The sequence below is a fragment of the Sphaerodactylus townsendi genome, linkage group LG02, assembly GCF_021028975.2.
Source record: "Sphaerodactylus townsendi isolate TG3544 linkage group LG02, MPM_Stown_v2.3, whole genome shotgun sequence".
NCBI classification, from domain to species: domain Eukaryota; kingdom Metazoa; phylum Chordata; class Lepidosauria; order Squamata; family Sphaerodactylidae; genus Sphaerodactylus; species Sphaerodactylus townsendi.
In genome coordinates, this window is record NC_059426.1 from 171722613 (window position 1) to 171866100 (window position 143488).

A 143488-nucleotide genomic window follows, 5' to 3' on the forward strand; every position below is an offset into this window, starting at 1 on the left:
AAAGTTCTACCGGTACATTATATTTTTAAGCTTAAATTTTAAATGGTAAGTTTTAGTCTATTTACATTGTATTTATTACGCATCGTTTTATTGGAGGTTGGGAATTGAGCCTGAAAAGGGAAGGGCAGAATAAAAAATCTTATAAACGGATACATTAATAAAGAGGATTTCAGAAGAAAATGAGCTTGTGGTTCATAGATTACAGCAAAGCTTTTGACCGTGTGGATCATAAAAAAGTTAGGGTTTGTTCCAAAGCAGGGGTCTGCAACCTGCGGCTCTCCAGATGTTCATGGACTACAATTCCCATCAGCCCCTGCCAGCATGGCCAATTGGTCATGCTAGCAGGGGCTGATGGGATTTGTAGTCCATGAGCATCTGGAGAGCCGCAGGTTGCAGACCTCTGTTCTAAAGGAAATAGGTGTGCAACAATTGCAACATCCGATTGTCTTAATGCGCAACCTGTCCTCTGAACAGACTACCACAGGAATGGTTTCCAATTGGCAAATATGTCAGACAAGGCTGTATTTCATCTTCCTATCTGTTCAATCTCTATGCAAAACAGATCATAAGGAAAGGTGGATTAGATTTAGAGGAAGGTGGAGTGAAAACTTGTAGAAGGAATGGTGACAATCTGAGATATGCAGATGACATATTTCTGGCAGAAAACAGGGGAGACCTGGAACGACTACTAATGAAGGTTAAAGCGGAAAGTGTCAACACAGGGTTACAGCTGAAGATCAAGAAGGCAGATGTGATGACAACTGAGGAAGAAGAGAAGAGAAGAGTTTGAATTTATATCCCCCCTTTCTCTCCTGCAGGAGACTCAAAGGGGCTTTCAATCTCCTTGCCCTTCCCCCCTCACAACAAACACCCTGTGAGGTGGGTGGGGCTGAGAAAGCTCCGAGAAGCTGTGACTAGCCCAAGGTCACCCAGCTGGCGTGTGTGGGAGTGCACAGGCTAATCTGAATTCCCCAGATAAGCCTCCACAGCTCAGGTGGCAGAGCTGGGAATCAAACCCGGTTCCTCCAGATTAGATACACGAGCTCTTAACCTCCTACGCCACTGCTGCTCCAGGAGTTACACAGGAGGAGTTACACAGCTTTAAGGTTTGCAATGAAAAGATTGCAATTACTAAAAAATTTTTCCTATTCCTTGGATCTCCCAGAATGGAGATGCAGAGGCAGCTGTCAGGTGCTGCGTTGGGAAGGCTGCCGCCATTATTTGGAGGATGAACAAGATCTAGTGCTCACCAACCATTGCCCTAAAGACCAAGCTCTGCCTATTCACCTCTATTGTGATCCTGACAGCTATTTGGGCTAGTCAGTGGAAGGCAACAAGTATCAACAACAGGCTTAATGTCTTCCAACAGAAGTGCCTACTGGTATGCCAAATCCTCAGTGGTGGGATCCAAAAAATTTAGTAACAGGTTCCCATGGTGGTGGGATTCAAACTGTGGCGTAGCACCAATGGGGCTGGGCGGGGCATGATGGGGGCGTGGCCGGGCATTCTGGGGGCAGGGCATTCTGGGGGCGTGGCTGTGGCAAGGACACAGCCGCTGCGCCGGTCCTTGGGCGGGAAACGCATGCACGCAGGCGCAGGCTGCCACGCACGGTGGTGCACCTCCTGCTAGACTGCTTCAAGTTCTGCGTGCTACTGCTGAGAGGAGGGGCGTAACTAAGGCAAAAAATCACGTGGCAAAATCACCAATTAGTAGCCCCCTCTCGGCACACGCAAATAATTAGTAACCTACTCTCGGGAACCTGTGAGAACTTGCTGGATCCCACCTCTGCAAATCCTGAAGATCCGACATTATGACCCCATCACTAACGAAGAGGTGCTCCAAAGGAGTGGCAGGTGCAAACATCATACCATCGTTCCACACAGAAGACTTCAACCGGTTGGATGCGTCCTTCACATGGAGAACGTTTGGATCCCAAAGAAGGCCATGAGGAGAATACCTCCTGGTGCCAAACGACAGCGAGGATGCCCCCAACACACCCGGAGGAGAACATTTGAGCAAGACCTGAAGCATTGAAAATTGCATGGGAAGAGGGGGCATAGAACTAGGGGGCATACACTGAAAATGCTGGGGGGGAAGAATAAGGACTGATACAAGGAAACACTTCTTCATGCAACGTGTGATTGGTGTTTGGAATATGCTGCCACAGGAGGTGGTGATGGCCACTCACCTGGATAGCTTTAAAAGGGGCTTGGACAGATTTACGGAGAAGTCGATCTGTGGCTACCAGTCTTGATCCTCCTTGATCTCAGATTGCAAATGCCTTAGCAGACCAGGTGCTCGGGAGCAGCAGCAGCAGAAGGCCATTGCTTTCACATCCTGCATGTGAGCTCCCCAAGGCACCTGGTGGGCCACTGCGAGTAGCGGAGCTGTTGATCAATGATCGGGTTATATAAGATTTGGAATAAAAACAAGACAAATTCCTACTTTGTCCTGGCCAGTCTTTCTCTCCATTCAAAAACCATAGAGAGAAATATTCAGAAGGGAAAAAAGTGTACTGGATTAATGTGGTTGCTTAAAGGACAGCTTGCTTGTAGACATACAACATTTCACCTTCTTGCTCTGATTTTTCGGCATTTTTTGCCAAGGATCCCATATTAGCAGAAATCAGCAGGAAAGAAAAAGACGGGTCGACAGGGAATGTTGTCCTACTTGCTGTTTAGTTCAGAATTGCCCCACAGAGCAACCTGAAAAGAATTTTTCCTCAGTCTTAGGCCCCTTCTGCACAGGCAGAATAATGCACTTTCAATCCACTTTGCAGCTGGATTTTACTGAGGCCCCTTCCGCACAAGCAGAATAATGCATTTTCAATCCACTTTGACTCTTGTTTGCAAGTGGATTTTGCTATTTTGCACAGTAAAATATATTGTTGCTGCTGCTGTGTTTTATGGTTATGGATTTGTAAATTGTTTTAAATTACCTTAGTTTTTATGTGTAAAATGTTGTTTTTAGCCTGCTGTGTTTAATGTTGTTATGTATTGTTGTTGCAGGCCTGCTGTACGCCACCCAGAGCCCTTCAGGGATGGGCGGTTTAAAATCTAATATATAAGTAAGTAAGTAAGTAGGTAAGTAAGTAAGTAAGTAAGTAAGTAAGTAAAATCCTGCTGCAAAGTGCATTGGAAGTGAATTGAAAGTGCATTCTCCTGCATGTGTGGAAGGGGCCACTGTGCCGAGTAGCAAAATCAACTTGCAAACAAGAGTCAAAGTGGATCGAAAGTGCATTATTCTGCATGTGCAGAAGTAAAAGGGGGGGGGGGTCTTAATGCTGGGGAAAGGAAGGAAAAAGGGATGCAAGGGGAAAGGGGAAGTCGGGCCCGGAGCTGACTTCCAAACTATGCCGGCGCGGTGGCAGGAAGGCTCTGTCTGGATCCTGGGCAGATGCCAGCATGGCGCAAACCCAAAGGAAGGGTGCCAGACGCGCGTCCGGGAGGGGAAAAACAGCCCGATGCAGCCAAAACTCCTCCCTGCCCAGGGCGGTCGGTCGGTCCCTCGTCCCACCCCGCAGCCAGCCAGGCAGGGGGCGGTCCGGAGAGGAGAGGAGGGCTGGGCAGGGCAGGGCAGGGCAGGGCAGGGCAGGGCTGGCCGAGCGCTCATAAGGCGTCCCTTGCGCCTTGCTGGCGACCTAGCCCGGCGACCATGGCGTTGGGGCTGCTGGCCCTCTTGGCCTTGGGGGTCTTGGGCCTGATCCTGCTGCTGCGATTTGCGCTGCGCGCCGACGGCGACCTGACCCTCCTGTGGAGCGAATGGCGCGGCAAGAGGCCCGGTGAGTGCCTGCGGCCAAGGGCGGCCCCCGGGCAGACCCCCGGGGGGTAGTCAAGCGCACCGGAATGGAGGAGGCGCCCCGCTGTTATTCCCTTGGGCAAACTTGCAGATCCGCGGTGGTGGTGGGGGGGCCAAGCTCATCTGCTTTGGGGGGGGGGTCTTGCATAGGGGCTGGGGTTGGGCATTCCCCCCTCCCCCAACTGGGGACCATGCAGTCGGGTTGGAAGGGGCATGACTTCGGGGTGGGGGTGGGGTCTCTTAACAACCTTGTCCTACTTGGGGTTAAGCCAGGCTGAACTCATTAAAACGAACAGGCTTAGGCCGGGCTAGCTCTCCTGTGGATTGCACTGTTACTGTTTGGGTTGCCAGCTTTGGGTCGGGAGATTCCTGGAGATTTGGGGGAAGAGGGGGAACAGGCTGGCGGTTTGGTGAGGGGGGAGACCTTATAAGGGGATGATGGCATAGACTCCACCTTCAAGACAGCCCTTTACTCAAGAGGAAGCTGATCCCTGTTGTTTGGAAATAAGCTGTGATTCCAGAAACTCTCCAGCCTGGAGGTTGGCAAAGCTAGTTAGCACTGTTGTAGTTTTTTATATCTTCCCTCCACCCCGGTTTTCACCCTAAACTGGAACCCACGTCCGCTTACATCATTTTTCCCTCCTCCAGTTTATCCTCACAACAACTCAGCAAGGTAGAACAGCTCGTGTCCAGTAGCATCTTAGAGACCAAAAAGATTTTGGGAGCAAAACCTTTGGAGAGTCAGAGCAACTCCCTTGGGTCAGACCCTGGATTTGAATCTAGTTGTTCTACTGCTGACTAACACAGCTACCCTCAACCTTGTGAGGTAGGCTAGGTGAAAGTTCGTGCCTGGGCCGAGGTCACCCAGCGAACTTCCATGGCAGAGAGCTGGTTTCGAACTTGGGCCCGACCCTCTAACCACTGTACTTAGATGAGTCTGAAACTGATGATATTCTGCTGGTGGGTCTTTCGTGGGACCATCCTGGGTGCGTTTACTCGGGAGTGAATGGCACTGAAATGGGTAGGATTTACTCCTGTGTAGGCTTGCATAACATGATCCCATGATCCCCTCCTTATAACATCAAGTGGATCCTACCGCCCTTCCCTTTGGGTTTTTAAGGGAATTGATAGTAGGCGCCATCTGTTATGTGATCTGAAGAATGCCTCATTTTAATGGGGTAGGGTTTATATTTATTAGAGCCTGTATTAACTGATATTTAATGGATTTTATTAGCATTAAACCTAAGACCTAGTTTTGGGGAAGCAGTATAGGTAAGTGCTGTTAAACCCCACTGATTTTCATGCGAAGAACTAAAGCGCAATCCTTTACCTGGGAGTAAGCTCAGTTGCTGGCATTGGGCCTTGCTTCTGAGTAAACCCTTCTAGGGTCGTGATTCCCCCGTTGGAAGAGTTGCACGGTTGCTTCAAAGCAAAGCCACCGACTACCACCAAGCGTACTCCCGAGTAACGCACACCTCGAAGCCAACCATTTTTTCTATACTAAAACCTCAGTATTCAGGTCAAATTGCCGTGTTGGCACTTTGCGATAAATAAGTGGGTTTTGGGTTGCAATTTGGGCACTCGGTCTCGAAAAGGTTCGCCATCGCTGACCTAGGATCTGGGAGACTTGCGTTCAAATCCCCACTCTGCCACAAAACCCACTGACTGATCTCGGGCCAGTCGTTTTCTCACGGCCTGACCTACCTCGCAGGGTCGTGAGGAGGATCAAGCAGGGAAAGGAGAACCCTTTAGGCCTTTCCTGTAGATACGCCCTCCCATTCCAGCTGGCAGCTCGCTCTGAGGAACGATGACAAGATAGTACCGTCAATAAAACATCAAAGATAAGCCGGGACGATTAAATGCGCTCCCAATTACAACGCGTTGAGATCTTAGATTTCGCAAATGAGCCTCCGAAACCACAACCTGAAAACAAAAACAGAACGAGGTAGGGAAAGCGATTGCCGTCCATCCGAAAGGGTAGAGGTGATGAAAATGTTTTCCACCTTGTGCCTAACAGAAAACTCTCATGCTGCCGGGCGAATCTCCGTGGAGAGGGGCTTCCGCAACATCGGGGGCGGCACCAACAACCCCTTCATCTCACCCACTTATTCCTGGTCCTAGTTTCTGGAGCAGCAGTGGCGTAGGAGGTTAAGAGCTCGTGTATCTAATCTGGAGGAACCGGGTTGGATTCCCGGCTCTGCCGCCTGAGCTGCGGAGGCTTATCTGGGGAATTCAGATCAGCCTGTGCACTCCCACACACGCCAGCTGGGTGACCTTGGGCTAGTCACAGCTTCTCGGAGCTCTCTCAGCCCCACCTACCTCACAGGGTGTTTGTTGTGAGGGGGGGAGGGCAAGGAGATTGTCAGCCCCTTTGAGTCTCCTGCAGGAGAGAAAGGGGGGATATAAATCCAAACTCTTCTTCTTATCTTCTACACAGAAGTTTTTTCTCCATGGCTTCCAAAATGCATTGCTTTTGTATATTTACTTATTAATTTCTGGACACAGTATCATGGGATCGTAGAATCATAGAGTTGGAAGAGACCCCAAGGGCCATCAAGTCCAACCCCCTGTGATGCAGGAACACACAGTCAAAGCACTCCTGTCAGATGGTAATCCAGCCTCTCTTTAAAAACCTCCAAAGGAGGAGACTCCACCATGCTCCGAGGTAGTGCATTCCACTGTTGAACAGCCCTGACTTTCAGGAAGTTCTTCCTGATGTTTAGGTGGAATCTCTTGTCCTGCACCTTGAACCCATGACTCCTGGTCCCAGTCTCTGGAGCAGCAGAAGACAAGCTTGCTCTCTCACCAACATGACATCCCTTCAGATATCTAAGCATGGCTTTCATGTCACCTCTTAACCTTCTCTTCACCAAACTAAACATCCCAGGATCCCTAAGTCTCTCCTTGAAGGGCATGGATTCCCTATCTTTGACCATTTTGGTTGCCCTCCTCTGGACCCGTTCCAGCTTGTATCATGCAATTGCTTTCTTCTGAGCTTAGCACAGGCCCATTGCCATGCTACCTAGATGGAGAAATGTGCTTGCTCTTGCCCTGCAAAGATTCTACCCACACTGGCACCATTTTTTCTACCATCAGTCCCCCCTCCCCCCCCCCAGCAGATGCCAATTTCCCAGTCGAGCCACCAGAACAAAGACAACTAGGGTGCTGTGTGGTTTCCGGGCTGTCTGGCCGTGTTCTAGCAGCATTCTCTCCTGACGTTTCGCCTGCATCTGTGGCTGGCATCTTCAGAGGATCATCTGTGGCTGGCATCCTCTTCAGAGGATCCTCTGAAGATGCCAGCCACAGATGCAGGTGAAACATCAGGAGAGAATGCTGCTAGAACACGGCCAGACAGCCTGGAAACCACACAGCGCCCCAGTGATTCCGGCCGTGAAAGCCTTCGACAATACAAGGACAACTAGGTTCAGACAGCTTCTATTCTAGAGCTGTGGCTATGCTGAACTCCGTGGTGTCGCGTTGACGTGTTGCTGTGGCTGTGTGGGGATGGTTGGAAGGGGGATTGTGGAAGATGGGGTGTGAGGACTGCAGAAATGTGCATCGGGGATGTTTGCATTTTCGTTGTGTGTGCACAATGACATTAAAGTTTATCTATCTATCTATTATCTGTCAGAAAGCTCTTAAAGGGCCTATTAAAAATACTGAGCATTGTTAAGACACCATACCACGGTGTGGCAAAGAGGCGACAGAAATGACGGCCGATGGAGGAAAATGTCACAATTGTTTGCAAGTGGATTTTGCTGTTCCGCACAGCTGCAAAGCATTGAAAGTGCATTATTCTGCATGTGTGGAAGGGGCCTGAATTGAGAAATACCTGGAGATTTTGGGTGTAGAGCCTGAGGAAAGCGCGGGTGTCAGTAACCCTAGCTGCATTGTCAGTATGAATGCCTCTGCATTTGCAAAAGATAAAGGATCTTTGCCTTGTAGAAGCAAGCCCTGTTTGGTTTCAGCCCATCATCAGTTGAAGGTCTGGTGGTGTATACATGAAATCACACTATTAGGAAACCCAGCGTGCTTGTTTACTTAGCACTAACTCCTTCTGTCCCTTTGTAAGGTCCACTTTGGCGTAAGCAAGCATAGAATTCCAGCTTTTTTGAACGCCCATGCAGTGGCATTGCTATTACAGTGTTGTTTTGTTCGCCGGAGCATTCCAGAAATGTGATACCCGGAACGATTCTGCCTTTTCTTTCTTTCTTTCTTTCTTTCTTTCTTTCTTTCTTTCTTTCTTTCTTTCTTTCTTTCTTTCTTTCTTTCTTTCTTTCTTTCTTTCTTTCTTTCTTTCTTTCTTTCTTTCTTTCTTTCTTTCTTTCTTTCTTTCTTTCTTTCTTTCTTTCTTTCTTTCTTTCTGGAATCTCAGTTCCTGTTTTAGTCGAAGGCCCTAACAGACGGAACATGCAGTTGCAAAACGCGGCCGAAGCAAATCATTTTGCAGTTTTTAAAACGATCCGTGTACGGTCCAGAGCAGTTAAACAGAAGAAACGAACAAGGGGGAACTACGCCGATCCCTTTCTAGAGAATAAATAACTGTGATGTGCTGCCTTTTTAAAAAATCACTGACTTAAGGGAAACAAAGAAGTTATTGTTGGGGGAAATGCGTGTGAGGCCAGATTTTTCCGAACATTTTTATACAAGGCAAAATGTTTGCATGTGTGCGTCTTTGACAGAAAGGAATGTTGCCCCAGTAACTTTTGATCTATTAGTCAAATACCGAGGAAGCAGCAACTCAATACTTAGGCTCCTTCCGCACATGCAGAATAATGCACTTTCAATCCACTTTCACAATTGTTCACAAGTGGATTTTGCTATTCCGCACAGTTAAATCCAGCTGCAAAGTGCATTGAAAGTGGATTGAAAGTACATTATTCTGCATGTGCAGAAGGGCCCCAGTTCTGCCTGGCTCTTTAAACTATAGTAGCTTTCCAACATTTTTCAGTCTGTGGGCACCTTCAGAATCTTGATAGGATGAGGGACACCGCCACAAAAAGGATAGCCGTAGGAGGCGGGGGCTGCCACGAAATATCGGGGAGCGATGTTACGCATTGCTCTGATAGCAGGCCTTTAACGTTTCAGGCACGAGCTCTGTTTAATAGGATGTCTCTTGAAATTAACATGTTGTTTAAAATATATTTTCTTGCATGGGCTCAAAATAAGTATGCATATTGAGCTAGGTTTTTAAAAAATGCTTCTGGCAGTATCTTGTCTTCGTTTTATAGGCATTTGGTGTATTTGTGCAAAAGGAAAAAAGGGGGAAATGTTTCTTTTCCTGGCCTACCCCTTTTGATGTGTGTTCCTTTAAGTCGGATTGTCCCCCTTTTTACACCTGATGTTTATTAAGCCTCATGTTTTATCATGAGGCGGTTGTTGCTCTCTTGTCGTTCTTGTTCTCTGTATATGTTCACAGACTTCGTGTCTCCTGGCTTCTCTCTTTATTAAACTCTACTGCTGTCCTGTGAGCATGTCTGAGGCTTGCTGTGTTTGTTGCAACTAAGAGATGTTACACCCAGAGTGGGATTCAAATAATTTAACAACCAGTTCCGGTGGTGGGATTCAAATAATTTAACAACTGGTTGTTTACGAGCACCATTTTAACAGCCGGTTCTGCCGAAGTGGTGCGAACCGGCTGAATCCCACCACTGGTTACGCCCCTTAAATGAGTGCTTCTATTGGGAGCTCAGAGATTCTTAACATGTAACAATGACAGTGAGTGGTGAGAGATGTTCACATCTGCTTACAGCAAGATACCGGATTTTGATCGGAACGTAAATGATTTTTGAAAAGTGAACCAAGTTTGATGCAGTGTTGTTATTATTATTAAAGATACATTAAAACCGGGAAAAGTTAGCAAAAGTTCCAGTTAGATGCATTAAGTATTTTCACCAAAGAGCAGCAGTGGCGTAGGAGGTTAAGAGCTCATGTATCTAATCTGGAGGAACCGGGTTTGATTCCCAGCTCTGCCGCCTGAGCTGTGGAGGCTTATCTGGGGAATTCAGATTAGCCTGTACACTCCCACACACGCCAGCTGGGTGACCTTGGGCTAGTCACAGCTTCTCGGAGCTCTCTCAGCCCCACCCACCTCCCAGGGTGTTTGTTGTGAGGGGGGAAGGGCAAGGAGATTGCAAGCCCCTTTGAGTCTCCTGCAGGAGAGAAAGGGGGGATATAAATCCAAACTACTCCTCCTCCTCCTCCTCCTCCTCCTCTTCTTCTTCTTCTTCTTCTTCTTCTTCTTCTTCTTCTTCTTCTTCTTCTTCTTCTTCTTCTTCTTCTTCTTCTTCTTCTTCTTCCTCCTCCTCCTCCTCCTCCTCCTCCTCCTCCTCCTCCTCCTCCTCCTCCTCCAGCTCACAATCGTATTTAGTCAAAAGCAAGTTCGATTTATGCTTTTAGAATACACCGGTAGTAGTTTTTGTTCCTAAACTTTCTCCTGCCTCTGTGGCTAGCATCTTCAGCGGTGTGTCGTGGTAAGATGTGTTTCTCCACAGTGCCACGGAAGTACACCTCCTTGGTGATACGCCTCTGAAGAGGCCAGGTGCAGGAGGAACATCAGGAGCTGAAATTACCAGACCACGGCCACACAGCCTGAAAACTCACAACAGCCAGTTGATTCTGGCAGTGAATTCTTCTGGGGATATTTCAGCCGGCCTACCTCACCATGGGCAAAGAGGATGTCTCAGCAAGTTGACCCATGACAAACTCTGTGGTAAAAAATATAGGTACCACGACTCTAGAGCATCCTGTGACATGACAATATCAATTTTGGGTGCGTGGCTAGAAATGCCACATCCTTCTGACACCTGCGTCCCACTTCCTGCTTGTCAGATCATGGGTGGCCACAGAGGTGGGATCCAGCAGGTTCTCACCAGTTCCCGAGAGTGGGTTACTAATTATTTGTGTGTGCCGAGAGGGTCCGCTTTTCCGTTAGAAATTCCATTAGGTCCAAAAATCATAAAGTCCTGCTGTTTCCTATGTGGCTGGTTAGCGAAGGTAGAAAACGGGATCATTCTCCCTGTTGGGCTGTTTTAAAAACACGTTTTAGAAATACGGTAAAGTTCCTTGTTGAAGGAAAGTCGCCTTCTTTTGATTTCTAGAAACAAAATTAAGTATTTGAAAGTATTAAGTATTTGACAGGCAGTCAATGAGAGGAGAAGTAGTTGTTTCTGTTGGCAGTAGACGATAGGACTTGCTATAATGAGTTTAAATGATGGACAGAAAGATACCAGCTGGAAATGAGGAACTTTTTTTAACAATAAGAGTTTTTTACAGTAACAGAGAAATTATTAATGCCCCGCCCCCAGAATGCCTGGCCACGCCCCCGGAATGCCCCGCCCAGCCCCATTGGCGCTACGCCACTGTTTGAATCCTACCACCATGGGAACCTGTTACTAAAATTTTTGCATCCCACCACTGGGTGGCCAGGAGTTCAGGTTAGCGGCAACTCTAGCCCCTGTTATTTCTGAAAGGTTCGGCTCATTCCCAGCCAACAACATGTTGCTACCCTGTCTTTTGTGCTGTTGACAGTGTGGCCTGTGGTTTTTCAGAATGCTCCAGCCCGCTCAAAGGCCCTATTATTGCTCATCTGTTTTTTGGGATCTGCCATGTAAAACATTAGTGACCTCCTCTTATCAGAAGCGGCCCACGGCCACCCGTCGAAAACACTCCGCAGATAAGATCGTTATGTCAGCCCGCCTCGATTAAACAAATTGCACTCGAACCTCATTTCCACTTCTTGCACAAATGTTGTCTCGCTGGGGTGAATTGCGACATCCAGAGGAAGAGCGCCCAAAGGCCGTGTCTCAAAAACAAAAGCCGTGTCTTGCAGGTCCTTCCGAAAGCCCTACGGGGGGGAGGGGGTGTGTGTGTGTGTGTTTGGGAGTTGTCAAATTTCTTCCAGAAATGGAGGCCTTTGCAGCAAACCCGGCTCGTCGAAGTGCAATATCAGGAGAGAGGAAACTGAGAGGATTTGAGTTTTGAGGCTCAAATCGGGCAGGGCTTTACATGTAGTAGCCAGCACCTGGAACTGAGCCCAGACACAAATTGGTCGCCTGTGTAGTTGCTTCAGAATTGGGGCACTGTGCTTAGATCCACTCATTCCTGCAAATCCTTCCATCCCCTGCCCCGAAACTTTGGCTCATTCCGCACATGCAGAATAATGCACTTTCAAACCGCTTTCAGTGCTCTTTGAAGCTGTGCGGAATGGCAAAATCCACTTGCAAACAGTTGTGAAAGTGGTTTGAAAACACATTATTTTGCGTGTGCGGAAGGGGCCTTTGTTTAGGAAAAGCGGTGGGAATAATATTTAATGTTTTCATAGTCCTTCACAAAATAGTATCTTGTTATGGTTTTTGTGACAGCTCTGTCAGGTAGGCCTAACAGAGCGACCCTCAACAAACACGAGGTTACCTTGGTGAACCTCCGGCCAGAATTAAAGTCTGACCTGTGGATCTCCCTCACCCCTTTCCAAAGAAACTTGGCTCAGAATACATGGCCCCTTCTGCACAACAGGAGCAAATTACTCCCCCCCCCCCCCCCCACGTTCTAAGGCAGCTCCGGTCCCTGTATGCAGATCTATTAGCTGCGGGCGTTTGTTTTGTTCCCTTATCTGCTGTGCGCCACCAACACTTCTGGTGCAACTTTCTCATTACGTTTGGCCGCAAGGGCGTGTGTACATCTTTGCCGCCTGTGACTGTTTACTTCAGAGGCAGGATTTGTGCTTTTGGCAATCACGCATACCGAGCCCATTGGCTCATGCAATGGCTTTCCCCAGTAGCCTTTTGGCACTGAGGACTGGAAATGTAGGTCCTTCTGAACATTTTCCATACAGTGTCACAATGTCTGGCTTGCCTTTTCAGAGGCAGTGGCCTGTAATATTTAGAACGAGGGATGAAGATCTCAGTCTAGATTCACTCTGCCATGAAGCTCGCTGAACGACCTCGAACCTGGCACTCTCTCTTGTCATGGCATACCTCGCAGGAGTGTCGTTAGGTTAAAAATGAGGGGTGACCTGAACTCCCCAGAAAAAAAAAAGCAGGGAGAAGGGAATTTAAGGTCTAATTTGTGGTTTCCTGTGGGAAATTTGCACATTCTCCACACTACACTGACATCTCACTTTGTGTGTGATGAAGTACCTAGACTTACCTCTTGACCACTGGCCAAAATGGACCAGACTCTCGTTTAAGTCAGATAAACTTTCGACATCGCGATAGTGGGAAGCATCGGTTTCCTTTCCCTCCTCCTCTCGGTGAGGGTTTTAGCCGTTGCTAAGTAAATAGCTGTGTTCATTGGGGGACGAATCGGTGACTTTATATCAGACGTGTGACAGGAATTTTGTGCCTCCCGCATCCTCCTGGCCGTTTTCTGTTTGCAGCTAAGGCACACAAAGGCCTTCCGCACAGGCAGAATAATGCACGTTCAGTCCACTTTCACAACTGGGTTTTGTTATTCCACACAGTAAAATCCAGCTGCAAAGTGCATTGAAAGTGGTTTGAAAGTGCATTAATTTGCACGTGCGGAAGAGGCCAAAGAGAAGAGAATCCTCCTTCCCGTACCATTTTCGTGTCTTCAAACTATGTTGTGAAACAAACCACGTTGAGAAAATAAAGTTACGTGGCTACGTAACTTTTTATGTTGTTGGTTTGCTGTCTTGAAGAACAGCCGTGGTGTGAGCCGCCTCGAGCCCTTCGGGGATGAGGCGGCCTATAAGTTGAATAAATAAATAAAATAAATAAATACGTGTAATTTTTGCACTAGGGAAGAGTGAGTTTTTTTGGATTTATATCCCCCCTTTCTCTCCTGCAGGAGACTCAAAGGGGCTGACAATCTCCTTGCCCTTCCCACCTCACCACAAACACCCTGTGAGGTGGGTGGGGCTGAGAGAGCTTCGAGAAGCTGTGACTAGCCCAAGGTCACCCAGCTGGCGTGTGTGGGAGTGCACACACAGGCTAATCTGAATTCCCCAGATAAGCCTCCACAGCTCAGGCGGCAGAGCTGGGAATCAAACCCCTTTCCTCCAGATTAGATACTAGAGCTCTTAACCTCCAACGCCACTGCTGCTCCTAGCACCGTGGGGCAGATTGAAAATGCAAAAATGTTAGGGGGGGGGGGGCAGCCAAAATCGCTTCACCCCATGCGCCGTATAGGCATCTGATCCAAAATTCTCAAGTCTTTCCCCCAACCAACTTCAGTCCAAAGAAGTGCCCGCAAACTAGCAATACAGCCAATAAACTTTGTTTTTAAAAGCTTCCCGCTGCACAGTGACGGCATGCTTTCCCAGTTATGTAGGCCACAGGTCACTTGTGGTGACTCACGAAGGGTGGTTTTGTGTCTGCTGAGCAAAACAGCGCCGTTCGTTTTCATCACTGCAAAAGGGCAGGACAGAGGAGAGAGAAGTTAAATGCAGCCGTGATCTGATCTACGCTGATAGCTCTGTGCACGGCCTTTGGTGTAGTGTAGTGGATAAGAGCAGGTGGATTCTAATCTGGAGAACCTGTGATTCCCCACTCCTCCACCTGAGTGGCAGAGGCTTATCTGGTGAACCAGATGTGCTTCTTCACTCCTAGGCCCCTTCCGCACACACAAAATAATGTATTTTCAAACCACTTTCACAACTGTTTGCAAGTGGATTTTGCCATTCTGCACAGCTTCAAAGAGCACTGAAAGCAGTTTCAAAGTGCATTATTCTGCATATGCGGAATGAGCCCTACATTCCTGCTGGGTGATCTTGGGCAAGTCATAGTTCTCTCTAAACTATCTCGGCCACACCTACCTCACAAGGTGTCTGTTGTGGGGAGAGGAAAGGCAAGGAGCTTGTAAGCCAGGGGTAGGGAACCTGCGGCTCTCCAGATGTTCAGGAACTACATTTCCCATCAGCCTCTGTCAGCATGGCCAATTGGCCATGCTGGTAGGGGCTGATGGGAATTGTAGTTCCTGAACATCTGGAGAGCCGCAGGTTCCCTACCCCTGTTGTAAGCCATCTTGAGTATCCTTGCAGGAGAGAAAGGTGGGGTATAAATCCAAACTCCTTCTTTGTGCACCCCCGGTCTCCCCCTACCCTAGCTTTGTACCCGTTGCAAAACCAGGGTATGCAACTAAACAGTTAAAGATTACCTTTGTGTGTGATGAAGTACCTAAGCTTACCTCTTGACCACTGGCCAAAATGGACCGGACTCTCGTTTAAGTCAGATAAACTTTCGACATCGCGATAGTGGGAAGCATCAGTTTCCTTTCCCTCCTCCTCTCGGTGAGGGTTTTAGCCGTTGCTAAGTAAATAGCTTTGTGTGCTTTCTGTAAACAGTTATTACTGCAGGTACCTATGGGGTAGCTACTTGTCCTGTTCTTTTGCAAAGTTGGATTTGCTCCCTCTGTTTTGAAAGCTTTTGGAGGGAGAGAACAGCCTGTTCTGGACTCTGCTGTGCATCCCCACATAGCAGCAAAAACAGTTCCCCTCTTGGTTGTTATTATTAGAATGGAGACCTCTTTGCCTAGAAAATTAACTGTGTGAAGTTACCCCATTCTTAGCTGGAGAAGACTGCCCTGTAAGTTACCTGTCGGACGGATCCCAAGACTGGTCATATAGTCGGTGTAAACGCAGTTTCTCCAGCAGAGTGATATTTACAGAGGAAGGAAAAGGGGTTTAGCTGATGCTCCCATTTGCTCCTTCAGAGGACACGTTTTCTTTCCTGCTCCAAAACGTTTCGCTGTGGTTGTGCGGAAAGGGCCTTTCTCTCCGTTCTCCATGTCTTTACTCAGGACTGCTGTCCAGTGGTGGGATCCAAAAATTTTAGTAACAGGTTCCCATGGTGGTGGGATTCAAACTGTGGCATAGCTCCAATGGGGCTGGGCGGGGCACGACAAGGGCGTGGCCGGGCATTCCTGGGCGGAGCTGTGGCAAGGACGCAGCCACTGCGCCGGTCCTTGGGCGGGAAACGAATGCACGCAGGCGCAGGCTGCCACGCACGCCGGTGCACCTCCTGCTAGACTGCTTCAAGTTCTGCGCGCTACTGCTGAGAGGAGGGGCGTAACTAAGGCAAAAATCACATGGCAAAATCACCAATCAGTAACCCCCTCTCGGCACGCACAAATAATGAGTAACCTACTCTCGGGAACCTGTGAGAACCTGCTGGATCCCACCTCTGCTGCTGTCCCACAGTTACGGCAGAGGTATTGTCCCTGTCTAGTTTACTGTATGATTTTGCTGGCTTTACATAGCCCAGTTTTGGGCCCTGATTTCATTCGAAGGAGTATTCGCCACTCCTAAAAATGTTTCTGCTCATAGTTAGTTCTGGTCTGTTTGTTTGGAGGTTTGTCAGACAGTATGTCCCTGTTTCCACCACAACAGAGCAAACTGACTTTTATTTAGATACTACATAATCCCTGTAGTATCCCTGCCACAGCTACAAAGGCGCTCAGGATTAATGAAGCAATTCAGCAAATAAATCTTGGCTTTGCAGTGGTGGGTTTTCCAGGCTACGTGGCCGTGGTCCGGTAGTTTTTGCTCCTAACGTTTCGCTCCTAACGTATCGACAAAAACATAACCCACCACTCGATCACTCTGCACTGTGCCGTGGAAAGACACCTATCTTAACATGACGTGCCTCTGAAGATGCCAGCCAGAGATGCAGGCGAAACTTGAGGAGCAAAAATGACCAAATCATGGCCACACAGCCCAGAAAACTCACAACTGCCAGTTGATTCTGGCTGTGAAAGTGTGCAACAATATATTGGCTCTTGGCTTCTTTCTTGTTGCATGTACATTCTGAAAATCTGACTGAGCCCAGCCGAGGTTGACACAGGGAAACACTTCCTTATATAAAGCCGCACTTGGAGTCCTGTGTTCAGTTCTGGTCGCCATATCTCAAAAAGGATATCGAAGAGATAGAAAAAGTGCAGAGAAGGGCAACGAGGATGATTGAGGGACTGGAGCACCTTCCTTATGAGGAGAGGCTGCAGCGTTTGGGACTCTTTAGTTTGGAGAGGAGACGTCTGAGGGGGGATATGATTGAAGTCTATAAAATTATGCCTGGGGTGGAAAATGTTGACAGAGAGAAATTTTTCTCTCTTTCTCACAATACTAGAACCAGGGGGCATACACTGAAAATGCTGGGGGGAAGAATTAGGACTAATAAAAGGAAACACTTCTTCACACAACGTGTGATTGGTGTTTGGAATATGCTGCCACAGGAGGTGGTGATGGCCACTCACCTGGATAGCTTTAAAAGGGGCTTTGATAGATTTATGGAGGAGAAGTCGATTTATAGATACCAATCTTGATCCTCTTTGATCTGAGATTGCAAATGCCTTAACAGTCCAGGTGCTCAGGAGCAGCAGCAGCAGAAGGCCATTGCTTTCACATCCTGCACGTGAGCTCCCAAAGGCACCTGGTGGACCACTGCAAGTAGCAGAGAGCTGGACTAGATGGACTCTGGTCTGATCCAGCTGGCTTGTTCTTATGTTCTTAGGGTCCCCTTCTGCACAGGCGGAATAATGCACTTTCAATCCACTTTCAATCCACTTTCAGTGCACTTTGAAGCTGGATTTTACTGTGTGGAATAGCAAAATCCACTTTCAAACAATTGTGAAAGTGGATTGAAAGTGCATTATTCTGCGTGTGCTGAAGGGGCCAGTGAGCCTCCCTTGTTTTTACAATTAATTGGTGGCAGTCTTTTGGGAGGTTGATGAAAACCATCTGTGATTCGATCTTCCAAAATTGTTTCCTCCTGTCTGCAGCATTGATTGTCAACTCTTCAGTTGGGATGACTACTTTTAATTGGGGTTGGGGGTCTACTTTCAGTTGGGGTCTACTTTTAATCTGCAGATGTGGTCTCCTGCTCCTTCTTTGCATGCATGCTAAGAAGAGCAGAAGACGTCACTGAAACATGTCTTAGGCCCCTTCCGCACGTGCAGAATAAGGCACTTTCAATCCAATTTCACAATTGTTTGAAAGTGGATTTTGCTATTCCGCACAATAAAATCCAGCTGCAAAGTGGACTGAAAGCAGAGGTGGGATCCAGCAGGTTCTCACCAGTTCCCGAGAGTGGGTTACTAATTATTGGCGTGTGCCGAGAGGGGGTTCCTAATTGGGTCTGCTTTTCCGTTAGAAATTCTATTAGGTCCAAAAATCATAAAGTCCTGTTGTTTCCTATGTGGCTGGTTAGCGAAGGTAGAAAACGGGATCATTCTCCCTGTTGGGCTGTTTCAAAAACATGTTTTAGAAATATGGTAAAGTTCCTTGTTTAAGGAAAGCATCCTTCTTTTGATTTCTAGAAACAAAATTAAGTATTTGAAAGTATTAAGTATTTGACAGGCAGTCAGTTAGAGGAGAAGTAGTTGTTTCTGTTGGCAGTAGACGATAGGACTTGCTATAATGAGCTTAAATTATGGACAGAAAGATACCAGCTGGAAATTAGGAACTTTTTTTTACAGTAAGAGTTTTTTACAGTAACAGAGAAATTATTAATGCCCCGCCCCCGGAATGCCCGGCCACGCCCCTGTCGTGCCCCGCCCAGCCCCATTGGCGCTACGCCAATGTTTGAATCCCACCACCATGGGAACCTGTTACTAAAATTTTTGCATCCCACCACTGACTGAAAGTGCATTATTTTGCATGTGCAGAAGGAGCCTTAGAGGTAGAGAAGATTCCTCTGTTGCTCTGCTTCCAGACTTATTTTTGCTAAGGAATCGACTGTTCCGTCCCGGGCTCCTTTGATCCGTTGATTGCGCTTGATGCTGGCGAGGTCGTAATTCCCGCCTTCCTGTCACATGGCTCTGGTGTCCCCCGACTTCCTTGGCATGCTCCCTGCTCAGTTGAATCGGTTGATTCACGGCCACACAGTTGCCTAAAGAAAGCCCAAAATATTCCGAGGGACCCATCTCCTCCAGCACACTCTCTTTTTGAATTGTTACCATCCGGCAGACGATACAGGTCTATCAAAACTAGGACAAAGAGGCTCAGAGACAGCTTCTACTCTAGAGCTGTGGCGATGCTGAACTCCGCGGCTTCGTGTTGACGTGTTTGGGGCTGTGTAGGGATGGGTGGAGGAAGGGGAAAGTGAGGATGGGGGATGAGTCTGAAATTGTGTGCGTCGAGGAATGCTGCTGTAAATTTCGTTGTGCGTGCACAATGACAATAAAAATGCTTATGCTTATGAATGGAAGATCTTGGGTATGGAAAAGCTGGATGTGGTTGGCCTACAGTACCCCTGAAAGCACAAAGCTGTCTTTGTAAAGAGTTATTTTAGCTGTTTGTTTACCTTTTTTTTTTTTTGCTGTCTCTGGACAGAAAAGCAACTTTCTGGGAAAGTGGTCTGGATCACGGGAGCCTCCAGCGGGATCGGTGAAGAAATGGCCTACCAGCTGGCAAGGATCGGCTCTCTGCTCGTGCTCTCGGCAAGACGGGAGAACGAACTGGAGAGGGTGAAAAAGCAGTGTCTAGGTAAGACTGTTTCCCAGGTCCCGTGTGGTTACTTGATAAAAAATGGATACTTGGATCTTTTTTTGCCCTCTTAGGATTGTAAGAAGCCGAAAATGGCTGCACAAACCTTTGCAAGCCTTTTTTGGCATGTTCTGGATAGGGGTATCAGACATGCAACCGGGGGCTAGATCTGGGCCCATGAAAGAAGAAGAGAAGACAAGTTTGGGAGGTGCCTAGAGTGTTGGGTTAGTTCAGGGGTAGGGAACCTGCGGCTCTCCAGATGTTCAGGAACTACAATTCCCATCAGCCTCTGTCAGCATGGCCAATTGGCCATGCTGGTGAAAACTGATAAGAATATGGTCCCTAATTGCATTGGGATAGTCTCTTATCTCTCTCTCCTGTAAGGAGACTCAAGGCGGCTTACAAATTCCTTTCGCTTCCTCTCCCCACAACAGACACCTTAGGAGGTAGGTGGGACTGAGAGAGTTTGGAGAGAACCGTGACTAGCCCAAGGTCACCCAGCAGGAATGTAGGAGTGCGGAAACACACCTGGTTCACCAGATAAGAGTCCGCTGCTCATGTGGAGGAGCAGAGAATCAAACTTGGTTCTCTAGAGTCCAGCACTCTTAACCACTACCACTATACTGGCCCCCCAATGAAGAAGAAAAGTTTGGATTGATATCCCACCTTTCTCTCCTGCAAGGAGACTGAAGGTGGCATACAAACTCCTTTTCCTTCCTCTCCCCACAACAGACGCCTTGTGAGGTTGGTGGAACTAAGAGAGTTCAGAGAGAACTGTGACCGGCCCAAGGTCACCCAGTAGGAATGTAGGCGCGGGCAGAGAGTGAGCTGAGAAAATGACGCTGATGCAGGCAAGGCAGAGAGGCTTGGGAAACGTCTTAAAGCAACCAGACAGACAAATGAAGCCATTTCGAAAACGTTTCAACTAAAGAATAACTTTAAAAAGGGTTTCATTTAAAAGGTTTTGAGGCTACAAATAAAACGGTTTGGGATAAAAACGATGCGGAACTCCACGGAGGAAACATTTGACTTCCTGCCTCAAAATGTTTGCGCGCGGAGAGGGCCTCTGTTCAATCTAAGACTCCCTAGAACTGACCCAACGCTCTAGGCATTGAATTCCGCTGGTTCTCTTCGCTTACCGGGACTAACTTGGAGTTTGCGCTGCCATGTCAATAGCAACCAAACAGCTGTCCAGTTTCCTTGGGCAAACGGTTAACGGCGCATCCGACCAAGTGGGTTTTGGCTTACAAACGCTTCTGCCGTGTTAGGCGACTTCTACCTGGGGTTTTTGGGTGGATTGCTTCCAGGTACACGGTAATGGATGATCTCTAGGGGAAAGGTGGTAACCGTGGAAGAACGGGTTCATGTTCCAAAAGTCCAGCCACACGTGATGTTTGCTCAACAAATATGGAAAACCAGAGCTCGTTCCTTCTTGGCCTATGGAAAGCATGATGAGGTTTAATCATTAATTGGATGCTGTTTCCCAAAACTCTTTCATCATAATGTTGGGGGGGAAAGGGCTCATGGTAAGGTTGCCAACTTCAGGTTGGGAAATCCTGGAGATTTGGGGGTGGAGCTTAGAGAGGGCTGTGTTTAGGGAAAAAGAGTTTGGATTTATATCCCACCTTTCTCTCCTGTAAGGAGACTCAAAGGGGCTTACAATCTCCTTTCCCTTCCCATCCCACAACAAACACCCTGCGAGGTGGGTGGAGCTGAGAGAGCGCCGAAAAACTGTGACTAGCCCAAGGTCACCCAGCTGGCATGTGCTGGAGTACACAAGCTAATCTGGTTCACCAGATAAGCCTCCACAGCTCAAGTGGCAGAACGGGGAATCAAACCTGGTTCCTCCAGATTAGAGTGCACCTGCTCTTTGCGCTTGGATTTCCATTGTGTGTGGCTTGCCTTCTCGGGGCACCCATTTCGTGGTTGGCTCCACCTCCTATTACAACCCTGTTGCGGTTGTGTTTCTGCCCTCTGCCACAGGCTTAGAAGACTGAGGACCCCTGAGTTAGTGGCTGACTGGTTGTCAGGAGAGCTGGGTTCAAATCCATACTTGCCTGGAAACTCACTGAGTGGCCTTCAGCAAGTTGCAGACCCATTTAAGGCAAGGCCGCAACTTTCTGATTTATGTGCGGGTTTCTTCCGTCAACCCCTGAACTGAGGAACGAATGCCGACTTGACACTATTCCAAGAACACAATTCTAACCTACCACACTGGGTCATTTCAGGGGTAAAATAGAAAAGCAAAGAACTACAGAAACTGCCTTAATATTGAGGAAAGTTAAGATAAAAATATGACATATAATGGCGAACCTTTTGCACTCCAGATGTTATTTATTTATTTTATTTATGTATATGTCACATTTATAAACCGCCCATCCCCGAAGGGCTCTGGGCGGTGTACACAGGGCCAGACACAATATCATATACTTTTGGCCAAACAACAATACACAGAGTAAATAAGTTAAAACAAGTTAAAACAATTTACAAAATTCATAAAATAAGCAGCATCAATACAATATATATACCAATAAGATTATAATGAAAGTATGGCGCCCAAACCCAGGCCAGGCGGGGGGTAGCAGTTATGGACTACAATTCCCAACAGCCCCTGCCAGCATGGCCAAATGGCCATGCTGGCAGGGGCTGATGGGAATTGTAGTCCATAACATCTGGAGTGCCAAAGGTTCGCCACCACGGACATATATTGATGATGCTGTACTGATCCAGAGACAGAGTGCCAAGGAAGTTGTGCCCTACTGAACCAGCAGAAACAGATGTAGAGGATGGTCTTTGGCAAGTCTGGGTGCATTCGTGCCAGAGTCCAACAGTGGCTTTTGGGCACAGAACATTATCTGGGGCAAAGGGGGTCTCTTTCGCATCTCCCGGTGGGTGTTACACACTTGTGATTTCTCGCTGAGGGGTTTTGCAACGGGCCTATGATGTCAAGAGTCAACCCTGACCCTATTTGGAAATGAGCGAAAGACTTTCAGTAATGGCCTTCCATTCCACATGGTGTTGAAACACTATCCCTAACCCTAAAATGATTCTACGATTCTACCCAGACTGCAGTTTCTACTGCTTTCTCTTACTACTGCTCCATCGTCCAAGGAAAGCAAACATAACTCCCCCACTTTTAATTTTAAAAAGCCCAGCAGCTAATTACTTCACCCTGCGTATAACCAAGTCAAATTTTCAATTAAATCCAACAGGTGTAGTCCTTAAAGAAAAGCAGCCGTAGTTCTCCCAAGTGATTTAAAAAGTGCCTGTAGATAATTGCTCCCACGTGGCGAACCTTTGGCACTCCAGATGTTATGGACTACCATTCCCATCAGCCCCTGCCAGCATGGCCAATTGACCATGCTGGCAGGGGCTGATGGGAATTGTAGTCCATAACATCTCAGGTGTAAGGTTCGCCCTACAGCTTTGACTATAGTGTCACACAAACACTGAAAAGTACAGTGTTTGATTTAATCCAACAGGTGCAGTTGTTCTCAGTTGGAACACAAATTTCATCTCCAGTTGTAATAGTCTCTTGATACCAGCTTGTGAATTCCTTTGATCCAATTCCGTCAGGACTTGAAATATGAGTGAGTCAGGAGGGTGATTTTCCTATAAAAAATGCTGCACCGGTGGTGCTTCCACAACCTTATTTCTAATGCATGATAAGTGTTCCAAAATTTGCCCCGGATCCTCCTTGATGTATGTCCCACATAATATTTGGGACAAGTACATTTAATCAGGTAAAACACTTAGGCTTTTGGACCATCTCACATCTTCCAACATAATCTCCTCACATTCCCAACATAGTTGGCGTACAGAGCATTTCCCACACTGGTGATGACCAGTAATAACCGATTCCAGTGATCTCACTTCTTTCAAATCTGTTCTCACCAAATAATCTCTGGTGGTCCTATCAGCGGAGGATTGTTACAACCTGGTAAATCACTTAATGTTGGCCAATATTTACAGATAATCTGTCTGATGCCCTCACTAAGCTCATTGTATTCCAAAGAAAACAGAATCCTACTCTGAGGTGACTTCACCCTTACGGTCAACAGCTATTACCTCTGAACTGCATCTGCCTTTCAGAACATAAGAACTAGCCTGCTGGATCAGACCAGAGTCCATCTAGTCTAGCACTCTGCTACTCGCAGTGGCCCACCAGGTGCCTTTGGGAGCTCACATGCAGGATGTGAAAGCAATGGCCTTCTGCTGCTGCTGTTGCTCCTGAGCCCCTGGTCTACTGAGGCATTTGCAATCTCAGATCAAGGAGGATCAAGATTGGTAGCCATAGATCACCTTTATTCTAGCATTTCTAATCACACTCCCTGGGTATCCCCAATTCAGTAAGTCCACCTCAACTTTCCTAGATGTCTTTTTTGTAATCTCTATTCTTAGACAAATCATTTTTGCTTCTCAAAATAATCCCATATGGTAGTGATATTGAAGGTGGTGGATGGAATGAATCCCAATGAATGTTGATCAAGAGGTTTATGAAATGAATTAATCTTAAGCTTCCTGTCTCTATCCATATAAACACTCAACTCCAAAAAAGAAAGTCTCTCCTCATGTATCTGTGCACCCCAACCCTGTGAGGGGGTGGGGCTGAGAGAGCTCCAAAGAACTGTGACTAGCCCAAGGTCACCCAGCTGGCGTGTGTGGGAGTGCACAGGCTAGTCTGAATTCCCCAGATAAGCCTCCACAGCTCAGGTGGCAGAGCGGGGAATCAAACCCGGTTCCTCCAGATTAGAATACACCTGCTCTTAACCACTACACCTGTGCTGCTCTAATGGTGGAGTGCCTCTGACTAAATAGCCTATCTCTGAGGAAAAAGGGGCAGCAATTTTGTCTGTTTCCCCCTCCCACTACAGATTTCCAGTTTGATCACTGTTCTATCCCTGAAGATCTACTGGCCCTTCCTGGAACAAAATTTCAGGGCTCTCAGTGGTCAAATCGTGCTTTCCACTACATTACAATATAGTACCAACATATGGGCAGTTGGTGCATTATATTGATCTCGTATTGGACTGTTTCCGCACGGCCACGCTGGGGGTTGGGTCGGCATCGCCCGACCGCCGTGCTGCGCCGTCGCCCGATCGACTTACCTTCCCTGCGACCGTCCGGCGCGTCGCTGAGGCCAGGGGACACGCCCCCCTGCCCTGCGCGACCGCTCCGGAGTCGCAGGACAGGGGGGGGGCGTATCCCCAGGCCTCAGCGCTGCGCCGGATGGTCGCAGGGAAGGTAAGTCGATTGGGAAAGGGGGGAGGGATGGCGCCTTCCAGCCACTGCCATTCGCACGGCAGCGTTTGGAAGCTGCTGTTTCTCAAAAACCGGCTTCGCGCCGCTGGGGAGGAGTGAGGGCGGCGCAGCTGCAAAGCAGCTGCGCCCCCCTTGTGAACAGCCCCCTGGGGACGGCGTTTTTGCCGTCCCCAGGGCGCTGTATTTGGCCCGTGCGGTAAGGGCCTTGGACTCTAGGCAAAGAGGGGCTCTAACTCGGGCTAGGTGCAATGTGTATCCGTCAACAGTAGAGGAGGGATGACAACTTTCTCTACCATTCAACGAAAGAGTCTGTTAATTCTGTTTCAAGTAGAGACTCTTACTCATATGATCTTCTTCTGTTCTAAATAGGCGAGCATCAGATATTTTGTTACCCCAGGCGACATTTAATAAAGCATTAACTTGCTCAGCCAATTCAGGAATTGCCCTACTTCTAAACAGTAAAAAAACAGAGATGTTGGAAATGACTGCAGAATTTCTTCCGCAAGTGATTGCTACACGCACTTAAGAACGACAGAAAAGAACTTGATCGTGGTTTTGATATCCATTTATTTCTATTTTTATCTTTATTTTTATGCCTAATAAAGGTTATGTGTATTGAATATTGTGGAAAGTTCGCAGGTGACTGGAAACATACCAAAAAACCGCATGGGACGAACTCTGATCAGATCTGGCAGAACCGTTCCTGGGGTCTTATGTTCGAAGATGAGTGAAAATAATAAGCATGCACAGTCCCGGTTGCTTCGAAAAATAATCTGTTTTCCCAATTTTTATGTTTTTGTGTTTAAAAAATAGAGATCAGTCGGCTGAGTGACAAAGATATCCTCATTGTGCCGTTAGATTTGATCCAGAGAGGTACCCACGAACCGGCAACGAACACCGTCCTTAAGCATTTTGGAAGGGTGAGTCCCCCCTGATTGTCCTGTTTTTTAGTCCTATAACTCAGGTAGAAGGAGAGTTTGGATTTATATCCTACCTTTCTCTCCTGTAAGGAGACTCAAGGTGGCTTACAAGCTCCTTTCCCTTCCTCTCCCCACAACAGACACCTTGTGAGGCAGGTGGGGCTGAGAGAGTTCTGAAGAACTGTGACTAGCCCAAGGTCACCCAGCAGGAATGTAGGAGTGTGAAAACACACTGTGTTGGGCATGCATTGGGGTGGAGCCGAAGATGGGTCCGACGCTAGCGGCAGTGACTTTATAATATTATGCCATTGTTTCCGTGTGGAATGATCAAGTGTGTTCTCAAAACACGGAGAACAACCGGACAGGGATTTTTGGCTGAGGCTTGGAGTGGGCAGCAGGTTAGGCAGCATGGCACCACCGCAACTTGTCATTGGCCCTTTGCCTGACGCCAGACACATAAAGTTATTCTATCCTCTGAAAATGCTGGCAGGAAGGAGAAGGTTATTGCTACATGCTGGACTGTAAATAGCCACTTGCAGGACTTTTAAGTTCTGATCGTATACATTGTAGAACCCAAGCAACAAGGATTTTGAAATTCTGCATTAGTGCAATCCTTTACGGTTTAGCAGGACTTCTAAGCCTGTTGACTTCAGTGGATTTAGAAGGGTGTAATTCTGCAGTCCTTTATAGTTCAGCATGCCCATTGACTTTTGTGGGTTTAGAAGGAAGACGAAGAGTTAGATTTATATCCCCCCTTTCTCTCCTGTAGGAGACTCAAAGGGGCTTACAAACTCCTTTCCCCCCCCCCCAACAGCAAACACCCTGTGAGGTAGGTGGGCTGAGAGAGCTCAGAAGAACTGTGACTAGCCCAAGGTCACCCAGCTGGCGTGGTTTGGTGCGTTCAGGCTAATCTGAATTCCCCAGATAAGGCGGCAGAGTAGGGAATCAAGCCCAGTTCCTCCAGATTAGAGTACACCTGCTCTTAACCACTACAGAGCAGCAGTGGCGTAGTGGTTAAGAGCAGGTGCATTCTAATCTGGAGGAACCAGGTTTGAGTCCCCGCTCTGCCGCTTGAGCTGTGGAGGCTTATCTGGGGAATTCAGATTAGCCTGTGCACTCCCACACACGCCAGCTGGGTGACCTTGGGCTAGTCACAGCTTCTCGGAGCTCTCTCAGCCCCACCTACCTCACAGGGTGTTTGTTGTGAGGGGGGAAGGGCAAGGAGATTGTCAGCCCCTTTGAGCCTCCTCCAGGAGAGAAAGGGGGGATATAAATCCAAACTCTTCTTCTTCTTCTACACCACTGCTGCTTCTGTAATTCTGTTTAGGACTGCGCTGTTAGCGGTCCCCTGCTATTATCAATTTGCCCCACATTTAACTAGGCCTTCATGGCCTGATCCCTGCAAAGAATTAACTCCTGAGTTATGCATTTTAACCTGTTTTAAATCAAACTCCTCTCGAAGGCCCTTTTTGACATTTGATCCACGCAGAAGGTAAAGGCGGTTACTTTTCCCTCTGTGCAGAGATAGTTTGTCGCCACATTGAGCAATTTGCAAAAGATTCTTCCCTTTCTGTGGCTTTTCCCCCAGTGCAAGGCTCTCTCGCCCCGCCTTCCCCCTGTCAGCAAAAGATAAGGCATGACCTTTATTCTGGTTTTTCCCCCTCCTCCCTGGTAACTTTGCCAGCCGTGGCTGCAAAAACATTTGAAAGCGTGGCTTTTGATGTTTACAGTAGATAACAGCAGTCATTACAACGACGCACGTGCCCAACGGTACAGCTATTTGCTGTAATTTTCTGCATTCCTGAATTCAGTTCTTTATACAGGTCAGGGGGAAAACTCTTTCTGTTGTTCTCGTTTTCTTCTCTGCTGCTAACTCTGTACAAGCTGTGGTCTAGTTCAAACGTGACAGGTGGGCAGTGAAATCCATGGGTGGCGCGAATTCCCCTCTGGATGTGGCTTAAGCTTCTGCTGGCGTAAATGCCGTCTCCAGCGTGGTGTAGTGGTAAAGAGCAGGTGCACTCTAATCTGGAGAACCGGGTTTGATTCCCCGTTCTGTCGCCTGAGCTGTGGAAGCTTATCTGGGGGACTAGATTAGCTTGTGCAGTCCAACACATGCCAGCAGGAGCTCTCTCAGCCCCACCCACCTCACAAGAAAAGGAGTTTGTATGCCCCTTTGAGTTTCCTATAGGAGAGAAAGAGGGGATATAAATCCAACTCTTCTTCTTCTTCTTCTTCTTCTTCTTCTTCTTCTTCTTCTTCTTCTTCTTCTTCTTCTTCTTCTTCCTCTTCTTCTTCCTCTTCTTCCTCCTCCTCCTCCTCTTCTTCTTCTTCTTCTTCTTGCATTCATCCATCACACAATGTATTTTTATTTCATCTGTTTATTTCATTCATTTGCTGACAGAGAGTCAAAGATATGGCTCAGAAACCAACTTGCATGGCGATTTCAGACCCGGCCTGCTTGTATCCACTTAAACGAACCACTATTGATGGAGCAGTACATGTTCGGACGCTTGAACTGACCGTAGCTAGCTTAACGAAGCCAGGGTTTGAAGCCAGGTGTGAACTGAGCCCGCGATTCACTCTTTAAATACAAGCCAGACGTCAGAGCAAGCAACGGGCAAAAAAGCCAGTATTTTTTTTAAAGTAGCTTGTTTGCATAACTGAGAATAAACAGTTGGACATTACGGATCATTAACATATTGGTTAACCATCCATAGAGATTTTTCAACTCGAACGAGGGTTGTTGTGAATTCTTTATTAGGGAGTGGAACACGAGTTTCACGATAAGGAGCATTCTATGCAATTGTATTAGTGCGGCGGGGAAAAACTGCACAGTTTGCGCAAATAGTCTTGGCAACTGTCTCCAACTATTATTTCCATTTCTGTAAAGTATTCCCAAGAATCCCTTTTAGTCCCAGAAAAAATCTTCAGCTGAGAGCCAGCGTGGCGCAGTGGTGAAGAGCAGGTGGATTCTAATCTGGAGAACCAGGTTTGATCCCCCACTCCTCCACCTGAGTGGCAGAGGCTTATCTGGTGAACCAGTTGTTTTTCCACACTCCTACATTCCTGCTGGGTGACCTTGGGCTAGTCACGGTTCTTTGGACCTCCAAACTCTTCTTCTTCTGCTTCTCTTAATCTAGAAATCTCCAACGTGGTGCCCACAGAAGCAGCGGTGCCATTTCTGGTGCCTGCCAAGGGATTCTAGAAAGTGGGTGGGGCCAGGTAGGGCTTTTGCTGTCGCTCTACATATGCACTTAGAAAACTAGTGAAGAGAACTAGCATTGGTTCTGGCCTTCTGCTAAAGAGATGGTCTCCCTCTTCTGGTAAGATGAATTGTTTAAAAGGTTTCATGAATTTTTCAATGGTTTTAAAAAATTAATTTTAGTAAGCTTTTGTGAATTTTGGTAGGCTTTAATAGTTTCGTGGGTGTAAATAAGTTTTATTGTTATAGCATTATATAGTGTAATTGTTTTTTAAGTTTATGATTGTTGCGGTGCTGTGTGGTTTCCGGGCTGTATGGCCGTGTTCTAGCAGCATTCTCTCCTGATGTTTCGCCTGCATCTGTGGCTGGCATCTTCAGAGGATCTGATGGTAGGAATGGAAAGCAAGTGAAGTATATATACTGTGAGGTCAAAAGGTGAGGCCATCTGAATAGAGTAGCCTGGCATGTGAGTCACAAAGAAGTCTAGCTTGGGAGTAATTGCTATCTTCATTGTTACTCCCAGGCTACAGACTTCTTCAGATCCTCTGAAGATGCCAGCCACAGATGCAGGCGGAACGTCAGGAGAGAATGCTGCTAGAACACGGCCATACAGCCCGGAAACCACACAGCACCCCAGTGATTCCGGCCGTGAAAGCCTTCGACAATACATTTATGATGGTTATTTGCTGTTGTACCCTGCCCTGACACCTTTGGGTGTAGGACAGGCCGCTAAAAATACACACATACGAATAAATAAACGCAACAGCGAGTGCTCAACTCTCATCCGCTCCCACCCCAGATCGATGTCCTGGTTAACAACGGGGGCCGATCCCAGCGTTCGCTGTTTGTCGACACCAGCATCGACGTCTACAACGCCATTATGGAGCTCAACTACCTCGGCACCATCTCCTTGACAAAACATGTCCTGAATCACATGATTGAGAGGAGACAAGGGAAGGTGGTCACCATAAGCAGCGTGATGGGAATCATGGGAGCTCCCTTGGCCACTGGCTATTGTGCTAGCAAGCATGCCCTGCAAGTAAGTGAGTGTGTCTAACCCTAACCCTTAACAGACCAGGTGATCGGGAGCAACAGCCGCAGAAGGCCATTGCTTTCACATCCTGCAGGTGAGCTCCCAAAGGCACCTGGTGGGCCACTGCGAGTAGCAGAGAGCTGGACTAGATGGACTCTGGTCTGATCCAGCTGGCTTGTTCTTATGTTCTTATGTCTTTTTCTGTTTCCTTTCCCCGGTTTTCTAATCTCGAAGATCCCATCAAAAAATGTCCAAACGGAAGGAAGAGATCTTTCAAATTAGGGGGAGGGGGGGAGAAACTAAATTAAGAACGATAGGAATAATTACGTTAATAATCTAACAATAGGAATAATTACGTTAATTAAGAACGTTAAATTAAGAACGATAGGAATAATTACGTTAATAATCTAACAATAGGAATAATTACGTTAATTAAGAACGTTAAATTAAGAACGATAGGAATAATTACGTTAATAATCTAACGATAGGAATAATTACATTAATTAAAAATCCTCCTTAATCTGAGATTGCTAATGCCTTAGCAGACCAGGTGATCGGGAGCAACAGCTGCAGAAGGCCCTTGCTTTCACATCACCATGTGAGCCAGGCTTAAAGAAACACCTGTGGTGGGCCACTCTCTTGGCTTAGTAGAAGAGCTGGACTAGATGGACTCTGAAGTCGCAGTCAGCGAGGCTTCAGTTCTTATGTTCTTAAGAATATTGTCAGACGATAAATGAAGAATATTTTCAGAGGGTAATTATTGTGAATGTAGAATATTTTCAGAATTACTGTTGGGCTGCGGTAAAAAAAGTCAGATTTGAGTCCGGTAGCATTTTATCGACCAAGAGTTTCAGGGTATAACAACTGGGAGTCAAGTCCCTTATGAACATAAGAACTAGCCTGCTGGATCAGACCAGAGTCCATCTAGTCCAGCTCTCTGCTACTCGCAGTGGCCCACCAGTTGCCTTTGGGAGATCACATGCAGGATGTGAAAGCAATGGCCTTCTGCAGCTGCTGCCGCTTCATCAGATGCAAGTAGGAAACATTTGACAAAGGGAGTTTTATTTCTTACTATTTATTTTTAAAATAAATTATTAGCCACCTTTCTTTCTTACTGAGGTCCAGGAGTCTTACTACACTAATAAAATACATAAAATAGATTACAGATCACACAACCTTTATTGGCATATAAACAAATTTAGAAACACGGGGTCAAACGATAATGCAAGTTCTGTAAGAACTTTGCTACCTTGTCCATTATAACAGGATTTTGACCAGAGAGAGAAAACCGTATCTTATTCTTCAATTTAATTAAAAATGTTTTAAGAAATTTGTCCCATATATCAATACAGAAAGCACAGTATTAAAAAATGCAATTTAATTTCTACACAGTGCTGTCTGCAGGAGTACAGTCAGCCTGTATAAGGGAGTTTTTCACTAAGTGAAAATAGATGACATAAAAATATAGAAGAAGAAGAAGAGGAGGAGGAGGAGGAGGAGGAGTTTGGATTTATATCCCCCTTTTCTCTCCTGCAGGAGACTCAAAGGGGCTTACAATCTCCTTGCCCTTCCCCCCCCTCACAACAAACACCCTGTGAGGTAGGTGGAGCTGAGAGAGCTCCGAGAAGCTGTGACTAGCCCAAGGTCACCCAGCTGGCGTGTGTGGGAGTGTACAGGCTAATCTGAATTCCCCAGATAAGCCTCCACAGCTCAAGTGGCAGAGCTGGGGATCGAACCCGGTTCCTCCAGATTAGATACACGAGCTCTTAACCTCCTACGCCACTGCTGCGCCCAAATTTTGGGAGCAAATTTTGTTGGTCGGTAAGGCACTACTGGACTGAAATCTAGCCAGGAAATTCTTTTATTCGTAAAAACTGTGCAGCAACAAAATATCACAGCCATAGATGTGTGCATAACAGAATCACCTGACATAATTACAAAATAATTAATAGAATTAACACCGTAGAAACAGGGAATGAAAAGAGAGGACACATAGAAAATAACAACATAAATAAAAGGAGCAAGGATATCAACAGTTATACATGAAACAGCTCAGGGATTTGCACAGCCGGTTTATTTGCCAGGATCCCATCGGTTATCAAAATCAATCTGAAAAATCGTTCCACTGACTGAGAATGGCCATCTGCAGGATTGAGAAAGAGCTGTCTATCTCAGTTTCTTTCCATACCCAAGCTGGGCAAGTTGCCCGTGTTGATGAACTAATTTGTCTGGTTAATCCCAATAACAAACGAGAGTTGGCGTGCCAGCTAGTTATGCGATCTCTGCGCCTCCTGGCCATTTTCATGGGCGAACGTTGCTATTCATGCTGTTTTGGATTACTTTCCTTTGCTGCTTCCCAAATTGGTTGTTTTTTTCTCATTCATTGATTATATGGTGGTAATTTTGTTCTCTGTTTTTATTTTCTTGTTATGCACATGCCCCGCGCTGGTATTTATGTGGTTACCTGATTTTTAGAAATACATTTTTTTTCATTGATGTAGTTATTGATATTAGAATTGCTTGCTTTTTCTCTGAGACATTCTTGCTTTGCAGCAGGAGGTACCTTGAGGACTAGACCCTTTGAGGAGATTTGTTTACGGCAGGTGGTTCTAAGCTTGGAGAGCCAGTGTCAGTCTTGGAGTCTTGAGGGAAGGGGTCCACCATAAAATGGCCGCCATAGGAATGGTTCCCTAATTGTCTCAGGGGCTTTCCGCACTGACAGAGTTGTACTGGTTTCTACCTAGGTTCGCCTCAGTGAATCCGCACTGCAACCGAGCTCAACATTGTTTTGCCTCAGTTCCCCCCCACCTCAGAACTGCGACATCCACGCCCGTGTGATTATGGCTACCCCTTTCTGCCAGAACAAGGTCGATACCGCTTCGAAGCTTCGAAGTGCGGACGCATCAAAACGACACCTCATCCGTTCAACCAATCACGAGCCGCTTTTGTGGCATGCGCAGAACGGGAGAATCGTGGCGGGCAGAAAGCACATGTAACTGTAAACTGTAAAAAAAAGAATGCTCCCATTTCTCGTGGTAACACAAGCTCCAATCACGATCGAGGAGCGAGACAGGCACCAAGATGATCCCGCCCACTTAGCTTGGTTCCAGGGGCCAAGTAAGTTGCTGTGCGGACAGCCTGGAATCGCCCTCCACTGAAGGGAACCGAGTCGACCTTATCTCCCTTCTGTAGTGTGGAAAGCCCCTCAGCCTGGTTCTCACTGAGGTGGTAAAACTATGGCCCCTTCCGCACGTGCAGAATAATGCACTTTCAATCCACTTTTAATGCACTTGAAGCTGGATTTCACTGTGCGGAACAGCAAAATCCACTTTCAAACACTTGTGAAAGTGGATTGATTGTGCATTATTCTGCATGGGCAGAAGGGTGGTGTGTTGGAACGCTTCTCCAAATTATAACCACTTCCCCTTTAATTTTCTGTATCCAGAGGTTCTTAGGGAGTGTTCTGTCCTTGACTCTCAAAAGCTCATGTTGTATTTTGTATTTTTTGATTTATACCCCGCCCATCCCTGTAGAGGATCTAAGTATCTCTAAGGTGCTACTGGATTCCCTGAAGCCAAGACTCAGAGCTGGCTGGGGAAAGGAAAAGATGAGGGAGGGAGGGGGACTACGGGCAGTGCGGCGGGGGCGGTAGGTGGCTCGCGTATAAGTCAAGGAGGGCTTTTTCGGCACAAAAATGTGCTGGAAAAGTCGACTTATACGCGAGTATATACGGTAGTTGGTCTTTTCCCACAGTGACATAAGTGGAATATTTTTGGAAGTGTTAGTGGAAGCCTCTCCCAGCTACCCAGAGACTTATTTTTGTTTGGCCTTGGAGAAGGACAGGGGCATATAGATTATCTTTTTTTAACACCCGGCTTGTCTCCTAGGGCTTCTTCAACTCTCTCCGGCCCGAACTTACCGACTATCCCGAAATAAGCATCATCAACATTTGCCCGGGGCCTGTCCAGTCGCAGATAATCCAGAATGTATTTACTGAAGAAGTTGCAAAGGTACGATGGGTTGAAATGCTGTACAAAATGACCTGCCTCTTACTGCTGTGCTCGAAGAAAAACGGCTCCTGCCGGAGCAGCTTCATTGAAAAGGGTCAGTGGGCTACAGATTCCCAAGAGAACGTGTGGTGTTTGTTCCCATGTTTGCTTTGGCCCTAAATCTGAGAGTGCAGAGAGCTGGCCACAGATGCAAAGGAGTACAGCATGCCACTGTAGACTAAGGCCCCTTCCACACATGCGGAATAACGCACTTTCAATCCACTTTCACAATTGTTTGCAAGCGGATTTGGCTATTCCGCACAGTAAAATCCAGCTGCAAAGTGCATTGAAAGTGGATCGAAAGTGCATTATTCTGCAGGTACGGAAGGGGCTTAAGGCTACAAGTAGCCATGTCAGTCCACAGATGGAGTTTCAAAATGTCATGCCATTTGTTTTGTTGGAATCAACTGGAATTTCTCAAAACCCAGAGTGCAAACTTTGATATTTTCTCAAGACATAGGTTTCTCAGTCATAGGTTCAGTACAGCAAACAAAAGTGGGGGAGGGGTAATGAATTGTTTCCAAGTATGGGGACCAAGAGGCTACAGATGTGGAATGCTTCCCCATGTGCTGAATAATGCCCTTTCAGTCCACGTTCAATGTTCTTTTCAACTGGATTTTATCGTGAGAAATGGATAAAATCTGTTGGAAGAGAAGGACTTTACGCTGTTTCCTGCCTCACCCTACAGACTGGGTTTCACTAGATAGCCAGTGGCTAGATAGGGACCAAGGAATTGACACCTTTACTCTATCATGCTGGTTCTATCCCTTTGATGTTAGACTGATACTCTCAGGGACTTCCTTCCGCCTTCTTCTCGGACTTCTCCATCTTACTTTCACCATGCCTAGAGGAAGGATGGATGCTCCGAGCATCCGTCTCCATCCAGGTAGAATAGGATAGTTAGCGGACCTATCTCTCCACCTTTCTATCCAGAATGGAGATCACGAATAAATACTCTTTTTAATAGATTAGAAACTACAAACGACTCCGACTTTCTTTTGTGCCTAAGCTCTCCCTCCCAAGCTCACACACACACACATGCGCAGGTAAGCTCCACTGTGTTTTAGCCTACAGTGCACTCTGCTCGTTGTGCAACGGGAAAACACACACGAGATATTGTTTCTCCCAACAAAATCCACTCGCAAATGATCCCTCAATGTCATCAATGTGGATTGGAAGTGCATTATTCAGTGTGTGTGAAAGCGCCCTAGTCTTAAGAACATAAGAACTAGCCTGCTGGATCAGACCAGAGTCCATCTAGTCCAGCACTCTGCTACTCACAGTGGCCTACCAGGTGCCTTTGGGAGCTCACATAAGAACATAAGAACTAGCCTGCTGGATCAGACCAGAGTCCATCTAGTCCAGCACTCTGCTACTCGCAGTGGCCCACCAGGTGCCTTTGGGAGCTCACATAAGGACATAAGAACTAGCCTGCTGGATCAGACCAGAGTCCATCTAGTCCGGCACTCTGCTACTCACAGTGGCCCACCAGGTGCCTTTGGGAGCTCCCGTGCAGGATCTGAAAGCAAGTCTTGAAATGGAAGCCTGTGTTGAAGACCCAGCTGGATAAATTTAGACGCAAAACTGGTTTGAGTTACGCCACATGACTCAGAGGAGAGCGCGGGCGTTCTCCACGTAGGAAAGGCACCAGTCTGTCAAATGGCTTCCCAGCATAAAGTGAAGCACGCCTCGTAAGGCACAGCAGACAAAAGAATGTGGCGTTCCTAGTTCTCTCATTCCCGCACCGGGTTTGGAGAGACTTTGTCGTCTTGCCATTCTCACAGACTTCAAAATGCAAACATTGGTCCGCACTCAAAGGGGGAAATCCCTCTCTAGAGAATGACATAACCCTGTTTTGAAGGAATCTAGGGTAGCTTTCCTTTTTGTGGATTTTTTGACATCTGGGAACTTTTGGCTGCCAGGATCTTCCTGCCGCTGCGTCTGAACTCCTGAGTCAGAGCGGGTTTGGAAAATTGTGCAAGCGTCACAAAGACAATCTTTGTTTATACCAAGCCTTGTTGACTAATCTGCAGTCCACGAGCAAATCCGCCTTTTGCCAAACCTAAATTGTGCCATCTGACTTCTGGTCAGTTTTTATGAAGCAGTTTTGTATCTCAAGTCTGCAAGACCGTTTCCTGTCTGAAGGGTTTATAAACTAGCCCTGTAGCTTCACGGCAGACGGATAAATGAGGAAGTTTAATGGAGATTAATTGAATTGCTTGCAACATTAGCAGTGCTGAAAATTATACAGCTAACAGTTTGGTTTCTGAGAAAGTGTGTATGAAAAGGCGTGAAACAAGCATTAAATCGGGATGCTCAGACTGGAATACAGACAGCGCCGTATAGATACTGAATTTCTATCCTTATTGTATGTCTGGGAGCCAGAACTTCCTATATTGAAACTGTACTTCTATTGCAGTGATAGCGAACCTTTTCGAGACCAAGTGGCCAAATTGCAACCCCAAACCCACTTATTTATCACAAAGTGCCAACACAGCAATTTAACCTGAATACTGAGGTTTTAGTTTAGAAAAAAACGGTTGGCTCCAAGGTGTGCGTTACTCGGGAGTAAACTCGGTGGTAGTCAGTGGCTTTGCTTTGAAGCAACTGTGCAACTCTTCCAATGGGGGAATCATGACCCTAGGAGGGTTTACTCAGAAGCAAGCCCCATTGCCAGCAACAGAGCTTACTCCCAGGTAAAGGACTGTGCTTTAGTTCTTCGCATGAAAATCAGTTGGGTTTAACAGCGCTTAGCAGGGTTACCTACACTGCTTCCCCAAAACTAGGTCTTAGGTTTAATGCTAATAATCGAGCCCAGCAGCCCAGACCAGCTTAGATGTGGGGAGGGGGACTCTGTTTGGGTGTGCCCACAGAGTGCCACCTCTGGCACCCGTGCCATAGGTTCGCCACCACTGGTCTATTGGATGTCATGCTATATAATGATTATGTCTGAATAGACATTGTTATTGTGTGAATTATTCCGCCATGAAGTCTGAGATATAATACCCATGACACACTTATGATACCATAGAATAAATTATCAAATTTAGCATATATACGGCTAACAGGTGTTTACGTAGCCGGGTTGCAACTCATTTTGGCTTGTATGCTTCAGGAGGTGGAGCCAACCACAAAAATGTCGGGGTTCGAAGTTATATATAGGTGTAATAGCACCCCTTCAACATTTCAGGCAGAAGTTGTTTAATCAGATGTCTTTTAATCTGCACAATCAACAATGGCGGAGCTACAAGGGGGAAGGTTGGGTGCGCCACGCAACAGGGGCACACCTGGGGGCGCGGAAAATCGCCCCGACCCCTCCTCCTTTCCCTCACGACCCCCCCGTTGCACACCCCCACCCCCCTTCCCACACTTACCTTAGTTCCTTTCCTGAAAAACAGCCTGAGGAACTACAGTTCCCAGGAGACCTTGGGGCTCACAAGGTCTCCTGGGAAATGTAGTTCCCATCAGGCTGTTTTTAAGCCTGAACTGTGAATAGGCCTTTTTTTAGCCTGAAAAAGTTCTAGGAAAAGGAAAGGAAGTAAGGTAAGTGTGGGGAAGGGGGGGCGCCATGGGGAGCGCAGAAAATACAGACTGCGCACTGGGCGCAGTTTGGCCCAGCTACGCCTCTGACAGTCAATCCTTACCTAGTGCCGCCCGCTTTCTAAAAGCACTTGGCAGGTGGGCGCCAAGAAAAGTCCTGCCCTGGAGAACTTCTGGCTGTCAGAGTGGAAAATTTTCAGCATTTTTGATCTGCCATGGCCAGGTCCAATCCTTATGAGAAGCTGGCGAAGGGGATAAATGGATGTGCTAGTTCCAGAGATTCTTTTGGGGGAGGGGGGGGGCAAGCTGAAACGGTTTGCCACAGCCCCTTCTTTCTCTCCCCCATCTAGGCAAATGTCAATGTTGGAGATCAGTCCCATAAAATGACAACCGAACGCTGTGTCCAACTGACGCTGGTTAGCACTGCCAATGACCTGAAAGAAGCCTGGATCAGCGACCAACCGTACCTGGCCGTCTGTTACCTGTGGCAATATACACCTACCTGGGCTTGGTGGCTGCTGAACCGCGTGGGAAAGAAGAGGATCCAGAATTTCAAGAGTGGAGTGGTATGTTCAGTTATTTATCCTATTACGGTACAATAAACCTTGAGTATTAATCAGACGGTGCCATAAATATTGGCCACCCAATCTGTTATATTTGGTCTTGTATTTTTGCAGTTATTTACTGAGATCCCACTTTTCTCCTGAGTTGCAATTCAAAGCGACTTGAAACGTCATTCTCCCTCCCTGTTTTCTCACAATAACCCTGCTAGGTAGCCCGGTCTGAGAGTTTGTAAAGGGTCCAGAGTCACCGGGCAACCATCTATGGTAAAAATGGCGATTCGAACCCAGATCTCCCAGACCGCTAATGCGACACTCTATGCACTATGTCATATTTGTAGTACCGTTTCCCCGAAAATAAGACATCCCCGGAGAATAAGACGTAGTCGAGGTTTTGCTGAAGTGCTAAATATAAAGCATCCCCCAAAAGTAAGACGTAGCAAAGTTTTTGTTTGGAAGCATGCCCGTCAAACAGAACACCAGAGCATGCAGCTGTGGAAAAATAAGACATCCCCTGAAAATAAGACATAGCGCATCTTTGGGAGCAAAAATTAATATAAGACACTGTCTTATTTTCGGGGAAACACGGTCGTTCCCACCGTGGAGAGCTAGTGTGATATAATAGTTGTGTCTAGAGGTGGGATCCAGCAGGTTCTCACAGGTTCCCGAGAGTAGGTTACTAATTATTTGTGTGTGCCAAGATGGGGTTACTAATTGGTGATTTTGCCATGTGATTTTTGCCTTAGTTACGCTCCTCCTCTCAGCAGTAGCGCGCAGAACTTGAAGCAGTCTAGCAGGAGGTGCACCGGCGTGCGTGGCAGCCTGCGCCTGCGTGCATTCGTTTCCCACCCAAGGACCGGTGCAGCGGCTGTGGCAAGGAATGCCCCGCCCAGGAATGCCCGGCCATGCCCCTGTCGTGCCCCGCCCAGCCCCACAGTTTGAATCCCATCACCATGGGAACCTGTTACTAAAATTTTTGGATCCCACCACTGGTTGTGTCAAGACTAGGATCTGGAAATCTAGGGTTCAAATGGCTATTCTGCTGTGTGATTTGCTGAGCAGCCTCAGGCTAATCATGTCTCCTCTCACAGGCCCCTTCCGCACCTGCAGAATAATGCACTTTCAATGCACTTTGCACCTGGATTTTACTGTGCGGAATAGCAAAATCCACTTGCGAACAATTGTGAAAGTGGACTGAAAGTGCCTTATTCTGCATGTGCGGAAGGGGCCACAGGGTTGTTGTACCAATAAAAGAGGGGAGAAATGTGTATCCAGCAGGGAAACCTGGGATTTAAAAAAGCACCAAATGAATTTGAGATTTTTCAGCGGAATTATCAGGATTTGCTTGGTGGAAGACATGCAGACCACCAAAAATGCTTTCCACGTGTACCCCATAGCAGTGTCGGTCGGGGATTATCTGTATTGGCCTAACCACACATTTCACAGTACAAATATCTCTTAATGCATTTCTGAGGAGAAAAGATCTTTGGGGAGGAGGGGGTGGAAGTGAAGTAGACATATATTTCACTGTGCACAGTTGTGGGCCCTTGATTTCCCATTCCGGCTGCAGATTCTTCTACAGACACCAACTTTGGAAAGGCTGTTTTATTGGAACGGCTTTCTCAAACACTGCGAGGAGCCATTCGTGGAACGCAGCTGGGAGATCCCCGGCAAAGCCAAGTCCGCACGCGATGCCGTTGTTCCACCTTTCCAACCACTGTGCATTATTGCCAGCAGAAGTCACAGCCCCTGTGTAACTCAGTTGAGGGCATGTCTGTCCCCCCTTTGCAACCATTTCAGTGGGGCCGGATGGCACGTCAAAGGGGGCGTAACGAGATGGGAAGAACCCTGTCAACCCGTCCTACATGTGGGGCAGCTGATAGCAGTATACTCAGAGGCGTTGGGGGGGGGGGGATGGCGCACGGGAACACCTGCTCTGGCCACCGTCCCCCACTTACCTTAGCCAATGGGAGCCTGCTGCAGGCCGCCCCTCGGCCCGGCCCCGCCAGGCTGCTCTTTTAGCTGGCGTGCGCCCGGGGACACGTAACCCCACTTGTCCCCGTGAGCGCTCCGCCTCTGCGTATACTTGTTCCGGAGCACCCCCTGGTGGAAAAACACAGCATAGATTGTGACAGGCTGCCTGCGTGTGCAGCCGCCCTGGCGAACGTAATCACGTGGGCACGTTGCTTGCTTGAGATCATGTGAGCTTCTGTAGGTACCTCCCGAGACAGTGCCAGGAGGCGAAATCAAGAGAAGGCCTTGGCCTGTATGCCCTGTTGTTAGCCCCTCAAAGTCCTGGTTGGCCACTGTGCGAGGCAGGATGCTAGACTAGGTGGGCCACGGGCTCGATCCAGCAGGGCTGTCCTTATGTTCTGGTTCGGAGCATGCTTACTTTTGAGCAAACGAGCCAAGCTTCTAACGGAAGGTGGAGAATGCGGTTGTTGAATAAGGAGGGTTTTCTCCTGTGTTGCAGCAGAGGGACCTAGCTCCCAACAAGCAGTGGTTTAGTTTGCAAGAATATCCCCTGCCCATCTGTTAAAGAGAGCGCTACTAACCTGCAGCAGGTGAACATGGCTGCTAGGCAAAAGGTAGGGCAGGGGTGGGCAATTATTTTTTCCATGGGGCCGCATAAGAAACAGAAAATATTGTGGAGGGCCGGGCCAAAAGGCAGGGGGGTGAGGCGCTTTTGAAAGCCCCACAGAAACCAGCAGCCAAGGCAACCAGCTTCTGCGGGGCTTTCAAAGGCGCCTCGTTCCCCAGCAAGGCAGGGGGGCGAGGCGCTTTTGAAAGCCCCGCAGAAGCCGGCAGCCAAGGCAATCGGCTTTTGTAGGGCTTTCAAAGGCGCCTCGCTCCCCAGCAAGGCAGGGGGGCCGGTCAGGGTCATCTGGCGGGCCGGATGTGGCCCGCGGGCCGTATAATGCCCAGGTCTGAGGTAGGGTATATCTTGATGGTATGAGAAACAATCTCAGAGTTTGACGTTTATGATTCTTTACAGGACGCAGATGTTTCTTACTACAAAAAGAGTTCTTGAGGAGACGCGTTCCTGCTCCTTTGTACCAATGCCAGCACCGGACAAAGAAATGACTGACGTCTTCCTCCGCCTCCGTTCTCTCTCTCTCTCTCTCTCTCTCTCTCTCTCTCTTTTTTAAAAAATGTGTAGCTTTACTTCTGGCTACTATATAATCTGATCCACGCCCTGCCTGTTTTACTGTATTCCTTTGAATAAATTTCTATATAGGATGCTGTTTGATACAGTAATATGGACAGCCGTAAATGATTCCTTTCTTATATTCCCGGGCCTCCCCAAATGCTGTCCTTCCACAGAACAGATACGTTCTCAATGAAGACCAGGCTGCTAAGACCACCTTTTTGGGTCTACGGACGCCTCCGGAATTCCGACACAGGCTGGTGGGACGGCACAATAGGTGGCACCCATCACAAAATCTCAGAGAGAGTAGCCCTTCGACATTTCAGACAGAAGCTGTGCTTGAACAAGATGCCTTTTTAAATGAAAGTGTTGTTTAAAAATACTTAAATCTTCAGCCGTGCAACGTAGATCCTTGTGCGGTGGTTGCTGCCCAAGCAACTGTTTAAAGATCTGCCCAGAAACTGTTGCAGGGAGCTGAGCTATCGTACACCTGTCCCTACCTATGTTCTAAAACACCTGGTGGGTGCCAGAAAAGGTGTCACCTGGTGTGGTGGCTCTCACGGGCACCACCGTTGTGGACTATTAAAAACCTATATCCCTCCCAAGTAATTTTCTTAAACAGCAAGGCCTTGTGCTACACGCACGCTTTCTGTATTGTACCTTCTACCTCTGAAATATAATACTAGTAGCTCAGACTGCAAGGAATGTCTTGACCGTCTAGAGAAGGAAACCGTGCTTCCAAGGTGTTTCAGGTGCTGAATTAGATTAGATGCCTCCAGAGACATTTCCTATACTGCGTTCCTCATAAAGATGATAGTAGACCGTGTATTCCTCCGCTATAGAACAAAGCATGCTGGATCTTCTTTGTTGTAGAATGCTCTGCCAAGGTCCTAGTGCCTAGCTAGCACTGCTCCCCCCCCATCCGTGTGAAAGTAAAGATGCATCTTGGCATAAAGGCTCTTGTATGTTCAATAATGAACCAAATAACGGCAGCACATAAAAAGGAATGATAGTTCTCATATTTGTTAGGGACTATATTCTAATGCTGAAGCGTACAACTTTCTCAACCGGTGCACCTCAACTGACCGAAGGATCGCCTTTCTGTGGAACAGAGCATAAACAGCCTTTCATTGCCCAAGAACCTACTCGAGGCTATTTTCGTAGGTGTAAAAACCTTGTTAGCAACACAAAATAGAGGGCCCAAGGCAATTAGCGTAAATGCATTATTTCAATGGAGCATCCACATGCAGGCCTGTCACACGCCTCACAGGAAATCCTCATATTTCAAGCCTTCCTTGTTTCTCTCTTGGAGGGGCTCTTTTTGGAATGGTTCTTGTAGAAAAACAGTCCTATGGGGAAAATGTGGTTGGAAGACGGCTCCTGACCACGTAAATGTAGGACAGACACCCTCAACTGTGCCTAGAGCTGTGTGGGATTGAAGCAAAGGTTCCTGCTAAACAAGATCTTTTACCAAAGAAGTAATACCACATTCTCTGCATTCAAACTGTGCATTGTATGAAGTGAACACAGATGTATGATTCCGTGTTTTCAAGGGTTCTTTTTATGCAAATAAACTTTACAGTATAAATAACGTATTCAGACTGTTGTATTATTAAAGTCGGAAAAATACCCTTACTTTGCTGAAGAAGAGGAGGAGGAGTTGGATTTATACCCCACTTTTCTCTCCTGTAAGGAGACTCAAAAGGTGGCTTCTTTCTCTTCCTCTCCGCACAACAGACACCTTGTGAGGTAGGTGGGTCTGAGAGAGTTCAGAGAGAACTGTGACTAGCCCAAGGTCACCCAGCAGGAATGCTTATCTGGTTCACCACTCAGGTGGAGGAGCGGGGAATCAAACCCGGTTCTCCAGATTAGAATCCACCTGCTCTTAACCACTACACCACGCTGGCTCTTAATCCTTACGGTTTTACACTCTATAATACACTGTAACTTACCTTTTAATGCAAGTCACCTGTTGGGGATACTGACTTCAGACAAATTAAGTCCACAAAAAAGTACATTATGAGCTTATTGCGTATGTCAAAAATTCCTTCCCAGGTCTGCCAAATCACCAGTTCCAATGGGCACAGGATCAGACTAAGACTTTTGGTACGGAACATGAGATCTCCCCACACTTCCCCAAAAGAAAGTATTGTTCCGAGGGCATCTCCCCTTCGTAAAGGTTTCCTGGCTCTTTCAAAGGCCCCTTCCGCACACGCAAAATAATGCGTTTTCAAACCACTTTCGCAACTGTTTGCAAGTGGATTTTGCCATTCCGCATAGCTTCAAAGAGCACTGAAAGCAGTTTGAAAGGGCATTATTTTGCGTGTGCAGAATGAGCCAAAGAGACAGGTTTTTTTAGTACACCAGTGCATTCGTTCGCATTTGGTTCTGCAGTCACCCGAGTCCTAGAGCAGAGGCACATGCAGAGGTTCAGAGGAATACACAGGCGATCCGTGCGGGGGATCCGCAGCTTGTATCGTGAGGTTCCTCAGGAGGACGAGATGAGCTTGCATGCTGAAGCGTTCCTCGTCGTCATTCGTGGCGTACAGCATCTCCCAAGACAGGTTGGCCCACTGGCCTCGGACGGCCTCGCCAGACAGCTTCCCGACTGGCACTGGGAATTCCTGGAGGGTCAGCGTGCGGCTGGTGCAAACGCCCTGAAAGACCCAAAGGGTAGAGAAAGAAAAAAAGAAAGAAAGTGAAAGTCACCCTTTGTCAGATCCGACACTGGTGTGCTTACTGATTGAGATGTAGAAGGGGACCATTTCCTGCTTTAAGAACAAGAACAAGCCAGCTGGATCAGACCAGAGTCCATCTAGTCCAGCACTCTGCTACTCGCAGTGGCCCACCAGGTGCCTTTGGGAGCTCATGTGCAGGAGGTGAAAGCAAGGGCCTTCTGCTGCTGCTGCTGCTCCCGAGCACTGGTCTGCTAAGGCATTTGCAATCTCAGATCAAGGAGGATCAAGATTGGTAGCCAAAGATCGACTTCTCCGTAAATCTGTCCAAGCCCTTTCTCTTCCTTTCCCTCCTTTGATGTTTAATGCTTGATAACAAATGTAGATAACCAGTCACAACGCTGTGAAACCTCTTGGCCTTGGGCAACGGGATGTCCGTTGCACCGCAGGGGGGAGGTTTCGCAGGTGGCATAACTTTCTCCCGTCTACTTCCTTGAGACGCCTAGGCTCCTAAACAGTCCTCTTTACACTTTCGCTGGGAAAAAGGCTGGGGGGCTGCTTCGGGGATAAAATGGCCTAGGAAAAGCCAGGTTGCGAGAACTGGTTTTCTCAAGCTAGGGATTACAGCCTCTCTGCTTTCAATAAACGCTACTGATCGGCTACCAAGAGTCTGTTTATTGGAGTGTTGTGGGGTTTCTGGGCTGTATGGACATGTTCCAGTAGCATTTTCTCCTGACGTTTCGCCTGCATCTGTGGCTGGCCTCTTCAGAAGATCTCACGGCCCTACAGCCCGGAAACCCCACAAAACTCCAGTAATTCTGGCCATGAAAGCCTTCAACAGTACATAGTCTGGTTCTGGTGGGTTTTCCAGGCTGTGTGGCCATGGTCTGGTGGATCTTGTTCCTAACGTTTCGCCTGCATCTGTGGCTGGCATCTTCAGAGGTGTATCATGGAGGGAAGTCTGTTACACGCTGTGTCCAGACTTCCCTGTGATAACAAACTTCCCTCTGTGATACACCTCTGAGGATGCCAGCCACAGATGCAGGCGAAACATTAGGAACAAGATCCACCAGACCACGGCCACACGGCCCGGAAAACCCTCCAGAACCAGTTGAATCTGGCCGGGAAAGCCTTCAACAATACATAGTCTGTTTATTGGCTTAAGGACTCAGACCAGTGATGGCGAACCTATGGCATGGGTGCCAGAGGTGGCACTCAGAGCCCTCTCTGTGGGCATGCACAAACAGAGTTTGTCATGTGGGGGGAAATTGCCCCCCCACACACACACACCTAGGCTGGCCTGGGCCGCTGGGCTCGATTATTAGCATTAAACCTAAGACCTAGTTTTTGGGAAGCAGTATAGGTAACCCTGTTAAGCGCTGTTAAACCCCACTGATTTTCATGCAAAGAAATAAAGCGCAATCCTTTACCTGGGAGTAAGCTCGGTTGCTGGCAATGGGGCTTGCTTCTGAGTAAACCTCCTATGGTCATGATTCACTCATTCGAAGAGTTGTATGGTTGCTTCAAAGCAAAGCCAACGACTACTACCAAGCCTACTCCTGAGTAACGCACACCTCGGAGCCCACCGTTTCCCCAAAACTAAAATCTCAGTATTCAGGTTAAATTGCTGTGTTGGCACTTTGCGATAAATAAGTGGGTTTTGGGTTGCAATTTGGGCACTCGGTCTCGAAAAGGTTTGCCATCACTGCCCTATGGACTTACTGCCACCACCACCATTACACTGAGATTTAAAGAATCACAGACCAATTTGCACCAAGTTTTGACTGCTCCTTGCCCCATTAGGTTCCCCAGGACAATTCCCCACCCCATCACAGAACTATCTGACGTAGTCTGTTGTGACTCACGGAACCTCATACTGGGGGGGAAAAAAGATGTAACAGGTTTGAGATCAATGACGTTTTTTATTCTTAGTATGAGTTTTATCTTATATCAAGAATAAACCTTTGTTGGTCTTAAAGGGGCCGTGTGTTTTCTGCCACTTCAGACCAACATTTATTTGTTTCTTTTTCACATTTTTATCTCGCCCTATCCCAAAGGGCTCAGAGCGAGTTACAACAATTAAAACGCAATAAAACAATTAAAACATTAAACATTAAAACTGTAAACAGGCCTGTAAACATTAAAACTGTAAACAGGAAAAATAGCTGTAAAAAATGATGACTAAAGTCAGACCGACTCCCCCCCCCCCCCTTCCCCCCCCCCCCCCCCCATTTCAGAGGCTGAGAGGAACTGTTTGTGCTGGCTGGCTAGTTGGAAAAGGCCTAGTCGAACAGCCAGGTTTTTACAAGCCCCGTGGAACGAAGATATTTCCTGCAGGGCTCTAACCTCAGCTGGTAATTTGTTCCACCAGGCTGGAGTCAGGGCCGAAAAAGCCCAGGCTTCTATGGAAGCCAGCCGAATGTCTTTTGGGTCGGGGCCTGACAAAAGGTTTCCCTCAGATGAACGGAGGGACCCTGGAGGGCAATATGGGGAGAGGCGGTCATGAACACGGCTCCCCACCTGAAATAAAAGGCTGTTAGTCTTTAATGCGGACACTGGGTCTTTCTGTTTCTTTTCACACCCGTCAGCTCGGCGCTGTGTTGCAGTATTGATTACTTGTAGCAACTGTTGGGGATAATGCAGCCAGGGGAATGTGTGGACAGGACAATATAAAACATGAAAACAAATGTTAGAGGTGACAACAGTGAAGGCATGAACCTGCCTTATGGCGAATCGGACCGCTGGCCCATCAAAGTCAGTATTGCCTGCTCAGGCCGGCAGCTGCTCTCATGAGCAAATGCGCGGTCTTTTTAACTGAGGATGCTGGGGATTGGGCCCAGGACTTTCTAGAACATAAGAACATAAAAAAGAGCCTGCTGGATCAGACCAGAGTCCATCTAGTCCAGCGCTCTGCTACTCGCAGTGGCCCACCAGGTGCCTTTGGGAGCTCACGTGCAGGAGGTGAAAGCAATGGCCTTCTGCTGCTGCTGCTCCTGAGCCCCTGGTCTGCTAAGGCATTTGCAATCTCAAATCAAGGAGGATCAAGATTGGTAGCCATAGATTGACTTCTCCTCCATAAATCTGTCCAAGCCCTTTTTAAAGCTATCCAGGTTAGTGGCCATCACCACCTCCTGTGGCAGCATGTTCCAAACACCAATCACACGCTGCGTGAAGAAGTGTTTCCTTTTATTAGTCCTAATTCTCCTCCCCCAGCATTTTCAATGAATGCCCCCTGGTTCTAGTATTGTGAGAAAGAGAGAAAAGTTTCTCTCTGTCAACATTTTCTACCCCATGCATAATTTTATAGACTTCAATCATATCCCCCCTCAGACGTCTCCTACATCCCACACAGCTGCTTTACCACTGAGCTACAGCCCCTCCCGCAGTGGAGGTTTCGTTTTCCGGCCGAGTATCATCCATGGAGGAAAAGTGTTTATGATGAATGGCCCGGATCAGTGGAGGTCAACTCCTCTATCGCTGCAACGATCTGACAAAATTAAGCCTGGGAGAGCCACGCTTGTTTCCGTAAAACCTGGGTCCTTTCTTCCGGTAACTCCAAACCAGCTGAGTTCTCAAGGATTTAATTGTGAAAGTTCAAAACAAGGAAATAAACAAAGAAAATAAACTTCAGTTGCAGAGATTTCTCAGCTAAGCACGTTCTTGTTCTTATTTAGACCTCAAGCCAAGAGAGATGCGTCTCAGGGCTAGTAGGTCCGTGATGGAATGATCCTTTCCCTTTGTCCTTTCCCCTCAGGGAAACTCCCCTCCTTGCCATGCGGTGCTCCAAACCTTTGGAGTGCCCATTTGGCTCCTATTTTTTGTGTTGGGTACATTTCCATAGCCTTTCCGGTTTTTCCATCCGGAGATCAAAGCTACCTGTCATGTTGGTGTGATTTTGCCTGTTGGAATTACAGGATGCAACTGTTAGGAGCAGCAGTGGCATAGGAGGTTAAGAGCTCGTGTATCTAATCTGGAGGAGCCGGGTTTGATTCTCCGCTCTGCCGCCTGAGCTGTGGAGGCTTATCTGGGGAGTTCAGATTAGCCTGTACACTCCCACACACGCCAGCTGGGTGACCTTGGGCTAGTCACAGCTTCTCGGAGCTCTCTCAGCCCCACCTACCTCACAGGGTGTTTGTTGTGAGCGGGGAAGGGCAAGGAGATTGCCAGCCCCTTTGAGTCTCCTACAGGAGAGAAAGGGGGGATATAAATCCAAACTCTTCTTCTTCTTCATTATAGGGAAAAAAATTTCAGCATGCAACTGTCTCTCCCTTTTCTTCCTCACTTTCCCTGATGAAACAAACTTGTGCAAGGGTAGGCAGGGCAGAATTCCCAGTGTCAGAGTGTAAACCCAGATATATTTATTTAGAATATTTCCATGCTGCTGCTTCAAAGTCATCACATAGGTATTGCCAAAAAAAGAGACTGATTTGAGGAAGCTACATACTAGGACGGTGAGCTTATTTTATTCATCCTCTATTTTGATCTTTGCAACTTCAAATTGACAGCATATAACTACATAGGAATTAAATAATATCAAGTATCGTTCATAGGAATGGAGAAGAAGAAGAAGAAGAAGAAGAAGAAGAGGAGGAGGAGGAGGAGGAAGAGGAGGAGTTTGGATTTATATTCCCCCTTTCTCGATTGTAACGAGACTGTAACGAGGCTTACAATCTCCTTTTCCTTCCCCTTTTCACAACAAGCACCCGGTGAAGCGGGCAGGGCTGAGAGAGCTCTGAAGAACTGTGACCAGCCCAAGGTCACCCAGCTGGCATGTGCTGGAGTGCACAAGCTAATCTGGTTCACTGATAAGCCTCCACAGCTCAAGTGGCAGAGCAGGGAATCAAACCCAGTTCTCCAGATTGGAGTGCACCTGCTCTTCACCACTACACCACGCTGGCTCTCTGGATTGTCTCTCTAGTGGGTGTTTTGTTCTAGTCTGTGTTTTGTTCTTCTGTGTTGGCACTACACTTTGTACTTTTCTATATCAAAATCACCTGTATTGGTTACGTAATTGTTTTTAATTCTGGTCTATGGTCATAGTGTAATGGTGATTGTCTATATCACAGGTGTCAAACTTGCGGCCCTCCAGATGTTATGGACTACAGTTCCCATCATCCCCTGCCAGCACCAGGCTGGCAGGGGATGATGGGAACTGTATTCCATAACATCTGGAGGGCCACAAGCTTGACACCTATTGTGTAGATCTTTCACGTTGCCCGCATTGGTGTGCTTGTATCTTGCTGACAATTCAAAACAAAATAACACCGTACCCAGGCGGCCAAATGAACTCGGTCTAACGTAGCAAAGTGTTTTAATCAGACAAAAAAAATGCACAATGTTAAAGTTTTGCATTGTTTTGCATAAAGTGCAAAATGTTGAATATTGATAGTCCATAAATACTGCTGTGCTCTATTGCCATCAATTAGTCTCAGGGCACTACATTCAATCTGCCGAACACCGGGATATACCGTCCTAGCACAAAATGATTCGCACTTCTTAGGCCCCTTCCGCACATGCAGAATAAGGCACTTTCAATCCACTTTCACAATTGTTTGCAAGTGGATTTTGCTATTCTGCACCGCTGCAAAGTGCATTGAAAGTGGATTGAAAGTGTGTTATTCTGCATGTGTGGAAGGGGCCTCAGTCGTGCAGGGGAATAGGTGAAGATCTTTGCCTTTCAAACACCCCTTGAGTGAACAATATTGCATGAATGCATGACTAATATGCTCATGAAGATTCTTCAGAAACGTGAACCTACCACAGAGCATGTTCTGTGCAGCAGTTGTATGAACAACCGGAGTTTTTGCTGTGGACCAATTAAAGATTGACAATCTCTCTCTGGAGTTTTAATGTTACTTAATGTTGGCTAACTCCGGAGAGAGATCGTCAGTCTTTAATTGGCACAGTAGTTGCCAGAACATTAGGAGTTCTCATTGAGGATTTTAAACTTCCTAGTCACTGACAAACTCCGAAGGGAGCCCATCAGCCTCCAATTGTGCGGCTTGGTGGCAAAGACAGTGGACATTTCAGGACTCTGTATCCTGGTGTTTGGCAGTTTGAATGTAACACACTGAGATTAATTGATGGCAATATATCACAGCAATATTTATTGGCTATCGATATTAAACGTTTGGCATCTTTTGTCTGATTAAAACATTTTGCTACATAGTTAGACTACGCTCATCTGGTGTTATTTTGTTCTCGGGTCCATCTCACATCGTACCCCATTGTTATATTGCTTTCTGTAGCTTATAATTCAAAACATAAGAGGTTGAAAACGACCTGCCAAACAGAAGCGGTCCCCTACAAACTGATGAGCTACTATAACCCCTGATTAAAAGCCTGCATAAAACGATGTGCTTTGAGGATAATGAAGCAGGGGCCACGCAAGCCTCAAGGGATCCAGCAGGGGTGTCCAACTCTGGCCCTCTAGATGGTCATGGACAACAATTCCCATCAGCCCCTGCCAGCCGTCTGGCCCCATATGTCCCAACTCGGCCCCTGCGCTCAGCAGAGGCCAATTTGCTGGTGGTCCCTGGCCCCTCCATGATGTGGCTGGCTTCCACCCGGGCCAGGGCTTTTACGGCCCTGGCCCCTGCCTTGTGGAACGCTCTCCCTCCAGCTGTCCGGGCCCTGCGGGACCTTAAGGAGTTCCGCAGGGCCTGCAAGACTGAGCTGTTCTGCCAGGCTTTTGGGGAAGCCAGCCGCTGATGTGTGCACCCCTCTGAACAGCGAGGCCCCTGCTGTCCCTCCTTTAGGGGAATTTTAAGTTACGGGACGCCATCTGTATTTTTATCTGTATTTTACTGTATTTATAATGGAAAGGTTATAATTTGAGCGCTGCTTTTAAATTTAAGGACCAGTACTGTAGGTACGGAATTATTATGGTTTACTATTTATATTTCGGTTGTGAACCGCCCTGAGCCCTCCGGGGGAGGGCAGTATATAAGCCTAATAAATAGATAAATAAATAAATTGTAGTCCATGAACATCTGGAAGGCCAGAGTTGGACATCCTTGGACAGAGCATTCCAGAAACAAGGTTCCACCACAGAAAATGCCATATCCACTCCTCACCTCTGAAGAGTCAACACTGAAGAGGCAGATGTTAACTGCCTGGATAGTTTGGGAGATGCATGGCATAACAATGGCAGGCCGACTCCCACAGTGCATTCGCTATCATTCGATATCAATCGGATTGGCCCATCAGTCTGCCATGAAGATGCTTTCCTCCTACTCCTAGCAGTGGCGTAGTGGCATAGTGGATAAGAGCAGCAGTGGCGTAGTGGATAAGAGCAATGGCTAAGAGCAGGTGCACTCTGATCTGGAGGAACCAGGTTTGATTCCCAGCTCTGCTGCCTGAGCTGTGGAGGCTTATCTGGGGAATCCAGATTAGCCTGTGCACTCCCACACATGCCAGCTGGGTGATCTTGGGCTAGTCACAGCTTTTCGGAGCTCTCTCAGCCCCACCCACCTCACAGGGTGCTTGTTGTGAGGGGGGAAGGGCAAGGAGATTGTAAGCCCCTTTGAGTCTCCTGCAGGAGAGAAAGGGGGGATATAAATCCAAACTCTTCTTCTTCTTCCTTCTGGTACAGACAGCTGATTGGCTGACCCTCCCTCAAGAAGATATCTTTCTTTCCTCCTGGGGAAAAGTTTTAAAGAAGAAGAAGGAAAGAAGAAGAGTTTTGCTTTATATCCCCCCTTTCTCTCCTGTTAGGAGACTCAAAGGGGCTTACAAACTCCTTTCTCTTCCTCCCTCAACAACAAACACCCTGTGAGGTGGGTGGGGCTGACAGAGCTCCAAAGAACTGTGACTAGCCCAAGGTCACCCAGCTGGCAGGTGTTGGGAGTGCACCAGCTAATCTGGTTCACCAGATAAGCCTCCACAGCTCAAGTGGCAGAGCGGGGAATCAAACCCGGTTCCCCAGATTAGAGTGCACCTGCTCTTCACCATGACACCACGCTGGCTCTCAAACTCATTATCCCGTGGAAGTACAGCAGCCCAGCTCTCCGGTCCAGCGCTCACAATTCCATCTTGCAAAGAATCTCCTCTCCTGTCCGGACCTGGGCCTCAGAACCACACGCACCTCTCAGCCGAGCCAAAAACACATCGTTTGGTTTCGCTCTTAAGGTTTTGGAGTCAGATAAAAATCCGCTTTGATTTCCTGCCCGCCGTCTCCGTTCCACTCACCTTGTCAGCGTCAAGCCCCAAAGAAAACAGAAACGGCTTTTCCTGCAGAACGGCCTCCTGCCACTCCTGTTCCGATGCCACCCCGATAAACCAGTCGTTTTCATATCCTTCCAGGCAGCTCAGCAGCTCCTCGGAGCTTTCGAATGGGCCCAGGCTCGCTTTATCCACCATGAGCTTCACCGTGTACCTGAAAGACCAGAACACAATAGACAATTCAGAAAGGGCGCGGGGGAGGGTCTGCCGGATGATTCTGGACCACTTATCTGCCATGCAACTTTCATTTCTTACTTTGATTATACCCAGTGGTGGGATCCAAAAAATTTAGTAACAGGTTCCCATGGTGGTGGGATTCAAACTGTGGCGTAGCACCAATAGGGCTGGGCGGGGCATGAAGGGGGCGTGGCTGGGCATTCCAGGAGCAGGGCATTCCTGGGCGGGGCTGTGGCAAGGACGCAGCCGCTGCACCGGCCCTTGGGCGGGAAACGAATGCACGCAGGCGCAGGCTGCCTCGCACGCCGGTGCACCTCCTGCTAGACTGCTTCAAGTTCTGCGCGCTACTGCTGAGAGGAGGGGCGTAACTAAGGCAAAAATCACGTGGCAAAATCACCAATTAGTAACCCCCTCTCGGCACACACAAATAATGAGTAACCTACTCTCGGGAACCTGTGAGAACCTGCTGGATCCCACCTCTGATTATACCCCACTTTCCCCCCCTAGTGGGGATCCAAAGTAGCTCACATCCTTCTTGTTGTCTCCTGTTTATCCTCACATCAAAGAAGAAAAGAGGAGGAGTAGGAGTTTGGATTTATACCCCACCTCTCTCTCCTGTAAGGAAACTCAAGGTGGCCGACAAGCTCCTTTCCCTTCCTCTCCCCACGACAGACACCTGGTGAGGCAGGTGGGGCTGAGAGAGTTCAGAGAGAACTGTGACTAGCCCTAGGTCGGTGGTGGCGAACCTATGGCACTCCAGATATTCATGGACTACAATTCCCATCAGGGGCTGATGGGAATTGTAGTCCATGAATATCTGTAGGTTTGCCACCATGGCCCTAGGTCACAGGTGTCAAACTCGCGGCCCTCCAGATGTTATGGACTACAGTTCCCATCACCCCCTGCCAGGTGGCCTGGTTCACCAGAAACACGCCTGGTTCCCCAGATAAGCCTCTGCCACTCAGGTGGAGTGGGGAATCAAACCCAGTTCTCCAGATTAGAGTCCATCTGCTTTTATCCAGACACCACAGGTAGGGAATAATCATTGTATTATATGCAGCAGCCTTGAACTTGGGTAGTTTGATAGATCTAACTCTCCTTACGGTGGCTTTTTTGAATATTTGATTCTGCAACAAATGGTCCATCACTGAACTGAATGATTCAAAACCTATATGAACCATTGATGTCATTTTGTGCTCTTCCTTCTATAAGCAGTGAATGTTCGGGGCTGTGATTACTGAGCATGTTTGTTTCAGAAGGAAAAGAACCAGAAATATATAATCAGTATGCTTATAAATACACTTTTCTAGTAAGAATTATAAGGGCCCAGGAAAAGTACAAGCAGCAATCAGTTTGAGAACAGAAACACAAGAATTACACCCACACACATTTCCTTCCTCCGAGGAACTTAGGAGGGTTAGTTCTTGGGGATACACAGGGTTATCCCATTCTAACCTTGCAACAACCTTTCGAGGTAGGTAAACAGAGATATACAAATGTCCATAGACATAGGAATGTGTAACTGGTCAAAGGTCACCCTGTGTAGAGGCAGAGTTGGGATTCAAACCCGCGTTTCCCAAATCCTAGCCTGACACACTAACTCAGTGGTGGTGAACTTATGGCACGGGTGCCAGAGGTGGCACTCAGAGCCCTCTCTGTGGGCACGCACAGAGTGCCCTCCCCCCACATCTAGGCTGGCCTGGGCCGCTGGGGTCCATTATTAGAATTAAACCTAAGACCTAGTTTTGGGGAAGCAGGGTAGGTAAGCGCTGTTAAACCCCCCTGATTTTCATGCAAAGAACTAAAGCGCGATCCTTTACCTGGGAGTAAGCTTGGTTCTTGGCAATGGGGCTTGCTTCTGAGTAAACCCTCCTAGGGTCGTGATTCACCCGTTGGAAGAGTTGCACAGTTGCCTCAAAGCAAAGCCACCGACTACCACCAAGCTTACTCCTGAGTAACACATGCCTCTGAGCCAACTGTTTTTTCTAAACTAAAACCTCAGTATTCAGGTTAAATTGCCGTGTTGGCCCTTTGCAATAAATAAGTGGGTTTTGGGTTGCAATTTGGGCACTCAGTCTCAAAAAGGTTTGCCATCACTGCACTAACTGCTACACCAAAGGAACTTGAGTACAGCCAAAACTGAATCCCCAAAGGTCAACTTCCCTGTAACCGTTCTGCTGCACAACAAACTGAGCTGGGAATCCAAATCCCCCAGTTTGAATCTCACATTTTTGCTGTAAATGTTTCTCTTGGTTCCGCCCTGCCTGTAATCAGAGAGGTCTACCCTCCAGGGCAGTTGTGAGGATTGACAAAAAAAAGATAATGCAAACAAAGGGCTTTAATCCCTCAGAAGTGTTATATGAATGCTAAATATTATAATTAATTCCAATTAGGTGCAAAATAGGGTCTGTAGCCACATAAAAGAACTAAGAAACTGGTTTTGCCACTAGAGATCAACCCAGCTCCTCTTGAGGAACCAGGTGTGTTTGCTTCGGCAGCTAAGAAATAAACACTTAATGAGCTCGTGAAAGCCTGTAAGAACTGAAAACGATCCTCTGAAGATGCCAGCCACAAATGAAAATGATCTTCTGAAGGTGCCAGCCACAAATGCAGGCGAAACGTCAGGAGAAAATGCTACTGGAACACGGCCATACAGCCCGGAAACCCCACAACACCCCAGTGATTCCAGCTGTGAAAGCCTTTAAGAACATAAGAACTAGCCTGCTGGATCAGATTAGAGTCCATCTAGTCCATCTCTCTGCTACTCGCAGTGGCCCACCAGGTGCCTTTGGGAGCTCACGTGCAGGATGGGAAAGCAATGGCCTTCTGCTGCTGCTGCTCCTGAGCACCTGGTCTGCTAAGGCATTTGCAATCTCAGATCAAAGAGGATCAAGATTGGTAGCCATAAATCGACTTCTCCCCCATAAATCTGTCCAAGCCCCTTTTAAAGCTATCCAGGTTAGTGGCCATCACCACCTTCCAAACACCAATCACACGTTGCGTGAAGAAGTGTTTCCTTTTATTAGTCCTAATTCTTCCCCCCCGCATTTTCAATGTATGCCCCCCGGTTTTGACAGAACTTTGACACAACTGAAAATTGTTTACTACATTAATAAGCTTATAATCTTCTAATACCGTCCTTGTCATCCAATTTAGATTTTTATTTGTTGAACTTGAGTAATTCTGAAGTGGTATTATGAGGGTGGAGGGAATTATTTTCAAATAAAGACACCCTACCTCTTTCCAGTAGTTTCTCAGGCTAAGCAAAAAAGCCAGAGAAATATTTTCATAAGGGCGGGACATTATTAGAACATTAGCCTAAGGCCTTTACATGTTATCAAAAGCGGCTCAGACTCAGGTGGGAAAAGCTGCCTCATGGTGTGGAAAGGGCGGAGGTTTGCCTTCGCCGACCTGGCTGATTTGTGCGGGATTAAAATACCAGGCAGTAACTTGCACAATCTTTCCATATCCTCCTTTTAATTCCTATTTTTAGCATATGCGCTGAGGGAGCGAACGCACCTGGTTCCTCAGGAGGAGCTGGGTTGATCTCTAGTGGCAAAACCACCAACAGGAATCCGGTGGCTCCATCTAGACCAACTTGTTTTTATTTCAGGAGATGGTTTCGTACAATATCATTCGGAGGGAACTGTAATCGACTAAACGGCCGCTGTTCTCCTCCAGCAGGTAAAGACTTGTTTCCTTTAGGGTTCCTTCAATGATCCCTCCTTTCTGCCCGACATATGAAATACATATTTTAGTGTTGGTTTTAACCAGCTGTTTCCAGGGTATGTTTTCATAGTATTTGGTTAGGCACCTTGGTGGCCCTCGTTGGGTGGAACGGAGACATGAAAATGTATTGTCAAAGGCTTTCACAGTCGGAATCACTGGGCTCCACACAAACACAGCTCCACACTGGGCTCCACACAAACACAGGACAACTATATACAATAGCAATCAAAGGAAACAAAGACCAGGATACTTTTATTCAGATGCATTCACCTATTGACCTTGCTATCTTCATTGTTACTCCCAGGCTACAGACTTCTTTGTGACTCACATACCAGGCTACTCTATTCAGAGGGCCTCACCTTTTGACCTCACAGTATATATACTACACTTGCTTTCCATTCCTACTATCAGATCCTCTGAAGATGCCAGCCACAGATGCAGGCGAAATGTCACCCAGCTGGCATGTGTTGGAGTGTGTAGTAATGCACTGCTGACCCAGCAGCACCGTGGTGGAACGCTGGCACACCAGCGGACCTACGGCCTTCTGGTCGCACCAGCATCTCAATTCTCATTCCCTATGAGTCACTGGTCATGAACTGTCTGCCTGAATACCGGCTTAGGGACAATGGTCTGTTCCCCAGGTGATGATTAGGTTCAGACGCTTTACGCCTTCCGCGACGTGAGTTGTGCGGAGATCATGCATCATATGATGATCTCCCCGACCTCCCGCCTCCCCGCCCCGCTGAACTCCCCGTCCTCCCTCCTACACACCTATAGAATAACAATAAAGGTGCCAGGAACCAGCACGCTGGAGACTCGCTGGGAACACGGAGCTCCGCGACTTCGCTGCTGGCGCATCTCCACCAGATGTTATCTCCGCTGCCCGCCTCTGCTCTTACGCTGACCACGCGGGTCATCACAAGCTGGTGCCAAAACCCGACTCCTCTAACCTCCACCCTGCTCACCGCCGCTTCGGGAAGGGGTCAGCGACACCGGTCCGCTGATCGGGCGATCCAGGGACCACTGCTTCGTATCGCCCTCTGATCGCTATCCAGACACTCGCCCTAGGACACTCTCTCGTCCGACGAACACCGGTGAGTATGGGAACTGGCAAAGCAGGGCTTTGGTGACAAGCACGCTGACGGTAACTGAAAGCCGCGAAGGAAATGCAGTCCCTCAGAAGAGAAGGGGAGCTGCGAATTGGTTGAGGAGATTGAAGCTCAAAACACGGCAACGAGGGGACATTGAATCTTAAGGACTGAAAACATCGGGCTGCCGCGACAGAGCCTCGCTACCGATGTTCTACTGCTACTGACGGAGACACGTTATGTCGCCATCAGCCTGCAGACCTATGGCCTCCTTAAGCTGTAGGCCTCTCCTTCGGACCTTTCTCACCTTCAATTTCAACTCGAATTTTTTCTATCCGCTAAATTGACGCTTCGTCCTCCTTCTGCCCTCGGCCCTTCGGGCCTATTTCAACCTCCCGCTGCTCAGCCGCCTCCCCTTGTTCCGCTTCATTTTCCGCCAGTTTCACCGATCATTACGCCACGTGAATGGCTGGTTTCGAAACGAGCCGTGATAGCCGCATCTGCAAAGAAAGAAACTCCTGACGGAAGACGATGCCGATATTCTCTTGCATTGTGCCCCGGCCCACTTTACAGATACCGGCGAGGGTGGCGCGTTATTCGGCGGCTGTCGAAAATCGCCTTTTAAGCTATAATATCCTCACTGAGCTCCGCGAAAGCGAGCGCGCAGACGAGGAACAATTAGTCCCTACGCGGAGAGGCATGCTGGAAGTAACGCGGTGGAATCACCTAATGGCCCGACGACTTGAAAACCACCTTTTGTGCATGTCCCTGAGTCCTGCACAATTTGTGATCTGGGAAAGCAGTTCCGCCAACAGTGCATCAGCAGGAGCCGCCCGCGGCGCCACAGCCGCTTCAGCTTTACGGCTCTCATGCTTCGCCAACCCCAACGATTGTCCTGCCTGAGGCCACTCCTACGGTCGCTTCTGGAGGCGCTTCTATAAGGTATTCATCAAGGTCCCCAATTCTGGCCAGGCCCACAGAGTTCGCCATACGCAAAGCCCCAAGAGCCTTATGCCGTAATTTAGAACAGGTTCCAGGGAAGCGCCAAGAGGCAGGTAGATAGCGAAGAGGCTCAAAACGAAGCCCCTGGCGCTCTCGCTAAAGAGAACGATTCACGGAGTGCGTCGCGAGAGCAATCACGGCCTGGGCAGCATCCTGAACTGTCGACATGCCTGGCGGCTTGCCAGGACATCGGATCTTCCTCGGGCCTACCGTTAGCTCCGCCAGCAGCACTTCCACTAAAGGGAGGCAGCCTCAGATGACTGCTTTAATTCGCGTAGACCCGATTACCTCCGGCGGGGAGTGTAGGCAGTCCGGGGCCTACAACTCCCGGGAGGAGGAGGGTCCTCCCCAAGAGGAGAAGGTCACAAGACCCGCAGTGCCCACGTGCCAGAGAGGCTTCCATTGGAGTAGCTTACCGCCCGCCGGGAAACTGCCACCGGCATCTCCCCAGCCCAGGACCAAGGAGAGAATATTAGAACAGACCCAGACAAGGCTCCACGCCCAAACCGCCTTCCCACTCGTGGCATTCCCGCTTCACGTGCACTCCAGCCCATCTCCTTCAAGTTCCTCATCAGGTCCTTGTCGCCCCAACCCAGTATGGTTTACCCCATCCCTATCGGGACTATTGGGCTGGTGCTGCTCTAAGGCCCTCCGGGCTGAGCAGGAGTGTTCATCATCTTCCCCGAGTAATCGACTCCACGCATCCAGGGACCCATCCATCTCCAAATCTGACGAATATCCCGCAGGAGTTGCCCATCGACCAGCTGGCAAGACAGTTGATCCTTCCGTTCCCCATGCGCCGCCCGCTGCCGCATCTTAATAGCAAGGCGCATAAGCCCCGCAGCCAACATGGCGCAGCCAGCACCACTATCGAAGCGCGTGGAAAACATTCCATCGGAAGTCCTGCACCCATACCTGGAGCTCGCTATAGAGGATGCATGTTTAAGGGTCTGTGGACACCGGCGCTGATGTGACCGCTATCAGGGCAGCCGAAAATTCCGACCAGTGGTCACCAGTTTGCCCGCGACATCTGGGGTGGGGGAAATAACCGCTGTGACGAGCGTCCGGCCCGCCACGTCCTTTCACAGCCCAGACTAGAGCTTACACCCACGGTACGCCCCATCATCTTGACATCCATGTTAATCTCTGGGAAGAGATCTCATGAGCCAGGTCAAAACGACCTAGTCTGGGATGGATAAAGCTATCACAGATCATTGATCCCAACTGTGCTCTCCGGTAAATCTACTCTCTAATTTCCGAAGGAAACTGTTTCCTCCTCCTTCTCCTTCTGTTTTTCGGACAGTAGGCCAGCGGAGGGCCACTATTGATCGCCCTCCCTGAGCCAAAATCTGGGTCTGGGTCCTGATACCGCAGCACTGCCAGACAGGTCCCAGGTTAAAAGGGCCGCCACCATTATGCCCCTAATACCCAAAACCTGCTTAAGTTAGCTGCCCAGCCTGGCAACTTTATCAATACCACGCAAAGGTTACGCTATCAAAACCGGCCTCCTTAAGGAGCGTCCTCGCTACGGCAATCTCAAAGACAATTCGACACAAAATTCTCAGTAACCATCCAGCTTCCTGCATTAACCACCAAGGTCACGGCGCGACTCCCTTGCAAAGAAAACCTTTCTTTTTGTTTGTGTGCGAGGAATCTGCCCTAATCGCCTGATTGCTTCATTCCCCGAGGCACTCCATCCCCAGTTAAGCGCCTAAAAGTCCCTTTGTGTTGCTGATTAAGCATGCATACCCACAACTCTCCCCAGGACCCGCCTTCTGTCTCGAGGTTCGACTCTTCGACGCTACTCCTGATGACGCTTCTGAAGTTAATTTTCTCCACTAGGCTCTCTTACCTCCCCATCCCTGTCAAACAATTAAAGAAAGAGGAGTAGGCGTCCCCAGTAGCTGCATTAAAGTAACCTCACGCAGGCTGCAAAACAAGCCTTCTTATATTAAACTCTAAATCCAACTCAAACAAAACTGATTCTGATCTCCGCTATCCGCTTAGAACCGAGCCTGGCGGGATCTGCCCTCCCATAACCTGGGAAGGGGTGTGTTTCAGTCCTTCTTCCTACAGGTCCCTGTGGACTCGGGACCGGGCCATGACGGCCAGCCCATGTGAATGGCGCCAGGAGGAAACCAACTTCATCCCGGAGATACCACATCTCTAAAGCGATCCGCCCAGCGGTTCCAACAGAAAACGTAGCTGCCGCCAACGCCAAAGACCAATGACCTGGGAGACGCTGGCTTACTCACCAGCCAAGTCTAAGAGTTGCTGCGCCAGTGATTCACTCCCGACACCCGAGAACCTCTGTGCCGCTTCTTAGCATCATCACCGCCAACTCTCAAGCGCTACCATCCTTTTGCCTCGTTCTGCTGGCTCCTCCTCTACCGGCGGCGCATCGCCACCCCTGACGAAGCCACCAGACCAACATCTGGGAGCAGTTTGCCGTCGCTTTATTAACGTCCATCTTTCTGCCTGCCAGTACTCCCAGGAGTCGTATTCGCGCCCGTCCGCTTCTCCGCTGCCTGCAAAGCCCTCCGGAGAGACTTCCTAGAAATGGAGTCTGGCTTAAGTCCCTTTGCGAATGCTTCATTCATCAAGTACTTATGAGCGCTGACTGGGGACCCGCTCGCTCAAACTCCTCCCGCCGGGCGCCTCTTGTCACTAAGACTGTCGCTAACCACTTAACTAAATACCTGCTACCGCATCACCGACGCAGCCAAACGGGAATCCGACCTGCCCATTCATCGCTCCGCTAATTGGAACTGCACACACATGGAGGACATTCCCAATTGAAACATCCTGCTCCCCAGGGGCTGGTTCTGACCTGCGGGAGAGAACGCTTTAATTACATTCCCGCCCACTCTCTGCTCGGACTTGTTGCTCCCAGTCGCCTCACTATCGCTCCTACCCCAGGTTCCACCCCGAGCTCCGACGCCGCCCGGCTTCTGCTCGACTCCTCCTGTCGGAGCGACGCGTCGCCTCCAAGCGCAGGAGTTCGCTCTCCCCTTAACTTCTCCCTAGTGGGAGTCCCTGACTCGCCATAACGCTTAAGACCATTGGTCAAGGGCTCCGTGCCCTTTGGCGGTCCATCAACTTCTACTTCCATTGCTCTGATGCTCTGGCTCTCCGAAAGCAGCAGGTGAACTTCGCCAAGCCAATTCTAGATAATCGTGCCACTATTGATTACTTATTGCTATTACATCACCAAGGTTGTGAGAATGTACATAATATGTGTTGTTTTAATCTTTCTGATAACTCCCAATTGATTCATATATGAAAGCGGAATTGCAAAAGTTGTATCCAGTTTAAAGTAATGGCGTATTGCTCAACTGGTGGTCAGCCCTCTGGAGCTGGCTGCTGAGGGATGGTTGGAGTGCTACTACAGCTCTGTATTGGCTTGATTGTATGCCTCATCAAGCCGGGTCTTGTATCGTTCAATGGCCTCCATTATTGCCTGTGTTGTGTAAAAGCCTCGACTTTCCCCGTCCCCAACCAAGTTCTTAATGCTGTACAAGCAGCTCGTCAACTCACTGGGAAATGAGCGGAGGAGACAAGCGTCTCCCCTAAATCGCCCTGCATTTCGCCTCTCTAAAACGTAAAAGGGGAGGAGATAATGCACTGCTGACTCCAGCAGCACTGTAGCCTGCACACCAGCGACCTACGCTTCTGGTCGCGACTACATCTCTACTCCCTCATTCCCTATGAGTCACGGGTCATGAACTGTCTGGCCTAGTCACCGGGCTTAGGACAGTTTTGCCTGCCCCAGGTGAGAGGATTAGGCCCAGACGCCACGCCCCTTCCTCCGACGAGGCCAGGTAGATCATGCATCATATGATGATCTCCTCACTCTCCCCGCCCGGCCCCCCGAACTCCCGTCCTCCCTCTCTCCTACACGCCTCGAGTAGAATAACAATAAAAGGTGCCAGGAACCAGCACGCGGGAGACTTCCGCTGGGAACACGATTCACACCCCGCTGCTGGCGATCTCCACCAGATGTTATCTCCGCGTCTCGTCTCGTTCTTACGCTGACCACGTGGGTCGACTACAGGAGTGCACAGGCTAATCTGAATTCCCCAGATAAGCCTCCACAGCTCAAGTGGCAGAGCGGGGAATCAAGCCCGCTGGTTCCTCCTGATTAGAGTGCACCTGCTCTTAACCACGACACCATGTTGGCTGAGTTGAGTTCATTGTCTTTTGTCCTCTCCTCGTACAAAGGTCCCCACCTTCATCTCAGTGCGCTGTGCGATCACGTACATAATTATCAAAACCCCTTCGCTGTCAACTTGATGCCTTGTGACTTTCAACCAGGCACGGTTCAGAGCCGGCATCAAATCCATGCAGAAGTGCAAACTGTAGTTTGCTGGTTCAGGGAGTTCCAGTGTGGTGTAATGGTTAGAGATTTGGACTATGATCTTGGAGACCCAGGTTTGAATCCCCACTCTGCCATGGCCTGGAAGGGTGAGGAGAGATGTCAGCAGGATGGAGTTCCAGAAATGGCATCCATGTGTTCCTTCGCTACAGCGCTCGCTGCTAACGCTGCTAACGCTGCCCCCCTGCCCAAATTTGTTGCCTGGATGGAGAAGGGTTGGTCTAGTTAGTACTTCCCCACTTCCAACAGCTAAACCACAGCTAAGATTTTAAAAATAAAAAAAAGCTAAGGCAAACCGTAGGCTCCTTCTGCACATACACTTTCAATCCACTTTCACACTTGTTTGCAAGTGGATTTTGCTATTTCGCACGGTAAAATCCAGTAAAAAGCTGTAAAGTGGATTGAAAGTGCATTATTCTTCATGTGTGGAAGGGGCCAGAGAGAGGTATTTAGAACACCAGCGCTGTTATGCCCCCACAGAGGTTTTTGTTATTTCCCCATTAAGATTAAGTTTCCCCATAGTTAGCATGGTTTTAGTTCATTGTTAAGTCTTCTAAACAAGGGTATTTTAGTTAGCCCCTTTCCCTTTAAGACATTTCCCAATAGGCACTTTCCTTTCTTTACCCAGCAATCCCCTGTTTTAGTTTTAGTCAGTCAGTCTGACAGAGGTGTTAAGGGTAGTTGGAAACCGGAATATTCATGACGTCCATATTGTTATATGGAGGTCCACAGAGCACAAGCTAAGTTTAATAGCAATTAGAACCAGACAAAGACTGAAAGAACTGAAAGGAAGCAAAACACAGTGGACTTTCTTGAAAGCAGTCAAGAGAAGACACAGTCTGCAGCTGCAAACCTGCTCAAGACAAGCAAGTACTCTGGCTTAGGAGCAGCAGTGGCGTAGGAGGTTAAGAGCTCGTGTATCTAATCTGGAGGAACCGGGTTTGATTCCCAGCTCTGCCGCCTGAGCTGTGGAGGCTTATCTGGGGAATTCAGATGAGCCTGTACACTCCCACACATGCCAGCTGGGTGACCTTGGACTAGTCACAGCTTCTTGGAGCTCTCTCAGCCCCACCTACCTCACAGGGTGTTTGTTGTGAGGGAGGAAGGGCAAGGAGATTGTAAGCCCCTTTGAGTCTCCTGCAGGAGAGAAAGGGGGGAATATAAATCTCTTCTTCTTCTTCTTAGATAGACCCAAGGGAGGAGTTAGGGTCTTGTTTCTCTCCAGTAATAAACCCATTGTAAGAACTGTTGAACCTGGTTTGTGTCTCCCGCACTCTGTCCTAGCCAAGTACAGGGCACCTCAAACAGATTCACTTGGGGGGCAGAACAAGCGCTGGCAATCTTAAACTCTGCTCCCCTCCACGGATTGGCTGCAGGCAGGAATTTCACATGGAAGCTCTGCCTGTAACCACCACACCATTTCTGTAGAGGCGGTTACCTGAATGCTTTCAACGCCAGACGGAACAGCTCTTGCTTTCCTGCTAGCCAATGAGTGCAGGTCGACCAGGGGATGTCTCCGTTGTACGTTCTGAATATCTGACCAGGAGACGGAAGGATGGGATCTGCCCCAAACACGCCGATCCAACAGGGTAGGACCGCTTGGGTGTACACTTCTCGCAGAGCGGGGTCGTTCATAGAATCTCCATGCAAACTGAAACGATCCTCTTTCAAGTAAGAGAAAGACAGCTGGCGAAGGACGAAGTGGAACCAGTCTTCTGGGAATATCTGCCTCATTTCCTTCAGCTCAGCTTCCAAACAAGGTGCTGTTCTCCACTGTCTAGGAACGGCCAACAACTCAGAAGAGTGGCTACTGAACACAACAGGGGGTGGCCCACGGGGCAGCTTTGACTCTTGCCGCTTGCCGGCGCCTAAAGTAGGTGAAGCGGGAAGGATTGATTTATAAAATTTCCCTGTCGCACTCTCTCCTGCTAGTTCATCTTCGATTTCTACTGATCCTGGTAGAGATGAGAAGAGAATTGGCAGAATCCTTTGCGCTTCCGAGGTTCTCCTGGCGGGTTCTAGATCAAAAAGGTGCCCATTGTCTGTCCAGTGGTCCACCGACTCCATACTGAGACTGTCCGACCTGGACGAGTGGATGCTCGTCCTTTCTCTGGTCTTGTTCAAGACCTCAGGCGGTGTCAGCTGGGGAGACTCTTGCTTCGGGGTTTCATCAAGCAACTCCGCCCTTTCTAACTTCTTGTAGCAATGGTGGACCAGCATCCACAAAAGGACTTCTACGAAGTCGTCCTTCATCTGCCACCGGTTCTCTGGCAAGTCGATGATTCCGGACAAGACGTTCCTGGCATCTGAATAGAGTTTCACGGGCAGGACTGTGCGCGGGGTTAAGACGTTCCCAAAGTGATGGTTGAGGGAAAGCCTCCGAGGACGTTCCTCGCCTTCGAAAGCAGCTTCGAACATTTCGTCAACTCGACGAACTTCTGCGCTGTGGCAAGAGGTCTCCTCCAGCTCTAAACCCTGCCAAACAAACAATGAGTCAGACTTTCTTTGAAAGACAATTTTTAATTTACTCTGACGGCTATGTGTAACCTCCTGCCCTTCTGCACAGCAAACGTAAAGCGGGTTGCAGGCGGGATACATGAGCCTGTCGCAGCCCTGGGCTGTTCGAATGGCTGGGCGTCCCAGGGTCAGCAAGCGCATTGGCCGGGCCGCACCCCTTCACTGCATAGCTACGAAGCCAGGCAGGCGTAGGAAGTTAAGAGCTGGTGTATCTAATCTGGCGGAACAGGGTTTGATTCCCAGCTCTGCCGCCTGAGCTGCGGAGGCTTATCTGGGGAATTCAGATTAGCCTGTACACTCCCGCACACGCCAGCTGGGTGACCTTGGGCTAGTCACAGCTTCTCGGAGCTCTCTCAGCCCCACCTATCTCACAGGGTGTTTGTTGTGAGGGGGGAAGGGCAAGGAGATTGTAAGCCCCTTTGAGTCTCCTGCAGGAGAGAAAGGGGGGATATAAATCCAAACTCTTCTTCTTCTTGTTCCACAGCCATGCTGCCGTCCCTGTGCCCCCCACCCCCAGCTACACAGCAGAGAGACGGGGACTGAAAAATAAAGGGAAGCGCAGCCAAGTAACACACTTCTCAGGGCAGCCATTTGCTCGGCCGCAGCTGCAATCCAAGTTAAAACAAAAGAATCACAAGAGTGCGATTCTTGAAAAATCTGGGTTGGGGGGGGGGGGAAATGTGGAGCGGACTCGCAATGGGAGCAGGATCCGTGCAAAGTCCCCCCCCCCCCACAAAAAAAACATGGTTTTTATGCTGTGGTCAGCCCACATTTATTAGCCCCTTTTACTGCTGTGCTATAGAGAGTGTCTTAACCTACTGCATCTGTGTATGGTTCTCCAGTTGCACAGTGGCAGATAGGAAGGCGCTCCAAAGGGTGATCACTACTGCACAGAGGATTATCGGCTGCCCTCTCCCCTCCTTGGAAGAACTCTATAATTCCCGAAGCCTAAAGAGAGCCCAAAATATTCTGAGAGACCCGTCTCATCCAGCACACTCTCTTTTTGAACTGTGACCATCCGGCAGACGATACAGGTCTATCAAAACTAGGACAAAGAGGCTTAGAGACACCTTCTACTCTAGAGCTGTGGCTATGCTGAACTCCGTGGCTTCGTGTGGATGTGTTTGGGGCTGTGTAGGGATGGGTGGAGGAAGCGGAAAGTGAGGATGGGGTATGAGTCTGAAATTGTGTGCATCGAGGAATGCTGCTGTAAATTTTGTTGTGCGTGCACAATGACAATAAAATACTTATGCTTATGCTTAAAGGGGCCTCTGACATTCTGTGGCTGGCTCTGCCTCTCCGGGCAGCTATTTTGGGATTGCGTCCACCAGCTCGTGTCAGAATTCCAAAGGTGCAGCTGCAAAACGGCTGGGGATCCCTGCTCTAGCGAAGCTACTAGGTAGGTCTGCCGATAGTCACCTTGATGTTGACACAGCAATAAGTGAAGCCTCTCTCTAGCACGAGGATCCACAGCAGTCTGTCCTGAAACCGGCACAAGTAGTGAGATCCAGCTACACAGAGGCCTTTGGAAAGGAATGAAAATGGTTTAATGGACACAAAACCCACCGTTTTTGTTACAGACACATGCTGTTGAATGAGAACAGGGTAGTCCAACTGCGTGGGGAAAGCCATTGCATTAAGAAAACAGTTTACACAAGGACAGAGAAGTGCGGGGTTAGTGTATGTGTGTGCAAGTACTTACTGCAAAGAAGGTTAATAAATAACTGGGGGGAAAGGGGCAATACACGGTTTTCATAATTGCTTCAGTGCAACAATATTATGTGGTTCTGTAAAGAATTTTTGCTTAGAATTGCAAAGGATTTTTTTCTCCTCCCAGCAAAAAATAAGGCCTTATTTGTGGCAAGAGTACTATAACGTCTAAAGAAATTTAGGCACATTCGGGCAGTGGAATGCTGAGAGCCCAGGGGGTTAACATTGAATTCCATGCGATTGGCTAGAGATAACTGCAGAGCGTTCTTAGCCAGAGCACTGAGAGTTGTGAGGGAAGTGAACTGAATTGAATGCTAGAAAGAATGTTGGTTTAACTGTAGCTCCGTTCTCTGGAGGTTGAGGGCCAGTTCTAAGTGAACTGAGCTACTCAGATTAAATGCCAGGAAGGACAGATTTAAGTTAAGGAATCTGTGCCAAGGTCCTGGAGTTAACCATAATATAGTAACACTGATTAACCACGCTGGTGGCTTGGTTGATTTTCTCTGAGGAGAACCCATCCAGATATGGGGCAGTGAAGGTCCTGGAGGTGGTTAATTGGTAAACAGAGAAAGGACTGGGTTTCCTGGAGGAAGAACGCAAGTCCTTTTCTGATAAACAGCAAGAGAGATAGACACTCTAGACAAGAGACTATCTTAGAGTTAGTGTGGGAGGAATTATGCAGGTTATATTTACCTGAGGGTAGAAATTAAGATTTTGTTAGCACATTCTCAAAAGAGCCAAACAGAAAACTGAACACCTATCCTGGTTTATCCTTAGTTTTTGGGGAATTTATGTGACTGTAACAACTTCACCTGTGCGAACCTTATATCAGCCTATAAAAGGTACTGAAACAATTTGTAAAATAGTAACCTCTCAGAGACCAGCTTCTTGTATATAATTTCAATTTTATCCTTTGCCAGAAAAATTCCTGATCTATTTCTTGTAAATAAAAACTTTTGAGTCTTTATTTAAACTTCACAAGTCTCTGGTGCCGGTTAAATATTTTTTTTTCTGACAGGAGGGGGAAAAAAATATTTTGGTGTCCCTACAGAGCTGCTAATCTTCCTGTCCGTGAAGTGCTCCGGTTGAATAACTAATTTAATTTATATAAAAGTGGGAAAACTCAAAATGCAATTTATATAAAAGTAGAAAAACACAAAGTCTAAATTGTGTAGAAAAGTAGAAAAACACAAAGTAATAAAAGTAATAAAAATAAAAGTAATAAAAATAAAAGTAAAAGTAATAAATTAAAAATAAAAAGTTATAAATGAAAAATAAAGTAATAAAGTAATAAATTAAGTAATAATAATAAAGTAATAAATTATAATAAAGTAATAAAAATAAAGTAATACATTAAAAAGTAATACATTAAAAAAGTAATAAATTAAAAATAAAAAGTAATAAATTAAAAATAAAAGTAATAAAAATAAAAGTAATAAAAATAAAAGTAGAAAAACACAAAGTCTAAATTGCCACATTCACGCTATTGCATTGCATATCGACAAAAGGGCAATTCAGTCAAAGTCTGACTGACCATTAGAATTTTGGAGGGAAAAACCTCCCCAGGGCATGAGTCAGTGGGAAGGCGCTTCAGGGAACCACTCCATCCCTCTCTCCCTCTCATCAAAAGTACTATTTCAGAACAACATTAGAAACAAAACAGATTAACAGAATCCTGTAGGGCAGGGCTTACAATTCAGAGCAATTACCAAGGAGGGAGAATTTTAACTGATGCAGCTTTTCCAACCCCCTTGGATTCAGGATTGGGAGAAGCTGCAGCCTGCTGAAATCCTCTTCTTAACAATTATGCTCTCAAGCATACAAAAATCCCATTACTGAACTGTTCGTGATTTTAAGGGAATTCCAGGGAGGCAGGGTTTTAGCAGCAATGAGCAGACAAACTATGTAGGTTCAGCAAGCTGGGTGATCGTGTTACGTCCATACCATTTTCCCTGCCTACCAGATGTTAACGTTTTCTTTCCTGATGCACTAGAAGCCTATGAGGCATGTCACTGAATGCCGGCTGGCTGCATATTACTCATCAGGAAACCTCCAGTTGTTATCCAAACGATCTCAGTTGGCACATTTGAACTCCAGTGTGTCAGACCAACATAAAGCGCAGCCAGGGAAACCATCCATTACATTAGTTAAAAATTAAAACCGCCTTTTCTACCCTACCTAGCTAATGGAGTACATTCTCTTGCTAACATTTCTTTGTTTAAAAAAAAAAACTTAATTGTGCTTAGCTGCCAAAACGGATAAAATACACCTTGATCTTAAGACTTAAAGCATGCTATCATCCTCCGGACGTGTTAAGTCGAACCTTCTCCCATTAAAGACCAGGTAATTTCCCCCCCTGAAAACTAACTTTTAAAACCCTTCTGGATCCCGAAGGCATTCTTGCCCTAGCACTGCACTTCCACATTAGTGAACAGGAAAGATCTCGCATCTGTATTTCTCTTCTTTGCCACAAAATGTTTCCCTTCAGTTCCCATCTACCCCCATCAACGACATTGGTATGGGAGCCATCTGGGCACAACATTAGTATCTGTGGGGTGCTGTATGGTTTCCGGGCTGTATGGCCGTGTTCTAGCAGCATTCTCTCCTGACGTTTCGCCTACATCTGCGGCTGGCATCTTCAGGGGATCCTCTGAAGATGCCAGCCACAGATGCAGGCAAAACGTCAGGAGAGAATGCTGCTAGAACACGGCCATACAGCCCGGAAACCACACAGCACCCCAGTGATTCCGGCTGTGAAAGCCTTCGACAATAGAACATTAGTATCCTCGTACATTTACAGGTTTATTCCAAAACAATCAGTTAACGCCACTTGGCAGCTGTGCGGAACGGCAAAATCCACTTGCAAACAATTGTGAAAGTGGACTGAAAGTGCCTTGTTCTGCATGTGCGGAAGGGGCCTAAAAGAGCAATTTTGTCATTACACATGACAAGCTTTTTAAGCGTACTTACCCAGGCTACCAGAGGAGAAAGCAGCCTGCAAAGCTGATACCATCCTGGGAACCATTTGCTGGTAATAGACGGTATCGTGACACACGTAAGCTGTCTCACCCACTGGGCCTGGCCAGCTCCGGATAGGCCTTGGGAAACCGATCAGAAATATGGGGAGGCTGAAAAGGGGAAGAACGGAGGAAGCCAACAACGCAGAGAGCACTACGAGGGTCAGTAGAACTGGGAAGAAGACAACGTTGAGTGTAATCAGGGTGGCGGAAGACGTCCGGCGCTGTTTTTTCTCTGTCCATGACGTCCAGAGAACAGTGACCACAAACTGCAATTTTGAGACAAACTGAAACAGTCGATTCCGAATGAAGCCGACCTGGCGGGACAGAAAGAAAAGTTATTGTAAAATTTGTGTGCATTCTTTTGCGCGTGCGTGTTTTCTTTTTTTGTGTGTGTTTTTGGTTTTATTTGGAATTGATGCGGCGGTGGACATGAAACTGTATAGCGGTATATGCTTTTTTATGTTAAGCAACTTTTTTTTTAAAAAAAAGAAATGTTTTCAAAAAGTTAGTCAGCCTTTCTCACTGAGACTCAAGGACTGCAGGATATAAAACAGTGCAGTCACACAGCATAAGACAACCCAATAAAATTGGGGTTACAGAATGAAGGAGAGTTTATTAGTGGGGTTAGGGCAAGAGAGGGGGCAGATCATTCACTCGGCTGGCAAAAAAACATATAAAAAACATCGGAACCAGGGTGGAGGGCCAGTAATAGTTACTTGGGGGGGGGCGGGGGTAAGGGGGGGTAGGCTGAACAAAACCAAAAAGTCTTCACCTGCTGGCAGAGGACAGTGATAGAGAGAGAGGCTAATCTCCAAAAGTTTTGGTGCCACAACCAAGAAGGCCCTTCCTCAGGTTGCCACTTGGCCAGTTCAGATGCTGGGGCATCCAAAGATGGCTGAAATGTAGTGGTAGGTTCATATGGGAGAAGGCGGTCCATAAGGTATGCTGGTCCCTGGCCATACAGGGCTTTAAAAATCCTGTTTTTCTAACACTACATACAAAGAATGCAAATCAAAATGTGAAGGGATGGGAAAACTGGCAGAGGGAAAATGTATGCATCAACTACATTTTGTCCGGCGAGGCAGCAAAATCGATTTACCAGCAAGAGTCTGGTTCCCGTATCGAGACTTCTGTTCCACCAAAGGTCGGTATTGGTCGTCAGCAGCTGTACCGCAGACACCAACGCCACGTCTAAGAGGGCGCACTCCGTATTTTGCCATACCTAGGACAGAGACTGGTTTAAACTGGAGTTTTGTTGACTTCAAATCTCACCCTAACCTGAACTGCTTTTTTTCTTTTTAAGTTAAAAACGTAGCATGCTTTGCAGCAGATTTCCACGGCAGCAGTTTGAGTAAAATGGCTTTCAGAATTTCAGTCCCATCAGCAAACCTCTCTTCCCTGGGCCCAGGTTACTCTTTTTTGTCCTGCCAAGATTCACACTTGGGCATCTTTGTTGGATACTGCCCAGAGTTGCTGACCCTCTCCCCCATCCCTACCCTTCCCCCTATGGTGGGTGAGCCATAACCACATGATGGGTCCCATTTACCCCTCTCCTTTTCCTCCCTCCCCCAGAGTGAGTGGGCCATGATCAGATAACAGGCCCCTTCCCCGCTCTGTAACCCACCCCCCAGGGTGAGTGGGTGGGTCTCTATCAGATAACTGCTCCCTCCCTCCTCCTCTCTCTCTAACCTTCCCCCCAGGGTGGGTGGGTCATGACCAGCAATGCCTGGAAGCAATTCTGGAGTCAAAAGTGGAGTAGTAAACTAAAGTTTACTTCCAATGCACACAGTACTCTTCAGGCCTTAGAAAACTAACTGTTTCCAGGATGAACTTCAAATTCTACATCGGGGAACAGGGAAGAATGCCTGAGCTAATCTAGCAGCAGCAGCAGAAGAAGAGTTTGGATTTATATCCCACCTTTCTCTCCTGAAAGGAGACTCAAGGTGGCTTCTAAGCTCCTTTCCCCACAACAGACACCTTGTGAGGTAGGTGGGACTGAGAGAGTTCCGAAGAACTGTGACTAGCCCAAGGTCACCCAGCAGGAATGTAGGACTGCAGAAATAAGCCTCCGCCACTCAGGTAGAGGAGTGGGGAATCAATCCCAGTTCTCCAGATTAGAATCCACCACTCTTATCTGGAGGAGCTGGGTTTGATTCCCAGCTCTGCCGCCTGAGCTGTGGAGGCTTATCTGGGGAATTCAGATTAGCCTGTGCACTCCCACACACGCCAGCTGGGTGACCTTGGGCTAGTCACAGCTTTTCGGAGCTCTCTCAGCCACACCTACCTCACAGGGTGTTTGTTGTGAGGGGGGAAGGGCAAGGAGATTGTAAGCCCCTTTGAGTCTCCTGCAGGACAGAAAGGGGGGATATAAATCCAAAACTCTTCTTCTCTCTTCTTCCTCTTAAACACTACACCACGCTGGCTCTCCAGGCATCTGCCAGTATCTGGGTAACTCTGCTCCCAAGAATCAGGCTTTAGGTAGGTATAGAGAAAAGCTAGAGCAGTGATGGTGAACCTTTTCGAGACTGAGTGCCCAAACTGCAACCCAAAACCCACTTATTTATCGCAAAGGGCCAACATGGCAATTTAACCTGAATACTGAGGTTCTAATTTAGGAAAAACGGTTTGCTCTGAGGCACGCGTTACTTGGGAGTAAGCTTGGTGAAGCAACCGTGCAACACTTCGAATGAGTGAATCATGATCCTAGGAGGGTTTATTCAGAAGCAAGGGCAGCCTAGATGCGTGTGTGCGTGTGTGGGGGGGTGATTTTCCACTCACCCCACATGACGAACTCTGTGCGCGCGTGCCCACAGAGAGGGCTCTGAGTGCCACCTCTGGCATACGTGCCACAGGTTCGCCACCACTGAGCTAGAGAAAAGAAGGGTGAGGGAACAGCATAACACAGCCCAATTTTGTCAGAGCTTGGAGGGTAACCAGGGTCAATACCTGGAAGGAGACCACCAAGGAAGAGTGCAGAGGAAGGCAATGGCAAACCACCTCTGCTTCTCACGTGCCTGAAAAGCCCCTTGCTAGGGGTCTCTGCAAAGTGAGTGAGACTTGATGGGGCATGGAGAGAAAAGGATCGACTGGAAGAACCTGATGGATTTTGGGACAGGGCACATTCCTTATAATGGAAGGCGGAAAACAAATCACCAAAGCCCCTCCCCACCCCAACCAATGGGACTTTCTCCTCAACCCTACCCTGATTTCCCAGTAAGAATCGGGGCATCCGCATGTCCTTCACAACTCAGTGAGGCAGATGATGCACACGTGTGGATGGAAAGAAATGAGTAAGAAATCAGCCTTCCGTGGGCTCAGTTCTGGACCAAATACCAAAAATTACACACACACAAGGATATCGCAGAAACATGGAACACGCACGGACGACACACAATATTTATCTCGCCATATTTATCTCGGTTTATCTCACTTGGTACTGGGAACTGTATTAACAGTAAAGGATGATATAGCGCTCACAAGTAGTTAAACATTTCAGATACACTTGGCAGGCCTCGTAAGGGAATATTAGCAGACTACTTATGGGACCCAGACTGAAGACAGCGACTTGTCTAAAATCCTCAAACGAGAGACAGCAACTCTTCCACATCTCGGGCACAGATGTATGCTGGCAATGCTACCCAAGAACCTTTGGCACCAGGATTTAAACCCCTTGTGCCTTTACAAGCCACAACTCCCAAGTTATGTTTATTTCATAGAATCATAGAGTTGGAAGAGACCCCAAGGGCCATCAAGTCCAACCTCCTGTAATGCAGCAACACACAATCAAAGCACTCCCGACAGATGGCCATTCAGCCTTTGTTTCAGAACCTCCAAAGAAGGAGACTCCACCACATTCCGAGGTCGTGAGTTCCACTATCGAACCGTCCTTACAGACAGGAAGTTTTTCCTGATGTTTAGGTGGAATCTCTTTTCCTGCACCTTGAACCCATTCCTCCTGGCCCTCATCTCTGGAGCAGCAGAACGCTTAAGAACATAAGAACAAGCCAGCTGGATCAGACCAGAGTCCATCTAGTCCAGCTCTCTGCTACTCGCAGTGGCCCACCAGGTGCCTTTGGGAGCTCACATGCAGGAGGTGAACGCAATGGCCTTCTGCGGCTGTTGCTCCCGATCACCTGGTCTGTTAAGGCATTTGCAATCTCAGATCAAAGAGGATCAAGATTGGTAGCCATAAATCGACTTCTCCTCCATAAATCTGTCCAAGCCCCGCTTGCTCCCTCACCAACATGACATCCCTTCAAATATCTGAACATGGCTATCGTGTCCCGTCTTAACCTTCTCTACACCAAACTAAACACACCCAGTTCTCTCTCTCTCTTTCTCTCTTTCTCCCTTTCTCCCTTTCTCCCTTTCTCCCTTTCTCCCTTTCTCCCTTTCTCCCTTCCTTCCTTCCTTCCTTCCTTCCTTCCTTCCTTCCTTCCTTCCTTCCTTCCTTCCTTCCTTCTTTCTTTCTTTCTTTCTTTCTTTCTTTCTTTCTTTCTTTCTTTCTTTCTTTCTTTGACTTCTATGCGGCCCTTCCCCAATATGGGCTCAGGGCAGCTTACAAAAAAAAACACAACCCAATGTAAAACCCCATACAATTAAAAAACTTCAATGGTGCCATAAAATAACTCTAGCTAAGGGGAATGAGGGCAACGGAAGGAAAAAGGGATCAAAACAGGGACCAGAACAGTGAGGGAAGATTAGTTGCAACATGCCATCGCTGTCCTCAACCACAGGCCCGGAGGAAGAGTTCTGTTAAAGCCATCCTTTAGCATACTGAAGATAACACTTTTTACGCAGTTTTTGAAAATTACCATTCTAAAGCTTCTCGTGAATCCAACGGAAATAGACACGGATGGGACCTGGTGCAGAGAACTGTCCAGGGAAAGAAATGCGATCATAGCAAACGGCGACACTGAAATTAAAAGGAAAAGCAAAGAGATGGCAACGTCTGTTCTTATAGGAAGGTAGAGCTGGAAAGGACTTCAAGGGGCACCCAGTCCAACCCCCAACACAACACAGCAAATTCACAACTACCCCTTCCTCCGGTGACCCTCCCTCTATGCCCGAAGGCAATAAATCTCCAGGGTTCCTAGGCCAATGTGGCCAAGAGGAAAATTCCTTCCTGACCCCAATGTGGCAATCAGCATACCCTCGGCATGTAAAAAGAACAACTGCAAATACCTTAACTTGGACAGATTTATGGGCATGGACAGATTTATGGAGGAGAAGTTGATCTATGGCTACCAATCTTGATCCTCCTTGATCTAAGATTGCAAATGTCTTAGCAGACCAGGTGCTCAGGAGCAGCAGCAGCAGCAGCAGAAGGCCATTGCTTTCAAATCCTGCATGTGAGCTCCCAAAGGCATCTAGTGGGTCACTGCAAGTAGCAGAGTGCTGGACTAGATGGACTCTGGTCTGATCTAGCAGGCTAGTTCTTAGGTTCTTATGTTCTTAACTGGCATAAAGTTAAAATATACATGTAGTTGAAATGGTAAAAGTTGAAATGATAAAGGTTGAAATGGTAAAAGTTACGGTTAAAATTGATGTTGTAAAAAGATAAAATTGGGGATTATGTTACATGCTTATTAATAATTCATACAAGTCTTCGCTTTAAAATTTTAAAGATTTAATTATCCCATTTTTAAAATACGTGAGAAGTGCTGAGCAGCCAAGCTCGTAAGTTGTGGATCTCTATCAGACAGGAGGAGAGCAAGTTGTTTCTTTTTGCATTGAATTCATAGAATCCTAGAATCATAGAGTTGGAAGAGACCCCAAGGACGATCAAGTCCAACCCACTGCAATGCAGGAACACACAATCAAAGCACTCCTGACAGATGGCCATCCAGCCTCTCTTTAAAAACCTCCAAAGAAGGAGACTCCACCACACTCCAAGGTAGTGCGTTCCACTGTCAAACAGCCCTGACAGTCAGAATGTTCTTCCTAATGTTTAGGTGTAATCTCTTTTCCTTCACCTTGAACCCATTACTCCTGGTCCTAGTCTCTGGAGCATCAGAAAACAAGCTTGCTCCCTCACCAACATGACATCCCTTCAAATATCTAAACATGGCTATCGTGTCACCTCTTAACCTTCACTTCAGCAAACTAAACATCCCCAGCTCCCTAAGTCAATCCTCGTAGGGCATGGATTCCAGACCTTTCACCATTTTGGTTGCCCTCTTCTTGAATTGCGATGCCCAGAACTGTACACGATATTCCAGGTGAGAATATAATAGAGAGGCTGTGTTGACCTGGGCCACTGGGCGGTAGGTTTCTCCTGCAAGTCCTTATAAAGCTGACAGTCAAAGAGTACGTATGAGATAGAGTCTGGTATTTCTCCTCCGCATGCACAAAGTCGCACAGAGTACGGCACTTGGAGGAATCTCCCAGAAAGGACAGATGACGGGAAAGAGTTCAGCCGGGCCAACTTCGGCATGTAAGAACAGGCCGCAAAAGCTGAGAACTGATTCATCCCTACCTGCCCTTACACAAAGAGTTCAGCATGTATATAGGCCCGTGGTGGCAAACCTTTGGCACTCCAGATGTTATGGACTACAATTCCCATCAGCCCCTGCCAGCATGGCCAATTGACCATTTTGGTTGCCCTCTTCTGGACCCATTCCAGTTTGTCAATACCCTTCTTGAATTGCGGTGCCTACAATTCCCATCAGCCCCTGCCAGCATGGCCAATTGGCCATGCTGGCAGGGGCTGATGGGAATTGTAGTCCACAACATCTGGAGTGCCAAAGGTTCACCACCACTGATATAGGCAAACTTTAATCCTTCAACTAGCTTGAAACAGGGCCAAGCTTCACAGACCTCTTACCATAGACTACGACATTCTGTTGTCCGACTGGGGATCCAGGGGCAAAGAGGGCGGGGGACGTGGCAATTTGTGTCTTTCAACGCAGGCGACATCCCATTTGCCCACATATTTGCTGGAGTATTGTGTGTTCTTGTTCCAAGAAAGGGGATTTGTGTCTGGACACAGATGTTGTAAAGGGATATCATCATCATCATCATCATCATCATCATCATCAACCTTTTTATTGGCATACATTTAAAATACAACAGGGAGGTTGAGGAGAATCAAGTTAAAATAAGTAGGTTCGGACATTTCCAGCAGTTAAAACAATAAATAAATAAATAAACTTACATCTGTGGCGAATCTGTTGTGCCAGCGCCAGGAATTTGGCAACGTCTAGGGATCCCTGAGGAGACTGATCACAAAGCAGACAGAAGGATTTAACCTTGTCTGGTGAGTTGGCATAGTTCTCAGTGTGCGGGTCTATATATTGTCTTCTAGATGAAGCATATAGTTCGCAATCTAGGAGGATGTGCTCGATTGTTTCGATGGGTTTTTTTGAGCAAGGACACGTTCTTTGTTGGTATGGGATCTGGAGAAATCTGCTGCTCAGGACTGCTGAAGGTAGGGCGTTCAGTCGGTCTAGCATTAGGGTACGTCGGAGATATGGTGAAGATATATTGTAAAAGTATCTTGGTAGCCCTTGTGTAAAGGGATATTACACAGGTGATGAAAAGCGACCGTTTGAAAGAATCGGTAACTATAGTTAGAGAGTAAACCTATCTGGATGGCAGATGTGTGCAGAGTGAGATTTGGAACCTGATTATAAAAGCTTCAGAGAGGGGGCCACATTAGCCTGATATCACGAACAGGAGTTAAGGAATTTTTTTGAGTCCAGTGGCACCCTTAAGACCAACCAAGTTTTATTCTTAGTACAAGCTTTTGTGTGCCAGTTCACTGCGACAGCATGACCCCAGGTAAGACCTCTGCTCCCCCCCCCCCCGAGTCTTTTGGGGGTGTATTTAAATCACCATCAATATTGCAAATTTCAAATTGCCTTGATTTAAAAACAATCCACTCTATAAAACAGCACAGCCAACTTTAAGAAAAAAGACGGAGGAATTTTGATTAAACACCAAGCTATAATACCTCAGTCCTCCACAGATTTGATAGTACATTTTTAGCTATTGTTCTGTAAACTTCAGCCCAAGGTTTTGCATTAAATGGCAATTTCTATAAATGCGATATGTCAGCCAGGAGACTTGACATGTTTATTTTAAGCTGATTTTTTTTCTCGGGCGATAAAAAAGGAAACTGTGACTTATCTATTATGCTGAAGGAATAGTCCCTTCTCTTAAACCTCTGCTATATCAAGTGTTCCCAGAGTACTGAAAAGCCCGCCTCTACTTTCTTGTTGATGCTAAGTATGAGGCCCAATGGCCTTTTTAATCTGCACAGCCAATCAGAAGCCCTGGAGCAGCAGTGGCGTAGGAGGTTAAGAGCTCGTGTATCTAATCTAGAGGAACCAGGTTTGATTCCCAGCTCTGCCGCCTGAGCTGTGGAGGCTTATCTGGGGGATTCAGATTAGCCTGTACACTCCCACACACGCCAGCTGGGTGACCTTGGGCTAGTCACAGCTTCTCGGAGCTCTCTCAGCTCCACCCACCTCAGAGGGTGTTTGTTGTGAGGGGGGAAGGGCAAGGAGATTGTAAGCCCCTTTGAGTCTCCTACAGGAGAGAAAGGAGGGATATAAATCCAAACTCTTCTTCTTCTTCTTCTGCTGGGAAAATGCCCCACCTATCCTATTCAATAGGACTATAGTATCTAGATCAAGGGATGTAATAGTACCACTCTACTCTGCATTGGTCAGACCTCACCTGGAATGCTGCATCCAGTTCTGGGCACCACAATTCAAGAGGGATATTGACAAGCTGGAATGGGTCCAGAGGAGGGCAACCAAAATGGTAAAAGGTCTTGATTCCATGCCCTATGAAGAGCAATTTTGAGAGCTGGGTATGTTTAGTCTGGAGAAGACTGGGTTAAGGGGTGACACAATAGCCAATATTTGAAGGGGTGTCATGTTGAAGAGGGAGCAAGCTTGTTTTCTGCCGCTCCAAAGATGAGGACCAGGAGAAACGGGTTCAAGATGCAGGAAAAGCGATTCCACCTAAACATCAGGAAAAACTTCCTGACAGTCAGGGCTGTTCGATAGTGGAATGCACGACCTCGGAGTGTGGTGTAGTCTCCTTCTTGGGAGGTTTTTAAAGAGAGGCTGGATGGCCATCCAACAGGAGTACTTTGATTGTGTGTTCCTGATTGCAGGGGGTTGGACTGGGTGGCCCTTCTAACTCTATGATTCCCGCACACCTTCTAAAAGCATTTGATGGGTCCCAGGAAAGTTGCTGAGTGTCACCGTGGTGCCCATGGGCACCATGTTGGGGACCCCAGTTTAAAATTACTGTGGTGTTTAACAACCGTTACATTCTGTGGAATATGATGAGATTGCTGCCCACGGCATGACTAGATCTCACCACTCATGTCATACGCTACAGTATTCACACCAATTTCAGAAGCCACATGTGCAGGGTTTTAAGGAGCAATTCCAAATTATCAACAGACACATCACACCAACATAAGAACATAAGAACAAGCCAGCTGGATCAGACCAGAGTCCATCTAGTCCAGCTCTCTGCTACTCGCAGTGGCCCACCAGGTGCCTTTCGGAGCTCACGTGCAGGATGTGAAAGCAATGGCCTTCTGTGGCTGCTGCTCCCGATCTCCTGGTCTGCTAAGGCATTTGCAATCTGAGATCAAGGAGGATCAAGATTGGTAGCCATAGATTGACTTCTCCTCCATAAATCTGTCCAAGCCCTTTTTAAAGCTATCCAGGTTAGTGGCCATCACCACCTCCTGTGGCAGCATATTCCAAACACCAATCACACGTTGTGTGCCTTACCTCCAGTTGTTAAAATCCTTCGCAAAGCGCCAATCCTTGAAAGCCCTTTTTGCTTCTCTGCAACCCCGCTGGTAACAGTGACATCCTTCGGGTAAAACGGATTCCGGAAAATTCCAAATATGTACACTGTCTGAATCTCCCGGAGAACCCACGTAGTCAGGAGCAGCACCATTATAACGTAGCTCATAACTGCCTGGAGGCTGGTTTTGGAGAATGCCTGAGAACCAAGCTCATGGTGCAAAAGTCCAGCTTCTACGAGGGCCAAAGCGAAGACGGCCAAATAGAAAATTATCTCCCTCCAGCGAAACTGTGTCCGACAATAAGCAGGCACGTCCTCAAATTTCTTAGCAGCTAAACAGCTGGTCGTGACATGCTTGAGGGTGGAACCAATCTTACTGGGGTTCAGACTCAGTGCAAATCCAAACCCAGCCATGAAAATGACCGCTCCGACGGAGCTGGGAATGAAATAGGATGCAACGGCTGTTCCCGCAGAGATGAAAACCATTCCTAGCAGCCTGAAAGAGGGGGGAGAAGAGGAAGAGAGAAACAAGATGGAAAAAAAATATGGATCCTCTGCAGATGCCGGTCACAGATGCAGGCGAAACATCAGGAGAAAATGCAACAGCCGCGCAGCCTGGAAACCACACAACACCCCAGTGATTCTGGCCGTGAAAGGCTTCGACGACACTAAAATGGAACTGCTTGGAGAAAAATAAGTTGCATGCGACTCAGATGGAGGGGTGGGTCTATTTGTCAGCATCTCTGCCTGCAGGGAGATTCAACAAACCCTTCCCAGCTGTGGCAAGATGATTCCCCGCCTCCATATATTATGATAACATCATCATGGCCTTCTGGGGGTACAGTGCAAGCATCAGAAGTTTACAATCACGTGACAGGTACTGTGCCCAAGATTTTCCAAAGGTGCTTCAGTGCCCTATACTCTAATGAGGTCCTGTTATAGATTAAAAGCTGGTTAAATTACAGGAAGCATTGAGGGAGGAAGGAAGGAAGGAAGGAAGGAAGGAAGGAAGGAAGGAAGGAAGGAAGGAAGGAAGGAAGGAAGGAAGGAAGGAAGGAAGGAAGGAAGGAAGGAAGGAAGGAAGGAAGGAGGGAAGGAAGGAAGGAAGGAAGGAAGGAAGGAAGGAGGGAGGGAAGAGGAAGGAAGGAAGGAAGGAAGGAAGGAAGGAAGGAAGGAAGGAAGGAAGGAAGGAAGGAAGGAAGGAAGGAAGGAAGGAAGGAAGGAAGGAAGGAAGGAAGGAAGGAAGGAGCAGGATTCCACAATCATCAGTATTGGGGCTGGTGCTATTTCATTTGTTCATAAATGATGGTTTGGCTCTCCTGGAATTTCTTACATGCCCAGGGTAATACTGATTGCCCTTTTGGGGTGAGGAAGAAATTTTCCAAGAGGTTTTTTGTCTTCCTCTGGGCACAGTGTGGAGGTAGTTGAGTGGGGGGACAGGGGACAAGGGGTAGTTGCGAATTTGTTGCATTGTGCAAATTGGACTAGATGACCCCAGAGATCCCTTCCAACTTTATAATTCTGCTTCCTCCATTGGAACTAGGCATGTTTACCACAGCGGGCAAGTTTGACACAATTATTCAGAATAATTGGCCAACTGGGAAGAGTTACAAGAAGATCTCCACAGATTGGGTGGGTGGGTATCGAAGCCACGAATGAAATTCGAAGTTAGAAGGTGATGGGCACTGATTTAAAAATCCCAGCTTCAAGTGGGGGCCAACAGGATTTGAACTTACTGAGATTAAAAGGGGGAAAGTTCTTGGGATCCTAGCAGATAGCTCAATGAAAGCGTCAACCCAGTGTGGGGTAGCAGTGAAGAAAGGCACGTTAGGGAATGTTAGAAAAGGGACTGAAAATATACCGGCCCTGTACAGATCTATGGGGCATCCTCATTTGGAACACTGCCTGAAGTTCTAGTCACCGTACTGCAGAGCTGGGGAAAGTACAGATGAGGACAATCATGAATATTATGGGATTAGAGCACTTTCCTTACAAGGAAGTCCGGGACTTCTCAGTTAAGAAAAGAGATGATTAAGGAGGACCTAACAGAGGTTTATAAAATTGTGCCCAAGATGGAGAGATTTGACAAAGAGAATTTTTTCTCCCCCTCTCTAAATACTAGAACTCGGGGGCATCCAATGAAGCTGATGGGCAGGAAATTCAGAAAGGAAGGAAATGCTTGTTTACACAGCAAGTAATTGCTGAAATGTGGAATTCGCTGCCACAGGCATAGATAGCTTTAAAAGGGTAGATCTATCAGTGGCTACTGGCAACGGTGACAAAAGAGAATCTTCATGGTCAGAGACAGTCAACCTCTGAACCCCAGGGCCAGGAGGCAGCATCAGGGGAAGGCCGCAGCCTCTAAGCCAACGTGGTGTAGTGGTGAAGAGCAGGTGCGCTCTAATCTAGAGAACTGGGTTGATTCCCCACTCTGCCACTTGAGCTGTGGTGGTTTATCTGGTGAACTAGATTAGCTTGTGCATTCCAACTGGGTGACCTTGGGCTAGTCACAGTTCTTTAGAGCTCTCTCAATCCCACCTAACCTCACAGGGTGTTTGTGTGGGGAGAGGAAGGGAAAGGAGTTTGCAAGCCCCTTTGAGTCTTCTTACAGGAGAGAAAGGAGGGCTATACATCCAAGACTACTACTTCTTCTTAGTCCTGTTGTTAGATCTCAAGAGGAGGAGGAGGAGGAGGAGTTTGGATTTATATCCCCCCTTTCTCTCCTGTAGGAGACTCAAAGGGGCTTACAATCTCCTTGCCCTTCCCCCCTCACAACAAACACCCTGTGAGGTGGGTGGGGCTGAGAGAGCTCCAAGAAGCTGTGACTAGCCCAAGGTCACCCAGCTGGCATGTGTGGGAGTGCACAGGCTAACCTGAATTCCCCAGATAAGCCTCCACAGCTCAGGCGGCAGAGCTGGGAATCAAACCCGGTACCTCCAGATTAGATCCACGAGCTCTTATCCTCCTACGCCACTGCTGCTCCTGAGGAGCCAACTGGCTACTTTTGAAGCCTTGATGCTGGAGCAAACAGACCAATGATCTGATCTTTTCATGTCTTTACGAAGGGCTCCAGAACACAAATCAAAACAAAAGGCAGACCTGCATGTAGCTCAAAGGCTACAACCCAGGTAACCCACCCCACCCCAAAGCTATAAGAAGTTACCTGATGTCACTGGACATGGGTGAGCCTCCAAGACCAATCTCCAACATCTGCTCCATTCCCCAGAGGAAAAACGCGTCCAGAGGTGGCAGAACCCCCAGCGCCCACAGGAGAGGCAAGGCCAAAAACACAACATGCAAAATCTGGTTTGCCAGCTTCAAGTCAGGTACGTCAGCCATGAACCTGGATGGAAACGGACACAGGTATCATTTCTGTGACCAAAGGAAGGGTTCTCGATGTTCGCACATCTCTTCGCCGCACCACGACGTTTCACAGTCCCCTTGGGGACAATTCTGATTTTCTTTACAAAGATTTTGAGTTAAAAAGAAATTTAATTAACACTACAACAGACAGAGAACAGTCAGTGGGTCTGACATCTATCTATAGGACATTGCTTTCATTGCTAATAATTCGCTTCTATACTAAGGCTCCTTCCGCACATGCAGAATAATGCACTTTCAAACTGCTTTCAGTGCTCTTTGAAGGTGTGCGGAATAGCAAAATCCACTTGCAACAATTGTGAAAGTGGTTTGAAAACGCATTATTTTGCGTGTGCGGAAGGGGCGTAAGTTACATTGCATTGCTTTCTGATTTTGTTAATGAAATATATTGTCATAGATAATGATGAATGAGGTGAGAAGAATGGGAATCGTTTTACTGTGTCCCATCGTTACTTCCTGTCAGCTTGTTTCACTGACTAATCGAATGTTAAATCGCTCAATGGATGATTATTCATAATTCAACGGGCTGAATTAGATAGGCAATATTATGAAGGGTAGTTGTTTATGGCCCATTCGACCTACTGGGAAATACGAAACTGTAGTAAAATGTATTTAAGAACATAAGAACATAAGAACTAGCCTGCTGGATCAGACCAGAGTCCATCTAGTCCAGCACTCTGCTACTCGCAGTGGCCCACCAGGTGCCTTTGGGAGCTCACATGCAGGAGGTGAAAGCAATGGCCTTCTGCGAAACTGTTGGCCCCCGAGCACCTGGACTGTTAAGGCATTTGCAATCTGAGATCAAGGAGGATCAAGATTGGTAGCCATAGATCGACTTCTCCTCCATAAATCTGTCCAAGCCCTTTTTAAAGCTATCCAGGTTAGGGGCCATCATCACCTCCAGAGTACATAAAATGTAAGTATAATAAAACAATTTTTAAAAGAAATACAAGTATAATTTGAAGTGCTGTAGTGTAACATGGACCCAAAGTATAGGCAACTTGGAGACAGGTGAGGGCAAACCACCTCTGAATATCTCTTGCCTTGAACTCTATGATTCTAGGGTCTCCAAAAGTCGGCTGTGACTTGTTGACAGCAAAAAGAAAAACAAGACTGTGCGTTGCGGGTTTCCTGGGCTGTGTAGCCAAAGCCTAGCTGTTTTTGCTCCTAACGTTTTGCCAGAATCTATGGCTGGCATCTTTCAAGAAACATATTTCACCATATGGACAGTCGGAAACCCTTGATAGATATCAAGATAAAACAGAAAAGAACAAATTGATGACTAGCGATTTTGAAGGTTGTTAAATTAAGATCCAATAGAGAAAAGTGAGTATATCAATAACGATGCTACATATTTAATTTCATTTTGATGCTTAATGGCCAAGCGTAGGGTTTAATATTAGTTTAGTTTATTTGATTTTCATCCTGCCCTATCCCTGCGGGGCTCAGGGTGGGTCACAACATGAAATTTAGGAATAAAAGACATGGGAAGTCTAAATGAAATAAGTACTTCATAATTTGGTGAATGTCTGTTTTGGGGGATGTTTTGGACTTTGACTTTGAAGTACAAATAAAAAATGCCTCCAAATTTTTTTTTAAAGAGAGAGACACCTACATACCTGACATGCCTTTGAAGATGCCAGCCGTGAATGTGGGTGAAACGTTACAAGCGAAAACTACCAACCCATGGCTACACAGCCCAGAAAAATCACAACAGTCAGTTGATTCCGGCCATGAAAGCCTTCGATAGTATAGAAAAAAAAAGACATGCACCCATTTTACCTCTCAGCAAGATCCACCGCAACGAAGACCAAAATGTAAAAAGATCTCATCAAAGCTGTGATTTCGTAACGGTCCAATACTTGGAAAGCAGCAGTCTCTGGAGGAGTGTTGATGACCAAGGCGTATTCCCCTATGCAGACCGTCAGCCACCCAAACACAAAGACCGTTGCAGAAGCGGCAACGTTACCACCGTAAAGTGAAGTGAGTCTGTTTGGTAGCAAGTACCAAGTCCCCAAGGCACACAGCACCCCAGCAAGAACCGAGTGCCCGACGACGTTGGCGACATATTTCTTGCCCGGAATAAGAAACTTCACCGTTTCTGATCCTGCGCAGCTAGAAAATTCCCACACATCTTCGTCCGTTAGGTTATTGTGCATCTGCACCCTCTGCACGGATGCCCTCCTCCGTCTCACGCCCAAAGCTGTCGCCTGGACAACGGTGGCCGCGGCTAGCATGAGCGCTCCGGAAAGTGCGGCTGCATAATAGTCTTGTAGAACATCAAGCTGATACAGAAGAGTTCCCGCTCCACCCAGCGCCCATGGCGTCAAGAACAGAATAACCTGGTTGACATAGACATAGGGAGGCGCACTCTGTCCCAGCCTCAGCCGAGGGCCGCCCAAAGCCGTCTGTGCAAAACGCCTCAAGAGGAAGTCGCGCTTGTGGTAATCCAGCAGAGGCACATCAGGGCCCATTCTTATCTGCCCAAATTTTGGACGGATCTCATCCTCTCTGTAATGAAAGCGAGAGAAGTGGAGAACGGACATTAGGGTAGCCCGCTATTTTGAATCAATGTTTGTTGGTTGGCTGGTTGGTTTATTTATTTATTTATGTTTATACCCCACCTCATACCAAAGTCTCTACAATAAAACAAAATAGCATGCTATTGTTAATCAATGCTTATTGATTTATTGATATGTTTATACCCCACCTCATGCCAAAGTCTCTACGATAAAATAAAATAGCATGCTATTGTTAATCAATATTTATTTATTTATTGATATGTTTATACCCCACCTCATACCAAAGTCTCTACAATAAAACAAAATAGAATGCTATTTTTGATCAATGTTTATTTATTGATATGTTTATACCCCACCTCATACCAAAGTCTCTACAATAAAACAAAATAGCATGCTATTGTTAATCAATGTTTATTTATTTATTGATATGTTTATACCCCACCTCATACCAAAGTCTCTACCATAAAACAAAATAGCATGCTATTTTTAATCAATGATTATTTATGTATTGATATGTTTATACCCCACCTCATACCAAAGTCTCTACAATAAAACAAAACAATAAAAACCTCATAAATAAACTAACCATTAAAACAAAACAATAAAAACAGCATAAAAGTTAAACACCCCCTCCCACTCCCCTATCCCCCCCAGACCAGCATTTATAGAGGGACTTCCTGGGAGGCTAGCCAAATGCCTGGGTGAAGAGTCTTCGGCCTCTTCCGCACATGCAGAATAATGCATTTTCAATCCACTTTCAATGCACGTTGCAGCTGGATTTTTACAGCGCAGAATAGCAAAATCCACTTTTCAACAGTTGTGAAAGGGGTTTGAAAGTGCATTATTCTGCATGTGCGGAAGGGGCCTTTGCCTTGCGCCTAAGCCTGTGGTGGCGAACCTTTGGCACTCCAGATGCCAATTGGCCATGCTGGAAGGGGCTGATGGGAATTGTGGTCCATAACATCTGGAGTGCCAAAAGTTCGCCACCACCGGCCTAAGCCCATAAAGGATAGGCGCCTGCTGCACCTGTGAGGAGATACCATTCCAGAGCCTGAGGGCAATTGCAGAGACAACCCTCCTATGTGCCCCTGCTCCCCCGCCCTGACTGAGGTAACGCCAGGAGTGCCTCCCCTGTGACCTCAATGCTTGGGCAGCCATGTTAAAACATTCTAGCTTAAACAGAATGAAACCCTACCCCATTCTAAGCTTCAGTCCATCTTCAACATATGAAGCTGTGGAAATGACTGCTCATTAAACAGACCAAGACTCATTCCGCACATGCAGAATAATGCACTTTCAAACTGCTTTCAGTACTCCTTGAAGCTGTGCGGAATAGCAAAATCCACTTGCAAACAGTTGTGAAAGTGGTTTGAAAACACATTATTTTGCATGTGCGGAAGGGGCCCAAGAGAGGGATCTTGGTGTGGTAGTGGACAGCTCAATTAAAATGTCAACCCAGTGTGCGGCTGCTGTGAAAAAGGCAAGTTCTGCATTGGCCACAATTAGTCAAGGAACTGAGACTAAAACTGATGCTATCATAATGCTCTTACAAAAATCTATGGCCCCTTCCGCACACGCAAAATAATGCGTTTTCAAACCACTTTCACAACTGTTTGCAAGTGGATTTTGCCATTCCGCACAGCTTCAAAGAACACTGCAAGCAGTTTGAAAGTGTATTATTCTGCATGTGCGGAATGAGCCTATGTCTAAGAAGAGGAGTTTTGGATTTATTCCCTGTTTTTCTCAACCGTAAGGAGTCTCAAGGTGCCTTACGAACTCCTTCCCTTCCTCTCCCCACAACAACCTTGCGAGGTAGATGGGCCTCAGAGAGTTCAGAGAGAACTGTGGCTAGCCCAAGGTCACCCAACAGGGAAACAAATCCAGTTCACCAGATAAGAGTCCACTGCTCATGTGGAAGAGAGGGGAATCTGGTTCTCCAGATTAGAGTCCACCTGCTCTTAACCACTACACCCCGCCCAGAATACTGTATATAGTTCTGGTCACCACACCTAAAAAATGACATTATAGAGCAGTGATGGCGAACCTTTTTGAGACCGAGTGCCCAAATTACAACCCAAACCCCACTTATTTATTGCAAAGTGCCAACCCAGCAATTTAACCTGAATGCTGAGGTTTTAGTTTAGAAAAAACCAGTTGCCTCCCTCTTCCTCTGCCCCACCCGCTCGAGCAGGGGCCAGACTGCTGTAGCCTCCAGCAAGTCCCGTGCGCACCGCTCTGTGCCTCTCTAGCATCTCTGCCTCCTCTGCGCCCCGCCCCCGCTTCGGGCAGCAGCCACCTGGAGCACAGGCTCCAAGCCTGCCAGCTGAGTCCTCCCTGCTCAACGCAGTGCATGCACGTTGTGCTCAGTGGCCCAGGCCAGCCTAGATGTGTGTGTGGGGTGTGTGTGTGATTTTCCGCCCCCCCCCCCCCCCATGATGAACTCTGTGTGCGCGTGCCCACAGAGAGGGCTCCGAGTGCCACCTCTGGCACCCGTGCCATAGGTTCGCCATCACTGTTATAGAGCTTGACGAAGTGCAGAAGAGAGGAACCAAAATGATCAGGAGGCTTCAGCAGCTGTCCCAGGAGGAGTAGGAATTTTACCAAATCACCTTTAAAAAACGAAAAAGGTATGAGGTTTTTTCCCCCATCAGAAGCGGATGTCATCTCTTTTGGGTTTTTAATTTACCGATAACAAAACCAAGGCTATGTGGTAGATCACGATTTGACCTTTTTCAGCAGGAGGTGGGTGTGGACAAGAGCTTCAACTGAATACTGGGCTCCAGTCTGTGCTCTCCGCTGCTGCTTCCCAGGTCCAGGTAGCTTTGGGAAACAGGTGAGGGGGGGCCAGTCTCTTTTTGGGTAATATTCATGTTCAGATTTCGGAAACCCAAAAGCGTTCAGTAAAAAGTCAAATAAAGCCGCCGGTTATCAGCTTTACCAAAAATTTCGGGACCTTTAAAACCCAAAACTTACGGAATACAAAAAGACTGCGCGCACGCCTAACAAGGAGCAGTTAAAACCCTTATCGCCATTTAGCTTAGAAAAAAAAAGGGGGGGGAAGAGGAGACATGAGATAGGTCTATACAATTATGCATGTTGTGGAAAAAGCGGACATGGAAAAGCTTTTCTCCCTCCCTCACTCTAGACCGCAGGCTCACCTGCTGAAGTCAAAGGGTGAGAAATTCAAAACTTGACAAAAGGAAGCATTTCCACAAAGTTAAATTGTAGAGCTCCCTTCCCCAGGATGTGGTGACAACTGGGAGGGCTTGAAGAAGAAGAAGAAGAAGAAGAAGAAGAAGAAGAAGAAGAAGAAGAAGAAGAAGAAGAAGAAGAAGAAGAAGAAGAAGAAGAAGAAGAAGAAGAAGAAGAAGAAGAAGAAGAAGAAGAAGGAAGAGGAGGAGGAGGAGGAGGAGGAGAAGGAGAAGGAGAAGGAGAAGGAGAAGGAGGAGGAGGAGGAGGAGGAGAAGGAGGAGGAGGAGGAGGAGGAGGAGAAGGAGAAGGAGGAGAAGGAGAAGGAGAAGGAGAAGGAGAAGGAGGAGAAGGAGAAGGAGAAGGAAGAAGAAGAAGGAAGAAGAAGCAGAAGCAGAAGAAGAGTTTAGATTCATATCCCACCTTTCTCTCCTGTAAGGAGACCCAAGGTGGCTCATAAGCGTCTTTCCCTTCCTCTCCCCACAACAGACACCCTGTGAGGTAGGTGGGGCTGAGAGAGCTCCGAAGAACTGTGAGTAGACCAAGGTCACCCAGCAGGAATGTAGGAGCGCGGAAACACATCTGGTTCACCAGATAAGCCTCTGTCACTCAGGTGGAGGAGTGAGGACTCAAACCCGGTTCTCCAGATTAGAATTCACCAGATTAGAATTCAGTACACCACCCTGGCTGGGGAGTGGACATGCTCGTGGAGGCAGGGCTACCCAGGTCAACTAGTCAAAATGCATACCTATCCTCTCCAGTATCAGACTGCTACATTAGCTGCTGCAGAACATGATAACGCTGCTGCGGTTTGCTTGCTTGTGGGTTTCCCGGAAGCACATGATTGGCCACTGCGTGAACAGACGGTTGGACTTGATCGGTCTCGGTCTGGTCCAGATGTTTTATTCTCCCAGCTCTGAAGGTAGCATTTCAGGTCTTCTAAACCTAAGCCTTTCAAAAAGCAATACAATGCAAATAACAATCAATTAAGGAGAAGAAGGATGGTAATAAGGCACAGGGGCCATATTGGAAATATCCCCGAGATCTTGTATCCTCCTATCACAAATACTGTATATAAATCAAGCTGCCTCGTAACCTGTGTAGGGACATTCAATAATACTACTGCATTTCTGGACCAAAATGATGTGGGCACAGCTGTCCCAAGTGCTGAATACCTCCAAGTTCCCTTCCTCTCCCCACAACAGACACCTTGGGAGGTAGGTGGGGCTGAGAGAGTTCCAAAGAACTGTGACTGGCCCAAGGTCACCCAGCAGGAATGTAGGAGCGCAGAAACACATCTGGTTCACCAGATAAGCCTCTGCCACTCAGGTGGAGGAGTGGGGAATCAAACCCAGTTCTCCAGAGTAGAATCCACCTGCTCTTAGCCACCACACCAGTAAAACCATCCTAAAATCTCCTTCATAAACTATCCTCGCTCCTTCCCCTAACCCACCCTCCTAAAAATACATAACAATCCCGTAGAGCCAACCCCAACAAATTTCAGAATTTGGGCTGAGGCTGGTACACGCGAGGGAATCTGCACCTGGCAGACTTCCAGTCTGATGGTGTTCCAGAACACCAGGGCCACCACAGAGAAGGCCCTCTGGGGAGCCCTCACCCCATGACTCTCAGAAGGTGATGGAGCCACCAGAACCACCCCCCCCCCCACTCCGCTCACCTCAACACCTGGGCAGGTCTATATGGGAGGAGGTGTTCCTTCAGATATACAGGGCCCAGGACTTTGTACATAGTACTGAATATTTCATGGACTAACAACGGAATAAAGTCTAAGAACTACTGATCCGAGACAATAAATCAGCCCTGAGAAACCCGCCACATAAGAACATAAGAACTAGCCTGCTGGATCAGACCAGAGTCCATCTAGTCCAGCACTCTGCTACTCGCAGTGGCCCACCAGGTGCCTTTGGGAGCTCACATGCAGGATGTGAAAGCAATGGCCTTCTGCTGCTGCTGCTCCTGAGCACCTGGTCTGCTAAGGCATTTGTGCAAAATTCTGAGATCAAGGAGATCAAGATTGGTAGCCATAGATCGACTTCTCCTCCATAAATCTGCTCCAAGCCCTTTTTAAAGCTATCCAGGTTAGTGGCCATCACCACCTCCTGTGGCAGCATATTTCTTCCCAAACACCAATCACACGCTATGCGTGAAGAAACGTTTCCTTTATGTAGTCCTAATTCCCTTCCCAGCACATTTTCAATGAATGCCCCCTGGTTCTAGTATTGTGAGAAAGAGAGAAAAAATTCTCTCTGTCAACATTTTCTACCCCATGCATAATTTTATAGACTTCAATCATATCCCCCCTCAGACGTCTCGTCTCCAAACTAAAGAGTCCCAAACGCTGCAGCCTCTCCTCGTAAGGAAGGTGCTCCAATCCTTCAATCATTCTCGTTGCCCTTCTCTGCACTTTTTCTATCTCTTCAATATCCTTTTTGAGATGCGGCGACCAGATGTGGCCACATTTATTCAAGGCACTTGGCTCCACCCACTGTCATCACTAACACAAGAATGCACAACTGCAGCAGGTATTAAGAGATAACTATATGCCTGTTAAGTTATACGCAACAGGCATTTATTGCTTTGCCCTCCTTAGTGACTGTTCACCATGGCGAGCATCCTCTGTAAAAAGCCTGGCACTAGAATGACTACCTCTAGTCATGGAGGCTCCACCAAATAGAGCACAACTGCTTAGAAACAACCAAAGTACCTGATTTAACCCCAAAGGCCAAAAGCTGCAATAACTCACAGGGGCTGGAGTCTGCTCAGAATCTCTGTTTAACATCCCAACAGCCTAAAAAGAGACGAATAATAAACAAAGAATTGGCCAATTGTCACTCAGCAACTGCAGAAACAAACAGAAACAAAAGTATGCACTGTGTGTGTATGTGTACTTGTTGTCAAGGCTACCTTGTAGGGTTTTCAAGGCAAGAGACATTCAGAGGTGGTTTGCCATTGCCTTCCTCTGCATAACAACCCTGGTCTACCTTGGTGGTTTCCTCTACATACCTACCTACCCCTCCATTCACCTCTACATACCTACCTACCCCTCCATTCACCATCCATCCATCCCTCCAACCTCTATGTATCTCCACCCACCCTCTACCTACCTGCCTATCTCCAACCACCCCCTGTCTGTCTGTCTATCTGTCTGTCTGTCCGTCCGTCCGTCCACCCTCTACCTACCTACCTACCTCCAACCACCCTCTGTCCATCTATCTATCCACCTATCCACCCTCTACCTACCTGCCTACCTCCAACCACCCTCTGTCCATCTATCTATCCACCTATCCACCCTCTACCTACCTGCCTACCTCCAACCACCCTCTGTCCATCTATCTATCCACCTATCCACCCTCTACCTACCTGCCTACCTCCAACCACCCTCTGTCCATCTATCTATCCACCTATCCACCCTCTACCTACCTACCTACCTCTACCTCTACCCACCCACCCATCTATCCATCTATCTATCTCCACCCACACACCATCTACCTACCTGCCTGCCTCCAACCACCCTCTGTCCATATATCTATCTATCCATCCATCCACCCTCTACCTACCTAACTCTACCCACCCATCTATCCAACTATCTATTTCCACCCACACACTGTCTACCTACCTACCTACCTACCTACCTACCTACCTACCTACCTACCTACCTACCTACCTACCTCCACCCACCCATCTATCCATCTATCTATCTCCACCCACCCACCCTCTATCTACCTGCCTACTTCCACCCACCCTCTGCCCATCTATCTATCTATCTATCTATCTATCTATCTATCTATCTATCTATCTATCTATCTATCTATCTATCTATCTATCTATCCATCCACCCTCTACCTACCTCCACCCACCCATCTATCCATCTATCTACTTCCACTTACCTACCTACTACCTACCTACCTACCTACCTCCGCCCATCATCTACCCATCCATCCCGGCACTCATCCATCCATCTAGGGCGGCTGAGCTATCCCAGACAGCAGCTCCTCTGGTCCGCTGCAGCCGGATCCCACCGCAGACCAGCGGCACAGCCTTCATCTGCAACCTCGGCCCTTCCCACCCAGGCAGGCAGCTTCGGCTTAACCTCTGAGCGTTCGCAGAGCGCAGTCGCGCCGACAGCCCCACTGCAATGCGCGCACCGTACCCGAATACATTGACACGCAGAGAGAGAGAGAGAGAGAGAGACACACCCTCGTTGCGGTTTCTATGGGGCACGTCTATGGGGAGCCGCCGAGGAGAGGCCGCAGCGCGCAGGGGCCGGGCTCCCGCCTCCCTCCGCCCCGGCGGGCCCCTTTGTGTGGCTTCCCTCCCGCTTCTCCTCGCCGCTGCCGCCATTTTCCGCCGCCGCTCCCGGGAAGGGGGGGCGGGGGGGAGGCCCTCAGTGGCCGCGCGGCCTGACTCACCCGGCCGAAGGGAGCGGCTTCCCCTCCCCCGGGCGCCGTCGTCGGGCCTCCTCCTGCTGCTGCTCGGCCGGCCTCCCCGTCCGCCTTCCCCGTGGCTCGGCCCGGCTTTCCTCAGCGCTGCCGGGGGAGGAGGCGGCGGCGGCGAGGCGGGGGAACGGCTTCCTCGGGGGCAGCAGCAGGCGACGCTCCGCAGGGCAGGGCTGCTTGGCCTCCCCCTGCGTGTCGAGCGCGCCCGGGCCGCGAAGGAAGAGGCCGTGCTGGGGGGAACTAAGGGTCTTGCTTCCGAGTAGACCCGGTTAGGATCGCCGCCGCCCCGTCCCCCAACAGCTGCGGGTCGCGGTTGGAGGGTCCCTTCTCCCGCCCCCCCCCCGCCCCCCATCAGAAGCGCATCAGGGTCGGCATAAACCGAAGCCAGGGCGAGCTGAAGAAGAGGAGGGGAAGTTTGGATTTATACCCCGCTTTTCTCTCCTGTAAGGAGTCCCAGGGCAGCTTACAGACTCCTTTCCCCTCCTCTCCCCACACAAGACACTGGCCAAGAATCGAGTGTGTGTGTATTTGTATTTGTTCATGTACACACATACATATACACACATAAATGCATGCATATATATATATATACACACACCCGTATATATGCATAAATACACGCACACATATCTACATGCATGTATGCACATACACATATACACACTTGTATATATATATACATATATACATATATATATATATATATATATATATATATATATATATATACATACATACATACATACATACATACATACATATATATATATATATATACACACACACACACACACGCACACACACGCACGCACATACATATAGAGAAGAAGAAGAATTTTGGATTTATATCCCCCCCTTTCTCTCCTGCAGGAGACTCAAAGGGGCTGACAATCTCCTTGCCGTTCCCCCCTCACAACAAACACCCTGTGAGGTGGGTGCGGCTGAGAGAACTCCTATGAACTGTGACTAGCCCAAGGTCACCCAGCTGGCGTGTGTGGGAGTGCACAGGCTAATCTGAACTCCCCAGATAAGCCTCCACAGCTCAGGCGGCAGAGCTGGGAATCAAACCCGGCTCCTCCAGATTAGATACACAGCTCTTAACCTCCTACGCCACTGCTGCATAGAAGCACACATATACACACAATTATATATACATATAAACACATAAATACACAAATACACGTATATACATCCATGCATATGTAAACACACATATATTATTTTTTTACTTATTTATTAAATTTATATACTGCCCACCCTGGAGGGCTCTGGGCGGTGTACAACATAAAATAAACACACACATATATAATAAATATATAAACACACATGCAAATATAAATGTAAACACACAGATTTTTTTACATATATAGATACACACACGTGTAGCTCAGCTTAATATCTCAGCTTAAAAGTGAAATCGGAATGCAGCAGGGCGCCTTAATTTTGCCGCAGCATCATCTCTCCTGAGTCAACAGTTCAAGTCATCAGATGCATGGCGGCGTTGCGGCTTTTGCAAGCGTTCTTTGCAGCACCCTTCCTGCTGCTACAGGTGCCAGCCTCCAGGTGGGACCTGGGCATCCCTTGGAATTACAGTTCATTGCCAGGCTGCAAAGAAGATGGCTGACTTGAAGAGTGGACTCTAGTGGGCCTTGTACCCCACTGAGGTGCTTGCCCTCCACAGGCTCCACCCCCAAACGTCCAGGAGTTCCCCAACCTGGCAACCCTACCTCCCCATCCCCAGCTGGTGGCCAGGGGGGACCTGGCACCCGACATACCATTTTTGAGTAAGATAAAAGGACTCCGAGATCGCCGTCTCTACTGGTGTCGGACGAAAGGGAGCTATGACTCCAACGCTCATACCTCCCAAATGGTGTTTGGAATATGCTGCCACAGGAGGTGGTGATGGCCACTAACCGGGATAGCTTTAAAGGGGGCTTGGACAGATTTATGGAGGAGAAGTCGATCTATGGCTACCAATCTTGATCCTCTTTGATCTGAGATTGCAAATGCCTTAACAGACCAGGTGCTCGGGAGCAACAGCTGCAGAAGGCCATTGCTTTCACATCCTGCATGTGAGCTCCCAATGACACCTGGTGGGCCACTGCGAGTAGCAGAGAGCTGGACTAGATGGACTCTGGTCTGATCCAGCTGGCTTGTTCTTATGTTCTTATGTTCTTAAATATCTTATTGAGCTCTGAGGTGCTCCTAGACTGGACTCCAGCCGTTCTATTTCAGACCAACAGGGCTACCCTCTGAAACCATCTTCAACAGATGTGAAGACATGTTACTTTCTCAAGGTGCTGGGGCCACCTGCAATATTAAAGGAATCAGTGACAGAGATCTTTTGCCCACTCCGGCATTGCTGAGCAGTAATAATGGGGATAAGAGCCAGCATGATGTAGAAGTTCAAGTGTCGGAGTAGGATCTGGTACTGCTCATGTAGAGGGATCCAAATTTGAGTAACAGAATGGGGGCAACTGGCCCTAAATGATTCTATTCCAGAAAATTCCCAAATTTCGACAAATAAGTACTAGTTAATTAACGTGACTAATCAATCAACTGTTTTTTGCAAGCCCCGTCCACAGACGAAACTGCCATTGTACCCCTGCGCGAGTTACTGTTCCGAACATGTCTTCCAATCAGCCTCCTTTTGGGGACAGAGGGAGTAATTCTGAAATGTGTTTGTCTTTCAAGTAATAGATGACAATAGATGTTTAGTAATAGGCAAGTAATTGACATATAAGATGAAATGTCAGGAAAAAGGAAATTATTACAAAAATGTAATATAGAGATAAGTTCAGTTTTAGAAGTATTATTATTTTCCAGCAAAAGGCAGAGTAACAAATATAGAAAACAGAGTAGACCTGGAACTGGAGTATTACATACACGGACCTAATTATTGAAGTAGAAGAGCTTACCTCAGAATTAGATAGATTCTAATAGAGACCTTAAGGAGTCCTTAAGGCCGAAAACAATGGTAGAAACATCAGTGTTGTATTTTATAAATCAGATTTAAGATTGATGTATATGACAATGAAATATATGTTAATTGACATAAGATATCAATGTTAGATATCTATGATATGTTGTTAGTTTTATCTTTGCTTTTTTTTAACAAACTTAATAAAATTTCTATTATGAAATGTGTTTGTCTTTGAGCGATTAAACAAGCCCGTCGCACCATTTGCAGGGACCCGGCAAACCCACTCCTCTCCGCAGAGGGCTCAGCTATTGTGTCTCTGCATGATTCCCTGCACGTGAACAGGCTTCTTTGAAAGTCCTGATTCTTACATGCTCTAAAAGTAAACCTCTTTGGCTGTAAGGGCAAAGTGTGCCTCCAGGTTTAATTAAGCGGAGGACGGGACTATCTATCTGCTATATCAGAAATGTTTAAAAATGGGCTGTGTTTCAGAGAATATCCTGCAGAGAACATTGAGGTATTTATCATGTGAAAGCTACAGATCATTAAAATATTACATTTTGCCAAACGTCTACTGCTCTTATTTCATACATTGATTTGTATGTCAATAATGGTCTCTATTTATCCCCCCCACCGCCCCCGAAAGTTAATTTAACATTTTAATTGGGCTGATCTATTGTTCTCTGGCAGAGGGCATGATTCGTTTTAACAGCTTCCTACAAGGGGACCTTTGTGTTCCTTCCATCCCAGATGAGATCTCAAATAGACCTTCATTATTTTAGTCTCTAACTTTACTTAATACGCTTGGACAGATTCTCACAGTTTCCGTTGCTAATACGATTCCCCCGCAAATAGAGCAGAAGGCTTAGCAGAACAAAAGGAATGATCTAATTTTAGTAATGGGGCAAGCAACGTTGGCATAATCATATCCTCTCTCTTTTACCTCCCCACCCTCCAGCCATTTCTGAATGTCAAATCTTTTTTCTTCTTCTTCTGGTTTCAACTAAAATTCTTATTTGCATTCACAGAATATGCCGTTGCTGGGTTTTGTCTCCCCTTGCGTCCGGAATTTCGTGCAATAGCATCTATTCAGAGGTATATAATCACAAGGAAATTATCTTCCTAATTGCAAAGAGGTGGTTTTTTCTAAAAATAGACTATTGTCACACATGATGGAATCAGAGTATTATAAACCAGTATTCTTCAACCCATAGGTGGGAACCATGGTTGGATTGTTAGACCCTATAGAGCCACCCCACTCCAGATCCATCTTTTAAAAAATTAAATTATATCCCACCCTCCCCAACCAAAGTTGGGCTCAGGGTGCTGTACAGACATTTTAAAACAATAGTCCAAATACATGAAATTCACTATATGTAACATTAACATCTTGGCGATTTCCGCAGGGCCTGTAAGACTGAGTTGTTCCACCGGGCCTTTGGAGAGACCAGTCGCTGAACTGTGACCCTCCCCCCACCCCCGTTCTCCTGTGAGGGTCCCTTTACATCTTTGGGACCCACCGTGCCCCCCCTTCCCTCTTCCCTTGTTAGGAGGATTTTTAAGTAAGGGTTTGTGAGACGCCAATATTATGTAGCAATCGCTGTTTTAAATTAAATTAATAATTTTAGAGTTTATGGGGCTGAGTTCTTAATGTTAGGTATTATTTATTAGTTGCTATTTACTTGTCCTCTTGTTATTGTATTTTATGTTGATGTTGTACACCGCCCAGAGCCCTTCGGGGATGGGGCGGTATACCAAATTGAATGATGATGATGATGATGATGATGATGATGATGATGATGATGATGATGATGATGATGATGATGATGATGATGATGATGATGATGATGATGATGATGATGATGATGATGATGATGATGATGATAAACAACACCAGGCAGCACTTAAAACATCTTCGAATTGACAAAATTAACATCTGTCAAATTCAGAAGGCAGCCCTGCTGGTATCCACACGAATACTACACCGATACATTACAACTTCCTAGGCCTCTGGGTTAGGCTCGAATTGAAATGGAGGCCAACAACCAGCTAAAGATCTGGCAGCTGTGAAATCTACAATAATAATAATACTCACTAAGAACTCAAGATGGCAAAAAACAAATTTGAGCCTACGCAAACCTGGCTCTGGTCCTGGCTCTGGTCGAGGCCAATTGCACGTCCTTGAGGGCAGCCACTACCAGAAGGACCTTGTTGGAGAACAGGAGTACCCTCAGTGGGCAATATGGGGTGATGCGCAGTGGTGGGATCCAAAAATTTTAGTAACAGGTTCCCATGGTGGTGGGATTCAAACTGTGGCGTAGCGCCAGTGGGGCTGGGCGGGGCATGACGGGGATGTGGCCGGGCATTCCGGGGGCGGGGTATTCCTGGGCGGGGCTGTGGCAAGGACGCAGCCACTGCGCTGGTCCTTGGGCAGGAAACGAATGCACGCAGCCGCAGGTTGCCACGCACGCCAGTGCACCTCCTGCTAGACTGCTTCAAGTTCTGCGCACTACTGCTGAGAGGAGGGGCGTAACTAAGGCAAAAATCACGTGGCAAAATCACCAATTAGTAACCCCCTCTTGGCACACACAAATAATTAGTAACCTACTCTCGGGAACCTTTGAGAACCTGGTTCTGCAGATACGATGGTTCCAGACTGCTCAGGGCCTTAAAGGTTATAACCATTAAGGTTATATATAAGCCATATATATATATATATATATTTGGAGATCACCTGAGCTGTGGACAATTTCCAACAGGGAGCCACATAGTGCCTCACGACTGGGCTTCCCTAGCCATGAAGGACGTGTCTCCAGAGAGCACGTGGTAGATCTTACAGCTACAAGCGATCTGTCAACATCAGATGGAGAGAGGAGATCAAAGTGGTCCAATGTAGGATCAGAAGACAGTCCAGGGACCTCCAGTTTTCTTACTGTTTCAATCATCGTGGGGGGCGTGGCGAAGCAACAAGATGTTATGTGCAAAGAAGCTCACAAAAGCCCAAAAGCTCCACCCACCCACCCACCCATCTTGAAGCCAGTGTGTGGAAGGAGGAGGGGTGTGAGGGCGATTTTCCGTGCGCACCCCTGTAACTAAAGGGTCACAGCCCAGGGACATTTGACCCTGTATGTGGCATAGGAGGTTAAGACCCTGTATGTGGCATAGGAGGTTAAGAGCTAATCTGGAGGAACCGGGTTTGATTCCCCGCTCTGCCGCCTGAGCTGTGGAGGCTTATCTGGGGAATTCAGATTAGCCTGTGCACTCCCACACACGCCAGCTGGGTGACCTTGGGCTAGTCACAGCTTCTTGGAGCTCTCTCAGCCCCACCTACCTCACAGGGTGTTTGTTGTGAGGGGGGAAGGGCAAGGAGATTGTAAGCCCCTTTGAGTCTCCTGCAGGAGAGAAAGGGGGGATATAAATCCAAACTCTTCTTCTTCTCTTCTATGTCCCCCTGGGCGGTTCGCCCCTGCAAAAGCCTCATAGCCAGGTGCCAAATCATTAATTTTAGATCCCCTCCTTTTCTCCATCCATTATTATTTTCTTATTCAAGAATAATATGAGAAATGTATTTTCCATTTACTGTATCTTGGAATTCTTGGTTACAGCTCTTATTTATGTAACTCGTTGCTGCCGATGCTGTACCACTGAGCCACAGCTGCGGACCTCAGTGGGCGGAAGCAACATACCAAACCCAGGACATGACATTCGTCACTCTTTACTTTTCAATCACCACTATCTCTAAGAGTGCAATGTCAACGTTAGCCTAAATGAACTCAAAAATACACACATTGCACTCTGGCTGTGTCCAATCTTATATATTGATCTTGCATATAATTAGTCAACTTAACACTTCCATTTGTGTTTACATTTCAGGAAATGTAAATACAAGTAAAAGTGTTAAGTTGACTAATTATATGCAAGATCAATATATAAGATTGGACACAGCCAGAGTGCAACGTGTGTATTTTTGAACTCTTTATTTTTCATGCACAGGAGACAACACACACCATAACCCCGAGAGCTTCAGAGATCCTCTTCCCTTTCCAGCTCTATTCCGCATTTTGCAGGTCGAACCAAATTCCATTCTCGGTGGTCAAATGTACACAGCCTGGGCTGATTGCAACCCACAATTAATCTTGCAGATCCGTAAAACATTAGAACAAATTTACCAGATGTCTCTCCTTCCCCCCCACTTCCTTTGCTCCATGAATGCCATCATCCTTTGTAAGAAAGCTGGGCACCAAAGGAATCCTTTAAAGAGCATTAAAAAGACCACCCTGAGTTAATATGATTTAATCTTACGGTGTGTTTTGGGAGGCCAAATAAGCTTTTCCTTTTTTTTAATTAGAAAGAAATGCCACTCATCCTCCTTGAGAGGATGCAGAAAGCGGAGGGGAAACCCTGTTGCTATGGGATTATTTTGAATGGCTTGTCACAGTCTTGTCTTCCATCCAAGGTTTGCAGAAAGATGGATTCTTAGAGGTGTCGGGGTTTAAACTGCCTTGCAGTGCCCTCTCGAGGCCAAACACCATCATGTCAGCCATATAAACTTTCCCTTCCCTTAAAGGGAAAAAAAGGTTAAAGAGCACGTGTAACCTCTATCTGTGGGTTCTATGGGGCAGAATTTGGAATGAGTTTGCAACAACAATTAAAAACAAAACAAAATGGTTTACTTTCTTAACATATAACATATAACATCAAACATCAACATTTAACATCACACTTCAAGGTCCTGCTCAGGATGCATTTTCAAGTCCGTATATTTACAGTCTTCTGATATTTCCAAGTCCAATTCTTCCTGCACGTGGGTTGGCTCCTGAAGACTCCAAGGGCTTGGTGAACAGGATTCAACATGATGAAGGTTTCCAGGAGAACTCTCACCCATTACAACATTAAAAAAAACCCTGAAACAATAAACTCCAACATTTACAACATAGCAAAAACAAACAACTACCTTCCCAGTAGTTCCCAACAACATTGCAGTTACCTTAACAAGGTGTTAAGGGTTTATAGAAATCAAGGTCCGAGTCTGGTAGCCTTGTCTCCTCCAAACTACATGAGCTCTGCTGCAGCCTCTTGCTGCTTTCAGTCTCCACCCCTTACTGGGTCAACCCATTCTGAGCATGGGGGTTACACACGCACCTGGTCATTACTGACCTATGGGGTGATGTCATATCATGATTGGTTTGTGGTGGGTTGTCTGGGCTGTGTGGCCGTGGTCCGGTGTATCTTGTTCCTAAAATTTCGCCTGCATCTGTGGCTGGCATCTTCAGAGGTGTATCACAGAGGGAAGTCTGTTACACACTTTGTCCAGTGAGAAGGAATGTTTAGTGGGATACATATTATCCATGTCCCAGGGCGGGGACCCAATCAGTAGTGTTTGGTGCTATGCAAACTTGCTGTGCAAACATCGTATCGTGATGTTTATTAGGCAGACTATTCTTAACGAGGTGGTTTGCCACTGCCTTCCCCAGTTGTCTACACTTTATCCCCACCAAGCTGGGCACTCATTTGACCAATCTTGACTGAGTCAACCTTGAGCGGGCTACCTGAAACTGACCTTGAGCCACTACCTGAAACCCTGAATGGGCTACCTGAAACCAACTTCTATTAGGATCCAACCAGTGGTGGGATCCAAAAATTTTAGTAACAGGTTCCCATGGTGGTGGGATTCAAACAGTGGCGTAGCGCCAATGGGGTGGGGCGGGGCACAACGGGGGCGTGGCCGGGCATTCCGGGGGCGGGGCATTAATAATTTCTCTGTTATTGTAAAAAACTCTTACTGAAAAAAAAGTTCCTAATTTCCAGCTGGTATCTTTCTGTCCATAATTTAAGCTCATTGTAGCAAGTCCTATCGTCTACTGCCAACAGAAACAACTACTTCTCCTCCAATTGACTGCCTGTCAAATACTTAATACTTTCAAATACTTAATTTTGTTTCCAGAAATCAAAAGAAGGATACTTTCCTTAAACAAGGAACTTTACCATATTACTAAAACATGTTTTTACAACAGTCCAACAGGGAGAATTATCTCCCGTTTTCTACCTTCGCTAACCAGCCACATAGGAAACAACAGGACTTTATGATTTTTGGACCTAATGGAATTTCTAACGGAAAAGCAGACCCAATTAGTAACCCCCTCTCGGCACACACAAATAATTAGTATCCCGCTCTCGGGAACTGGTGAGAACCTGCTGGATCCCACCTCTGGATCAGACTCAAGTTGTGGTTCAAGTTTTGACCCAAGGACTGCAGCTCACCACCCCGTGCCGTGGGGCTCCTATTTTCCTCCCTGGCTTATGGCAAATAGTCCAGATTCCAGAGAGCTAGGCTGGTCAGATCTCGGACACTAAGATCAGCCTTGGGTAGCATCCAGATGGGAGACCAACAAGGAAGTCCAAGGCCGCAACACAGAGGCAGGCAATGGCAAACAGCCTCTGTCCGTCTCTTGCCTACAGGGGCTGCCATAAGTCAGCTTCTCCACCATGAGGCCCATTAGTGGACTGAAAGTCAAACAAGTCTTTCGACATATTCAAGACTAGCAAGAGCTTTATTCTTGCATCAGTTTATCCCTGCCGATGACACAGATTCCTGAGGAGGGTCCCATTCATGCATCCTATGAAGTGGAATTTAGACTATTAAAGCTGCTTGTGTAATTAAAAAAAAACATATGTTAAGGCCTTTAAGGTGAACCCGGCCTGGGCTTATCTCATCAGAACTTGAAGGCTAAGGAGGGTCGGCCCTAGTTAATACTTGGATGGGAGACCGCCGAGGAAGTCTGAGATTGCTATGCAGAGGCAGGCCATGATAAACATCCTCTGTTAGTTTCTTGCCTTAAAAACCATACTGGGTCACCGGAAGAAGGAGGAGGAGGAGGAGGAGGAGGAGGAGGAGACGACGACGACGACGACGACGACGGAGGAGGAGGAGGAGAAGGAGAAGGAGAAGGAGAAGGTGGTGGTAGAGGAAGAGTAGAGGAGGAGGTGTGGAGTTTGGATTTGCATCCCACCTTTCTCTCCTGTCAGGAGACTCAAGGTGGCTTCCTAGACTCAAGGAGTTCCTAGAAAACCACAGATGCTGTGACATTGACCCGGAAGCGACACTCCTTCTCTTTAGACTCTGCCCTCAAACATTCCCAGGAGAGGCCTGCACAGATTATATGGGTGAAGCATCAGGATATGATCTTCATCCCCTGTAGGTGTGGCCGAATCCAATTATCTGGTGGTGCGATCTTCCACACCAGAGGTCTTCAAGGCTAAATAGCTATCCTTCACAAGTGCTCAGATTTTTATTTTATTTATTTTGTAATGTTATTCAATTTATATCCCCGCCCTTCCTGTCCGAAGTTGGGCTTCCTGCATGGAGCTGGGGATCGGTTCTGGATGGCATTTAAGGCCTCTCCCAGCTCTGTGCTTCTAAGAATTTCTAAGTTGTCAACACTTGCTGTTGTAGGTGGCATCTTGTTTCACATTTTTCTTTGGCCTCAGAGGTTTTCGAGTGACTCTCGGACTCTACTACAGCTGCCATTTTCTGAATGCAACAAAATCACTCTTTTTGAGAGCCAGCAAGGTGTAGTGGTTAAGAGCAGGCGGGCTTGAATCTGGAGAACCTGGTTTGATTCCCCACTCCTCCACATGAGTGGCGGAGTCTTATCTGGGTTCCCCTCTCCTACATTCCTCCAGGGTGACCTTGGGTCAATTGCAGAACTCTCTCACCTACCTCACAAGGTGTCTGTCGTGGGGAGAGGAAGGGAAAGGAGTTCATAAGCCCCTTTGAGTCTCCCCACAGGAGAGAAAGGGGGGGGGTATAAATCCAAACTCTTCTCCTTCTCCATCTGTCTCTGACCAGAACCAAGAAAACTGAGTCAGGGACTTTCGCCCACACGATGAAGCCAGCCCTGTAGTATTCGCGGGGGCTGCTCTGTAGCCAGCATTTCAAGAGTCTCCACCGAAATAATGCGACTAAAATGACCTCGGACCTAAACACTGGGCTGCGATGCTTCTGCTAAATTAGCCCCTACCCTCTTGCGACCCCGTTCCCCGAGAAACAATCGGCACGAGGCATTAACTCTCCACTTAAGAATTTGCTTATAATGATAAGGGCTCCCCACACGGCTTGAGCGGGCTGTTATTTAAATATCCTTTAAGGTCAATTAAAATAAAGCAAATTTTAAAGGCCAGCCGACACACAAGATCCCCCGCTGTCCCAATGGTCAAGTGATTTGGCGCTTAAGCCTTTTTTTCCTCTTTTTTTTTTTGCTTCTTTGGGAAAACAAAGCTGTCGAGTGGTTGGGGAAAAAAGGATGATCCCCTTCCCCCCGCCCCCCGCCAGTGATTTTTTTGTAGGCTCAGGGAGGGACAGAGATGCACAAACAGCAATCAGAGACAATTAAGAAAGAAAAGGAACAAGTGGTGTTTTCTTTTCCCAACAACCCCACGTGGGAAATTGCGGTTCCTGCCTCTTGGCCTTGCCTTATTTCCAATCAGGCACCCAGCTAAGTCGCGAGGGGCTTTTCTTCCCCCCTCTTCCCGAGCCCAACTCCAATCAAAAGGTATTGCTTAAAATTTTCCTATTACGGCCCTGAGTGAAAGGCATGATTTTCTATGCTGATGAACCAGGAAGATTGCTGTGGGTAGAATTGGACGGTTTTCACGGGTACGGAACAGCCCTATTACCGTGTTATTACAATCCCTCCGTAAGACGGAGAGGCCAGAACAGATTGAAGGCATAAACGTTAATGTGGAACGCTTCTGCCCTGCTCGTGGGTATGGCATCAGTTTCTGCTCAGTGGAAGAAAATTGGTGCAGATGGTTTCGTGGAACATCAGCTTTTTCGGTGTTATATATACCCAAGTTTGTAAGATGACATCTCACGGGACAGTTCACACACATACACATTTCTCAGGTGGGGCAGTTGAGTTTCCTCCACTGAAAACACCTGCAAATGCATCGGCCGATTACCACGGCTGGCTGTTCCTTGCCCTCGCCCCGCTCTGGTGGGAAAGTTCGCAGCAGAAGTGCTCTTGCTTTCCACACGGAAAGCAAGAAAAACACTCAGGGAAAGAGGAAGCGTGGCGGGACATGAAATCTTGCCCCAACGTACCTCCTCTATCTATCTATCTATCTATCTATCTATCTATCTATCTATCTATCTATCTATCTATCTATCTATCTATCTATCTATCTATCTATCTATCTATCTATCTATCTATCTATCTATCTATCTATCTATCTATCTATCTATCTATCTATCTATCTATCTATCTATCTATCTATCTATCTATCTATCTATCTACTTATTTTCAGGCTTTTATACCGCCCCTCCCCCAAAGGGCTATGGGCGGTGTACAACAGAGTTAAAACGTACAAACAACGCAATTACACAGAATATCATCTCCGCAGAATATAACATTAAAACCCCATAAAATAGCGTATCTTACAAAATAAATAAATTGGCGTCCAGCTTAAAATCTTATAGAACCCTCCCAAGAAAAAGGAAAGAGAGTGGGGCCCCATGGATGTTAAGGGGCCCAAGGGAGAACAGAAGGGGGTGCGTATCAGCGGCTGCCCCCCCAAAGCCTGGTGGAACAACTCGGTCTTACAGGCCCTGCGGAACTCACCGAGACCCCGCAGTGCCTGGCAGCTGGCGGTAGAGTGTTCCACCAGGCAGGGGCCAGGGCTGTAAAGGCCCTGGCCCGAGTGGAGGCCAGCTGCGTCATCGAGGGGCCGGGAACGACAAATAAATTGGCCTCTGCCGAACGCAGAGGCCGTGCAGGGACATATGGGATAAGATGGTCTCTTGACGCGCCGCAAAGGAAGCACATCAGGACAAGATTTCTTACCCCAATGTCCTTCTGGTCCCATCATGTGCCGCAGCGCCAGTGGGTAATCGGCCATCAATACATGTGGAGAACATTAGGATATGATGAACTGAAGCCATGACCCATCAATGCAATCACTAGATTGTGGAAGAAAGGTGGTCCTTTCTCCGTGGACTATGTATAGTGTCTGGCAGAGGAGGACAATCACCCAAGGAGGGTTTTTTTTTCTTTATGGGTTCAAGGACCCCTTAGTACTTGAGTGGGGGAGTAGCTACATTCGTTTATTGCAGCAAAACAAAACAGGATTCCCGAAGTCACCTTGCCTTGATCTGTCTAGCCTGATTTCCTCAGATCTCAGAAGCTAAGCAGGGTCAACCCTGGTTATTACTTGGACTGGAGATTGCCAAAGAAGTCCAGGGTCCTCCACAGAGGCAAGCAATGACAAACCACCTCTGGACATGTCTTGCCTTGGAAGCCCTACAGGTTTGCCGTAACTTGGTTGCAAGTTGATGTTCTACCCTGGCATCTTAAAATGGCCAGAATCTTATTCCAGCATCAACTAGTGCCCACTTCTTTGAATCCAGTTAATGAATCCTTTTGATACAGACTATTTATGTCTATATCATGAGGTAAGGTTGGTACAGAAAAGGGTTTAATGTAATAATTATGGGAAATTCAAATGCAGTAAAGAAAAATACAAAGACTATGTGTAACCTCTATCTGTGGGTTCTGTGGGGCAGAACTTGGAATGAGTTTGCAACAACAATTTTTAAAAACAAAATGGTTTACTTTCTTAACATATAACATCAAACATCAACATTTAACATCACACTTCAAGGTCCTGTTCAGGTTGCATTTCAAGTCCTTCTAGTTACAGTCTTCTGATATTGCCAAGTCCAATTCTTCCTGCAAGTGGGTTGGCTCCTGAAGACTCCAAGGGCTTGGTGAACAGGATTCAACATGATGAAGGTTTCCAGGAGAACTCTCACCCATTACAAACACAAAAAACCCCTGAAACAATAAACTCCAACATTTACAACATAGCAAAAATAAACGGCCACCTTCCCAGTAGTTCCCAACAACATTGCAGTTACCTTAACAAGGTGTTCAGGGCTTATACAAACCAAGGTCCGAGTCTGGTAGCCTTGTCTCCTCCAAACTACATAAGCTCTGCAGCCTCCTGCTCCACCCCTTTCTGGGTCAACTCATTCTGAGCATGGGGGTTAATATCCATAATGGATGGAGAGTTCTGTGTGCTTGCTAAGAAAGGCAATCTGATAAAAAAAAATCCCAAATTCTGGGGCATGAGGTTAGTCTGAAACCTCTTTAAGAATCCCAATTTAGCAGCTTCATGCCGGAGTCTCCCTTTAGAAGGTCTTTTGTTGAAGAATGGTGAGTGTCCCGGGAGTGTCCTAAGATCAGGTTTTAAATAACTTGAAAAAGGAAAGGAGCTCTGGTAGCTGGCAACTCCTAGGAGCAATGATGGGCCAGAGACTTCAAGAGTCAGCATCACATAATGCTGTTAAATCACTTCCTGTTGTGGGCCAGGAAGTGACATCATGGCGCTAGGCAACACTTTAAGAATTTCCCAGATTTCTAAGGTAAAAACCATAGTTTTTAATATAGAAATTAAATTACTATAGAGATTTGGGAAATTCCTAGAGCGTTACGTGGTGCTGTGATGTCGTTTTCAGTGAGGTAACAGTGTCATGCAATGCTGATTTCCCGCCTCCTGCCATTTTGCTTTCTTTGGTCCATGGAGTGTCAGTGGGAGCACAGACCTTGTGGGTGGGCAGTTCAGCCCAGGAATTACTCAACATGGCAAACTGTGTCTTCCTCAGACCCGGGAGACATGCTCCTGTTAAAGCAGACAAGAGTGATCTTGACAGACATGTCCAAGGAGTATCCATGAGTCCTTTCTCAATGTTTAATTTTATTGGCACAAAACCAAGCTTTGAAATACCAAAAGGCTATTTTTTTAAAAAAAAAACACATGCCGACATTCATAAGTTAAAACCAAGATTCCTCCAACAACATTGCCTGCTCAAAGAAAACAGCTAGGGTTGGTAAATGGGGAAAAAATTCAGCCCCGGTTCGAATTCGGGTCCAGTTCAGGTGTATGGGGTCGGATCCCCCCATATCCGAGCCTGCCAGGCTCGGATACACCCGAATTTGGGGTGACATCCGAGATTCTTGGATGCGTTTTTATTTTTTTGCTGTTTTTTCACGTTTTGGCCTGCAGGGGGCGCATTTTTAAAGGTATCAGCATGAAAATTTCAGGGTATCTTCTGAATAGTGTTCTGATGATGCCCCCCCCCAGGTTTAATGCAGTTTGGTTCGGGGGGGCAGGTTATGGACCCTCAAAGATAGCCACTATTGGCTCCCATTGGAAACAATGGGTGATAATGGGCCACCTGTTTGGGGGTCCATAAATTGGGGGCCCCTGAACCAAACTGCACCAAATGTGGGGTGCATGATCAGAACAGTGTCTTGAAGACACCCTGAAAGTTTGGTGTCACTAGCTGGAAAACAATTTTTTGGGTAATTTCTTTGTGGTTGAACCTCCATGTGCAGGAGCAGTGAGACAAATATTTTTAAAGGTACCGGCACCAAACTTTCAGGGTATCATCAGAAGACTCTCATGATGGCACCATACAGGTTTGGGGGACTTTGCTTCATGGGGCAATGGGAGATGGGCCCAACCCTTTTTGGGGCCCATAGCATTGAACCCCATGAAGCAAAGTCCCTCAAACCTGTATGGTGCCATGGATTCGGATCAGATGGGATTCGGACAGCTCAGATTCGGACCCTGCTTGTCCGAATCCATCCAAATCAATGCAGATTCGGCCAAAATCCAACCCTAGAAAACACAGGGAGGAGACAAAAGCAAGAGAAGAGTCAAGGGAACCCTAGGAAGTGTAGGAAGAAAAGGTAGATCTCAAAAGTTAACATAAGACAATAATTTCCAAGAAGTGGCAACAGCAGCCAAGATCCATAGCAGCACCCTATAACATTTCGAAGACATCTTCACGTGCAGAGGAGATAGTTTGCGAATGACTTAAATGATTCATCGATACAAGCAAAGGCTAGCCAGATATTTCTCCGTATCGAGACACAAAAGGCGGGTGACTGCCAGGGTCTCACGCCTACGGTCCCCTTTCGTCCTTCTGATTTGCACACACGCTTTGTTTCTTGTTTACAGGCTTAATACAGCGGAGCAATCTCTCCCCGCGGAATTAACCAGTTACCGTAGAAATAAAAATGATTGCACGTTTTCGGGTTTTTTGCTCCAGAGCGACGGGAGGTGTCGGGGAGAGAAAAGGAATTAATGCAGGCAAGATCAGGGCTGTGTGCAGAGGTCTAGCATTTTCCGTAACAGTCCAATTACGTACCCCTCACAACAGCTCACACAAAGCCACTGGAAGGAATTACCCAGCAATCAGGTTGCCCACAAAGACACCAAGGAGATGAGAGGTTTTATGTGTTTTTTTTCTCCCTTGAATCTTCTTAGATTTAGGAAGGGTTTTGGCAAACAAATTAATTGTGTGTGTGTGTGTGTGTGTGTGTGTGTGTTTTAGGGGGCAGAAATCCTCCTTTAGGGATCACAAAGAGGATAAAGAAGAAAAAACTGGGACCGTCTGGAGCTACAAGTCAGATGTTCATTTGGAGTCGCAGTGATTCACGCTTTTAATTCCTTGTCGTGCCGATAGCGATGTTTAAACAATAACGAGGGTTGTGGGTTTAAATACCTCCGAACACACTGCAACGCCCACTCTCTTATTTCTTTTTAAATAAACATAATAGGTGCGAAATAATGTTTATTCCTTCCTTCCTCCAGATAAACTTCGCTGCCACCAGGAATTTAATTCCAAACCCATTCATGCTTTCTCCTGAAGTCATGGGTCCGGGATTTAAAGCAGATTCAAATGGCTGTGTGGTCCTGAAGAAATCTAGTGTGGGATTCCAGGTTACATTTAACAAAAATATTTTTTATAGATGTTCTTTAGCTTTAAAGTTTCAAGAAACGATTTACGATAAATAAAACCATCTGAGGAAACAACTTCTGTTGACTTTCGCTTCACAACAATCCACTCTCTCACTCTTTGACATCTCTCAAACCCTGTTAGGATTTGACTCCATTTCTAGTCTCTTGATGTTTCTTCCTATTTCTTTGGCAGTTCTACACTTTATATAACACTACCAAGCAGTAAAGCCCGTTGTGATAAACAAGACAACGGGCATTAGACAGCTGTTGGTGGTAGGAGCAGTGGTGAGGCCGAATCTGCGAGCCTTGGGAAGTGAGATGTGCGGGCAAAAGAAGAAGAGTTTGCATTTATACCTCACCTTTCTCTCCTGTAAGGGGACTCAAGGTGGCTTACAAGCTCCTTTCCCTTCCTCCCCCCACAACAGACACCTTGTGCGGTAGGTGGGACTGAGAGAGTTCTGAGAGAACTGTGGCGGGTGATCTGCAGCCCTGTAGGAGTGCAGAAACACATCTGGTTCACCAGATAAGCCTCTGTCACTCAGGTGCAGGAGTGGGGAATCAAACCCAGTTCTCCAGATTGGAATCCACCTGCTCTTAACTACTATACCATGCTGGCTACTGGGTGCTGGATTAGTCATGCACCAGGATCATGCTCTCCTCTCCTCCATGTTGCTACCCAAGTCCCGCTGGTCTTGGGGACCGAGATGAGGGGATCAAGAGAACCTGATCTTGCATGCGGGGCTGAGTGCGCTCAGTCCAGCACTCAGGATCATTTCCCCACCTCGTTTCCCAAGTCCAGCAGGCTTTGGGTTAGGGTTAGGGTTTCCCAAGACCAGCAGGCTTTGGGTTAGGGTTAGGGTTTCCCAAGACCAGCAGGCTTTGGGGGGAAGAAGAAGAAGAAGAAGAAGAAGAAGAAGAAGAAGAAGAAGAAGAAGAAGAAGAAGAAGAAGAAGAAGAAGAAGAAGAAGAAGAAGAAGAAGAAGAAGAAGAAGAAGAAGAAGAAGAAGAAGAAGAAGAAGAAGAAGAAGAAGAAGAAGAAGAGGAGGAGGAGGAGGAGGAGGAGGAGGAGGAGGAGGAGGAGGAGTTTGGATTTATATCCCCCCTTTCTCTCCTGCAGGAGACTCAAAGGGGCTTACAATCTCCTTGCCCTTCCCCCCTCACAACAAACACCCTGTGAGGTAGGTGGGGCTGAGAGAGCTCCGAGAAGCTGTGACTAGCCCAAGGTCCCCCAGCTGGCGTGTGTGGGAGTGTACAGGCTAATCTGAATTCCCCAGATAAGCCTCCACAGCTCAGGCGGCAGAGCTGGGAATCAAACCCGGTTCCTCCAGATTAGATACACGAGCTCTTAACCTCCTACGCCACTACGTGGGGGTAGAAGAACCCAATCCATAGTTTTCCTGTTTTTTTTAATTTTAGGGGACAGATCTGCGAATCTTCATATACTTGACATGAGATTCTCGTATCGAGTTTGTGAAGTTTCGAAGACAACTCTTCTAAAATGAAAAAAAAAATAACCAGAAAATTATCCAGCACCCAGAATTGGACTCTTCTCCCCTCCCACCTTGCTTCCCAAGGCCCACAACCTGCCTTGCCTACCACTGCTGCAGGCGGAAGTAGGAGAAGCGTTTTAAAAACAGAGAGTTGGACTATGGTAAAACCATAGACTTTCTAGAGATTCCTAAAGCTACCCTGAGTTACTTCTTGGGTTTCCTTCTACATTACAGCACCCCTACATTGGTTGCACCAGATCTTGTGCAAGCAGAAAAGCAAGTGGAGATACAATACGTTTTATTCAGAGCAAGTGTAACCCCCATGCCCAGAATGGGTTGGCCCAGAATGGGTTGACCCAGTAAGGGGTGGAGACTCGGAGCAGCAGAGAGGCTGAAAGAGCTCTTTTGCAGAAGAACAAGGCTACCAGACTCGGACCTTGATTTCTATAAGCCCTTAACACCTTGTTAAGGTAATTTCAATATTGTTGGGAACTACTGGGAAGGTAGTTGTTGTTTTGCTGTGTTGTAAATGTTGGAGTTTATTGTTTCAGGGTTTCTTTTTGTGGTTGTAATGGGTGAGAGTTCTCCTGGAGACCTTCATCATGTTGCAACCTGTTCATCAAGCCCTTGGAGTCTTCAGGAGCCAGCCAACTTGCAAAGAAGATTTGGACTTGGCAATATCAGTAGACTGTAAATAGAAGGACTTGAAATGCAACCTGAACAGGACCTTGAATTGTAACGTTAAATGTTGATGTTTTAAAAGTGTTAATTGTACAGAAAAGTAAACCATTTTGTTGTTTAAAAATTGTTGTTGCAACTCATTCCAAGTACTGCCCCACAGAACCCACAAGCTGAGGTTACAACAAGGCTACCAGACTTGGACCTTGGTTGTATAAGCCCTTAACACCTTGTTCAGGTAACTGCAATGTTGTTGGGAACTAGTGGGAAGGGAGTTGTTTGTTTTTGCTATGTTGTAAATGTTGGAGTTTATTGTTTCAGGGTTTCTTTTGTGGTTGTAATGGGTGAGAGTTCTCCTGGAGACCTTCATCATGTTGCAACCTGTTCATCAAGCCCTTGGAGTCTTCAGGAGCCAGCCAACTTGCAAAGGAGAATTTGGACTTGGCAATATCAGTAGACTGTAAATAGAAGGACTTGAAATGCAACCTGAACAGGACCTTGAATTGTAACGTTAAATGTTGATGTTTTAAAAGTGTTAATTGTACAGAAAAGTAAACCATTTTGTTGTTTAAAAATTGTTGTTGCAACTCATTCCAAGTACTGCCCCACAGAACCCACAAGCTGAGGTTACACAAGCGGCTTCCATGATCTTATTCTTGCATTTCTGAGCTCTATGGCAAGTAGAAATTGTGTACTGGGATTCAAAGCTGTATGTGCGTGCGTGTGCGTGCGTGCGAATACCTTATGGATGAAGAGAGGAGCATACGCAGATGTAGTCCTTCATGCGCAAAGTTGGGCACATGTGGACGTAATCCCAAAAGCATCACTTTGACGTTGGTGGCCATTTTGCCTCCACCCACGCAAGCAACCTGAATCGCAAAGCCTCTCTCCGAATTTTGATTCATGCGTTGGTAGAAAAATGATCCCGAATTCCTGAAAGGTTCTTTGAACCCTTGTCACAGGATCCCCAACACGGTGTCCAAGACGTCGAATAATATTCTTACGGGTTAACCAAACACTGGAAGGTTTGGTCTTGGGATTCTGTCAGCTTGGCCCAGTTACCGAAATGTTCGAGAATCATAATATCAGAAAACATTTCTATACACACTTCTATACTATATGATCTGGAGAACCGGGTTTGATTCCCCACTCCTCCACCTGAGCGGTGGAGGTTTATCTGGTGAACCAGATGCGTTTCTGCACTCCTACATTCCTACTGGGTGACCTTGGGCTAGTCACAGTTCTCTCAGAATTCTCTCAGCCCCACCGACTTCACAAGGTGTTTGTTGTGGGGAGAGGAGGGGAAAGGGGCTTTTGGCCACCTTACAGGAGAGAAAGGTGGGATATAAATCCAAAATTTGGCAGCTTTGGGGTGTAGACTCTGAGGCATTTTACACTGCTAAGATCGCCCTCCTCTCCAAACCCTGACCCCCTCTTAGCTTCTCCCCCCACCTCAAGTTGGGGGGTCATTTTGTTGCGGCCCCCACCACTCTGTGTCAGAAATCCAAAAGGCATCCACCGGATCAACCTAGCTGGGGACCTCAGCACTATCATGTCAAAGAGATGTGAGTTTCTAGCAAGGGTACTAACTGTACTCTTGTAAGAGGCTGAAGGTGACGGTGTTGCGATTACTCACGTCTTAACTATGCCATAGTTTTAATCAGCAGCACTGAGAATTTGGAAACCTGTGCAATGATTGAGTGGACATAAAACTTCCTCCATTTTCTTTGTGCGCTGGCTGCTATTTCCGGGTTCTTTGCTCTTCCTTGGAAAGAGGGGGCTTGCCTTAAACTTTATGCAATCCCTCCTTTACTGTCTCCAAGACATTTCCATATTCTTCACCCAGCGAACGCCTTCATGCACCAGAAATAGCCTCCTTTTCTTCCGTGTGAATGGCTTGCAAAGTGACTTCTGTCATTTCCATGTGTCCTGAAAATCCAAAGAAAAACCCCTGGCTTCCAACTTCAACAAGGACCAAAATAAACCTCTCAATTTTTTTTTTACCATCATATCCTCAGATTTATTATTATTGTAGATTTCTCAGCTGCCAGATCTTTAGTTGGTTGTTGGCCTTCATTATAATTCGAGCCTTACCCAGAGGCCTAGGAAGTTGTAATGTATCGGCGTAGTATTCGTGCAGATCCAAGCAGGGCTGCCTTCTGAATCTGACAGATGTTAATTTTGTCAATTTGAAGATGTTTCAAGTGCTGCCCTAGTGTTTTTGGGATAGCTGGTGTTGTTGTTGTTGTTGTTATTGTTATTGTAGATTTCACAGCTGCCAGATCTTTAGCTGGCTGTTGGCCTTCATTACAATTCGAGCCTCACCCAGAAGCCTAGGAAGTTGTAATGTATCGGCGTAGTATTCGTACAGATCCCAGCAGGGCTGCCTTCTGAATCTGACAGATGTTAATTTTGTCAAATCAAAGATGTTTCAAGTGCTGCCCTAGTGTTTTGGGGATAGCTGCTGCTGCTGCTGCTGCTGCTGCTGCTGTTGTTATTGTTGTTGTTGTTGTTGTAGATTTCACAGCTGCCAGATCTTTAACTGGTTGTTGGCCTTCATTACAACTCGGGCCTCACCCAGAGGCCTAGGAATAATAATAATAATAATAATAATAATAATAATAATAATAATAATAATAATAATAATAATAATAATAATAATAATAATAATAATAATAATAATAATAATAATAATAATAATAGGATTTGGTATACCACTCAATCACCGAAGGGCTCTGGGCGGTGAACAATAAAACAACAGCAACAGAGTAATATACAACAAATCCAAAAGTACAGTAAATAATCGATTAAAATCCTATTAAAACAGCAGCAACATGATGACCCACATAAAACCCATTTTTATGGGAGGCGTCCGGACCCCAACTCCCCTACTCTCAGCGAGTGGGGACTGGTCAATTGCTGAAGATGGTAGCATAGATTGCATTTGGGGCACCAAGAGCAGGCGGACAGTCCGTGGCCAGACTCCCCAAAGACCCGGTGGAACAGTTCAATTTTACAGTCCCTTCGGAACTCACCAAAGTCCCTTAGGGCCCTAACAGCTGGAGGAAGAACGTTCCACCAGGCGGGGGCCAGGGCCGAAAAAGTCCTGGGCCGAGTAGAGGCTAGCCGTATCATTGAGGGGCCGGGGAGCACCAGCAAGTTTGCCTCTGCCGAATGCAGAGGCCGAGTTGGGACATATGGAGTAAGGTGGTCTCGAAGGTATGAGGGCTTAGTGATTAACACAGATATTTCTGTCATCCAGGAAAACCTGTCACATTTCTAGCATTTTTTAAACAGAAGCTTCTAAACCTTTGTAATAAAGAACAGAATTTTTATTTTTATTTTTGATAAGTTGCCTCGAATCCAGTGGTGGGATTCAGCAGGTTCGCACCACTTCAGCAGAACCGGTTGTTAAAATGGTGCTTGTATACAACCAGTTGTTAAATTATTTGAATCCCGCCACTGCTCGAATCCCAGTATGGGTAAAAGCAGGAAACAGAGTCAGGAACTGTGCTACACTTGCTAGTTGGAGTTTCTAAGAAATCGATTAAAAAAAACAGTGATTTCTTCATAAAAGATCAACAGAAATTTCTAGAGCTGGATTTGAGTCCAGGAACACTTTGGTGCCCAAAAAGATTTTCTGGGCAGAAGCTTTCGTATCTGACGGAAGGAGCCTTTGACTTTTGAAAGCTTATATCCCGGGATATTTCGGGATCTCTATATCCCGAAAATCTTGTTGGTTTCTAAGGTTCTGCCGGACTCAAATCTAGTTCTTCTGCATCAGACCAGCAAGGTTACCCTCTGTCTTCACAGACGTTTCTATTCACTTGTCTTTTTACCAACGAGAATTCAGGAGTAGCTTAGAAGAGTTGAAGAAGAGGAGTTTGGATTTATATCCCCCCCTTTCTCTCCTGCAGGAGACTCAAAGGGGCTGACCATCTCCTTGCTTACCTGAAACAGGACAGCCGAATGTTTTATTTTTAAACCTTTCTCTATAATGAACACTTCTTTAAACAATGTGTTCTACAAGTCACCTCCCCCTTGCTCCTTTTAAGCATACCTCTGCTGTTGATCATAATGCCTACACAAGGAATTTCATTATTCAGAATCGCTTAATAAAGATCATAGAGATTTTACAAATGCCCATTGTGCACATATAAGTCAGAGAATTATGTCTTGCTAGGGGAGGGTCACTGTTTCCTTTTTTTCCTTCTGTTCAACCCCCCCCCCCCAGATCATTTGTCAAACGCGAGCTACCAGCATTTATTTTTTTCTTCATCCTCACCCGTCTATCTTGCTTCTTCACCAAACTCAATTCTTAAAGCTGCACCTATTAGTTAAAAGTATACAAAAATGCAAACATACTTAATCAACCCATTAAAATACAAAAGTCAAACCGACTAGTCAGACGCCATCAAAAAGGTAAGGGTACTGAATGTGATCTCAATTCTATCCTTTGTCCAAAGGAGCATTTTCTATGACATGAATGAAAATGTTAAAAAAACACTCATACTAATGTTTGAGTCGTTTCCTGCAACTTCTCACCAAAATCTCACAAATTACCAGTCCGTGTCAACATTTACCATACATTTTTTAATTTGAAATTTATTAAGAGATTTTCTTTTCAGAACTGCCAGCGCATCCTAACCCGGGAGAGGCTGTATTAGGATTACAAATCTAAATTAGGGATAAATGTGGGTTACAGGGTTACAGGCGATTAAAAAACAATATACATGTTAATATCAAAAACAGATCCAAAAATTCAGACCAAATGTTAAGAGATTTCAGCATTCCTTCTTGCCGAGTAAAGGAAACTCTGTTTTTGACATTTGAGTATTATATCTCAAACCTCAGTTCCTCCAGATCAATACTCATAAAACAAAAAGTAATATTGTTTCATTTTATTTTTAAAACCTTTTGTATCTTGCCCTTCCTCCTAAGATTCCAAGTCAACTAACAACATTGCATTAAAATAAGGGTGAAAACACCTACCGGTATATCCAATAAACGCACCAATGCAACAACCCATACTTAAACAAAAAAACAATTTGCTCCTTCGGGATATTAGCACTGTTTCCTATTTATTTGTGTGGACAGAAATATTTTTTGTTTTTCAAACAGAAGTTGGTTAACTAAAATGGGGGTCTATATACCTGCCAAGTATATCTTCCCCCTGACCCCCGTTTTCAAACTGAATCTGGAAGATAAGGTGGGGCTAGCGTTTCAGTGATGAAAACACGTTTATATGAAATATCAAACATTTCAAAGTATGACAAATTTTCTTTGGGGGGGCTTATCGGTTGTTGAATTAAAAAAAAAACTCGCTGAAATGTTCCCATTTGTTATTTTCGATATCTCCAATCGCATGCCCCCCCCAACCCCCCACCAAAAAAAAACAACCTAGGGAAAAGCACATAAACACCTATCAATGGCGTTAAGTTCCCAATTCTTTCAGATTCCTTCCCACCAATTTGTTCTGAAAAACAGGTATTTGCAAACACGGGCAGCCTCATTTCTTACAGCCTTTTCATTTTTCATGGAGAGTTTTCAAAAGACCTCAATCAGCCGTAATGGCACATTTTTTAGTTAAGGAAACAGAATGGGAGGGAAGTCAATTTAAAGCTCCCCCATGAACAAGTGTCTGCAGAAGTGGGGAGGGGGGGAAGTGGGGGTACGGAGAAAGGCATAAATGGGTTTAGAAAAGACAGCCAACACAAGCGATGTGCCATGAACAGAGCACTCATGGAAAGCCGCGGCACAATAGCAGAGAGTAAAACGCTGCAGAGCTTTATGAACTATAGACAATGGGAACAATAAACTGAGCTTAGACATCTGTGTTAAACTGTGAACAGGCAGGCAAAAAGAAGAGGGGGGGGAAAGCAGGCTTCCATGAAGAGGGCTTGAAAACATCAGAATGGAAGGGGGCTTAAAGCAGCGGCTAAATGAATGCCGGGAGTCGACGGGGCTAGAAATCAAAATTGGCATATTTTGCGGTTTAATTTGCCTCTTAAAGAATTGGCTCCTGGCTTTCTGTTGTGTTTTGTTTTGCCTTTAAAAAAAAAGAAGACACCGAAGCATTATTTGGAATCATTCCCTTTTCATCCCACCTCTGGAATAAATAAGCCTCTATTGAAGGCCTCCGGTTTGCTCCTGCAGCGCTTTAAAGCCACCGAATTATATTAGGTAATGTGGCTCGGGCAGAAATCTTGGAGGGGGGTTTGCGTCAAAAACCCACACAAAAGCCTAACCAAGACGTTATCATTATTTTTCCTCCCTCTGTGCCTCTTGTGACGTTATCAAAAGGATAAGTTATATGAACTCTAAGGGGCCGGAGATAAAGGACTTCGTCTAGCCATCTCTCCTGCACGAGGCCATGTTTGTTTGAATGGGACTTCTGGACAAGAACCGTCCTCAAGATTTGGTCCAAAGTAACTTTCCTTCACAGTACCCAGTGGTGGGATCCAAAATTTTTAGTAACAGGTTCCCATGGTGGTGGGATTCAAACAGTGGCATAGCGCCAATGGGGCTGGGCGGGGCATTCCGGGGGCGGGGCATTAATAATTTCTCTGTTACTGTAAAAAACTCTTACTGTAAAAAAAAGTTCCTAATTTCCAGCTGGTATCTTTCTGTCCATAATTTAAACTCATTATAGCAAGTCCTATCGTCTACTGCCAACAGAAACAACTACTTCTCCTCTAATTGACTGCCTGTCAAATACTTAATACTTTCAAATACTTTACCATATTTCTAAAACATGTTTTTAAAGCACGCCAACAAGGAGAATTATCCCGTTTTCTACCTTATAAAGTCCTGCTGTTTCCTATGTGGCTGGTTAGCGAAGGTAGAAAACGGGATAATTCTCCCGTTTTTGGACCTAACGGAAAAGCAGACCCAATTAGTAACCCCCTCTCGGCACACACAAATAATTAGTAACCCCCTCTCGGCACACACAAATAATTAGTAACCTGCTGGATCCCACCTCTGGGCACCCCTGGAGAAAGCAGTCCTGGCAATATGTGTAACCTGGACCTCCATAGACAAGGAGGACGTCCAGGATCACGCCCAGGGTCTTAACAGACAAGGCCAAATTTAGGCCCAACTAAATTTAGGCCCAACTGCCAAATTTAGGTGGCCAGGCTTTAACACCTGTTAACACCTGTTAAAGCCTTGCCACCTACATTTGGCAGTTGGAACGCCCGGTCTGGCCCCCCTCGCCCCAACCAAGTCCCCTTCTGTCCCCACCCCAATGCTCTCGACAGTTGCTAGGCTCTGCTTGATAACCCTGCCTGACCTTAATTTTGACCATCAAAAAAGAACTAAAGGTTCTCTTTGGTTGATTCCGCACTTGCATTATCGACCTAAGTTTGAGCTGCGTTCGACCTAAGTGCTCCGCACAACCACTGGGATCGACGTGGTTTTGTAGCAGCTTCGCCCCGTGTAACGGTCAAATGTCCGACTCCAGTTGGGAACTACTACTTTTTCAGGGAACCACGCTCGAACTCAGCTCGATTCCAGTAAAGTGCGGAATCTCTGGTGCCAGGAGTCCCCCATTCAGCCAATCACAGCTGAGTGTTTTGGGCATGCGTACAGCTGGCCAATTAAAAAACACCACCTTCGTCCCTCCATTCCTGTGGCAGTTTTTTTTTATAACATGTGTGGGGATAGACGGAACAGGGCCGTAGAACAGTAGCCAATCGGAACGGAGCGGCGAAGAGGCACAGGATGGTTCCGCCCTCCGAGCTGGGATCAAGCTGGTTGCCCTTTGTCTCTATCTATCATGAATCTCCGATGATGCTTTGGGTCCCTCTTTTGTTGTTCCCCAGACAGTGGGGAACAGAAGTATTCCGTAAGGAATTTTTATAATAAGGAATAGAGCTTTGTAACATATATAAAAAGCAATCTGTTTGCATAGAGCTCATGTGCATTATACCTGGTTTGTTGTGTTGTTTGCCAGTTCTGCCACACTGGTTTGTACATGCCATGTTGTTTTTCATGCATTCTTTTCCGACTGTGTAATCCAGTTTGACTCTCTGCTGGTTGCACATTCTCTGTGGTTCTTATTCCATTGTTGTAGACTGGGTAATCTTGCTTTGAGCCTTGGTGAGAGAAAAAAAAGGTCTATAAATGAAGTTAACAAATAATTTCTGTGGACGCATTCTGCGTGGTCACTTCCGCCTCTGCCCCAGGTCGATTGAAACTTGGTGTGCCTGAGTGTCATTGGCTGGCTGATTGCCCCATTGGAGGAAAATGTCTTCAACCAGTGGTGTGTCCCAAGAACAGGTCTGGTCTGTCTCAACAGAACTTCAGTGCCCTATATGGTACCAATCTCCAGTTTGGGCTTGGAGATCCCCCCAGAATTATAGCTGACCTCCAGACTACAAAGAGAAGTTTGCCTGCAGAAAATGGCTACTTTGGAGGATAGACGCTATTGCACCATACCTTACTGAGGTCCCACCCTCCTCCACCCCCATGTTGGCCAAAACAATTCTTCCTTTCCCCCCCATTTTATTCTCAAAATAACTCTGTGAGGTAGATGAGGTCCTAGGGCAGTGATGGCGAACCTTTTCCAGACCCAGTGCCCAAACTGCAACCCAAAACCCACTTATTTATCGCAAAGTGCCAACATGGCAATTTAACCTGAATACTGGGGTTTTCGTTTAGAAAAAAAGGTTGGCTCCAAGGTGTACGTTACTCAGGAGTAAGCTTGGTGAAGCAACCGTGCAATGCTTCGAATGGGTGAATCATGACCCTAGGAGGGTTTACTCGGAAGCAACTGAGCTTACTCCCAGGTAAAAGATCGTGCCCAGGCCAGCCTAGATGTATGTGTGTGTGGGGTGATTTTCCGCCCCCCCCCACATGATGAACTCCCCACATGATGAACTCTGTGCGCGCGTGCCCACAGAGAGGGCTCTGAGTGGCACCCGTGCCATAGGTTCGCCACCACTGTCCTAGGGTTACCAACTCCCAGACTGACTGATCTCTGGACCACAAAGACCAGGAGTAATGAGTTCAACATCAGGAAAAACTTCCTGAAAGTCAGGGCTGTTTGACAGTGGAATGCATTACCTTGGAGTGTGTTGGCGTCTCCTTCTTTGGAGGTTTTTAAAGAGAGGCTGGATGGCCATCAGCTCGGAGTGTTTTGATTGTGTGCTCCTGCATCGCAGGGGGTTGGACTTGATGGCCCTGGGGGTCTCTTCCAACTCTATGATTCTAAAATGGTTATTCTGAAGGAAATGGCAGCTTTGGAGGCCAGGCTTTACGGCAACACCTCATATCATGGGCTCTGTGCCTTCCTCGGGCGCTGCCAGCAAATCTCCAGGAAGTTCCCAAGTTAAGATGGCAACCTTGGATGAAGCGGAGAGCGATTGGCTCAAACACACCAAAGAAGCTCCATGGCAGAATGGGGTCTTCAGCCCCTGCAGACTAGTTAGATCAGACTGGCGGCTCTCCAGATGTTCAGGAACTACAATTCCCATCAGCCCCTACCAGCATGGCCAGTTGGCCATGCTGACAGAGGCTGATGGGAATTGTAGTTCCTGAACATCTGGAGAGCCGCAGGTTCCCTACCCCTGAGTTAGATAGTAACCATTACACCACTCTGCCCCTTTCTGCACAACACAAATAAAATGTCTGGAGACTGGAATATGAAACGTTTTGTGCAGGAATTCTGCAAAGTTTTTAGCCCCAAACATTTTGGAAACGTTTTACTTCAGCCCCAAACGGTTTTATTTGGAAATGCTAAATTAGTGATCTTTCTTCCTCCAGATGTTTTCAACACATTTCCTGCTTCCTGTGCAAAGATCAGGAAACGTTTTATTTTTCCCGCCCAATTTTGAAGCTCTCACTTTTGTTTCTCTACCCCCCCTTCATTTTCTGCCTTCAGTGATTCTCCATCATGTCTGCCATTTGCTGAAGTGTGCTACGGACGTCATCTCATCTAGCAAAATGGCTGCCTGCCATCTCCATCACTGCTGTACACTAATTAACTCTGTATTGCCTCCCGATTATGCGAAAGTGTAATTTTCCCATTTTAAATTTTTTTCTGTGAGATGCATTCAGTGCTACGAAGGTGTAACCCCCATGCTCAGAATGGGTTGACCCAGAAAGGGGTGGAGACTCAAAGCAGCAGGAGGCTGCAGAGCTCATGTAGTTTGGAGGAGACAAGGCTACCAGACTCGGACCTTTATTTCTATAAGCCAGGGGTCCCCAAACTTTTTAAACAGGGGGCCAGTTCACTGTCCCTCAGGCTGTTGGAGGGCCGGACTAAAAAAAACAATGAACAAATTCCTATGCACAAATGATTGTAAAATGTTTGATTTCACCTTTCAGCCTTTCTGTCATGGTCTATTTTTAGAACAGTGACCAAAGTATGTCAAGTACAGGGTGGGCTCCAAATATTGTTGGGGAGGCTGTGGAATACCTTCCCCTGTAAAAAAAAAAAAAGCAGAACTTTCCCAATGAAACATTCCATCTAACCCAGGATCAGGTATCTTCCTGGGTTCTTTCCTCCCTAGCAGCCAGCGAGCGATTCGCCAGCCTGGCTGATGCCAATGGGAGTGAAGCAGAACAGAAAGCCTGAGAGCAAAACATGGAGTAGCTGAGAGGGAAGGGAGGAGCAGGCGTTGCAACATGTAAGGTTTCCAACTCTGGGTCAGAAAATGCATGGAGATTTGGGGGTGCCATCATGTAACTGCAGCCACAGCCGTTGGGGCCAGTTCCTCCTCTCCCTCGACCCCCCACTGCACATGAATGGAGCCATCGCTGCCATGCCTGGCGGGCCGGATAAATGCCTTCAGGGGGCCACATTTGGCCCCCAGGCCGTAGTTTGGGGACTTCTGCTATAAGCCCTTAACACCTTGTTAAGGTAACTGCAATATTGTTGGGAACTACTGGGAAGGTAGTTGTTTATTTTTGCTATGTTGTAAATGTTGGAGTTTATTGTTTCGGGGTTTTTTAATGCTTGTAATGGGTGAGAGTTCTCCTGGAAACCTTCATCATGTTGAATCCTGTTCATCAAGCCCTTGGAGTCTTCAGGAGCCAACCCACTTGCAAAGAAGAATTGGACTTGGCAGTATCAGTAGACTGTAAATATAAGGACTTGAAAATGCAACCTGAACAGGATCTTGAAGTGTGATGTTAAATGTTGATGTTTGATGTTATATATTAAGAAAGTAAACCATTTGGTTTTTAAAAAATTTGTTGTTGCAAACTCATTCCAAGTTCTGCCCCACAGATAGAGGTTACATAGGCATGAGGTCCGAATTAGCAAGGCTTTGGATATCGAGTCTCCGTAGCTTCGAATATACAACAGCTTGGTGGTTGTGGGCTTTCCAGGCTGGTGCCACATCTTGGCCACACAGCCTGGAAAGCCCACAAAAACCAGTTGAGTCCAGCCATGAAAGGCTTTGACAATACACACAACAGCATGGTTTTTTTAAAAAAAAATAGTTTTCACTGAAAACACTTTATTTTTCCATGCTATGCATGCAAAAAAACCCCCAAAAAGTTGTTTTCAAAATACTGTTGAGGGCTTTCACGGCTGGATTCAACTGGTTGTGGTGGGTTTTCTGGGCTGTGTGGCCGTGGTCTGGTGGATCTTGTTCCTAACGTTTTGCCTGCATCTGTGGCTGGCATCTTCAGAGGTGTATCACAGAGGAGAGTCTGTTACACACTGTAAAGATGTCTGTTACACAACTCTGAAGATGCCAGCCACAGATGCAGGCGAAACGTTAGGAACAAGATCCACCAGACCACGGCTACACAGCCCGGAAAACCCACCACAACCTGTTTTCAAAATGTTTGCAAAACATTTTAAATATTCTGTGCAGAAAAATGCCACTGTTTGTTGGTTAAAAAAATCACTGAAAAGTAGGTTACTGTATCACCAAATGACAGATGAATAAGAATGGAAGAGACTTTTGTCTTAAACTGAGAAAAGATTTAAATGAAGAACTTCCTGGATGACATTCCAGTCTCTTAGACATTAAGCTGCAACTGTTATTTTCTAAAATCCACTTTCAGACTCGGTCCAGTGCTGCTGTTTTGGCTGCAAAACATAAGTACTCACCCAATAAATCTCGCTTTTAACTCTGAATGAGTTTTCAGGCACTCTTGTAATCCTCTTAACTTTAAAATCATTGTAAATCTGGTTATCAGCACACTAAATTTGTTTTTCTTTTGGAAGGTTAGTAACACAGAATGGATATAGTCCACAAACTCTCTTTCTCAACTTGTTGATTTCGGTCCGGTTCACGCAGATTAAATCGGACTGCAGATCAGGAGTTGGATGTGTTCAAAAAATGTGTTCGCCCAGGGCTGTTGGAAAGCTAAAACAGCCGAAATCCCCCAAATTGTTTCTCTATGTTTGACTTGGCTCAATAAGCAACTCATTTATTTCAGAAGCAAGAGGAACAAAAGGATTAAGTTGTGTGAGCGTGAATCTCCACCTCTGCTTGTATTGTTAAGAATTTCTTCTGTCATATAATTTAATAGATAATTTAATAGAAACCAGGCAATACGTTTCCAGTCCAAACTGTCTATTCTCTGATGGAACACGGGAAAGTTCACATTGAACCTTTCTGCTAATGGAAGGAAAAGAGCATCCACAGATCACCGAGAAAAGAATAGAAGTACACGAAGGTCATTTGAAAGCTATGAGTTCTATAGCAGCGGTATAAGGAGAATCTGTCGGCTTCCATCCCATTAAACAAGCTATGAGCTGTGTGTTAGGTTCAGCGTGACTATGGGCAAACCTCTACCCAGTGACACACAAGTGCCTACGAGATATCAATTATTCAGATCCTTTTATGCAAATCATGTTTTAAGGAAGGAACAGGGAATCCGTAATAGGAAGAGGAGAAGTAACATCCATTTAGAAGAATTTAAATGCCGGGTGAAACTTGCGGGATTTTTACAGGGAAAAGGTTCGGGGGCTTGCACAAAATCAGCATTTTGAAAGGACTGCTAGAGCACACAGATATGTATCAGGTTTAGGGCCTTCTCCCTAAACCGAATCCCCAAAGAACAGCTATTCCAAAGAGAATGCAGCCTGCATTCAAAAAGATCCATAGCGGGTTGTAAGATTTATTTTGTGTGGGGAACAAAGCACAGATTTTTTGAAAAATAAAAGGCTGCATTTGATTCTGGAAAGGTTAGATGGCGAAAGCATTGAGAAACAGTAAAAATGGAACGCATCGTTTTCTGAAAAGATATTCTTTGTGAAAGGGAGATTGGAAGAACAAAACCCTTTTCATTCTGTTAGCATCATTACGCCCAAGGACTTAATGTACTTATTTTCCTTGTAGGAATCATTGGCAGTTCTGAGGCTTAGAGGTGAGGGCATTTGGGGTTGTTTTAATCTTATATGGCATATTTCCAAATTCCATCTCTGGGGTGTTGCTTTGATTAAACAGTTTACCCTACCTTGCAGTTTACCCTAGACCAGGGTTGCCCAACTCTGGTGCTTCAGATGTTCCTGGACTACAATTCCCATCAGCCCCTGCTGGCATGGCCAATGGCCAGCAGGGGCCGATGGGAATTGTAGTCCAGGAACATCTGAAGCACCAGAGTTGGGCGCCTCTGCCCTAGACAGTTTACACTACCTTGTAGGAAGTCACGTATGAGAAAGGGATGATAACTTTCTTGTAAGTTATAGTTCTCATAATCAAAATTTCTCAAATGCCTCTTTCTCCTCTTCATATTTCAGGAAAGTCATGGTCTTCTTAAACAAATTATCTTTTATTAATGTTTCCCTTTTACATCTAGCCTCTTCCAACCTATGCGGAACGAAAGTTACCGACACTTCTTCCGAAACCCTTAAAGCAAAACTGCGTTAAGAAATAAAAATACGGATTTAGCAAAAATGGAGAATTCGGATCTTCTCATTAGCAACGACACAGTAAGTCTAGCATAGCCCTGGATTGTTTCTTTGCAAATCCACTGCTAAGTACTCCCCGTATACATAATCGTGAGGTTAAAACTAATGACAAGAAGGATCGATTCTGCAATTCTGCGGTGATTTTATTTGCAATGCAATCTTCGGGATGGTCAGACTGAGCAGAGGAAGAGAGGGAGGAGGAGGAGGGGAAGGTTGATTAACCTTTTCCTATGACTCTTCTGTCCAAAACTGCATTTCTCCCAGCTGTGTTTTTTTGCATCCTTCCCCTCACGGGAGGGCAATGTCTTGGAAGGTGGTGGTGGTGGTGGGGAGATCAGGATTTCCAATGTTGAGCGAATCTGGATTCTGGGAAAAGCTGCTTTACAACAGAATAAAACCACACTCCAACGATTGTGCGAAAGAAGAATTGCAACTGATTGCCTCCTGTCATTTGTGTTTATGAGCAGAATTTCCTCCGGAATACTTTTATCACAAAAACTAGGCACGTTTCATCAACTGGAAGAAACCCGATTGGCTCTTTAACATTTCAAGGCTGTGATCTGTGGTATAAAAATGCGAAACGGGGAAAAAAATATCATTCTGTGGCATAACTCAAATACAGGAAGCGACCATTCCGGGTACATTCCATGTCTAACTAGCGTCCCAGCTATTGACACAATCGTTGGTCTGGAAGAGCTGTCCAGTCTCCTGAAAAAGATAGACAGTCAAAGTCAGAAGCTGCAAATTATGAATTCAAACCTGAGAGGTGTTGTTGAATACTTATAGCGTAAAGACAGTGGCCCCTTCCTACAATGCACGGGTACAGCCCAGCTGGACAGTAACATAGGGTGTTTTCCCACTTACCTTAAGCCCCGTGCTACTCTCCTCAAGTAGCGCGGGGTCACCCAGCACTCCCCACTACAGGGGCGGCGACAGCGCAGCCGCCCCAACGCTGCCGCTGTCGCGCCCCCTCAGTGCGTGTAATTCCTGGCGCCTTTTGAAACGGCGCCTTTTGATGACCCCGCGCAGAGCGCGGGGTTGTCGGGAAGCCCGGGTGTGCTGGGAGTTGCGCGCAGCAACCTTTGGACCAAGGTAAGTGGGGAAACGCCCATAGACTGAAAAGCTCCATTGCGAATTTCGGTTCACACGGTCCTATCCACCCATCATGCTTTCTTAGGAGCCTCCAGCTAGGGCAGGGGTGTCAAACTTGCAGCCCTCCAGATGTTCATGAACTACAATTCCCATCAGTCCCTCCCAACACGAGCATTGGCTATACTGGCAAGGGCTGATGGGAATTGAAGTTCATGAACATCTGATGGGCCACGGGTTTGACACCTATGAGCTAGGGATTCTAGGCAGAGCCTGGCAATTAGTGGGAGGGATGCAGGAGGGACATGGGTGGGGCACAATGCCAGGTGTGGTGTTAAACCACTTCTGGCAGTAGCCATATTGGTCTTAGAAACTATCTTAGAAACTAACAAGATTTTCAAGGCGGCCGATCACCCACCTGCACTCTGGCATGAGGTGGGACTGGAAGCGCGTCCCATTTCTTCTTGACCCGCGTGCACTTCTCGCTTCCTGTGAATCAATATCCCTGAGACGACGTTGCCTATTTTATTCTATTGTCCTAAATATCTCGATTTTAGACCTGATTTCCAGGGTATCATTTCCTCCTCTACTAAGGAATTCTATGCCTAACATGGTTGCTTGTTTTTTGTTCAATAACAGCTCAACTGAGGTTTTGGAGTGGGTCGCCAAATTCCTGGGAAAGGTTTTGGATTGTTGATCCATCTTGGATTTCAGATGATTTATATTGTTCTTGGATCCCATATTTTGTATTTATTGATGCCTATTAAAGGTTTGAGTGTGTGTGTATGTATGTATGTATGTATGTCTCTCATACCGTCATTTTTCTTGTTGAGAAAGCAGGCTTAAGTTGTTTCGGGAAAGACCACTCTGCGACATCCCGTGGCCCGGAAGAGCAGCTGAGGCACCTTTGGTTTGCCGGGTAGCTATTTCTGCATGGACATTCCGGGGATGGCTTGTTCCTAGTCCTGCATTCTTAGATTTCCTAGCTGAAAGGGAAATCACATAACTGACAGTGTTCAATCTTAACCGTCTAGATCAGGGGTCTGCAACCTGCGGCTCTCCATATGTTCATGGACTACAAATCCCATCAGCCCCTGCCAGCATGGCCAATTGGGGCTGATGGGATTTGTAGTCCATTAACCTCTGGAGAGCCGCAGGTTGCAGACCCCTGGTCTAGATCAAGGGAAGGAAGGTGATGGATAGAAAGTACTACTGGACTCAACTGTGTCGGTCTCTCAGGTACTACTGGACAGACGTAACAGCTAGATTTGAGTCCAGTAGTACCTGAGAGACCGACACAGTTTTCAGGGTATGAGTTTTTCGGGGTATGGCTCTTTAAAGTTTTTGCCCCCCCCCCCCCCAATTTTGTTGGACTCAAATCTAGCTGTTCTACTGCAGTCCAACACAGATACTCTTTGAAACATGCCACAGGTGGCTAAATCAGAATACACCACATTCTATTCTGTATCTCCTTCTTCCATTGGACTTCTTCCATTAGACTTCTTCCATTGGATGCTTTATTCCATTGGATGATACAGAGTCCACAGCCAAAAAGTTAATAACTGTATCAGCAATATAACAGACTGCTGTATAAATGTGGGAAAAAAACCTTCCTATTTTAACGAACTAATAAACTTATATCAATCGCAATTTTTAACTCTTTGCCTTAATAGCAAAATTGAGACATATATTCATTAAGTACATTCAAAATAATAAAAAAAACTGAAAAGTACCAATCAGGTTATACATATCTATAAAGGACAGAAGCACACAAAACAGGTCTATGTAGTCCATAGGCAGAAATAACGCTCCCAGTTGGGGTTTTCTTGATTTTCTTTGAAATGTCCGTGTTTTGAAATATGTTTCCTTTGAAATGTCCGTGTTTTCTTTAAAATTTCCTAGCAAGTTGCGAAATTTAAACTCAGCTGTCTACGTTTGAGAACTATTCAGTTACTACAAAATTGGTATGCATTGCAGGGAACTACTAAACTTTAAATTTTCTCCTGGAACCAAGCGATATGTACAGATCATAAATTTGATGTTGATTTATAGATCTGAATCAAATGACAATAGTCTCTGAGAAAGAAATTCTTGAGACAAGTGGAACCAGGCTACGGACGGTTTTTTGTTATTTTGAATGTACTCAATGTAACAATTTTGCTATTAACACAAAGAGTCAAAATTGTGATTCATGTAAACGTATTAATTGATTTAAAATAGATTTTCCCCCACATTTATACAGCTATCTGTTATATTGCTGGTACAGTTTTTTTTTACTTATTAGTTCTTTCAAAGATCCTTCTCCCCTTTCCCTACCTCTCCTCTCCTCTCCTCTCCTCCCCTCCCCTCCTTATCTTTTTCTTTTAAAATAATCTTCTTTCTTTCGTTCCTTCCCTTTCCTTCCTGCCCTCACCCACCCCCCTTCATGGATCTTCCCTGCAGTGGTTTTACTTAAATCAAACGATCCAGTGGCAGGTGATCCAGTAGGCATTGCAGTCCAATGGCTGCGATAATTTCATGTTACTGATTTTGGATTCAGATGTATTTTAGGGAATGAGCATTAAAGTATTTACTTGCATTGTTTTAAGTGAGGCTGTTAATCATCGTGAGCCTCCCAGGGAATGGCGATGAAAAAAAGACTAATAAATAAACAAAACGAATAGAAACCAATCCCCAAAAATATGGCCCAGGATGCCTCGCAATCTCATAATCCTCCAGGCGCAGAAGGAAATTCCTGGAACATTACTCTGAAGAAGGGTAGGTGCTGCCACAAAAGTAAGAATTGGGGAAGGGCTGTGGCTCTGTGGGTAGAGCATTTGCTTGGACGGCCAACGATCCCAGGTCCAATTTCCTGTTGAAATAAGTGAATTCTGCATGCCTGGACAATGGGGGGCGCTATGAGTCTCTAAGTATCTCTAAGTCAGTGTTTTCCAACCTTTTCAACATCAGGGTACCCTTGACCTCACTCTTCATATCTCACGGTACCCCTGCCATCCCCCCACCTTCCCCTCCCAGTGCCCCTGCTTGCCACCCCCCCCCCACCTTCCCCTCCCAGGGTGAAGGGAAGCACGGGGTGTGTGCAGGAATTGACTGCTGACCTTGCGGCAGGCCCTGCCTCCTGGGTCAGCTCCATGTCCCTGCTGGCGCTGGCGAGAGACACCACAAAAGTGAGGGGGGCCGGTAGTGTTGCCGCGGTACCCCTGGGACATGCTCACGGCACCCCAGGGTACCACGGAACCCTGGTTGGGAATCGCTGCTCTAAGTTGTTATTTTTTGTTTGCCTGGGGTCTGCCCACCAACTTCCTGCTTCTTCGCCCTGCAGCCATTCCCCTTTCCTTTGTCCTAGCACACGGTTGTGCCATGATGGTCTCCTGGCTCTGTGGAACTTCCCTACAGGGCCACACATGCTTGCATGCACAGGATGGCACTTTAGGTGCCCACTTGTATAGGGAGGTATATTCTTTAGACCAGGGTTTCTTTCTATCTACCTTTCACCTGAAACAAAGCTGTGGACTGAAGATACTTGAACAATTGTAAGTGTTTTTCCTTCTACACTTATCTCTCTGGGAGAGTTTCGTTTGCTGCACTCTGCACAGAGGGCTGCTGGGCCGATCCACAACTAACTAACTCCAACATCCCCAGCATCTCTAGTGGAAAGGATCAGGTAGAATGTGATTGGAAAGACCTCAGACCCCAATGAGTCACCATCAGTCTGAATGGACAATATTGACCTTACTGGAGCAAGAGTCAGTATAATTGTGCAGGGGCGTAATGAGTGTGGGCCCAGCGAGGGCTCCTGCCCTGGGCGCCAGTTGCCTTGGGGCACCCTGGCTGCTGTCCCCCCTCTCTGGATGGAGCTTACGCTACTGAGTAGTAGTGTGCGAGAACGAGAACTTGGGGTACGAGTAAACAGTAAATTAAATACGAGCAGTTGGTGTGATGCAGTGACAAAAAAGGCTAATGCGACCTTGAGGTGTAAGCGTGTAACAAAAGGGGCATGACATGCAGATTGCAAGAGGTGGGGGGGGGGGCACAGTTTGACGGCATGCCTGGGGCACCATTTTCTGTAGATACACCCCTGTAAGTATAAGGCCATTTCATGTATGTTCAACTGGAGCATCCACCACCCAACATTTTTTCATTCTACTGAGAGAGGGGAATGCACTCTATTGGCAGACAGACCAATCAGAGGCAATTTGATAGCACCGTAAGAAGAAAAAGAGTTTGGATTTATATCCCACTTTCTCTCCTGTAAGGAAACTCAAAGGGGCTTACAATCTCCATTCCCTTCCCACCCCAACAACAAACACCATGTGTGGGGGGTGAGGCTGAGAGAGCTCCGAAGAACTGTGACTAGCCCAAGGTCACCCAGCTGGCATGTGTGGGAGTGCACAAACTAATCTGGTTCACCAGATAAGCCTCCACAGCTCAAGTGGCAGAGCGGGGAATCAAACCTGGTTCTCCAGATTAGAGTGCACCTGCTCTTAACCACTTCGCCGCTGCTGCTCTGCCCCTCCCCCCCTCACTTCCCTAAGAAATCTCTGGATCATGGCAAAGCACCATCGGCATGAGATAAAAGTATGTCCACGGTTGACTTCTGCTCACTTTTGTTAGTCTCGCTCCCTGTAGCGTCATCAACCGCCTGGGGAACAGCAAACTCCGGCGCATATAAATGGCTGACGCCACCCAGCAGACTGGTTATCCTCATGGTACAAGGCTTCGACGCCGCGCTTTGCAGTCCAGGAAACATGCAGTCGATCGGCGAGTTTGCCGGAGGCACGGCCTACATGACAAGAAGATGAGGCAAAAATAAGCAAATTTCATTACTTGGGTATGGAAATGTGGTGCAAAACAGAAGAAAGCGAAATCCCACTTTCCTAGGGAGCAAACCAGGGCTTGGGTAAGAAAAGAGTGACTTATGGGCTTATGCATCTGAGCTATCCTAAATAGAATGGTAATTCCTTCCCGCACCCAGGTAACATGGGACCCTAATGTTACCCAAGGTGGAGACACCGTCTCTCAATAGAGTGGGGAATATTAGCTTACAGCAGACTGCGTATTAATGTTGCGAGAGGCTGGGTAAGGAATCTTTAATACCAGTGTGTACAAAGATCAGCTCTCAGAAGAAAATCCACAGAGAAGGATTATAATGCGAATTTGACAGTCTTAAATATAGGGATAAGGGGTTTACAATCACTTGGCTCAATGCAGCAAACATGCACACACAGAGTTCCTAAGATACAGATTGGTTGGAAAATAGATTTGGAATAGAGAGAGGTTTGGATTTAGAAGAAGAGTTTGGATTTATATCCCCCCTTTCTCTCCTGCAGGAGACTCAAAGGGGCTAACAATCTCCTTGCCCTTCCCCCCTCACAACAAACACCCTGTGAGGTAGGTGGGGCTGAGAGAGCTCCGAGAAGCTGTGACTAGCCCAAGGTCGCCCAGCTGGCATGTGTGGGAGTGCACAGGCTAATCTGAATTCCCCAGATAAGCCTCCACAGCTCAGGCGGCAGAGCTGGGAATCAAACCCGGTTCCTCCAGATTAGATACACGAGCTCTTAACTTCCTACGCCACTGCTGCTCCGTATGGGATAAATGAGTAATACAGGTATGGGATAAATGGGTAATACGGCCTGATTGCAATGTGAAAAAGATCCAGGGTTCACAGCCAAACAGCAAGCATTGGGTTCCAGGGAGCAATATGTTGTACACAGCAACAAAGATGGAAAGGTGTCAATGGCACTGGGCAATTGGCTCTTTGGAGGGTAGGATATTTAGGTGAAGGACTACCTTTGGGGGATGTCAGGACAACCTCTGGGAGGTGTCCGGATGGACTGTTGGAAAAACAATCGAGTGCATTGTAAGGTGGTCAGAGGAAGTTAGTTACAGAAGGGAGTATCTGGGTTACGATCAGAGGTGGGATCCAGCAGGTTCTCACCAGTTCCCGAGAGTGGGTTACTAATTATTTGTGTGTGCCGAGAGGGGGTTGCTAATTGGGTCTGCTTTTCCGTCAGAAATTCCATTAGGTCCAAAAATCATAAAGTCCTGTTGTTTCCTATGTGGCTGGTTAGCGAAGAAAACGGGATAATTCTCCCTGTTGGGCTGTTTGAAAAACATGTTTTAGAAATATGGTCAAGTTCCTTGTTTAAGGAAAGTATCCTTCTTTTGATTTCTAGAAACAAAATTAAGTATTTGAAAGTATTAAGTATTTGACAGGCAGTCAATGAGAGGAGAAGTCGTTTCTGTTGGCAGTAGACGATAGGACTTGCTATAATGAGTTTAAATGATGGACAGAAAGATACCAGCTGGAAATTAGGAACTTTTTTTTACAGTAAGAGTTTTTTACAGTAACCGAGAAATTATTAATGCCCCGCCCCCGGAATGCCCGCCCCCGCCCCCGGAATGCCCCGCCCAGCCCCATTGGCGCTACGCCACTGTTGGAATCCCACCACCATGGGAACCTGTTAATAAAATTTTTGGATCCCGCCACTGGTTACGATAAACAGGGGAGGCCATGACATCAGGAGTCTTCTTGTGGCTGGAAATGAGTATCCATTCAGCAGGGCTGCTGTATCGTGTTGAGGACACATTCTTCCTTGGCTGTGGAGCTGAAAAGGTGCTGGTAGGGCAAGCAAGCCTAGAGCCTGAGAACAGGAAAACAATTCCTGGAAACTTCTTGTAGGTAGACCTGGCCAGGCTCCCCATGTCTGCAACTCCAGCATCACCCTTTAGGGTGGCACGCCGGCAGGGATGCTTGTGAATAAGCACACCCCCCCTCCCATGCTATGCCAGGGCAATATGGTCACAGTAACATCACAAGATGTGTTCCACTAGACCAGTGATGGTGAACCTTTTCGAGACCGAGTGCCCAAACTCAGAGGTGGGATCCAACAGGTTCTCACAGGTTCCCGAGAGCAGGTTACTAATTATTTGCGTATGCCGAGAGGGGGTTACTAATGGGTGACTTTGCCACCTGATTTTTGCCTTAGTTACGCCCCTCCTCTCAGCAGTAGTGCGCAGAACTTGAAGCAGTCTAGCAGGAGGTGCACCGGCGTGCGTGGCAGCCTGCGCCTGCGTGCATTTGTTTCCCGCCCAAGGACCGGCACAGCGGCTGCATCCTTGCCACAGCCCCGCCTGGGAATGCCCCGCCCCCGGAATGCCCAGCCACGCCCCCATTGTGCCCCGCCCAGACCCATTGGCGCTGCCTCTGCCTCTAGCCCTTGCAGCTGCCGGCTGAAGTTTAGGCACTAGGCACTGCTGCCTGGCTGGGCCAGTTGTGAGCAGTCCGCTGCTGTTCTCCACCTGCGGTTGCCTCCGGGCACTGCAGGGCTTACTTTCTTCCAGTGTCTCACTGGTCCATGTGGAGACTGCAGACACCTCCACGGGAATGGCTGCAACCACCCAAACCTGCCAGGTACCAACCGGCCTCTCTCTGTCTGGGTTTATCAAACTTTCCTCCTTCTGGCATTCAAAGGCAGGGCAGTTGCAAGCAGAGGCTGCGGGTGATGTTTGGTAGGAGGAAGGCAAGGAATGTGCATGAGAGGGACCAACGGAGCTTCCAGCCCTGGGACAGTATCAGCAGGCAGGGAAAGAGGTTTCTAGGATCACACTTCACAATGGTAGAAGAGTTTGGATTTATACCTCACCTTTCTTTCTTATAAGGAGACTCAGGGTGGCTTACAAGCTCCTTTCCCTTCTTCTCCCCACAACAGACACCTTGTGAGGCAGAGGTGGGATCCAGCAGGTTCTCACAGGTTCCTGAGAGTAGGTTACTCATTATTTGTGTGTGCGGAGAGGGGGTTACTAATGGGTGATTTTGCCAAGTGATTTTGGCCTTAGTGACGCCCCTCCTCTCAGCAGTAGCGCGCAGAACTTGAAGCAGTCTAGCAGGAGGTGCACCGGCGTGCGTGGCAGCCTGCGCCTGCGTGCATTTGTTTCCCGCCAAGGACCGGCACAGCGGCTGCGTCCTTGCCACAGCCCCGCCCAGGAATGCCCCATTCCCGGAATGCCCGGCCACGCCCCCGTCGTGCCCCGCCCAGCCCCATTGGCGCTACGCCACAGTTTGAATCCCACCACCATGGGAACCTATTACTAAAATTTTTGGATCCCACCACTGTTGTGAGGTTGGTGGGGCTGAGAGCGTTCCAAAGAAGAGTGACTAGCCCAGGGGTCTGCAACCTGCGGCTCTCCAGATGTTCATGGACTACAATTCCCATCAGCCCCTGCCACCATGGCCATGGTGGCAGGGGCTGATGGGAATTGTAGTCCATGAACATCTGGAGAGCCGCAGGTTGCAGACCCCTGGGCTAGCCCAAGGTCACCCAGCAGGAATGAAGGAGTGCGGAAACACATCTGGTTCTCCAGATAAGCCTCTGCCACTCAGGTGGAGGAGTGGGGAATCAAACCCGGTTCTCCAGATTAGAATCCACCTGCTCTTAACCACTACGCCATGCTGGCTCTAGTACACATAAGAGCCATGCTGGAGAAGATCAGAGGGTCTCTTCTAATCTAGTCTAGCAGAACACCAGATTCAGCGTTTCCAAAGGTGCACGCAAAAGGCGCTTACGCTGCGCAAAGAGGAGGGAATTTTGGCAGAGATTCCATTCAATTTGCAGCCTTCCTGGGCATCCCCTGCTGTTGGGGGCTCCTTAAACCCCCTCCCCCATCCCTGAGGCTTTCTGGGTGGTGTCTGAGGGAAAGAAGGGAAAGCAGGAAATATCATTTCAGAGACAGAATGGGTCTTGGCTTTTCTTTGGGTCTAATCCTGCGTGCGAGAGCCCCATGGCGCAGAGGGATAAGCTGCAGTATTGCAGTCTAAACTCTGCTTGTGACTAGAGTTCAATCCCGAAGGAAGTTAGTTTCAGGTAGACGGCTCAAGGTTGATTCAGCCTTCCATCCTTCCGAGGTGGGTAAAATGAGCACCCAGCTTGCTGGGTGTTGTGTGGACAATTGGGGAAGGCAGTGGCAAACCACGCTGTAAACATAACCTGACTAGTAAATGTCATCACATGACTTCACCTTATGGGTCAATAATGACCCAGTGTTCACCCAAGGGACTGACTACCTTCACCTTTAATCCTGGTGCATCCCGTGATCAGTTTAACCTCCAGGGAAAGATAATGTCTATCAGGGCAAAGCTGCCTGATTTGGAGAAGAAGAAGAAGAAGAAGAGTTTGGATTTATATCCCCGCTTTGTCTCCTGCAGAGGAGACTCAAAGGGGCTGACAATCTCCTTGCCGTTCCCCCCTCACAACAAACACCCTGTGAGGTAGGTGGGGCTGAGAGAGCTCCGAGAAGCTGTGACTAGCCCAAGGTCACCCAGCTGGCGTGTGTGGGAGTGCACAGGCTAATCTGAATTCCCCAGATAAGCCTCCACAGCTCAGGCGGCAGAGCTGGGAATCAAACCCGGTTCCTCCAGATTAGATACACGAGCTCTTAACCTCCTACGCCACTTGGAGAACAGCCCCAAACTGAGAATTATTTGATTTGTTGGAATCTATTTACTCCTCTAGGATGGGGCGAGTAACCTATGGATTTTCCACCCCCAGGCCCCCAAACACCCTCAGATGAGGCTGACGCCAAGAAGGTGCTAATCCCGTCGCTCTGTATTGTGCGAAAGTTCTTGTGCAGGTTAACGCCACAAAGCATTATACTTGCCTAAAAAGACACTTAGGGAAGAACGGCTTGGATGTCACGGAGGAAACCGGAGGGGGGCTTCGGTCCTTCCACTTCAACGACCTAACGTGATAATGCCCCAGTTCTGTTCTGCCCAACGAGGTAGAAGAACTCCAGCGTGGCCCCCTCTGCGAAACCCAGGCTCCCGCAGCCGAGAGAGCCCTTCGTGCGTTCCCCTCCCCGCGGCTGCGCTAATGCAGCCGTGTCTTTTATTCTTTAAGTGATGTCCGACTTACAGAAGCACAGGTCAGTTTGGAAATAAACCATTGATGACACACAGATGCTAAATCCGTGAGCACTCAGGAGCCTTGTATACAAAGTGCCACGGCTTCAGGTGGCACGGGGGAAAAAACAGCATCCGTTTTGCGCTGCAACCCGCTGAGGGGTTTGCATGGGGGGGGGGGGGCTACCTCTGCTATTGTAAACATGCAAAGACTTTTACCCAACCCGTGTTTGCTTAAAGCGTATCACAAACTGGTACATTTTTTTTTCTCCAGCGTTTTCTCCAAGGAGTTGACCTGCAAGACGTGTGCAGTGGCGTAGCGCCAACAGGGCTGGGTGCGGTGCAACGCCCCGGGTGGAGCAGCGAAGGGGGTGTGGCGGGGGCGTGGCATTCCGGGGTGGCGCTACGGCGAGGGCACAGGGTGCACACGCGCCCCGGGCGCAGTTCCCCCTTGCTCCGCCTCTGGACATGTGTTTCTCCCTTGCCCATTTTATCCTCACAACAACCCAGTAAGGTAGACAACCCTGAAAGAGAGGGGCAGGGCCACGTTTGTCGAGCTTCATAGCTGAATATGGATCTGAATCCAGATTCTAGTCTGATACGTGAATTGCTGTATCACGCAGGCCTTGATTGAGACCCTTGCAAATCAAGAAAACTGCTCAATATTCAAAGCTCATCTTTCTATCAAAATTGTAATGACTATGTGAAGAAGAAGAGTAGTAGTAGTAGTAGTAGTAGTAGTAGTAGTAGTAGTAGTAGTTTGGATTTATACTCCACCTTTCTCTCCTGTAAGGAGATTCAAGGTGGCTTACAAGCTCCTTTCCCTCCCTCTCCCCACAACAGACATCTTGTGAGGCAGGTGGGGCTGAGAGAGTTCTGAGAGAACTGTGACTTATCCCAAGGTCACCCAGCAGGAATGTAGGAGGGGGGGGGAAACACATCTGGTTCACCAGACAAGCCTCTGCCGCTCAGGTGGAGGAGTGGGGAATCAACCCTGGTTCTCCAGATTAGAATCCACCTGCTCTTAACTACTACACCGTGCTGACATACACAAGGATGTGTGAGTAGCTGAGGAGAGAACAAAGTGGAAAGAAACTGCTTCCTCCTGCAGCAGTGTGTCTTTTAAACATTTTTTTTTCATGGTAACCCATTTCGACAAACAGAAAAATAGACGGTTTGCACTCGCTATGCAAATTTGGAAAACCAGTATTATACTATATTGGATGAAGATAGATTAAATGTATGTGATGTATTGTATACTGCATGGTTTTGAATTTACATTAGTATATGCATTTTCTTGGTGACACTGTGTAGTCCCCCCCCGTTTTGGCTGATTAAGGGGAAATACATTTTCGGGTTGAGACAGCAAAGATCTTGACACTTCAAATTGTTTAAGCCCTCCCCAGTTCTTTTCCCCATTTCCCGTGGAAGCCCCGCCCCCAGGGCCAGGTTCTTTCTACCTCAATCTGGCCCTTCCTCCCTCCCAGAGGCCCTCCCCCACCACGACCACCACCCCATGTCATGCCTGCCTCCATTGGCTCCTGCCGGCAGCCCTGCAATGTACTTCTGGGGAGGTTTATTTACTGCACTCAATGTCACACTTCTATGACTGAGGAAAAGTCTGTATTGACCAAATATCCCTATCAAAAGGAAGGAAGGGCTTACAGGAGCAGCAGTGGCGTAGGAGGTTAAGAGCTCGTGTGTCTAATCTGGAGGAACCGGGTTTGATTCCCAGCTCTGCCACCTGAGCTGTGGAGGCTTCTCTGGGGAATTCAGATTAGCCTGTGCACTCCCACACACGCCAGCTGGGTGACCTTGGGCTAGTCACAGCTCTTTGGAGCTCTCTCAGCCCCACCTACCTCACAGGGTGTTTGTTGTGAGGGGGGAACGGCAAGGAGATTGTCAGCCCCTTTGAGTCTCCTGCAGGAGAGAAAGGGGGGCGGGATATAAATCCAAACTCTTCTTCTTCTTCTTCTTACGTTCTTATGTTTGTGTGGAAATTCTGCAGAAGCAGACAATTGTCTTATTTCGTAAACTGCCTCGAGGGGGGTGGGGGGTGGAAAGTGCTGTCAAGTCAACAACAAACTTATGTCAGCCCAGTAGGATTTCCATGCCAAGACATGAACAATCTCTGAGAGGCAGCAGAAGGGAGCAGAACAGAGAGCAAAAGGTGAGCTCTGGTTTTTTTTTAGGGTCGTCCTTAAATCTTTAAATACAAGTCTTTAACTGTGTGTTTTTTTTGAGGGTTTGTGTGCACGGCCCCTTCCGCACACGCAAAATAATGCGTTTTCAAACCACTTTCACAACTGTTTGCAAGTGGATTTCGCCATTCCGCACAGCTTCAAAGAGCACTGAAAGCAGTTTGAAAGTGCATTATTCTGCATGTGCAGAATGAACCCATGTTTCTGAGGGCTAGTGTTTTGGGGTTTTTTTGAGGGCTTGGGAGGACTTTTGTGAGGTAGATGGGGCTGAGAGTGTTCTCAGAGAACTGTGATTAACCCAAGGTCACCAGCAGGCTCCATGTGGAGTAGCGGGCAATTAGACTAACAACACATAGCAGGGAAAAGACGAAAAAGAATCAAATGAATAAATAAGGAGGGAGTAGCGGGGAATCAAACCTGGTTCTCCAGATTCGAGTCCACTGCTCTTAACCACTATACCACACTGGCTCTCAGAGCTGTTCTACCAGGTGTACAGTTGAGGCTACTAAGAGAGCAGCAGTGGCGTAGGAGGTTAAGAGCTCGTGTATCTAATCTGGAGGAACCGGGTTTGATTCCCAGCTCTGCCGCCTGAGCTGTGGAGGCTTATCTGGGGAATTCGGATCAGCCTGTGCACTGCCACACACGCCAGCTGGGTGACCTTGGGCTAGTCACAGCTTCTCGGAGCTCTCTCAGCCCCACCTACCTCACAGGGTGTTTGTTGTGAGGGGGAAAGGGCAAGGAGATGGTAAGCCCCTTTGAGTCTCCTGCAGGAGAGAAAGGGGGGATATAAATCCAAACTCTTCTTCTTCTTCTTCCACAACTGGCCTTCCTCCTCCTTTATTCATATGATTCTTTTTCGTCTTTTCCCTGCTGTGTGTTGTTAGTCTAATCGCCATAGGATCTGGGCTGGGTTTTCAAGCCTTCTATCATATTCATTGATAAATTGTAAGGTTGCTGCTTAACCTTGGAAGGTTTCCTCTGCCAAGGTTGGCGCGCAGCCCAGAATTGGGGAGTGTTTTCGGTATCTGTAAGTTTCCAACTCTTGTATCTTCTGCGTGTCTGTGTGAAACTGTTTCAATGCAGTTTTCGGATGGGAACTGCAGGTGTGTTTATCTAACTTTGGCGGGAACTGGGAGGGGAGCCCGTAAAAGCGGCTGCTTGTTCACTGGGAGGCCAGTTCCCGCATTGCTTGTGATTGACTTAGAAGGCCAGATCAATAAAGAACTCCAATGTTACTTTTGGCCTGGACTTTGCTAGTTCCTTACATAAATACTGAAAACCACCTTAAGCCTGAGGGGAAAGGCGTCATATAAAACTAATTTTTTCCCAATAGTTTTAAAGAAAAATTTTCCACAGAAAATTACAAAAACTAATAAATTAGTTAAATAAGGTGTTGAAGTCAGTGTATATACCCTGGGGAAGGAGGAGGGGTGTGTGTGTGTGGGGGGGGTGAATATTCCACTCCCCATGTGACGAAATGGCCACTGCCCGGGGACATTTGTCCCCATATGTCCCCCTGTATGGTACACCTCTGCCTGAACTTGTTGCCTGTCAATCTCATGGAGTGACCCAGAGTCCTTGCTTGACTGGAGTGGGAAGAGGACGTTCTCTCTATCCATCTTTCGTACCCTTGCTCCTGAAAGACCACAGCTAATAAAAGGAAACACTTCTTCACGCAACGTGTGATTGGTGTTTGGAATATGCTGCCACAGGAGGTGGTGATGGCCACTAACCTGGATAGCTTTAAGAGGGGCTTGGACAGATTTATGGAGGAGAAGTCGATTTATGGCTACCAATCTTGATCCTCCCTTGATCTGAGATTGCAAATGCCTCAACAGACCAGGTGATCGGGAGCAACAGCCGCAGAAGGCCATTGCTTTCACCTCCTGCATGTGAGCTCCCCAAGGCACCTGGTGGGCCACTGCGAGTAGCAGAGAGCTGGACTAGATGGACTTTGGTCTGATCCAGCTGGCTTGTTCTTATGTTCTTATGTTCTTAGCTGCAGCCACAAGAAAATTCAGATGCTCCCTTTTATTCCTCCGGTTCGGAGTTCCCATGATCATCTATGGGACCCCCTCTCTGGGAGGGTTTTAATTGGGGTATTGTGGGACATCATCTTTGTTAATTTTATCGCTGTGTTTTAATCTAATTTTAATGGGGTTGTTTGTATGGGTTATTGTACACCGTGTAGAGGAAGTTATGTTGTACACCGCTCAGAGCCCTCCAGGGGTAGAGCCGTATAAAAAACCCATAAATAAAAGAATGAATGAATGAATGAATGAATGAATGAATGAATGAATGAATGAATGAATGAATGAATGAATGAATGAATGAATGAATGAATGAATGAGAGGCAAGTTCACAATCATTCCAAACAAGAAGAAACGGGAAAGAACATGCGCAGGCAGAGATCTGTTTTCGACCCTCCCCCTCAACAGGAAGAGGCCCGTACAGCTGTTAACTGTAATAAGTGTGCTTTACTTGCTGTTCTAATAATTGGAACTCGGCTCTTGCCCTCTCTTCTGCGCTGATTGTTACTCCATCCACGACTTGAAGGCTGGGCAGGCGGAACACGAGCAGGGGGCGGTGACAGATTTTGCGGGAGACCTGGAAAGTGAGAAACGTGGGTGAACTCGAGAATGAATGATCAAGCTCTTTTGGTTCATGCCCTTTCCGGAGGTTCTAGCTCAGGCCCGACTAAAGATGGCAGCCAATCCAGAAAGAAGCTGGAACTGGTCTAAGGCCAGAGACCTTGTGGAGGATCCTTGAGAGAAAACTCAGAGGGCAAAGAACAAGTTTTCCACTCGTCTCTCAGACAGCCACTGGTTTGCAGTCACTGTTATCCTGGGTGGCTTAAATTCTGGTGGCCATGGGGAAAGGCACTCTGTACATGCTAACAGGCATTCTCATTCGTTACAACAGCACAAGAAAAGGGCCCATGAATTAAGTAAAAATTCAATTCCTGCTTGCAAGCCCCTGCTACCTCTCCTCTTATTTATTTAGGATACTTAGGTACCCCTACCTTTTTCTTGAATAATAATAATAATAATAATAATAATAATAATAATAATAATAATAATAAGAAGAAGAAGAAGAAGAAGAAGAAGAAGACGAAGAAGAAGAAGAAGAAGAGGAGGAGGAGGAGGAGGAGGAGGAGGAGTTTGGATTTATACCCCACCTTTCTCTCCTGTAAGGAGACTCAAGGTGGCTTACGAGCTCCTTTCCCTTCCTCTCCCCACAACAGACACCTCGTGAGGTGGAGAAGCTAAGAGAATTCGGAGTGAACTGTGACTAGCCCAAGGTCACCCAGCAGGAATGGGTAGGAGTGAGGAAACAAATCTGGTTCACCAAATAAGCGACTGCCGCCCACGTGGAGAAGTAGGGAACCAAACCCGGTTCTCCAGATTAGAATCCACCTGCTCCTAACTACTCCACCATGCTAAGTTACTTGTAAACACCATATGAAGAACTCAGTCGTTTGGTGCTGAGCCTCAGAGGTGGCAACTGCCTTACTGGGAAATCTCAAGGAAACAAGAGATGACCGGGTTGTCTCCCTTTACAAGATTCCCATTAAGTGTCTCGCAGCAGTTTGCTCCAGGCAAGGTTACAGACGGACAGGAAAGCTCATTTCTCTCTGCATATGCTTTTATTTATTATTTATTTATTTTATTAAACTTTTATACCGCCCCATCCCCGAAGGGCTCTGAAGGGCTCTTTCCTGGAAGGGCTCTTTCCTGGAACCCCTGCAGTGAAAAGCAGCTACAGCCTGCCAACGTTTCACAGCAACTTGTGCACGCGCACATAGACAAGCCTGCGACGTAAGGAAAACGATAAACAGTGCTTCCTATTTGTGCTGTTAAAAGGATAACCGTATTACCCCATATGTCCCAACTTGCTGGTGGTTCCCAGCCCCTCAATGATGCGGCTGGCCTCCACGTGGGCCAGGACTTTTACAGCTCTGGCCCCGGCCTGGTGGAACACCCTTCCTCCAGCTGTCCAGGCCCTGCGGGATCTTGGTGAATTCCGCAGGGCCTGTAAGACTGTGTTGTTCCACCGGGCCTTTGGAGTGTCCAGCCGCTGATGATGTGGTGCCCCCTCTCTGCTCTCTGCTCTTTGCGTTGTTTACATCAGGGTAACCCTCATATTGAGGGGCCCGCCGTTCCTCCTTTTGGGGGAAGGTTTTAAATGTGGGTTTTTCTGGACGCCTCTTATTTATTTAATTATTACCGCTGTTTATGTGAAGTTTTAGAAAGTTTTATTGATTCTTAATTGGATGGAGCTTATGTTATTTGTTTACTGTGTTGTATGATTTGCTCCTTTATTCAATATTGTATGATTTTATGTTGTACACTGCCTGGAGCCCTTCGGGGATCGGGCGGTATAGAAATCCGATAGATAGATAGATAGATAGATAGATAGATAGATAGATAGATAGATAGATAGATAGATAGATAGATAGATAGATAGATAGATAGATAGATAGATAGATAGATAGATAGATAGATAGATAGATAGATAGATAGATAGATAGATAGATAGATTGATTGATTGATTGATTGATTGATTGATTGATTGATTGATTGATTGATTATTTGTGGCCCACCTTTCTACTGAGATTCAAGACACAGTGCAATGCAATAAGACAATCAATAGGATGGGATATCCAATAAGCAATGCTGTACCATTTTGGGAAAAACTGTCATTTATTTAGAACATTAATGATAGCCAATGCT

The 143488-nt window shown here is 47.0% G+C and overlaps 3 protein-coding genes across 11 annotated transcripts in view; 1 reads left to right on the top strand and 2 right to left on the bottom strand.

Moving 5' to 3' along the window:
• Window positions 1–3585: 3585 nt before the first annotated feature.
• DHRS7 (dehydrogenase/reductase 7) lies at window positions 3586–42543 on the top strand. Its single transcript, XM_048485847.1, has 7 exons — window positions 3586–3782; window positions 19086–19238; window positions 25314–25420; window positions 29422–29661; window positions 33543–33665; window positions 37595–37810; window positions 40800–42543. Exons 1-7 carry the CDS (start codon window positions 3656–3658, stop codon window positions 40833–40835), a joined length of 1002 nt encoding a protein of 333 aa, XP_048341804.1. The 5' UTR covers window positions 3586–3655; the 3' UTR covers window positions 40836–42543.
• A 203-nt stretch (window positions 42544–42746) lies between these two features.
• PCNX4 (pecanex 4) lies at window positions 42747–93093 on the bottom strand. 9 transcript variants are annotated; one of them, XM_048485855.1, is made up of 13 exons: window positions 92771–93093; window positions 91105–91149; window positions 89089–89285; window positions 84412–85140; window positions 82412–82591; window positions 79230–79744; window positions 74283–74383; window positions 70568–70690; window positions 69419–69782; window positions 66158–66261; window positions 63660–64696; window positions 51818–52004; window positions 42747–43609 (listed from the first exon to the last, which is right to left on the bottom strand). In XM_048485855.1, exons 4-13 carry the CDS (start codon window positions 85101–85103, stop codon window positions 43358–43360), a joined length of 3555 nt encoding a protein of 1184 aa, XP_048341812.1. In that variant the 5' UTR covers window positions 85104–85140; window positions 89089–89285; window positions 91105–91149; window positions 92771–93093; the 3' UTR covers window positions 42747–43357. The 9 variants fall into 9 exon arrangements, with proteins under 9 accessions (XP_048341812.1, XP_048341807.1, XP_048341808.1 ...); XM_048485850.1 differs by having other exon boundaries at window positions 89089–89291; XM_048485851.1 differs by having other exon boundaries at window positions 89089–89291; window positions 91066–91149.
• A 32599-nt stretch (window positions 93094–125692) lies between these two features.
• LRRC9 (leucine rich repeat containing 9) overlaps window positions 125693–143488 on the bottom strand; it is an 87291-nt gene continuing 69495 nt past the window's right edge. The window contains exons 25-28 of the mRNA XM_048484661.1: window positions 141237–141362; window positions 131262–131439; window positions 127471–127642; window positions 125693–126275 (exon numbers count right to left, since the gene is read on the bottom strand). Coding sequence (XP_048340618.1) covers window positions 127473–127642; window positions 131262–131439; window positions 141237–141362 — 474 coding nt within the window. The 3' untranslated portion in view covers window positions 125693–126275; window positions 127471–127472. The remainder of the gene's footprint in view (window positions 126276–127470; window positions 127643–131261; window positions 131440–141236; window positions 141363–143488) is intronic.

Coding starts and splice junctions, on each gene's coding strand:
- DHRS7 (XM_048485847.1), top strand. CDS start 3,656: ATGGCGTTGGGGCTGCTGGCCCTCTTGGCCTTGGGGGTCTTGGGCCTG. Junction 3,783..19,085: donor ATGGCGCGGCAAGAGGCCCG/GTGAGTGCCTGC, acceptor GTCTCTGGACAG/AAAAGCAACTTTCTGGGAAA. Junction 19,239..25,313: donor GGTGAAAAAGCAGTGTCTAG/GTAAGACTGTTT, acceptor TTTAAAAAATAG/AGATCAGTCGGCTGAGTGAC.
- PCNX4 (XM_048485852.1), bottom strand. CDS start 85,103: ATGGGCCCTGATGTGCCTCTGCTGGATTACCACAAGCGCGACTTCCTC. Junction 79,745..82,411: donor CCCATGTCCAGTGACATCAG/GTAACTTCTTAT, acceptor CCCCTCTTTCAG/GCTGCTAGGAATGGTTTTCA. Junction 70,691..74,282: donor TCACGAGAAGCTTTAGAATG/GTAATTTTCAAA, acceptor TCTCTGTCCTAG/GTATGGCAAAATACGGAGTG.